General features: G+C 37.5%; 3 protein-coding genes across 5 annotated transcripts; 1 reads left to right on the top strand and 2 right to left on the bottom strand.

The window, feature by feature from the left end:
• Positions 1–14,928: 14,928 nt before the first annotated feature.
• LOC104590803 (putative axial regulator YABBY 2) lies at positions 14,929–21,036 on the bottom strand. 2 transcript variants are annotated; one of them, XM_010249549.3, is made up of 6 exons: positions 20,834–21,036; positions 18,098–18,217; positions 17,590–17,713; positions 17,173–17,221; positions 16,951–17,026; positions 14,929–15,397 (listed from the first exon to the last, which is right to left on the bottom strand). In XM_010249549.3, the coding sequence occupies exons 1-6, from the start codon at positions 20,900–20,902 to the stop codon at positions 15,281–15,283; spliced, it is 555 nt and encodes a 184-aa protein (XP_010247851.1). In that variant the 5' UTR covers positions 20,903–21,036; the 3' UTR covers positions 14,929–15,280. The 2 variants fall into 2 exon arrangements, with proteins under 2 accessions (XP_010247851.1, XP_010247861.1); XM_010249559.3 differs by having other exon boundaries at positions 17,590–17,707.
• Positions 21,037–42,017: 20,981 nt separating this feature from the next.
• Positions 42,018–84,331, bottom strand: UBP8 (ubiquitin-specific protease 8). Of its 2 annotated transcripts, XM_010249540.3 has the most exons (13): positions 84,108–84,331; positions 83,566–83,811; positions 82,674–82,815; positions 81,315–81,374; positions 81,129–81,224; positions 66,226–66,570; positions 65,945–66,085; positions 65,650–65,820; positions 54,133–54,390; positions 53,856–54,004; positions 50,053–50,613; positions 43,886–44,159; positions 42,018–42,582 (listed from the first exon to the last, which is right to left on the bottom strand). In XM_010249540.3, the coding sequence occupies exons 1-13, from the start codon at positions 84,191–84,193 to the stop codon at positions 42,466–42,468; spliced, it is 2,646 nt and encodes an 881-aa protein (XP_010247842.1). In that variant the 5' UTR covers positions 84,194–84,331; the 3' UTR covers positions 42,018–42,465. The 2 variants fall into 2 exon arrangements, with proteins under 2 accessions (XP_010247842.1, XP_088746304.1); XM_088890178.1 differs by lacking the exon at positions 84,108–84,331 and having other exon boundaries at positions 83,558–83,697.
• Positions 84,332–92,775: 8,444 nt separating this feature from the next.
• LOC104590787 (mitochondrial acidic protein MAM33-like) lies at positions 92,776–111,992 on the top strand. Its single transcript, XM_010249534.3, has 3 exons — positions 92,776–93,006; positions 93,152–93,483; positions 111,585–111,992. Exons 1-3 carry the CDS (start codon positions 92,848–92,850, stop codon positions 111,754–111,756), a joined length of 663 nt encoding a protein of 220 aa, XP_010247836.1. The 5' UTR covers positions 92,776–92,847; the 3' UTR covers positions 111,757–111,992.
• The last annotated feature ends 24,337 nt before the right edge of the window (positions 111,993–136,329 follow it).

Here is a 136,329-nt window from a genome sequence, read left to right as displayed (position 1 = left end):
TCTCTATGAAATGGGTGTCAACTCATCAAGGGATAGGGTGTGGACTCGTTTGGGAAATGTAGTATTTTTAAAGGTGAAAGGGAATGGGTGGTTAGGTTTAGGTGTGTAAAAGATGTGTAAAGAGGGGAACGGGATCAGTTCCTCACACATGGGCGTCTCACAGGCACACCCACCATGCATTGGAAACATCTCCCGTGAATAATAATTTATAAGTATGGGAGATGTTTCCAATGCATGGTAGGATGTGCGTGTAAGGTCGGTGTGAAGCATTCTGAGTGAGGAGAAGATCCGGTCTCGTAAAGAGGTAAAAAATTGGGTGCTTATAGTTCTCTATTTAGTATTTGCCAAGTGCCTGTTTGGGAAGGTTTATATTTTTATTGTTGTCTCTCGTTATTGCAAATCAATCTTGAGTTAGGTCGCCGTCATCAGAAACCCCTCAGAATTCTGCTTCCCCCAACCTTGAAGGTAGAAAGACCAAAGTCGGAGTTTAGGTAGATGGTCAACTATCGAGGCACATATGTATTGATGTTGGTTTTGCAGGCTCCATGGCAACTGAGTGGAAAAGACAAACAAAGTGGGTGTGTGCTTTTCGGGTTTGGGTCTAAGTGGGGCTGTTTAGTTCCATTGCCATTTATTTAATAAGCTTTTTGTACGACGATCATCTTGAAAAATGAAACCATTAAGCATCACATAAGCTGAATAGTGAAAAAATTCATTGATGTTGTGGGAAACATTAAAAAGGAAGTTTCTCCCAAAAGATGCCTCTCACACAAACCGAGACAAATGCCACATAATGCATTTCACTAGAGAGGGTGATAAGGTGGCACCTAGAAGTGTTTAACCAAAAGGAAGAGTAGGAATGGTGGTCTAACTATTGAAGATAGTGACAAACTAATTCAATAACACATAAATGGGACGCATTATGTAAAAATTAAACATACAAGGGTTAAAAAGAATGGATTTTAGGGCAATTAAAGGAGATATTGGGAAGACAGAATAAAGATAAAAAGTAAGAGGAACAGGGAGGGAAGGGAACATAAAAGAAAAGAGTGGGGAATTGGATCGGAAGAGATAGTGATAAAGATAGAAGAGGAAAGAAAGGCAAAGATAGGTTAAAAAGGAAAGGAGCTTTATTGGGAACGATAAATAACTCTAAAAGAAAATGGGTCTCACTAGGAAAAGAAGGTATTAGATCTTGTTCAGGACACTCAATTGAATAATGTATGCATTGGTTTTATGTTTTTACTTAGGTGAATGAGTGTAGGCTCGGATGGTTGTATGCCTAGTGTAAATATACCCTTGAGTGTATATAAAGTTTAAATACACAAGTATAAATGGCATAAATACACTATACATGGATACATGGGTTTCATATGTTTTAGTTTGGTGGATGGGCTCATCAACTCAAGCTGGGGCAAGTTTCCAGTCCTAGGCCCAGACTAGAGCTCAGAAGTTCACATCCAATTGTTGCAAACCCTAGGGTTGGGCCCATCAAAGTTTTGGGTATAGGCTGTTAGGGATGAAAATGGTAAAATCGAGATAGAATCCCCTGAGAGCAAAAACTTTAAATACACCCTGAAATTAAAATCACTTGTGCATTCAAGATGACTTGAATCTTACATATATGTACGGGAGATATTCCTGATGTGCAGCTGAATTCTATATGCACGAAGCTTTTGATTTCAAGAGATCCGGTGGGTTCTTTACCTCCTTCATGTTAAAACTGTTGGCTGATTTGTTTGATATGAGGTTGGCCAATTGGTTTCTTCACGATGAATTGGGTGTGTGTAGGGATGTCAATAGGTTGAGTTAAATGATAAACCAACCTAAGAGCTTAGATCTCCTACCCACAAGAATTCTACCAATACCTACCCATAGGACATTACAGCTGTACATTGAGAATATTTTCCGTATTTACATGTTATCATTCACGGGGAGATGTTCTCAATGTACAACTGTAGTATCCTGTGGGTAAGTATGGGCAAGGTTCAAAGTATCGACACGTATCGGTCGATACGTATCATTCTGGGACTCCTCCGATACGCCCCTATAGTGGGTGTATTGGGGGTCTGACTGGTTTAGGGTGTGGAGGAGACCTAAAACGCCCCCCCTAAACCTGTTTCAAAAAAAAAAAAAACGTAAAAAAATGTATCAATTCGCCCGATACGCCCATACCAACGTATTGGTATTTTGAACCTTGGGTATGGGTAGGGTTCTTGTGGGTAGAAAATCCGGATTCAGATTGAGATTGTGTTCACGAATTGGGCTGGTAGGTTTCTCTATCAATGAGTCCTTGCCACATGCCTTTTCATGTGAAAAACATTTATTTTTTAAATTAAAACCGTAAGGCTCAAGTTTGGAAGGAATATACATACAAATATGTGGGGTGCAAAATTATATATTTTGTATATATTTGTATTGTACATATTTGTGTTTGTAATCCCTCCAAACTGAGCCTTTATTTTGTATATAAAGTGCAAAACCTACATAAAAATATTAGAATGTAAAACCTTATATTTTGTACGTATTTGTACTGTACATATTTGCATTTGTACTCTTTTCAAATTGAGCCTAACTATCAGGCTAGCTATGTCATGAAGAAAAGTCCACATATATACGACCCTTTAATCTTTTAGTATGAAACCATTCTTAGGGCCCAACAGGGCTCTACTTGTTTTATCCATGCTGCTCTAAATATGCTTCAGGCAAAAACTTAATCCGCGTGTCCAAAGTGAGCATTTTTGGAGGAATTATTTGGGTTAAAAAGTTAAAATTGCAATCTTATCTAAAAGCAATCTCTGATAAATCATGCCATATCCATTGGTTAAGTGGAAAACATGATCAACCCTAAGTTCTCTTATCAAGAGTTTGAATTGACCACATTATTTTTCCATTTCCTGGAGCCCTATAAAGCAGCCATTTTACTTGGTGTAATGATGAAATCTAGGGTTAATTAGCATGAGACTGGATGGGCTGGAGACAAAATTATGCGGGCTGAGCAATTTATCATGAGTGAATACGTTAGTGTTATGTACATGTAGGGCCTATATGAGATTCACATCTTAAGCATATGGAATATTAACATAGGTTATGTTTGATACCATTGTCATTTTTACTTGTAATATTTTAGGTTGGTCACTACAAAATTTATGAGAATATATATTTATCATAAATGCTTTGACTTATCAATATAACATTGAACATTATTGTTACTTCTTTTAGAAACATGTCAAATCTTATGTTTCTATTATAAATGTCAACACTTAATCCGATGCCTATAATTTTTTAGTGAAAATGATTATCTGATATGACATGATAAGACAATTTCTCAAAAAATTGTATTGATCAACACAAAACTAAGTAGAAGTGTCAATGATATCAAGCACAATCATATTCACTCATGATAGATTGCCCAGCCCTTTGTGTATGATTTTGTTTCCGGTCAATGTAGACCAAACTAACACCAAAATGTGAATTTGAGTCTAAAAACGGTCATTTTGTGAAAACAAAAACCCAAAGTTTGAACTGCATCTGCTCTCCCCCTCGCAAGACCCCAGATAACTAGGATCGAAATTTGAAAATGGGTGTTGGGATCTGCTGCAAATGCGTATAAAATGGGCTACAGTGTTTCATATACATGAAACCCACATAGCCAGTGCGGGCCCATAACTTATCACTTGGGAGTTGGGACCTGTATAAAGAACTGGGTCCCATGTGGAGAAATACGAGGTCTGATAATTAGGCCTAGTGTAATGAGAAAAAGGAAGAGATAGCCCTTAAAAGGTCAAGATTTTCAGTGTAGTCTCTCTCTCTCTTGTGTAGCAGGAACTGTCCAATGGTGAGTCTTCAGCCTCTGATATAGGACAAGTGTCCCTATATGATTTATCCAAGTTAATCCTACTATCACTTTCTGGTTTTGTCTCAGACTTTCTAGGTATAATTTTTGTGCCTTACGTGTTCCATAGATGATACAACTTGCTTTCTATTTTAGACCATGCTACTTTATTCTTTTTGACTTACTGTACGACTGTGCTTTGCTATGTCACACAAATCTGTAATCATATTAGTTCTGCTACCGTACCTCCGTTTTGATGGGCTTTAGCCTTTAGGGCTGAAGCTCGACTCCTTATTTCTGGTTTCCTTGTTGATTTGTAACGAATAACTTGTTCTGTCTGCTAATTTGAGCTTGGTAAAAGCAGCTTTTTTGCTTTACTTTTTCATATAGACTACTGGGTCATGGACGAAGCACTAGTGTAGTGTTTGTCAAGATCAGTCAAACAGTAACAGACAAGTACTCATGGTTAGGGGAGGGCATCCCTTTTGAAATTCTAAGGATCCGAAGGTTGAACAGATGGGGCTCTCCATAATCCCTGAGACTGTTGCAGTATTTCTATTAGCTTCTAGCTAGGCTCGTCCAGCTTTAGCAATGTCTTTGAAATTGGCAGAGGAATTCTATCTGATCTGTTTCCTTGAACAAGCAAAGCTAAAATGGTCCTTAATTAGGGTCATATTCAGAGCCCCATAAGCTTACCACTGGATGTCTTGATGCATTGAAATTTGATCCAAAAGGCAAAAGTGAGGCTAATAACTTTTAAAGATTCGATTTACTACCCCACTACTATTTCCTTTTACCTTTACTCCTTTAGCCTAGTTTGTTTGAAACATGGTTTTCAAAACCAGATTAGACTGGATGGTGGGACCGAAAAAATTGGAAACTGGTCAGGTGATCGGTTCTGTTTTTCTTCAAAATCGGATATTTGCAAAAAACATTAATTTGGTCAGTAAACCACTGACCCGGGTGGTTGAACCGTTTAACGGTTTTGGCTATTTTTATTATTTTTTATCAGAATGGGCCGACCATTCAGTTCGAATGGTCAGACCGTTCGACCCGGAAACCGAACCCCTGACCGGTTCAATTTAAAAAACCTTGATTTGAAATGTAATTTCATTAATTTGCAGTGGTGCAGAAGTATGTAATGTGCCAATGGGTAGAATATTTGAATGGAAATTCTGATTTACTCTTATTCCAAAATTTACTTTGTTTTGTTTGCAGTGTAAATGATCAAAGCCATTTGCCAATTAGTGTTATGTTGGTCCCAAGTCACAACTATTTGGAATATTGGGAGGAGTATATAGAATGGATACAGTCTAAACCTTTTGCATTTTCTGCACAAAGTAGCTGCTCTCAGTCTCAGACTCAAATCTGTGTTTCATGAAGTGATCCATTGCAAATTAAAATGTAAAGCAAAAATTAACCAGAATTTACACTCTTTTGATTTGTATTCCCATACATTTGCACTAGTGATTGATATCATTTCAATATAGAGTTCTTTATTTTTAGGAGAGTTCAAGCTATGGATGTAAAATGAAATAACTGCTTTTTGTTTTTCATGAGCGACTAGAGATTTGAATGAAATAAAAAGTATTTTTCCTTTTGACTATTACTGTTGCGTTCCATGGAGGTCTATATATATACTGCCAACATTTTTTCTTAGAACCAGAGGCTACCACCATACGTGGTATTAGTGATAAGTGAGACCCTTGACTAAAGCACTGAAGAGATTGCAATGGCTTTAGATCTAAAGAATGCCAAAGGCTGCAGCAACTAGCAGAGAAATAATCCACTATCCTTGGAAAGCTCAAAGGATGCCTCTCAAGTATAGAATCCTCACATTCTTTATTCTTGTTCTAAAGCTCTGTTTATGTTGGAATGCTCAACATATAATCTTATCAGAGGGGGATCCTAAGATAAAGTTCCCATCCGACCCAAACCAGACCACCAAAATTTTTTTCGCTGTCATGTAGGAGACCTAGGGTGTGCAAGTCAGGCTGGGTTAGGTCGGGTTGAGGTCAACCGTAACCCAACTCAAATTGTTGAACCCTCAACCCTAACCCTAATCAAATAGATTCATGCTAATTCAATATTGGCATTATCATTTTAATTAGAAAAAATAGCCTTGATTTTGACATATAATATACATATATAACACACACACACTTAAAAAAATACATAAATATATAGATATATACATTTATGGATGCGTAGTTTCATATACATATATACATGCATCAATACATGTATACATAAGTAATTACATACATAAATACATATTTATATAACATTTATACTTGCAAATCTGAAGTTAAGTCAGATTCGGTTAGATTTGGCCCAAGTTACAACCCTACTGTCATGAAGAGAACCTTGATCTACTGCTCTCCCCACTATGTCTAATGGGCTATATATGTAATCAATCATGAGTAAACACATACACTAGTGTTCCATACATAGTACATGAGGAGAGTTATCGAAGTACTACTGGCATGCTCACTTGTAATTTGTTTATTCCACTAGGCCAAGCATCAGATCCTGAGTCTCATGAAGGGATCCCTGCTGCAAACATAGACAGCCAAAATCCACATTTGACAGCCTGAGTTATGGAAGTACTACCCAGCCGCATGCGCCTAACACAGAGTTCGCATAAACTAATGATGGCAGCCTAGATCAAGGGCGCCAATGGACCGATTTTTTATTGGACCTCATTCAGTTCAAAATCAATTTGGATAGATTGAACGGACCAACAAGACATTGGATTTGATCAATCTGGTCTAAAATATTTATTAGATTGGATTGGACTTGGTCCGTCCGTAACAAATTTATATTGAATTGGATTGGATTAAGCCAATATCTAATCCATTAATATAAGATAAGAATATATGTGTCAATAAACCGGGTTTAGGTTGAAACCAATTTAAATCAAAATAAATTTGAACAAATTGGATGGTCCAGACATTGAATTGGATCAGTCCAAATTGATCCAAAACATTCATTGAATTGGATTGGGCCTGATCCATATATAATGGACTCACATTGGACTGGATCGGATTGGACCAAATCCAGTCCAATTGACACCCCTAGCCTAGACTACTGAACATGGGCAGCCAACGTTAATTCTCTCAACCAATCCTACTCGCTTGAGATCTAGAATTAAGTTTAGAAGTTTACTTCTCGTTCTTTATTTTATGCATTTCATACAGCTACTAGGAGAACAACTTAAAATAAGATTAAGAACATAAATTTCATAGATATTTACTATTCAAGCCTGGGTGTAAGAATGGCCCAAGCATCTATGTTGTTTGCATTCCAGCAGGTAAAAATGTTTGTTTCAATTCTTGTAGTGCAGTTCTTAACCTATTTAATTATTCTTATAGCTTATTTACAGTGTCCAAATGTTGCTCAAACCATCTATCTATACCTAACCCAACTGATGAATGAAGCAGGGTCTCTATAGGATGGGTTAAGTAAATTATAGTAAGGCCATATAGGGCTGAAGACTTTCAAGTAAGGTTTTATAAGGCTAAGCCTTTTATATCCAATTTACAATTTTCTTCTTATTACATATTAATCTATTCTTTTTAACATGATCTTACACTTCTGAAATTTTATTTTTTATTTTTTATTTACTTTATTTGTAAAATTATATTCTATTTCTTTATTTGTAAATTTTATCCATCTAGGATATACTTTATTCCTTTCATACACAATTTATTCATATTTACCTCTTTATCAGATATATTTGCTTTAATATGAAGCCCATGCTTTTAATATTTTATTTTATATTTATAACCTTTACTGAATTACATTATTCTAGTCTATTTTCACTATAAAGTAATTTACAAATTTTCAAATAAACACTTTTTTCATCTTATACAACTTTATTGGAACTAAATGGCTTAGAAGTAAGAGTAGATAAAAAAGAGTTTGACAAATTTCTTTATTTTTCTATCATATTGATAAATTCTATTTTGTTTATTTTTATTTTTTGATTTAAAGAAAAAAACAGCACATTCTTTTTTTTTTGTTTGAAGATTATTAAGAAATTTAATAATTTTAATTAAATTTCACTAAATTCAAATATTTAATAAATCTTTTTGTTTTACCTTTTCTTTATTATAAGTAGCATTCTTTTATTAGTAACCATTTAGTCTTTTGTATCTTTGATTTTTTTTTTTACTTTTTTTTAACAATATAGCATTGTTTAGATGAGGCATATTCCCCACCAAATTAAGACATGAGGGAGTGAAACATTCACCTCTGCTTCTTGGCATAGGCACAAGATGGTTGGGGCAAAGCGGTTTGGTTGCCTCACCTTAAGTAATAAATATTGTTAGAAAATAAAAACAACCCCATTCAGGAACTTCACCTAACAACTTAAGCTTTTAGGTTGAATGGTTCCTTGATATGGTATTAGAGCTTGTTTGACCAAATGGTTTAGTGTGTGATCCTTGCTGCCTTTATTATAATTAATTAAAATTTAGCTCAAGGTGTGAATGTATTTGTGCTTGTCCATGCTTCAATCCCAATAGGCTTTCATATGAGGAGGCATGTTAGAGAATAAAAGACTCATTTGAGGACCTTAACTGACAGATAAAGTTTTTAAGTTAAACAGTTCCTTGACATATATTCCTCAATGCCTTTTAAAAGTCAAGTGGTTACTTGACTATTTAGTATTTCCCCATAGGGTCTCTTGAAAATGGTTGAGATGAACTTCATAACATATTAATTTGTAATTTAGTGGATAAAATAGTCATATAAATTAACTGTTTATGGGTATAGTAATCAACATAGCATGGCATTTAGACATAACGAACTACTTAACTAATGACATTAATTAGACATAAATCATGACATTTAGTTAAGGGAAATTGTCTAAAACTCACCATGAGTTTTCAGAATTTCTCTTAAACTCACTTTCAAAATGTCTAAAATTGACCATGTCACTAACTTGACGTTAAACAGACTAACGGATGTTAATATATTACCATTTTAACCTTCATGGAAAAATATAAAATATATACAAAATAAATTAACTTTAGACATGAAAAAAAGGAAAAAAATTCAAAAAATATTTTCAAACATAAAATGCATAAAAACATAGAAATTGCAAAAAAAATAAAAAATTATTTTGAAATTATAGAAACTATAGAAATTGAAAAACAAAATAAGAAAATGAAAAATATACAAAAAACACAAAAAATTATAGAAAAACAAGAAATTGTAAATAAATAACAAAAATACATGAAAATTTATAGATTGTAGAAAATAGAAAAATGTAAAAAATAGTAGAAACTATAAAAAACATTGAGAATTATAACAAAACACAAAAAATGCAAAAAAAAAAAAGAAAATTGAAAACTGAAAAAGACCATTTTTCATTGGCTCACCATTCAAGGGTAATTTGGTTATGAAAATTGTTATTTTTGCTAACAAGGACACCTCCATTAAGAAGCATTAACGGTGCACTAACTGAAGGTGAGTTTTGGAAAATAAAAACTTTCTGACATGGTGAGTTTTTAGACATTTTGAAAAGTTGTGGTGAGTTCAAGAGAAATGTTAAAAACTCGTGGTGAGTTTTAGACAATTTCCCTTTTGTTAATTACAATGCATGACCAAACAGACTTGATGGATGGTCAATATATTTGCGGTGAGGATATATATACTTGATTCTCAGCCATCAAAATGAAACCTTTCTTTGATGGTGGATCCAAATGGATAGGAAGACTTAATTGAAGGTACGTAGTAATTTTTTTGTGTAAGGTTTTGGCTTGTGCTGGACCCATCGTTGTTGTCAGAGCTAGTTTTTTCTCATTGTTGCTTGACAAGGGCTCCAATATGACCAAGTTTACTAATTTGATCACAGTGGTGGAATATAAGTTTCTATGGTTAGTAAATTGAACGTTGAATATGTAGAAAGCTAATTCCGAAAAGATTGATTATTGATTATTCTAATGGCCTGACCCATGTTGTTCTGTCATAGCTCAGCGTCATTTGAAAATGATAGCTGCCATATCCTCTGATAACATTAATTTATGCTACATTGCGCAAGTTTTCTGGTTAAGCTTTTGGAAAAGACATGAAATTGACTAATGAAGTTGGTACATTTACCTTTTCTAAGGTTCATAAAGAATATATAAGACACTAATTAATTAATCATGACTCTTAAAGTTAGATTTGACCTACCGAGAAAGTTTTCAAGTTCAAATCTGTTACGATTTTGTTATTTATATATTGAGAGATGTTTTGTTCAGCCAGAATTAGGATTGAACATGGAAAGCCAAGCTAGATTTCTGGATTTTAAGGTAGAATTTTTTAGGTCCTTCATTTGAGAGACCCTTATCTTTTATAGTAAGGGCGTCTACCCTCTTAAGTTTTTCTTTCTCAACCACCTCAGCTCCCTTCTTAAGCAAGCGCAGGAAAAAAACACAACTCTTACACTGAAAATAAAACTTTGATAATAACCACTCATTCACTCCGTTAATTATATAATATATCAAAAGTAGGAGGAAGTCAAATTACCCACTTCTTTTTATTTTTTTGACTAAATACTTGAAGAAGTTGGGAGAGAAAATGCAATTGAACAAAACTCTTGAGTCCCGACTGATATGTAACTTATAAATTTACGTCTTGACTACCACCAAGGAGAGTTGAAATTAATCTGGTCAGAAGTTTCTGAAGTCTCTGCTCCTTCGTTTTGAGAACTAAACAATGGAATGACAAATCTTGTGGAGTTGGGTTTCCACACCCAATTCTTTTTCTTGCCTACTGCATGTGGGCATCTTGTTTCCTTTATACCCTTCAACCTGCACTGTTGACTCACTTTAGTACTATAAGGTAGGTAATTTCAGTATATACATGGGAGGAATCTTGGTGCTAGCTAGACACAAAGGAGCTAGTGTTGTGATGTACAAAACTGCAGAAGTTGTTGTTAATGTGTTTTTGCAAAGTACCATCACAGAACAGCTAGGACCTTCTGGCCCATTTTCCCAATTGGCTCAACAAGCCATGAGATGAGCTAGCCTAGCTAGGAGCTTGTGCATGTGCCCCCTAGCTAGGGGTGTCTCTTAGGAGGGTGGCTTTCAAAATGTGTAGGTGCCCAAGTAGTTGTCTTTTAAATGAGGACTATCAATTAATGTAGGTGTACTTGTTATAAAAGGCCCATCTCTCGCAGTGGAGAGGGTAAAATGTTTTAGAACATTGAAAGATTTTACCCACCTTCAGCCTCTTTCAATCAAATTCTTTATTGTGGTTAACGGAGGTTCTCTAGTTAAGGCTGTGTTTGGTTTAATTTGAAGGAAAAAAGTAGGGAAGGGCAGGGAAAGGTAGGGAAACCTATACAAATCTAAGGAAACGAGGATGCCATCTCAGATGGGCATGTAGTAGTTTTTGTTAACTCCTAGATGATTGAGAAGCCCGTGATGATGATTCATCTCCCTTTTTGGCTTCAAGTTTGTTGGGCAAATTAAACCAGATGCTCGCCAAAGTCATCTTTGGGTTGCAATAAGGAGCTGAGCTCAAGGACCATGGAAAGAAAACGTACGTACTTTTTCAATATTTTTCTTAAGGCTCAGTTTGGAAAGAGTACAAATGCAAATATGTACAGTGCAAATGCATACAAAATAATATAAAATATAAGGTTTTGTACTCTACATATTTGTATTTGTACTCCTTCCAAACTGAACCTTATATCTCATATTTAATTTGTATTATTTTTGTACTGTACATATTTGTACTCTTTCCAAACTGACCCTAATCTAGTAATGAGGCTTAATTAAAAGTAACAGCCATTAAATATCAACCCTTGATTAGTTAATTGCATGGTTGATATAATTGCTTAGTCGACCATTAGCCCACTGTAGTCTGTAGTCAAACAACCGAACAAGCATTAGCTTAAGGACTCTATATATATAGTCTGTCTGTCTGTCTGTTTGTAGATCGTTCCGCTAGCTTGTTAAGTGAAGCTTCAGCATGTATGATAGGGTGCCCGTTAATTTAGATTTTGCTGCTTTCTTTCCAAGTACGTTCTCTGTTCACTGGTGTATGCAACCATGATGGTATTGCTGCAAAGTATCGATTTAAGATTTTGATACTCTTGAGCATTATAAAATGAGGAACCAGTTGGGGGAGAGATCCATCATTTGATGGTCCTACCAGGTTCTCATGGCGATCCACTTTTAGCTTGTGAGTGACCTAGTAAATTTGGCATTATGTGGTTTGTGCAGTAGATGGGCTCCCACACGAGAAGGTAGGTTTGGATCTTTACTCTGTGGAATTGTTTATAGAGAGTGGAGAATCATCGGGAAGCTTCAAGCTAGATAAACCGTGTGAGCCCATCTCTGTGTTGTGTTCATCACTCAATTGGTTTTCTGAAGGTTTACTTAATTGGCATGAAGCATCCCTCCATGATCATTTAACCCCATTTTTTCAAAATACTTCTGACATAATAAAGACGTGCAGGAGAGAGAGAGAGATGGATGGGGAGAGGCCGGTTTGGATAAGTTAGAATAGGACTTGAGAGATGGCAAATGAAGTCTGACAGTGTCTCTGGCAAGTATGTTGGCACCCACGAAAAGGTTGGTTTCACTGGCAGCTCTGCAGGAGGAGAGAGAGAGAGGTTAAACTTTCAGAAAGCTAAATCCTCATATCGGATATTCATTTGTTTAGTAAAAATTCAAAAAACGAGAAGACACGATTTGACGTTTCAGATTCTGTGCAATTACTCTCACAGTCTCACCCCAACAAACATGACAGCAACAGCTCTATATCTCTCTCTCTCTCTCGGACCAAAAGTCCCCTTCCATAAGCAAGGAGCGTAGTGTGCATCCCCTCGTCATGGTCTTCTGGACTGTATAACAGACCAAAAATTGTCCTTCTACTTTGAGCTTAAGAAAAATTCCTTTCTTGTATTTTGGGAAGAAAGATAATTAAGCTTGTTAGTTAGAATGTAAAATATTGAGATTTGAGAGCAAGCAAGAAAGCGATCCAAAGATTTAACTACACTGAATGAAAGTGTAGATTCCTCGCAGTTCTGTGCATGCAACCTTATTTTCGCTCCTTGACGAGTCCTTTCGAGCTTTCCACTGACAGACACGTAATCAGGTTGAGCATCAGCCCGAAAAAAAGATCAGTAATGATACACTACTGGTTACGTCTCAAGCAGTGTAGATTCCTTATCACCAACAAAAAGATTCTGTACATGTTAGTGTATATTCTGGACTATATGGACTTAGATGACCAGCTGGACACTTACAAGTCCACGTGGCTATTTTGAATGCAATAGTATTCCTCATCAGTCTGCATGGCTACATGCTAACGTACATATATAGCCAGGACTAGGAGGTCCGGGCACTTAAAACAGTCCAGATGGCTAAAATTCTCTCTCTCTCTCGTGGCTAAATGATGCATGGGTTAAGATCCCATGGCATGGATGAGTGATGCAAAACAGGGGCGTTTCTCCTCCGAAATCCAGTGTTGTTTTTCCTTCTTTTTATGACAAATGTCTGTCGTTTCAGTCTCGCACTTGCACGCAATCAACGCACGATTTCATTGAAATAGTACGTACTGATAGCACGGTGATGGTGTGGTAACCAGTATGTCTGATCCCCGGCGCAAACGAGACGATCCGTTTGTGTGTTTGTGGCGATAATATGATTCTCTCTCTCTCTCTCTCTCTGCGCATTCATTTCCGGCATCAAATTCGGTGTTATTTTCGTTCTGGTTTCTGCACGGACATTCGGACCTGAAATCTGAAGTTGACGGATGAACACCAAAAGCTGCAACCATCTAATCTCTCTCTCTCTCTCTCTCATGGGTTGTATATGTAATTTAGTGGGTGGAATATTTACTTAATAAGGCCCTTAAAGAGTCACAGGTTTTGAAATTCACTAGATATACTGCATGTGGACGGATAATTTTGTATGACAAAAAGATGAGCAATGCATATACCTAGGAAAAAGACAAGAACGTGATGATCTCTTCATTCATCTTGACTTATCTCGTAAAATTTGAATTTGATTTCGATTTTTTTTTGCATCATTTGGTTTTGCATGATTTTGTTGGCTTCATCAAGAATAACCTAGTGGCATATCATGTTTATATTCAAATTAAAAGCAGAGAAGCAATTAAATGAAGAAACTACCTTACAGTCCATAGAAAAAAAGCCCATAGCAAAAAAAAAATGATGGAATGATGCTCTATGGATTGTTTTCTTCTACTGGACTTCAAAAAGATGGGGCCTTATACACATTTTCTCTTGTTAATTTTTGGATTTTTATATGTACTCTGATTACTTCATAGACTGAAGATTGAAAATTGTGTCCTTCATTTGCTGTTGTTTTGGCTCTATCTCAGTCTTTCTGGCAAACTTTTGGATGTCACGGTTCACATAAAATAAATTGCGTAATTGAGGTGTAGAAAGGTGCTACAACAAAGTAATGAACCAAAAAATATGGTATAAACAAACGTCAGTTAAATATAAATTTTACAAAATAAATTTGTTCTGTAGATTATACTATAGCTATTATTGAAGTTTGAATATATATCTATATACCTTTCTCGTAGATCAAGAAAATCATTTTTCAAACAGTAAATAGTTTTAAAAAAATCACAGAAATAGAACCTTGGTCCATCTCCCCCCCCCCCCAAAAAAAAAAAAATCTGAGAAATCAGTGATTTTTGAAAAATCTCATCAGAGGAATCAGCATCTATCCCAAACACTCTACAAGGATCCCGAGGTGAATATCCAAGCTCTATGCATGGAACCATTCATGTGTAGTCTCCCTCTAACTCAAATCAGAGTTATTATCTATTTATAAATTAGATATGACAAATAAATCAAATATAATGTATGGATAAAAAAAGAAAAAGGGATGCATAAATGTGCTGCTATGTTTGCATGTGCTAATAATGGTTTCTCTGTCATGGATTTTCCATGTTTTTTATTAATATATTAGACCCTTTTCAGTTAACTTTCTTAAAACATTTATACTCACAAAAATGATAAAAATTTTCTTTTTGAGGTAAACACCCTACAAGGTGTTTCTCAGATGAACCTGTTTTTTGAAATCCAGTCCATATAACTTTGCAAATACAAATTAAGTCAAATGAGAAGCACTCTTACACTAGAAATTGATGGTACCATGTAAAAGTAAACATATATAACCAGATCAACCTTGGTTATCAACTTAAACAAGTTTAGTGTGGCATTAGTACAACTGTTTATTATTTTACCTTAATTATCAAGTTCATAATAAAAGGAAATCACAAGTATAAGAAAACTAATACCTTAAAGGAAATGGACAAGAAATAGGAGGATGAAATACAGAACTCGAGAGATGTTTAGAGGTTCCACAGTTCCTACCTTGGATGAGAGGCTTGATGATCCTCTGGGTCTTAGTTCAAAAAGGATATACCAACACTTGCTTCTATTTTCAAGATACATTGTGTCTAGTAGAATCCTTGAGTCTTTTTCGGCCCTTCCCCAGCAATTGCTTCATCAAGTTGTTGTACATGCTTGTTTCCATCAAGTGTTAGCCCAAAATGAATGTGAGGAAAATGAGCCCACTGCAAGAAAATAGTTAAGTTAATAGCTCCTTTAAACAATTTGCATCTCTGGCATAAAAGATTTAAATCAACAACAAGTGGTTCATAAAAAAAATGAATTAATGTTTCTTACTTTTGGTGTGACATCATTGTTCTTCTAATCAACTAAAGAAGTGACGCGACTATCATTTAGAATATACATTACTAAGTGATATGAGTTTGTTTTTATTTGGTTGATAAACAAAGATATACTGTTTAATCTACAATCCAATATCAATGATAAACATAGATTCATTTTGAAATTATATTTCTATGAGAAGGTGAACAAGAAGGCAATGTAACCAGACCCTTGTATCCAACTATGCACTTGTTATATTTAGTTAGAGAGGTTTGGTTGATATGTACTTCCAATAAATTACTAGTGCAAATGCTTTTGAAAAATACAAACTGACAATAAGTTCGTATATCTTGTGATTTTGACTAGCTAGAGGTCAAGATGTCCTTGTCTATTCTTTAATATTATCCAGATCTTATGGCAAGTTAACACATATTAATCCCTATGTAAAAAGGAAAAGTTTCAAAGTAGTGATTTTAAGAGCGTTGTTATAGAGTAAAAACATATTCAGGGACCTCACTTAAGCTGTTAGGTGAGGTCCCTGAATGGGTTTTTATTCTCTAACAGGACCTCACCTGAGAACTTAAGCTGTTAGGTGAGGTCCCTGAATAGTTTTTTTTTTTCTAACAACCTTTGATTGGTCATACAATCAATATGAAGTAACAAAATTCAAAACAGTTTCGAAATAATGCATGAGAATGTGGTATAAAACATTATCTCAGTTGATTCAATTGCATGAGACATTTATTAATAATAAATGGATACTACTATGAAAATAGAAAGAAAATTATAGTAGGAAAGTTGTATGAAGACAAAATAGCAGACAAATTTTATGTATGGAATGAGACAAAATTCTTGCTCAAATTCTCCAATTAAAACTTAAAATTAGCTGTAAAATTTATGGTTAGGCACCTTAAGTATTGTCTTCTGAAACAACTCAATTAAGACTTCTAGAAGTTATAACAGTTTTATGGCTAAAATACGAAGTTGTTCTGGAAATCAAACAAAGCATATTTTGGTTGGAGTGACATTCAAATTTTAGTGTCCTGGGAATTTATAAGAATGGTGAGGTATGCCCAATTTCATTTTTCTATTCTTCTTCTTCTTCTTCTTCTTCTTCTTCTTCTTCTTCTCTCTCTCTCTCTCTTTCTGGTAATCAAGGGAATTATGATGAAAGATGTTTATGAATAAAGACATTAATTTGGATCAATCTCCCATTGAAAGAAGCAACTACTGTGGATTGGTTGCAAAATCCTTGTCAGCCTTATTTTTATGTACTCTACGTTTCCTCCTAAGCAATTATTCACTAGTTATGGGCTCCTTCTGATTTTTCTAAGCCGCTTCTATTTTCCTTTTTGATATTTGTTTATGTTAGATCAAAATTTGAGAAAGAGGAGCCCCTCGATAAACTAGTGTTTTTTTTTATTAATTAAGGTTTACAATTCTTGTTGTAACTCACATTTTTTGCTGCAGTGCTAAAGGCTTCCCTGTGGCTAATGTCAGGGTTACTGGCCTTTATCCTTTGAATCTCTTCCCTGTAACAAAAGAAAAAAAAAGACAAGTCAAATTATTCTTCAATACTTACAGATGCTTCAATTACAACTTTAAGCATTTAAGTTGTCACTAAGAGATTTAGCTTTAAATTGTCTAATAATTAATGTTCAGAAATCAATAAACTCACTTGATAAACCTGTTATATGCAGATGGAACACGTTGTCGCTTCTCTGGGGCTGATAAATGCATTGATATAAGAAATATAGGTCAGCTTAATTGATCAAGGCAACAACAGGAGCATTGAAAATCATAATGTGAAACATGAGAGGGAGAGAGAGAGAGAGAGAGAGAGAGAGAGAGAGAGAGAGAGATTCTTATGAGTTAATTTTCATTTATTATTAGTGAATAAGTTAGCAGCTGAAATGGCTGAATTGAATGACTTATCGCTTTGTATTTTAGTGAAGAAGTTAATAAGGGGGTTGTGATCTCTTTAATACGGGTCATATACTGAAATTGGGTTGGTTATTATACCCTTGAATATTTTATCCACAAAAGACAAAACAATAAGTCATTTAGTTCAGAGAGAGAGAGAGAGAGAGCTCACGGCGTATGGGAAGCATTCGGGGTTGCTCATTCTCTGCAGTATCCAACATGGGAACCTTGTTGCATTTGGACGAAGAACCAGAATCCTTGCTCAAATCACCAGTGCTAGAATTGTGATTCTGCAACTTCTCTCAACAAGTAAAAGAAATCTATAATCAAATCCTTCACTCTATTTTCCCCCCTTTTCTCATCTATTATGTATGGTTTGGATTTCTATATTTTCTTCTCCCACGTGAAAATTCAACTGATACACTAAATAATTATTCCTACTTCTACAAGGGAGAGTCAATTAATCTTATTGGTATTTAGATTCTTTGATGGTGGGACAGAAGATGGCAGAAGATACATAGTAGTTTAGTTTAGCCTTAGAGACTAAGAAGAAATCATCACATCAGAGAGACCCTTTTCACTCATGAAAAAAAAAAAGAAAATGGTATCTGGTATTGTATGTTGATAATAATATTTCAGATCAAAAGTTCAAGGGAAAATTTTGTACAAGGGCTTCATACCTGAATATCTTGAAGTGGAAGTGACTGAATCAAAGCTCCCATGTTCACAGACAGCAAGTTAGCACAATGGCCACATCTAACCGTTACAATGTTGTACAAACTAGTGCTTGGAACGCTAACCTGCCAAGGCGATTGTAGAAAAGAAAGAACTGTATAACTTCAAGATGCGTAAGTGGAAATAAAGAACATAGATATATATGGACTGTAATACCAGAAGCGCAATTAATTTTTTCATGTGATAAGAGGTTTGATATATCTTTCTTTTTAAACTTATCTAGTTTCATGAACATTTGATGCATCTCAACCAAACTGAATTCCAAACATGAAGAAAAGCCCGAATCGATAATATATATCATTATCCCGGGAATCCAGTACTATTTTCTTTTATTATTTCATGACTTAGTCATACTATTGATAACACTGTTTCAGATATTTATGTTTTTCTTTTTTTTCCTCGAATTTGAATGGGTACATGTTTGATAAGAGTCTAGCACAAATAAGACAGCCATTGGTTTGCTTTCTATTTGTCTTCATGGAAAGTTTCGTTTCCGAAATAGTAATTTCTAGTTCAGAATCAGAAGATGTTTCACAGACCCATTTCCTTGCTTACTGTTCCAACCCACAAATGCCTAGAAGCCCTATACGTTTCTTCAGTTTCACAGTGCATTATTTTCTATATTAAATTGTTAAGTACTCGCCTATCAAAAGAAAAGCAAATACCAAAAAAATCACAGTAAAAAGAAGAAAATGGTGAGAGAGAGAGAGAGAGAGAGAGAGAGAGAGAGAGAGAACAAGAAGAAGTTCTGATGCTTTTAATTTTCTGTAATGGTTTTTATTTGGGTTCTGGATTTTAAATGCATTCTGTATGTAAAACTAAAAGCCAACTTCTCGATCCTCCTCTAGACCCAACATCTCAAGCTTTACATGGGTAAGGCTTAAGCTACAGTCTACCATCTCACTTCCCTTTCGGTGCTCCTGACATTTCTGCCTGACCCCAAAAGCAAGAAAAACATTAATAAAAAGGAAAATATATATGTTGGGAAGAGAGATTTGAAAAGGACGTGACTGGAACGGAAACCATAAAGCCATAACCACAGCGGAGGGGAGGGGGAGGGTTGCGGTGGGGGAATTAAGGCAGCAGATTTTTAGCTCTTCTTGCAGGCAGTGAAATTAAAGTTGTGATTTTCAGATGAAGAAAAAAAAATCAAAGTGATAAAAATGGAAAAGCTTTAAAAGAGTTGTTAAAGGAGGCCTGCTATGATGAAAGGAGGTTGAAAAAAGAAAGAAAAGCAGCATTTTGTACTCGCCAAGAAAATGCTTCATATTGGTCTCTCATTTCTGAATCCAACACCAAGAACCGTGCTGAAAAGGAGATAAAGTCATGGTTTAGATTGTAGCTTGGTGTAAGATAGAGTTGCAAGAGAACACCCACGGCAGGAAAAAAAACATTAATGAGAGTAAAGCCATCAAAAGAAACTGCAACTGTGCATATTTTTACGTAATTAACCTTGTCTTAAGAATAGTGTGTATCTATCAGAGATTATTGAAGAACACCAAGCAAAAGGAAACTATACCCAGAAAAGTAATCCAACTGTGCACAGGAATTCATGTTACTAGGCAAATCTGAGAAGGTAAAATAGCTCCAACTCGAGACCCTTTTCTTGATTCGTGAGAAACTCCAGCACCTATCCCTATGCGTATCCTCAGACCTAACTCTTTTGAATTTGTTGGTTCGGAGACCCAGAAAGGATTTCCATGGTAAAGGGAATTCTTGTGGTTTTCGAAAGTTAGAACTACAGAATAAAAAATAGTCTCCTACAAGTGGAGATACTCGACACATGAGGCCAAGCAAATCTTAGAACGTAAAAAGCTCTAATTTGACTCTTGCCTTGACCTCTGAGAAACCCTAGGACCTAGCTGTAACCCTAAAAATAAGCGTGAGTCTTTATACAAACGGAGGGAACCTCCTTGGTGACACATGATTATCATGGTGAAGGCAGCTCCTGGCTTTGGAAAGATGATGTCTGAATTATCCCCAATCTAAACTAATATTGGATTAAAAGCCGAAGATAGGCCTGGATGAAGAAACTGATCAGCTTCAGTTTTGGGTATTTTGAGTTGACAAGACTGAAACTCCATGATCAGCTGCTTATTATTCTATTATATTCTTTTGTATAATAATACATCTGTGTTTAAACAAAGCAAAACCTACCAAATACAGTGGCAGTTGAGTCTGAGCTTGTTGCAGTTGAAAGGCCTTCAAGTTATAAAAAAGATTGATACATAGTTGTTTCCTTGATGATTCAGAATTTTGACCGATTGAAGAAATTTTAAGGTCTTGTGACTGGAAAAACCAACTTAATAATCACCGTAAAACATTACCTATTACCATGAAAGGAAAATTCGTTCTACATAAATTGAACCATGAGCTCCTGCTTTATCTGTAAGCTCCTGGATCATCAAATTAAAATTGAGGGCCCGACATTCCTTTCTTCAAACCAGAGAATTTGGATATTGAATCCCATATATGGGGCCTCCGAACGGGAACCCACTTGATCATATCGAGCAGCGTAAATATTAATGGAAAAATTAAAATCTGATTTTGTAGATGTTGATGGCAATCTGGGTGGTTTTAGAGTATGAAATCTGAATATGAAGTTAGAGTTGAAGCCAATGAAGCGCAGGTTGTTAAAGATTAAGAAAAGAGAAAGATAGTAGAGAGTGGTAGTGGTATACCGCTAAAATGGTGTTGCAGAAGTTGCAGTTGACATAGCAAACATGTTCAGACGCGACGTCGAGTGACATTTTCTCGAGAATAGTCGATTGCCAGATCCGAGAAAATTGGCTACAGAAAGGAATGGAGATTATGATTTATGAAGATGAACAAAGCTGTGGAGAAAGAAGCCAGAGAGAGAGAGAGAGAATATGGTGGGGGATGGTTGGATTTATTAGGGATGTATTGTACAAGTAGCAAAGACCAGCCATGGGATTGGTCGGGTCGGCAGGGAAAACCGGAGTGGGGAGGGATGGTGGAGGTACGGAAGAGTGGTTTTATGAAGTGGAAAAAAGCGGTTTTTGTGGTTTGGCGGATTGTGGGTTTCTGTTCTGTCTGTGTGTATGTACGTGTTGTTACTTGTTAATGTGAAACTGAGAGAGAGAGAGAGAGACGATATTATGATCAAGTGAATGAGTGGGTGAGAGTCTCTACACTAACTGTCCAAAGCTTTCTGTAGCGGACGAGGGGGAGGCCGAGATATTAATTAATGGTTTGGATCTACAGACTAGAGAGAGAGAGGTGTTTAATAGTTACAAAGCATTTATTCTACAGAAGTAAAATTTCCAAAATGCCCTACTGTTGTTTGCCAACCTGCAAAACCGACATAGCTGTAGAACTGCCTAAAGAAAAATAGTACTGTACAGAACTAGAATATGTTGCTTTAAACCAAATAGTAGACTAAACATCAAAATCATCATCAGGGTTTTTGTAAACTAGAGTTTGTTTTTTCTTTTTTTTTTTTTTTTTTTCTGTGGGGAAACTATAGAAGTTGATAATGATGAAATCATGGTTCATTATAACAAGCAATTTCACCTACGGCCATATTTTACATCTCCCAGCTAGTATATATATATATAGATGGTTATATAACTGCATGAGAGAGAGAGAATGAATGAACGAGATCTCCGAGAAACGTCCACCCAATCAACTCAGTCATACGGTCCCATCTAAGATTGTTGGAAAATAGATGAGATTGTGAAATGATGCAAAGGTTCAAACAGCTAGAGCTTCAGACTTTCATCCACGGACAGAACTGAAGAGGTGTCATCTTTGAGTTGATAGCTACAAACACGGACCACGGTCCCAACTGGCCAACTCCCGTCCTGCACTGCACTACTGGGTGCTGCAACGACGTAAACGGCCGTCCCTTCCATGTAGGATCACTGAAACCCATAAATTGAAAAAGGTTTTGGTTGTCTCAGAAATTACTGGGAGCCCTAGGTTTCTACCATGTCACCATCACATCAGCTACAGCTGATTTCTATTAATTTTTCTACTCAAGCAAAAAAAATAGAAGTCTTATCTTCTAAAATGACAAAAATGTCCTATGCCCATCACCATCAGGGATGCAAGTCGGACCAGCTTAAGTCATTTTGAGGTCAACCTTAGCCCTACTCTAACCCAAGGTGTTGAGCCACAAACCCTAAACCCTGACCCAACTCAACCTGATTGTAATATACAAATATTGGGTTGGATCAGGTATGTAGTGGCCCAGTTTCTTCATTTGTTTTGCTTTTTGAAAACATCCTCACTTCTTTCACTTTGGATTGACTGGTCAGGGTTAATTTTGCTATAATTGAAGGGACCAATAAGACATGATGTGGTTGGGTTGAGTTGGGGACCTTGGGGTTGCGTGAGTCCCTCATGCCTAACTCAACCTGAGGTTCAATCGGGTTTTAAACTGACTTCAACCCAACCTGACTTTTTGGAGTTGGGTTTGGAAATATCCAGCCCAAGTTGCACTCCTAGTTCCCGTTCTCTTCTATCTGTTGCTACTTGCTAGACCTCACAAAATTCAGAATAAAGAAAGTGGACCTAAAGGGAATACCATTGATTCTTACCACATTCTCAGAGGTGGTTCAATATTGGGAGATTCTGTTATACAAGGAACTGTGACAACTTAATCTACACATTTGTGGCTGGTCTTTTCCCTAACTAATCTACACAGTTGTGGCTGGTCTATTCCCTAACTAATCTAACACAGTTGTGGCTGGTCTATTCCCTAACTTTCAACTAACTTTCTTACTAAACATATTTGTTTCAATGAGAGCTTCCTAATGTTAAGTGCCCTTAGAGAGCATGGATTGGAACGCATAAAACCCATGCTTCACTTCTTTCCAGAATGATACAAGGGTCCCTGCATTGTATTGAATCACCAGTGTCAGTACCATTGATCGATACTGGTTTTCTGATCATCGATCCCACCAGTTTACTTATCACTCTATTTCATTTATATGTTATTTTGTGTGTCTAAGGCTCTGACCCCATTTATCTCAATTCTCAACAGAAAGTACTCCTAAGATGGGGGACCATGTTTAGCTTATTAGTAGTTCAGTAACTCCTTTCTTATGAACTAATATGTTTCATTTGTATTTACAGAAAACCTCTCTGAGCTGGGGCAGCACAATTTCATTTCATTTATTCTAGCAAATTCATTTGTTTAATTGTTTCATACTTATAGTTGTTATACTTATAACTAATGGCGGTGGAAGAGAACTAATTAGGTTGGATATGGGATTCTTTCTTCTGGGTTACATTAAGGTTGTGTTTGATTTGAAGGAAAAAGTAAGGAATGAAATTAAGAAATTAAGAAAAAATTACAAGAGACAAGGGGTGGATCAACCCCAGGAGTCTTCAAGCAATAATATCCTCAGCAACTCACTATCAATTTGGCTAAACAATCTGCTGCTTGGTTCCCTTCTCTATAAATGTGTGATGTGTGTAAGACGTGGCCATTTTCCTAATTGATGATGGATACGATGTCTTTGATAATAGTTATAATGGCCCAAAGTGGAATCAAACGTACCTTAATGGGGTTTTGTGTTAGGTTCAGTTTGAGGTTGATCCATTGACATGGCATCATTGAAATGATGGAATCTTTGTTCTCATTCACCCATTTTCGTTTTCCTCCTTCACAAAGAAACCAACTCCAATTATGGAATCTTTGTTCGTTGTGTTTTTCATGGCAGTTTTCATCTCCCGAATGGGCGATGGGCTGTTTGATACCTAGATTTGACCTGGCCACCCTCTCTTTTGTAATGGGAAGAAGTACAGAAAAAAAATCTTCAGATCTCTCTTATGGCAAGGGCCAAGTGGGTCCATGGGAAGATGAGATGGGTCAAAGGAATTCGGCGTCGGTCAGGATAAAGCCCATTCGAGCAGCTTTTACAGCCTTGCATTGAGAATATCTCCCTGCTTATGTGCTTAATTTCATGGGGAGATATTCCCAATGCAAGGTTGCAAAAGGCGGTTGGAACGGTGTGGGCTCGGGCTTGCCCTGATGGAAGCCAATCTTGGATCAAAGAAAAGAAAATCAAAGGAACACGACATAGGTGTGCTGTTACTTGAGGAAAATGAACAATGTCTTGGGAGAACTGGTTCACACACACACACACTCTCTCTCTCTGATTTTGTGCAAAAATAATGGATTCTTAATCATATACTGAACAAAACATGAAACTTTTAGAGGTTTGAAACACATAATCAAGGGCAAATAGTGCCTACATGCATCACAAGGAAAACTTTTAAGATCCTTCATAGGTTAAAGTGACAGGGTTGAGCAACCATCCCCTTCTAGCTCTGGAGATTAAAGAATGGAAGCCAGAGCTAAATCTGACCAGCTTGCTTTCTCATCATCCTCTCTTCTTGAAAAAGACCCATGTAGAAAGGCAAAAGGAAGGAGAAGGCATGTGGCCTCTTCAAAAAGTAGATGAGAGAGGAAAGAGATACATCTATTATGGGCTTTTGTCTGAGGGATTCGTGGAGTTTCCCCTAAGCAATGTTCTTTGTTTGTCAGGTCCACACATACCATGTTCTGAAATTTAATTTAATAAATTATAATGTAGGCGATGAGGACCAAACATTAGACAACTTGGTCAAACAGCTCTAATGCATCTCAAAAAACTATTCAACCTAAAAACTTAAACTGTTAAGTGAGGTCTCTATTTTCTAACACATACTAATTCCATAGTTAAAATTTTTGGCTGGACTTTTTTTTTCATGATCCAAGGGACTACACAATAGGGATAGTCCATCCCCCAAACTCATAAACCCCTAATCCAGGTACAGGCAGGATTCAATCGTAAGTCTTTGCTACAATCATCATGAGACCTTACCAACCAACTTAAACTTAACCCTAGGGGTTTGTATTGAGAAGATGGGGTAGGTGAAGAGATAAGATACTTCCGTTAAGTTTGAGTTGGTCCATTGTTGCTAATGTGACATGGAAGGTCCATTGGCTTGGACCAATAAGAACATCTAGAAAGGATGTATTCTGTCCTTCATTGGAGGAGCAAAGAAGAACCCACCTTGGTTGAATATGGATGTACTATTGTGGGATATGTCAAGTGAGGTTCAGTGTCCCATTTCCTTTAGTCGGGACTGGTTTCACATTGGAGTAATTTTGGGTCGAATTAATGTTCAATCAAACCTAAGCTGTTGATACCCCTACTGACTGATATGCATGGACTGTTGTTGGAATTGCAATAAATGGCGGAAAAGTAAAAAAGCAGATAATCATGTTTGAGATATTTGAATATGTACATACTGTCGAGATGAGAGAAAATTATAGAAAAAATATTAGTTAAAATTAAGATTTTTGAACCGCTGTTGATTCTAATGGTCGGACTTTTTGGTCCGGAAACCGTTTAGGCAATTGGCTTCATTTTACCCTAAATTCGACCTTTGGCCAAAAACCGTTGAAAAAATCAATAATTCGTTGATTTGAGCGGTCAAACCGTCGATCCGTTCAACAGTTTTGACCATTTTTTATTTTTAAATTATTTTTAATTTATTTGTCAGAATGGGCCATCCATTCAAACCGGACAGTCAGACCATCGACCAGAAAACTGATGGCCAAAATAATTTCATTTCCGGGTCATTTTTTAAAGCGTTGGTTAAAATAATGTGTAGGTAAAAAGGTGATACTAATATTCAAATTACCATGCATGTAAAAATGCACTGAAATTACTTATGCAGGTGGACATGCATGTACACAATATGCTAAGAGTTGATGAATGAAATAGTAAAAAAATTTCTGAGATACATCACAAGTGCAGATTTAATGAGATGGAGTAATAGATCTACAGTATTGACCATTCTTATGATAAAATTATGCAGAAAAATATATAACAAAAATATGTGAAAATGCATACGGGCCCATGATAAAATTAGTGCAAATTCAAGAAAATGACCACATGCTGTAAGTAATGCTGGAAACTTCTTAGAATCCTAACACACATTAAATAATAAAAAGTAAATTAAATTAAAAGGCTAAAAATGTATGTATCAGTCATTAAGTTCAATTCATAAAAAACTATATATTGTGATCTGAAAGATGGATTAATAAATATAATTCTTGTAAACCACATACCAAAGGCCTACATTGTATGATGAACTAATAAAATTGCATAAACATCCTCAATGGTGAAAGATAAATTGTACTTACCTGGTTCTCGCCTTAAAATTAATGGTCTTAGAATGATGCTCATGTCCTCCTTAGGACTAAGGGTGTCAATGGACCGGTTTTGGGTTGGACCCCGTTCAATCCAAAATCAATTTGGACGGATTGGATGGACCAACAAGACATATTGGATTAGATTAATCCGGTCTAAAATATTTATTTGGATTAGGCCAATATCTCGTCCATTGATATAAGATAAGAATATAGGTGTCAATGGACTGGGTTTGGGTTAAAACTAATCTAAATCAAAACGAATTTGGTCAGATTAGACAGTCTAGACATTGAATTAAACCGGTCCAAAATGATCCAAAATATTCATTGGATTGGATTGGACCTGATCCATTTATAATGAACTCAAATTGAACTGGATCGGATTGGACCAAGTCCAGTCCAATTGACACCCCTACTTAGGACAAAGCTTAAAGGTTATTATTTTGTTCAAGCTACTGGTCTCCGGCCGTGTCTTACTGTATACCATTTAATTTCCCCTAAAAGGGTGATTCTTATTTTTTGCAGAGAAATAACACTAAAATAGTGAAATTTTTAAATAGAATTGAGAACTACCTTTATTTGATTTGAATAAAGCGGCAGCTTATATTAGATAAAAATTTTCTATTTTTAGAACTTGATGTTTTTTTTTTTTTTGAGAGAACATAGTTGCAAAGGGATATATAGATCTCTCCAATTTGGTTATCTATTAATTAGGGTTTGAATAGAATAAATCTTAGTTTGGTAAGAAATGGAAGCATAGAATTGAGGGAAAATGAAAGAGAAAATATGGATTTTGGAGAATTATGCAGCAGACTGGCTTGAATTTGGAAAGAACTGCAGGCCTTTCGGATGACTAAACAGTATATGAGAAAAGCAACCCGTTTTACAGATCCTCCAGAAAACTAATTGATTTTCTAAGTCTATCCCAACCTTTTTTGTTCAAATAATTTAATCCAAAATCAAAGAAATTTGCTATAAGAGTATTTTGGTCATTTCTGGAAGTTTTGCCCCTCTGATCAGTGTCCTTGTTTTCCTTTTGAAGATATATCAAACTCTGGTCATCATGAGATAAGAATGACAGTGATTTTGGGGAGTGTAGATGCATGGAACAAAATGGGGTGTCTATACTCTATAGAGTTGGTTACCACAGAGGAGATTCTATTCCTACACCCAAACAATGCTTTATAGAGAAGACAATGCAATAAGAATATTATATTATTAAAGAAATCTTTCTTAATATGGAAATATGATTTGAGGGTTAGGTGACATAAAGAGGTCAAATTGGCCACCTGGGCTACTCTTAAAGTGTGGTGTGTGTATGGAAGTAAAGTCTTTATTAATAGGATGGGGTAACAGACCCAGGAATGGCAACAAAAGGGTGACAGTTATCTAGAAGGTCTAACATGGGAGCAAGTAGCAGCTGGTGACTGATTGTGTTTGCAGAAATTGCTGGTTGGCATTTTGGGGAGGTAGCATCAATCATGAAAAAAGGGAGAAAGCCTTGAAGCCTTTCACCTTTTGAAGAAATCAAACACTCAAACTCTTGATCAGGGAGGGTAACATCAAAAAGATAGAAGGGGCCACTCCTAGTTGTGGACACACCACATTCACTTTGAACATTGGGCAAGGAGAGAGACATTTACCTAACCATAGATTGATGACTCCCAAATTAATCAACTCCATTCTCAAGCATAACTACAAATGTATAAAATGATCCCTCCACACAAATCAACCGTAGTGACTTAACACATCAGAGTCAATTGAAATGATTTGATTCAATATAATATATATTGAATTCTTGTTGCCTCTATCCAATTTAGAAGTATAATTTTTTGTTGTCAGTTCTCATTATGTATATTGTTTACTCTTAAAAAAAAAATCATTAAATGGCACTTTATTTATATTGATTTTCCTCCAAATTGTTTCTTAAGGTAATTTCACATTAAGGTCTCATTTGTTTTTCGGTAAGTTATTTATCCGGGTAAATGCACTTACTCAGGTAAGCGTTTCCCAAGAAAGACTTATCCAGGTAAGTACATTTACCCATGTTCTTTTATTATTTCTTATGTAGATAAGACAATGGCCATTTTAGTTATAAAAAAACCATTATTAGAAGGGGCATTTTTGTCCCATTTAAGTGTTGACAACTTTCTCCAAGGTGAGAAAGTTATTTACCCACCTAGGAGGTGGGTATCACTTACTCGGGTAAGTGACACCCAGAAAAATAAACTTTCATTGGTCTCCACATAAATTTAAAAAAAGAACATATGATTTTTGGTCAATAAGAATCAAAATCCCGTTGACAAACTTCCCCTTTCTCAAAATCCAAAAAAATAACGCCCCCTAAATATTATTAGTTAATTATAACATTTGCCCATCTTACTTCCTTTCAGATCATGGAACTCCACACTTTTGATACATAGAAATTTTAAAATGATTCCTAAGTCCCAATCCAAACATCGATCCAAATTTAGTGGTAACGAGATTTGAGTCCTTGTCTCTGCTGGAACGAACCTCAGTTGACAAAACCGTGTGGTTGTTAGAAGCTTGGGAAAATCAAAAATACATTGAACATGCTGCGGATAATATCGTTAGGTTTAAACTCAAATAGTAATAGGACAAAGTAATTTACCTCAAAAAAAGAAAAGGACCAAGTTGTGCTAATGGTTTCAAAAGATAGTTCATTTAAGCGCATCAAGGAATAAACATCTTGATTTTATTCGGGAAGCTTTAAAGGGTGGATTTAGTGAACACAAATGTGGAAAACGAGTGTAAGGATTGCAGAGTATCAATCATGCGAGGATGTATATATTTATTATGTTGGAAAGGAGGAAAGGGAGTTCGACACTAATTAAAGAGCAAGGCCATTGTACGAATCATGTCAATATCAATATGTGTTTCTTTGTGTGGAAAAGGAAAAACAAAAACAAACGCTCCAAATAAATTTGGAGCAATGATTTGTGCCACAGATTTTTTTTTTTTCTTTATTGAGTCTCAATGAATCGTTCAACCTTAAATCAGGTGTTAGGTAAGGTTTCTGAATAGATTTTCATTCTCTAATAGACTTTTTCATGTGAAAGTCCGTTAGGATTAAAGTGTGGAAATTTGTTAGTTAATTATGATGGGAGCATAAAAGATCAAACAGTAGACCACTTGGTCAAAAAATCTTTGGTATTATTAGAGATGACAATTTTCCCCATAAAACCGGGGCCTCACACCCTACCCCGCCCTGAAGAGGGTAGGTTGTTCCCAATCTTAAATGTGGATACGACAGGGATCAGGGAAATATTTTTGCCCCACACCATGAGGATGTGATTGGGATGGAATTGCATACTATATTCCCTGAACTCGATTGTAAATTACTAAAATATGCCTAGATTTAATATTAATTTCTAAAATACCCCTAAATTCCTAAAACCTCTAGATCCCATAATCTAATTCCTAATTCACATAATCTTATTTCTAAAATACCTGCAACTATGACATATTTTTAAGTGGTTGCTTCAGGATGGAGAAAATCCAGGAATTCCCTATCTACGATGGGGAGGAGGTAGCTTTCCTTGACATGGAGATGGGGTAAAAAATTTTGGCTATTGAACCAAACTTGAATCAAGAAATATAATTCAAATCAAACTCAAACTCGAACCTAATAGTATTTTAGTTGAATTGAGCCAAGACATTGAGGAATTTAGCTGGACTTAGCTCGATTGTACCCAGAATTTTGAGACTCTTAGGACAAAGCAGACTGATCTACACGATGTTTGACCAAAGCACTTAACCTCCAATCAGCTGGTGAATCTTGGGCATCGGATGGCAGGAACTGTAGGTTCATGTTAATCAATACATTTGTATAATGTTTAAATATGCTTTTTTATGGTCTGAACCTCCCCTTAATCAGAACCTTTGTTAAAGGTTGTGTACTTGTGTCTTCTAGGTGAGGAGGGTCTTGTCTAAATAAGTTAAAACACAATGAGGTAAAGGAAAAGAGGCAATAAAAGGGCAAAATTGGATCTCTCAAAAAATTAAACCACACATGATGTCACATACTAAGGATGCGATGTAAATCAAGAAGTTTTTGTACGCATTTGATAAACAAGTGTAATCATTATCGATGTAAAACTACACTCTGGTTCAGTTTTGCGTGCATTTGGATGGAGTATAGTTTTACGTCGATGATAGATATAAAACCTCATCACATTTAAAGTTTTACATCGATAATTGATGTAAAAACTACATCGATTTTATCGATGTAAAACTTGAACCACTTTTTACATCGATTTCAAAATACAACAGTCAAATATATTTAAGATTCAGTGTAGAATGTCATCAATATATTTTTACACTGATGACATTTTACACTTCTTCCAAACGTCAAAAAGTAAGGAAATGTTTTTGGTATGTAGGATAAATCTCATGAGAGGTTTAAGTCTTCTACCCTAAAATTTTAAATCAACTTAAGGTTAGTTTTGAAAATTCCATGTCTAACAATATCTAGCTAACACCATTAATTACTTAAACCGGTGCCTGCCCTCGACCCTACTCAATGAAATGGCAGAGAACTTTTATTAGCTAAAACTTCAGATGTGTTGTCTTTTACCCCATATCTCTATTAATAAAGAAACCCACGAGTGGGCAGCCACTTTTCTTTAGAAATTCCTCATCTTTCTTTCCCAGAAGAGGTCAATTAAAATGCAGCCCTTAAAGGTAGGGAGATAAGGTGATCGTCTTGTCAACTCAAGACACATTCAAGATATATATGTATATAGCTATCAAATCTCATAGAGTACCGACACATTGTAAACAGACATGATCAATTTTAGATTTGTACAAAAATAAAAAAACAAATGAGTTTTGTCCTTCTTTGGAGGACACCAACATGAAACGTCTCTCTTCCTCTGGTATAAAACGCCAAGATAGCCTCGCTTTGCACTTCGACATCAATACGCAAGCCAACTTTCAATGGGTTTTAAGGACTAAGGTAAGACTAGAACACCCGATGTACCCCATCCCAAAATCAATCCAACCCAACCAGATTGAACTCAGGTTTTGGTTTGTTTGAATAGTTTCTAAGGACAGTTATTATTCTTTTTTTTGGAGTATTACAATAATTCTTGACATTTATACTTAGAATTGTTGGGTTTACATACTTCATTTGAAAGCCTCCTTAAGATAAGAGAAAAAAAAACATAATTATTTTATTTTCACTTCATAAGTATATATCTTGACCTTAAGGGTGAATTATTAATTCCAGTTAGTATTAGGCCCCGTTTGGCTTGTGAGAATATGGGTTTGGAATCGGAATCGAAATGAATTATTCCGATTCCAACTGTTTGTTTGAGCGGAATCAGAATCTCATTCTCATTCCTGCTGGAATGACATTCTCCCATTTGAGGGAATTCATTCCCTGCCCCTCCCTTGGAAATGAAATCCTATTCCTACTGATTTTTATTCTCATTTCTATTCCTCTTTAAACCAAACAGACTATGTAAATGAACCATTCTAATTCCGATTTCGACTATAAACCAAACGGACCCTTATTATTTTTTCCAGTGCAAAATTAAGTCATCTACTACTTAGAAATAATCGTCAATTTGTTCAGTTGGGTACATAGCACATAGAATGATCGATCATAAGGATAAGGATAATTCATTGACAAAATTGCCATTATATATCATCCGTTTTGATATTATTGCAAGAAAGCTAGCTTATGTATTGGTGGATCCAAATAGATAAACAATTTTTAATTGTTTTTATGTACGAGACACAAGTAAAGGTAGGCCATCTGATTCTGATCAATCTAAAGTTGGTCTCATATATCAATTTTTTACAAGCTAAATGATGGAAGAATGGAGGTACTTAAAGCACTAGCTACCTACCCCTTATCTATATTGTGTACAGTGATGACCTACCCGTTAAATGAACTATATACTGAATGTTGAGCACGAATGGGCAATTTCAACCATATAAAAGACTGAATTGATCATTTCTTTGACTTTAGTCAGCTTCATTAATGAAGGTGCTCTCTTGCCAACTTCATTTGCTTAGCACATCAAGTTGCTTAAGGACCAAAAGGTAGTGCCAGTGGGCTAGCATAGGTAGCATGAGTGCTAGCTAGTGGACCTCATATTCTAATAGGACAAATGCTTTATGATATACTTGTTTGTGTAAGTGTGTGAGAGAGAGAGTGTGTGTCTATGGAAGTGTAAGGCCGGATATACAAGCTGTGTAAGCTGTCACCAACTAAATTGTAGTCACCAAAGTATCAAAAAGCTACATTTAGACCTTAATTGTTAACATCTGAACCATGACTCGGACACTAGAGGAGTAACTCATGTTGGGCCAACACAAACCCAACTTAACCCAATCTATAAAAAAAAAGATTTAATTAGGTTAGGTTAGTTTAAAGATTTGATTAATTAGGGTTATTAGAGTATGTCAAATATAAAGTAGGGTTCATGATTTTCTTAAGATTGTAGTATGTATATATGTATGCATGTGTATATGTATATATATACATATACAGATGCATACATCACAAATCAAGGTAGGGCAGAATGCAAAGTAGAGCATAATTAAAGCAAAGAAGGCCTGATTTTAATTGGGGTAAGAGAGGAGGTATCAGTATACCTCTTAAAAAATGGATTTGCCACTCATGCATGGGAACTATAAAAGAACAAATAAAATTTTTCTAAAGATTGGTAATGCCTTTAGAAAATTTTACATCGCAAATCTCTCTTCAAAATTAATCACTTCACTTTGTGTTAACACTCCATTCTTACTTTAGTATTGCATGTTGTCTTGATTAACTTAGTATTCAGAAGGGAGTGGAAGAAAGCGGAATGCAATATCTAATCAATAATAAAGGTAAATAGAGCTTGCTGGAATTATATCTATTAGATGACTGAGATATGAATGAATCCTTTTCAACCTCGCTCCAAGGTTATTCCATGGTGCATCCTTTCTTTGTTGAATGTAAAGGGCAATTAGATTAGGGTGTTCGAGAAACTTGTAATTTTTAACACTATAGTTTTAGCTAGTTAACTAAAATTAAGGGCATCTCCTCATCATAAGATGATTTTGCATCTCTATTATTAATATAATCCTTATTCTAATCAAAATAGAATAGCTCCAATGGGTGATAAAATGACAAGTAGGCTAGGACGGTCTTGGCACATTTAGATATATAAGAACATATGCAATCTTTAAGAAGAAGCAATTTGTTACAAGTTGAAGGAGCTAGAAGAACTGAGGGCATACCAAAAATAAAGCATGGTTCACCGGTCTCTAATAATGAGATCACATCTCCTCCCCACAAGGGCCCGCCCCACAGCACATCCCCGCCATGTATTATGAGCATCATCCGATGATAGCACCAGAACCGACGATGTTATCATTGAGAGATGTTCTCAATACACGGTGGGGATGTGCTGTGGGGCGGCCCCTCGTGGGGATGAGATGTGATGAACTCCTCTATTATAGCCTGCCCAAGCTAATTGGATAGCTATACCAAAACAATGAAACTTCTATTCCTACCAGTTCAAATTCTCAATATCAACCACATAGCTAGGGCCCAATTACCAATTGAAAACGTATACATCTTATCACAAGCATGTTTTATGTTTATGAAATTTATTTGAGTTAAAACAGTCAAACACATGATCATAATCAGGAAACTAATTACACAATAGCATACTCCTAACACAATGGGCTATCTATGTTAAGGAATTAACATATTTGAATTGAATCACTGCTGGACTTTAGAGTGCTTACTAAAGTAACAAAACCCAAAACTTTATCCATCTAGTGCAATTTTGCAGAGTGAATAAGAGATCACCTGCATGATAATTCTTTACAAGATGATAGAATTGGGACTAGTTCCATTGTTTATAGGTAAAGTTCAAAATGTCATACTTGTGGAGTGAATCACACAACATGGTGGAATTGTTAACCCAACTCTTAAAAAACCTCATTAGCCACTTAAGTTCTTCCACTAAACACGGAATAAAGATTGAACTCGATTTTCAAAATTTTCAAGAGAAATGATCATGTTAGTTACATAAAGAGAACCCCATTTCATATCACCAAACATCATTTGTGAAGGAAAGGGGTGGGATATTTGAAAATTTATTACAATCCCATTTCAACATTTTTACTTTGGGATGGTAGGAATTGTTTTTTATATGATAAGTACTGAAGTGGCTGACACTTTGCAAATCATGACCACCTCTTTTCTTTTCTTGACAGGTAGAAATCAGTTTTGACTTTGCAAGCTCCCATGGAGATGCATTCGGATTTGGAGCATTCTGATCATGGGTATCGTGCACTGCTTACGTTACCATCCTTCACTATTTCGTCACATGAGTTGATGTATCCAGAGGCCTTGTTGAGGAAATATCAAATCAAAGACAAGTTTCGGTTTCCCCAGACAGACAATGAAGGGACTACTGACAAGCTATAAATTTAATAGTAAATGGGAATGACACTGTATAACCCCCCCCCTCCCCTTTTTTTCCCTTCATTGAATGATAAGGGTTTATGGCATTCTTGAAAGCTGTAGGTCTGTATTTGCTACACGACAGGAATCGAACACAATTATTTTCTTGACATGATTTATCATTCCCTCCTTGATGCAAAAGAAAGCAAGGGATGGTCTTTGTGGAAGACTACTACTTCAAGTAGAGAGAGCAAGTCTAAGGCTTTGGAGTTTCCACTACCAACACCAACACTATCATTGCTCTGTAGATATTCTACAGTTCATGAGTTCAAGTTCTCTTTATTATGTCCAACCTCTCAAGGAAGAGAATTCCACTATCTTTTTAAGTAAAATATGAGTTCAACTCTTGATCCTAGCTACTATACATTAGTACCCAAAAATAAAACCTTAATCAAAATATTGATTTTCTTTCTCATACTTCAGGTGTAATGGTGCATGTATATGATTTCCACACATAAATGAAGTTCCAAAGGTGAATCAAAGCCATTTAGCCTATATAAATTGCATTATTCTTTGCAGTCAGGAGCCTCTATAAATGATAACTGTGTATCCTGATCCATCAATTAGGAGCTTCTTATTGTATATCAATGGCTTAAAAAACTTGAGAGATTCCTTCATGTACAGTATACAAGAGGGAAGAAAAGGCAAGGAGTGTCATGTCCCACAGATAAAGAGAATAAAAAAAATGAGTACACTAGGTATATTCTATACATGGGCCCTTTTCCATAAAATCCATGTTCATACATGAACATGGAACCCTTGGCTGTTAGGTTGAAAGTGCTCCAAGTGTGTCAACTCAAATAACCCTCGGCATCTAAATTTTAGCTCAATAACCTTTGTTTATGTGGAAATAGGAATCTTTTTTTTTTTTCAACTCTTGAACCTTCAATAGTGGTATTATAGAAGGCAAAAGAATCCAATACAAGGTGGGCCATATAGGTTACATGGATAGAGAAACTAAACAAGTGGTTTTTTTTTTCTTTTTCTTTCACAAGTGAAACAAGTGGTTAATGTAGGTTTTCTGCAGCCCTATGTTTTTTCTTTTGATAGATAATCTTCTGCCCTATGCATTACACAGATTGGCTGAATCAATTGTTAACATGAGTAAAATACAAATAAACAAATAAATATACATACACATATATATATATATATATATATATATATATATTCATAACATAGTAACATAGTGAATGTTCAAGAACTAATTAAGATGTGACCCCTTATCAACCCCTTCATTCATTGTACATTATGCAATCTTATTTTTTTCCGTTTATTTCAATCAACAAAACTGACAAAAGAAACTATCTACTTTGACTAAGAGAACATGAATCTATTGCCTATGACCATAGTTGTCATGTGTACAAGAAGTTTGCCAACTGATTTTCTAAGAGAGAGAGAGAGAAAGAGAGTTTTATATACCTCATCTCTTTGGGTAGAACTTTACTCTACATATTTAAATTTAAATTAAAATTAAGAAAAAGATAATATATATAATATATATATAGTTTTTTTAAGATCGATTCCTTGCTCGATTATAGTAAGAAGAACGCCTATATCCTGCATTTTGAGTAACTAAATGAACAGAGAGGGGTGATGACCAAATGAGCCAAACAGGCATGTCTTAGACCCAAACAGACCTGTCCCAACGTTAATTGCAATGAGGCAAACGGAGCTTCATCATAAATTATATATGATAAAATCTATGGGTTCGGCATATAGAAAAGAGATCCGATCCATCCAGATCCTACGAACATATGATTATGATTTATGAAGGCTCATTTTATCGGGTATCCGGGCACACCCATCCAATGAAGCTCCTTGTGCCTCGTGGGCCGCACCAGGGTTGGAATGAAATGACAAAACAGTACAGAGATATGATCCCCAGGACCCCCACCCCACCCATGCATCTAATATTAATTGCGTGAGTACGGAGTTTGGTTCAGCAGATACTGTCAGCCAGAGCCAGTCGAATGTTTTTGGACACTATCTGTAGAAGCTAAGCTAGGGTCTGTCCAGGTAAGACTGATTAAGACAAATTATGGGGTGATTAAGACGAGACGTGCCGTGGCCCGTGGTGCATGCATGGGCCAGACTCCAGAGTCATGGCCGCACTCTCTGCTATTATCTCTCAGGTGGAGTTAATAATTCAAATTTCAAAGAGCGTGGCCCATCGGGTCCCCAGAATTACACTTGTTCACTCTCCGTGGCCGGACTGGGCTCAACCCAGGGTTCCAGGCAATAATTAAATCCATGGTGCCTGACCCAGCCACTATGAGACTAAGAGGCAAATGACTAGATAAAGCATTTCATGTGATGCTTTGTGTTTGTGTTTTCATTGCAATTCACAAGTGACTATTAGGTCTAGGTCTGTAGAAGTTCATAAGGTTATTGAGTTTGAAGTGTGAACAAACACAAACCCACTTATAATAGAAGTGACGAAAAAAGTTTAAATTGTTAAGTCTTTGAATCGATTTTTATTCTCTAACATGACTAAATGAGAATATTCAGAGGGATGCTGAGTGACCATCTAAACCATTGGGTGGAATCAGTCTATGTCTCTGTGCCTCATATCAAGCATTTCTTGAATTTTAACTCAAAAAAATAAATAAATAAATCGCTTCATCATTTTCCGACATGCCACATGATAGGACATGTTTTAGGGACGCTTAATTTGGTTGATATTTCCACATCAATGAACATTGAAAAAACGTCATTTTTATCCATTCATTGCTGAAATAGATGTGACTAATAAATTAAATGCAACGACAGATAAATACCACGGTGCCAAACACGCTCTTAGAGACCATTAATGCCAAGCATCTAAGACATCTTTTTTGGACCATATTTGAACCCTAGGATGATATGAAGTTGCATTGAACCTCAACAAAGGAACATATATAAGAAAAGGTTGGTAAGAGTCATATTCCAGAATCCAGATAATAACATTATTGACCCAATCAACGATAGCCCACATTCAATCAGCAAAATATTTTTCTTGATCCAACGGCAATGATTACCCAATTCTGACCAGAATCATTCTGGCCCCTATTATCTGGGTCCTGTCAGTTCTGATGGGCTGGCTCCAGCCCAACTTTTTGGACTCGACAATAATTGACTCGGTGCTGGGTCTAACCTGACCCATTGGATAAGGACCAAAACTGATTAGTTACAAAAGAACTAAATTCAAATATTTTATATGTAAATATGACACTGTATCTATAAGATTTTTTATATTATTTTAAATGAGATTGTGATGATTTTGTTAAAAGTACCAAGCTAATAATAGGTTAGGTCTTAATCAAGTAAAACCCAATAAACCCAACTGAAAGGGGTTGGTTCTGGACCTGATACCGCTAGTTGCTATAGGTTCTGGACCAGTACAAGAACTAAAACATTTTCTTGTGGGCTCAGTATCTACAACATTGCCTGCCAGCGAGTTCCAACCCATAGATATAGATAGGTCTTAACAAACAAATAGCTGAATCCAGAAAACAAAGACAAACCCCATGATGGGTGTCAATGTCAATCCAACCGCAGAAAGCCATACCTCACACATGATGATGGTGATGATGGAATGCAGCCTACATAAATGGTATAATGGTATGGGGACTATTTCATCCACCATACAAAAAGGTCCAACTCATAATTGACTGATTTAACGAAACGATGATGATGATAATGATGATAATGAATATATATATCCCCTATGTGCAGATGGATAGACGCTCTCAAATGTATACACATTTTTTGCTTTTAGGAAATCCTATGCATGGTATTAAAACATGTTTTCTAATACCAGTACTACAAAAGCACTATAGGACTCTAGATTTTGCATAAATGGGATATAATAATATTTAGATTTTAGTCTTGGTATGCAGCATTTACATCCAACAGTGATTTTGTAGCATGTAAACTATGTATTCAAAAATGTGAGCAGTAGTGGTGGTAGGAGCAGGAGAAACATTCAATAACCATATTGTTACTAGTTGAATGGCCCCACTGCTAACGGCTCTAAATCCACCTTTGAGAAGAATGCAATGTTGCTGGATAAGGCGAGTAATCAATACCAAAAAAATACATAAATTATTTTGCAAGTAATACAGTTTTTTTGGTATTTTTGACCTCAGGAAATAATTTAATCCTATAATTGGATAGTGAAAATGTTAATATGTTTTACAACAGTAAAATTAATAGGTAAAATCTATGATGCATTAATAGAACTACGAAGTAAAAAACTTGAACCAATGAAAAAGTAATACATCACAGTTGAACATAAAATCTGATGAAATATGAACCAATGAAAAATAAATAGACCATTTTACGTCTTTAACATGAATAGTTGAAATTTTGATTTAGTATGCAGTAAGCATTAAAAATGCACCACACTTTTTTTCCATGAGACTACACAACAAGGGATAGCCCATAATCACCCCAAACCCTGGTACAGTCAGAATTCCATTCCATCGATTTCGGTTTTTGATCGGTTCGGTTCTTCGGTTTTTTATATTTATAATATATATTATACAAATATATGTATACTATTATATTATAAATAATAAATGATATATAATATATTATAAATATTTGAAATATATATAATGTATTTATAAATGGATCATTATAAATATAATATAAGTATATATTTTTATATATAATGAATATATATTTATATATAATACATAGAAAATATGTGACATATATTAAAAATATATATACCGGCCAATTCGGTTAACCATCGATTTTTTTGTAGGTTAACGATCCGGTCCTTCGGTTTTTCAAAAATCCCGAACTGAAACCAAACCGATCGGTTTGGTTAACCGCATTTTGCGGTTTTGTTTTCTCAATTCAGTTTGGTTTTTCGGTTTTTCATGGACACCCCCTATTGCCACCTAGCCAGTTGGCACATTGCAAAAACAATATCATTCTTTTAAACATTACAGAATTCCAGTTTTGTCCACAGATAATAAACTAATAATATTGGAAGGCCTGTTGACCAAAATAATCCCCAAAAGCTATATTTTACATATTCAAGTGGAAATCATTGTTGACTTGGCCCACTGAACAACAAAAAGGCAATTTTGTTAAGCAGAATAAAGGGTAAGGCCGATTAAGAGAAATTGTACCTTTTCTTCCTAAAAGGAGATACGAGGATGTATTTGTAATTTTATTCTCTTCGTCTATGAATTCTTTTACCGATATTGAGAACGATAATGGAGAAACTAAGAAATTCAACTTCAGAGAGATCATGGCTTACTATATATAATGAGAACACATGCCTCGGCTTCACGTGTAGATCACCATGAGAAAAATCCGATCCATTTATTTCCCTCTCCCTGCTTTCAAATCATCTCTCTCTCTCTTATAGATAACAAATGAAGAAAACAATAAAGAGAAAGGATGCAAGATGGACTGGTATCAATTAGCAAAACCCAGTCATAAACTTAAAATCAATCCTCGTTTCATACTCCATTGAACCAATTAAACGACCAAAGTGAGTTTACTTTTTTTAGATTCCACCCAACAAAATATGACAATTGAACACCACATGTACTAATGCGTGTTATGTAATACCAAACAAAAAGCATGTACGTGCATTTACATCGATTTGAAACTGAACAAAATAATTGTCGGGACTCGGGGCGGTCCCGGAGTAAACTTCGATTCGATGGCTTAGTTGTTTGACACCAACTGTTCGACCTTGATCTACCGTCTACCCCACCCAAAACATGAAAGCGTGTGGTCCTCCCTGCTTTTCTGATTGACTGATTCTACTTTTCTAGACATCTGGCCTCATAAGAGATTTGTTGGTTATTTGGTTCTAATTTTCAAACCACCATGTGGCCCCTTAGTGGGAGGAGGGGACCAATTAAATTAAACGATAACTTGCATCACCCCATTTCATCTGCAGGCATGCTCATGCTTATGTTCGCACGTCGTCCTTGGCGATGCGACTGAGAGCTGAGGCTCCTTGTAGCTAGTCCTGACTTTGTGCAGCAAACAGATAATGCAGGTCAACAGATGCTGCTGAAGTACAACCATTCTAGTAGGTGTGTTTGGTTTCTATATAAACGTATATTCATGTAATTGATGGACCCATTTAGCGTCCAAGTCCAAATTTCAGGGTTCAGAACTTCTGGCCTTCTGAAGCAGGTTGGCGTTGGACAGCAGCTCTTTACCGCCCATTCTGTCGTCAATTATTTCCCCTCATTAACAATTTTAACTTTGGAATCCGAACAAACCACCAATTGAAATAAATCATCGTCACAAGTCCATTTTAGCCGGTTTAGAACTTTAGATGCATTCGTCCAGGGAGAACTGGAGAAAAAATTGAGTTGAAAGTTCATGTGAATCACCCGAACGTCCATAATTAAAGATTTAAAGGCTTTGTAAGTTGCTTACGTATTTTACCCACGAACGGTTCAGTCCGATATGCTATGAACACCTTGTATCCACTTTCCACAACAATCAGATAACAGAAAATGAATCAAAGTTCTACTGGAGTTGGAAACTTGGATTTGCGCTTGCTGTTACCCCATAAAAAAGATAGTCAGGGACAATTGGAAGTTGGAACCCAGAACGAAATCGAAGAATATGTATTATCTGCTCCTGCAGTATTCATTTCTTCCAGTAAAATGAACAAATGTCGTTGATTTCACCTACACAATAATTAATAGCCAGGGTTACCAAAAAAAATAAATAAAATACAATACTATTTAACGTTTTCTCAAGGACACCAAAATTATTGCTGCAAAATGTGTTGTCTGCTTGTCATGCCCTGTTCAATTCTCAGACAAATGAGCAAAAGAAGCAGGGTTCTGATCTCAGTAACAATACTATTATCTCAAGGGCATCAATATTATTGCTGCAAAATGTGTTCTCTGCTTGTCTGCCCTGTTCAATTCTCAGACAAATGAGCAAAAGAAGCTGGGTTCTGATCTCAGTAACAATACTATTATCTCAAGGACATCAATATTATTGCTGCAAAATGTGTTCTCTGCTTGTCATGCCCTGTTCGATTCTCAGACAAATGAGCAAATCTGATGTCATCAATGTCCTATTAAGGACAAAAATCATTGCCAATAATCAACCACCCGTCAATTCCAATATCCAAACCAAGCAAACCAAATGGGAGGAGAAAAGTTACAGAAAGAAAAATGGAACAATAGACTTGATGGAAAAAGAATGTAGAAGGAAATTGAGAAATGTCCTACTTTCAGGAAACTCATTAATAAAACATATCACTCAAAAAAAAATTAATCAACAAATATAAGAATGGGTAGAAGCTACCATCCCTTCAGGAAAAATGAAAACTAGTGGCAGATTTTTCCTTAAAAGAAAGTTATACTTGCTAACAACATACAAAGGACAGATAGGGCCTGACTCAACAGCTAAGAACCTCACTTTCATCTGTTAATATGTTACAGTCATCTTTGGCACCACCATTAAGCTTGAGTTCCTCTTTTCCTATTCATCCATGCCACCTCTCTTTAGGTGCATCAATCCAAACCATATAATGCCGATGACGAAAGAATGCTACTTTCAAAAATGGTACATGCAAGGCCACATAGAAAGGAAGCATTGAGTAGCTTCAGCTGAGTAGTGGTCCCCGATGATTAAAATTTTCTTCCATTAGCAATGTCATATTATGCATCTGTGACTCGTCTATAGAAAAGAACATAAGCAGCTGATGTCTTTATCTTGTCCTCACTGACAGGAAAAACATGGCTGTCATCAAAGTCATACCACTGATGGCCCCCATGCTACACAGGAAAAATGAAGTCAGTAATCCCAGATTGAGAATATATTTGGATAAATGTGTACTGTAGGCATGCAGTATATCAATAAAATAATGTTATGGCTGAGAAGATTTGAGATCATGCTTATTAAAGAGCATTCACTTTTATAGTTGTATTACTACACCCGCATGACATAGGAATGCTTATCAGTCGAGACCATCCTCAACATCCTAGAAAATATTTACAAACCTATTTGTGACATCTTGAACTTCAAACTGACTTATACAGTTATACTATACAGATTCTCATTACATTTTTTTATTTCTCTCATTACTTCTCTATTTTGATAGTTGTTTCCATACTTCAATCTGCTAAGAATTATGACTAGCAGAACGTAACATCAACACATGTTTCCAATATAACTAAATAGAGAAACATAGAACATGCTGCTACTTTGTTGATTTAGGTGGTGTTTCTACAAGGCTACCATGGTGTGGCATTTGTGTTTTGACTCCATACAGATGCCACATGCAATTTGACTTTAACAAACAAAAAATGTATGTGATTGGGCAGATTTAAGTTGAAATGGAAACACAAAACTTTGCATTGGGTTATGTGCATGGGCATATTGGGGAAATGTCAAAAGGACAATTTTTGAATCTGAGGGGCATTCCCACTTCATTTGTCCTATGTGGTGCCTAATAGTGTCTATGTGTTTAACACTACAACAAAACATTATACATTTATGTTTTGTGCTAAAACAACTTAATTTCATGTTTTTGCTTGGCCATTCTCACCCAACACACCATGGCTATACACTAACAGTGGTGGCAAACACCATCTTAGTTCGGAGCTTCAATTTGGAACTGATCCCTATACAGTTTTTTTTTTGATGAATAAAGAAAAAGTTATTACTTCAAAAGATAATAGAGAACTTTGAACTTTGGGAGGAGTTGTATGCAAATCAGGACTTATGGGATGGCCCCTGGTGCTTGGGAGGGGATAATAATGTTAGACGATTCACCAAAAAAACTAGTAGTCCCCAACAGACAATAACAACTAGTATGAGGCAATTCAATGGCTTTATTAAGATTGTGAACTGATCCCTTTACAGTTCTGCAATTGGTCTATGGTGTCATTAAATAACTTACAAATGACTAGAACACCTTTCATGGATGGCCTATGTAGGATCTCTGCCATCAATTTTGAACTAAACAAGGGAACCCAACACCTCCTTAGTAGATTCCCCAAGTCAATTGGACTCTCTGTATAAAGATTAACAAAAAATAGAGCATCAACAAACAATACAAGTAGAAATACCACTTACATGGACAAATGCAGTATAGTGACCACCTCCCATGCTCCCGTAGTGATTACTGACTGCATAAAGCATGTATCGGTTGGACAACTTGATATTTTTGTAGGCAATGTAGCTTGACAAGTCAAGATCGCAAATAGGGAAGTCCACAAATGTCTCTAGTTTGTTCTTCAAAAACCGGCTGTATGAGAACCTTTTTAGATGAATAACAAGAATCTCCGGCAGTCTCCAGAGATCTAATTTCTTGCTTGCTTGCCGATGCTTCTTGCAGCTCGGGCAATACCTAAATTTTAAAAATGACAGTATCACCAAATATTGTAACAAAAAAGATACAAGGCCAGGACCATAATTTCCAAAATAGGGGACAGAAGAAAAACTAAAGATAAAAGCTCCATATAAACAAGGAAATAGAATTCTCATATTAACTAGCAAATTGTACAAAACAGCAATAATACCTGCTATGTTTTATAGTGAGGTGAAAACAAATTTATCAATGATGAGATAAAGTTTATCAGACAAAATGATTATAAAAAAGGAGAAAGGGATAAGGAGGAAGTGAGGTAAAAAAGATAGAAGGGGATCACAAAGACAAGATGATCATGACGCAGTAGGAATCGCCAATCAGTAATCAATACATATGTACATAAAATGATTGTAACCCTAGGGGACAATGAGATAGATGAAGTGGCAAATTAGAGAATACAAACAGAATGAGAACACCCAGGAACCTAGAAATAGCCTTAATAGGTGATAACATGAAATGAAGGTGGTTCGGATGATTAGCATATGTCAAAGACAGGCCAGTAATGACACCAAGCTAGCCTGTGTGTTTTAAATGCATAATTTGAGGATTTGATATTAGATTTTCTTATCCAATAATTGTTCACTTCTTGCAAATAGGAAACAGAAATAAAACTATATTATTTGGGGGAAGTTTAAGGAAAGCCATGGAATTTATCAATGTTATGCCACACAACCATAGTTATCAAGGCATCTAGACAATTCTGTGCAACACTTGGGTGCCTAGCCACCAGGCAAAATTAATTATACAGAACAAAAAATAAATAAATTTTGGTTAGTTTCCTGGTTGTATATACCGAGCAGCATGTATATTAATTAAAAAAATGGCAACTTTCTTTATTAAGATCATTAAGTTTCCTTGCAAAACATGGCTAATCAGCATATCTAAAAGACAATAGTATTTTCAATAATTTGATTCAATATTCAAAAATATTACTAATATAATAAGTATTTAGTCAAGCAATCTCATATCAAATTAGCAACTAAAGTGGATTAGAGGTTTATATGATAAAAATTTAAGATAGAAAGTAAAAGAGAAAAAGAAGAAAGCTGAAGCCAAGTTGTATTTAATGTAAGAGAGAGAGAAAGAGTACAAAAAACAAAAGAAAAAGAAACCTCTATATCCTTCTCTTCTCAAAACCTTTGGACATTTTAAAATTCAATGGTAAAACTTTAAAGCAAGGTATATAATATATATAGTATTTAATAGAATGTATTGACACAAATATTAATGAGATGCAACCATAGTCCTGATATTATAAAAGGTCGCCCACCTTGTGCTTTTTGTTACCTAGACGGGCATCTTATCGCCTAGACAGGCACCTAGTTACTATAATTCAAAGTGTTCAGGTTTGAGCAGTCAACAAACATGTCAAAAAATCCAGTGTATAGGAATGTAAATGTTGAGAACTTGAGATGGACAAGTGGGAAAACTATAAAATATAGAATCAGGAATAAACTTGTTCAAACAAACTAGGAGCAGCTCCAATGGGTAATAAAAGGAAGCAGAGTAAGATGATCTGGCTACCTGCAAAGAAGACCATCTACAAAACCAGTGAGAAGAAGTGATTCGATACAAGGGTCTAGAAGTTCTGAAGGCAGACCCAAAAGGGCATGAGCTGTAGTAGTAAAAAATGATTTAAGGGCCCATATTTCCCCTTCTCAGTTTTTTATGCCCTGCTTGGATTTCTCAATCAGAGCCAGAGGGATAGAACAAAACCCCTGCTTCTGATCGACAAATCGAAGGTTATTTTGAAGGGATTTTGTTCTCAATTTGTTATTTTTAGTCAGAAAATGTATAACGCTCCACCTTTGATCGACAGTGAGAACATATTCTTTATTTTTACTTATTTATTTTGCATTTCTTTCCTATTTTCATTTATGTATTTTTAACTATTTTATAATTTTCAATATTATTATCTATATTTATGACATCATGGGTCACACCGTTCAACCTGGATAGTTGAACCGCTGACCTGGAAACCAGAGGCCAAAGCAGTTCCATTTCCGGGTCAGTTTTTAAAACATTGATAGAACATGGCTTTTTGAAGGACGATATTTTATGTCTTATTCCATAGTAACCAATTAAGATTCTAATATAGCTTACCTGTAACATTGAAACCTTATTAAAACTAAAACCAGTTTCCTTTTTACCTGTGGTAGATGAAAATGATTAATATGGAAGAAAATAGATAATTTTTCTGTTCACTGTTATTTATAAAAAATAGAAAATGTAAATATCCATATTGACATGATAAAAAGGTTTTACCATGAGTCCATGACTATTCAGAATTTCAAGTCCTAAAAGTAACTCTAAAAGAAATTAATCAATTTAAGAAAACATATTTGCTTAACTTCAGATGCTATACATTGCAGTTTAAATGACATGGTTTTAAACCATCTCATTAAAGTACTACATCAATCCAAGTGTATTTGCACCGAGCCTTATCAAAAAGAGAAAAAGGAGATGACTCACCCCTAACCATTCTCAAGCATTTAACTAGTATACCTAGCAGCATTCTTCTTCTAGCCTTGAATTTCAGTGGTCCAATACCACTTGAATCATTCTAAATAGAAGATTGAAAGGCCAACAGGTCATGCACCCTAGTTATAAGTAACTTGTTACAAAAGTATGTTCATTTTGAGCCAAGATGAAAATGCAACAAACGGAGATTTGTTAAGAAAGACAGTGCAGCTTCCTCCAATGTAACCTAGGCCAATTAAGGGTTTCCCCTCACCATACAACGAGGATCGGTTACCAAATAGGGGTAGTTCAGTCATAAAAACAACCAGAAATATTAATAGCACTTTTTTTCATATTGATTATTACTTGTATTGAATAATAAATACATTATCAAAACAAACACCACCATACAACTTTGCCATCACAATAAAATCGGGGTAAATTAATAAATAGGGGTATTTAGGTCATAAAAGTCCCGTTTACATCATTTAAAGGAGTATAGACTATAGAGTATAAAAGAAACATTATTCCATGCATTTATTTATTTGAATATGTCATAAAATGGAACTGCACATAATCACAGATGCACTACATTACTGGAAAGGGTATAGACTTGGAGCAAGGGGCAAAATCTATTGGAGGTCTATAGTTCATGCAGTTATGTGGAGTGTATTCTCAGAAAGGAGTACAAAGGTATTCTGCAGCATCACAAGAAGAAACCTACCCAGGATCCTTCTTTCTCCTGAAGGCAACCTAGAAGGACTGCAATCCCCCCACCCATGGACAGAGAAATTAGACTTCAATTTATGGTTGTTTGAAGGGGAAACCTAGACCAGCCAGAATTGGAGGCATCCTTTCCAAGGCGGACAGGGTCTTTTTCGGAATTTTTAGTGGCCCCATTAGCAATGTGGATTACATAGAAGCAGAAGCGGGATCTCATTTAATGGGGTATTCAACGACTCTGGATCTCCTGCCCACATCTACCCACGACACACTACCCCCCATGAATTGGGAACATCTCCCCCGGCATAATACTATGCACAAGGATGAGATGTTCTCCATGTGTGGCTGCGATGTGGGTAAACGTGGGCAAAGTTCGTGTGGGCAGGAGATCCGGATTCGTATTCAATTTGCCAAGCAATCTCGTTTTTTGCCATTCACCATTGAAGGGAACAGAAAATGCCAACCAATGGTGCCAAACAGTGGACCATGATTGTCTTGCCTACTTGTTAAATGACATTCACAGAGTTTACAAGAGCTTTTTTTGGAGTAGCAAAATAAAAGAAGGATAACGATAAAAGTGATGATAAAAGTAGCCTTGATAATGAATTGGAGGATGTGGAGGAGTAATTACTAAAGTAGGGTAGAGGGTTGGTTGGGAGAGTTTTTTTCTTCGGTTATGTAGGGGTGTAAGGGGTTCCAGGTTGGTTTTTGGTTGATGATTTTAAGTGTTGCCGATTGGGCTGACTTTTCTTCCAGTTTCTTTATGTAAGGTTTGGGATGTTGCTGGTGGTTATTTTGGGTTTTTCTCTTGGGTTATGTCTATCACCTTGCCTCTTGTATTCTCTTTTTTCTTTTAATGAAATGTGTATTTTACTATCAAAAAAATAAATAAAAACATTACTACATAACATTAATTTGCAAAAGTTACCACCATATTAATTTCCAAACTTCTAAAATTGTCTTACTTCACAATTTATCCTATTCTAGTATAGCCTAGCAGGAGAGTAAATAGACAAAATTTCTATTAGGATCCTCCTAACTCATTGTAACATTGCATTGTATTTTATGGTATTCTAGGCCCTGTTTGGATAGACTTTTATAAAGAACTTTGGTACTTTTGAAAGTATAAAAGTATGAAAAACATAGCATAGCGTTTGTATTATGCACTTTATACTTTTTGCTTTCTTACTTTTAAAAGTATGAAAAACCCCAAAAGCATGAAGTTAGTCAGCTTTTTATATTTCGTGCTTTTGGCGAAATTGTGCTTTCATTTTCATGCGAACAGGTGGTCACATGTGACCACCCTTCTATAATACTCTCAACCCTACATCTACTCGCCGCTACTAGAGTTGGACTGCCGTCACCAAACCATCACCAGAAGTAAAAATGAACATGCTTTTGCCAAACAGAAAACTGTAATTCTGTTTTGGAAAGCACACTTTTCAAAATTTTTTACCCAAATGGTTTTCAAAGCAAAAATACCAAAGTAAAAGTATTTTATGTACTTAATACTTTGATATTCTTAAAAATAGAAAAATAGAAGTCTATCCAAACAACGCCCTAGTGTTTTCTGGTTGTCCGTCCTGAAACTGTAATATTGTCCTCCTACCCACCTCCTTGAAATGGGCAAAGGTTGTACTTCTTTCTCTTCATACAAATTAATAAACTCACTGATCTTGTCAGTGATAAAAAGAAGTCTAATTGCAGATATATTGTTTCTTTTTTTAATTTTAACCAAATAGTATATAATATCATACATAACCAAACAAAGAAAATGTGAAATAAATTAATAACACCAAAAAATTGTGTTTTCCAAATGGAGTTCTTAGTTGAATCAACAAATACATTGGTTTTTATTTAGAAAAAAATAAACCACGATTTTAACGGTGTTCTCAATATCTCATATTATTTCCAGTTTTTGTTTTACTGTAAAATTATTTCCAGTTGTTTTGACAAAACAGATAAAATTTCCCCAGTATTTCACTACAATTTAGTGTCTTACACATGACAAAATGAAAAATACACCAATATGAAGGGGAGAAAACTCATACAATACGAGAAGAGATGCAACTTGGGTTGGAAATTTGTTAAATTTTCAATGGGACCAAATCCCAACCCAAGCCCAATGTAGTTAAAATTCTTCAAGTAGGGAAACCTGACTTGCAGCCATAAATGATAGCATGTTGTCCCAAAAGAATGGAATTTATTGGTCAAAAAGAGAACAGAATTGCAAAGCAGAATTAATAACAAGGGCAGGACAACAAAAATACAACGTTGTTGCATCCTCTAATTTAGTAAATAACTAGGTGAGAGATCTGTGGTTGAGCCATCGAAGAATCAATAACTTTATGTTTGATGAGAAACAGCCAATATTAAATTTATTAAAGACAGGTCTGCTTACTAAAAGAAAACCAATACAAAAGACATTAAGGACAGATCTAAGCTTGTAATCTTTAATCTAATAAAAAGCCTTTGAATTCCACGAAAGGACCAAAAACATGAATCTTCAGAGTAACAAAACAAATTAAAAAAATACTACTAAATTGGCAAAATTTTTGTTAGTTTCCTTGAACTTTACAACCAATTGTCATGCAACTGAGAAGATGAATTTTAGTAAAGACTACCCGGTGGTACATTAACATTACCATTAAATTTTAGTAAAGACTATTAGAGAAGTACACAAACTCACCACATGTCTTCTGGTCCGAGAGGTTCCTCCTTTAGGAAGGCTTCAAGGCATGCATATAAAGAAACAGACTCCTGAGGCCTCTTCACAAAAAAGCCAGACTTGAAAATCTCAGGTAATGAACTGAGAAGATGAATATCATATTCTTTTATCATTTGAGCGCTCCAAGAAACAAGCACACTCAACCGCCCGGAAGATTCTGTTACTAATATTGGCTCATCCATTTCAACCATTGAATCTTTTAGTGTGCCTTTCTCGTCTGTCAGGTGGAATTGAAACTCAGAATCAGAGTGTGATCTATTTCTTGATTCATCAGTTGAACTTCCACCATCACTCAAAACAGGAGTGCCAGTGTCAAACTCCATCTTGGTAACTTCAGCATTACTATCCTTCCCACTATTATCATCAAAATCCAAGTCATCTTCAGTGGATATTAAGAATGGATTAAGTAGTTTCATGTACAGATTACGGATATCAGATCCATTAACAACATTAGACAGGCTTGCTATAAGAGGGGTTCCAAATGCCTTTGGACATGATGTCATCTTCCCATGGATGTAAAGCCTGAGAACGTAAGTTTTCATCAGAGTTACAAATAAAGAGATAAAGCAATAAGAAAATCACCCAGTAAAGTAGTAATCTTAGTAGCATTGTAAGCACATGTTTCAAACATTAATTCTCAATAGTCAGCACAAGTACTAGCTTTCAAGCCTCAAGTTTCCTACATATGTTTCTAAAATAAGCTAGCATGTTTGTTGAAATAGAAATCCAATGCTTGGATTTGGAAACAAACAGCAATTCAATACTATTGAAAGAACCTCCTCAACTTACTGCCTGTACATCTTTGAATAGAAAAGACAAGCTGCTATAGCCCATGCATTTTTGTTCTCATGGTGTACAGAAATTCTCTAAGCTCCAAGTATTAGCTATGACACATGGAGTGTTAGAAGCACTGTGGCTGAGATCATTACTTAAGGAGCTAGATATGCTTGTACATGGGCTATCGTTATTGCAACAATCAAATGGCAATCAACATTGCTCATAACCCTGTACAGCATGACAAAACACATTGACACTGTTGAAAGCCACTTTATGAGCGAGCGAGCGAGCGATGCGAGAGAGAGAGAGAGAGAGAGAGAGAGAGAGAGAGTCATGACAGGGTAAGTATGTATCTTTGGGAGTTCGGTTTATGGAGGGCTTTAAGAGAAAAGGAAATGGGTGATATGACCTCCCTACTTGATATCCTTCAACAAGTAAATTTGTGTCCTTCAAGGATGGATGGGAGAGTGTGGGAACCTAACGTTAATGGGCTCTTTTCTTGCTCCACTTTTTTCCAAACCTTTTACTAATCCAAAGAAGCAAACCCATTTCCAGTAAAATAAGTTTGGGGTAATACTATTCCACCTAAGGTTAAGGTCTTTTGTTGGGAAGCTTCCAATGAAAACATTAAAACCTTGGAGAGCGGAAAAACCGGTGTCTCTCACTTCATGTATGCATCCTTTGTTTGAGGAGTGGGGAAACCACCAGCCACCTTCTGCTGCACTGTACCTTTGCAATCCAGGTGTGGGAACATTTCTTATCCTTGGCTGGGTATGACTAGGTGGCCCCAAGAGAGAATGAAAAATGTGTTTAGTGCAAACTGGATGAGATGCACAAGAGACAAAAGGAATTGGAATGAAAGAAATGTCAAATTTTTTTAGGAGAAAAAAAGAGAGGTGGGGGAGCTGATTGAGTTCACTATGATAAGAGTAGCTCGTTGGGCCTTGGTGTGAAAGGTGGTCAGTTGGCATGCACCAGCATTAGACTTTAAGAGGCTAGAAAATTGTTGCTAATTTTCAAGTGAGGAATCTGAAAAGGTGGTCAGTTGGCATGCACCAGCATTAGACAAATTTAAACTCAACTTTGATGGTCGCAGCCTCTGGAATAGGGGTGTAAACGGATCGAATTCAAATCAGATCAGGCAATATCCAAATTCAAATCTGATTAGACAATCCGAATTCGATTTGATATCCGACGGATGTTGAAAATTAATATTCGAATTCGAATCCGATTAAATATTTGAATATTCAATACGATTCGATTCGATTCGATTCGATTCAAATTCGATTAATTAATTAATTATTTTAGATAATTAATAAATACATAAAATAAATATTTTATTGATATAAAGTATATAAATTATAAATTATTTATATAACTTAACTATTATATATAAATTATATAAAATATGTTATATATTATATATAAGAACTAAATAATCGGTCGAAATCGGATATTTATCGAATCAAATCAGATCATATCCGAATTTGATTCAATTATATCGAATATCGAATTCAAAATCGGATTTTTGAATACCGTTTACACCCCTACTCTGGAATCCACAAGATTCTAGTATTGGGAGTTTAGTCAAGGACCACAATGGACACATACTACTTAGCTATCTGGCTAGGGGTGTCAATGGTTTTCAAAAATCCGATTTCGAATTCGAGATTCGACATAATCGAATCAAATTCGGATAATTCAAATATCATAATCGGTTGAATTCAGATATCCTATTCATACTGATTAGCTAATCGGGTTCAGGAATGGCCTGATTTGCTTCGCAAAAATATCTGAATTTGACCGCTTATTTAATTCTTATATATAATATAAAATATTTAAATAGTTTATATAATTTATATATATAACAATTAAATATATAAATAATAAAATAATTAATTGGCCGAATTCGAACCGAATCGAATATTCAAATATTAATTTTCAATATCCATCAGATATTGAATCAGATTCGAATTCGGATATTGCCTTATTTGATTCGAATTCGATCTGTTTACACCCCTAATTCAGGCCCCATTCATTGGTGTTGGAAACTCTCCAAGGAGAAAATGAAGGAAATGAAGGAAATGAAAAATGTGGAGGTTGAAGGAGAAAATCAAGCTATAATCTGTTGGATGAAACAATAAGATATGATCCCCTGGAAAGTCAGGCCAATGGTGAGACAGACACAACATTTGGGCTCTTTATTGAATAGCATATTCAACTGGGTGCCTAGAAGTGCTAATCGACTTACAAATACTCTAGCTAGGGCAGGGATGGCAAGGAACCAGCTTGAATGGGAATGTCCAGGGCCAAATTGTAATTTGTAGTTTCCTTTACTGCCATAATCAGAGTTCCTTGTGTACAGGAGCTTTATCTTGTATCACCTTTGGGTCTGTTGTAACTGTTTTTGCTTGCTGCTTTCTTCTGGAGCAATGTGGTAGTTTTCTTTAATGAAACTGTTGCTTATAAAAAAAATAATGACAGGGGAAGTGTGTCTTCCTTTTATTAAGACTGATCAACAGTTGGCCAATGTATTTACCAAAGGAGTTCAGAAGTCTACATTGCAGTACAGTCTTGGCAAGCTAGGCATGATTAACATCTATGCTTCACTTGAGGAAGTGTTGGGAGATCATCAAATTCTTTATTGCTACAGTTCATTGACTTTATTTTTCTGTTTTATTATTTTACTATTTGTTCTACTATTCTAATATACAACCAGGGGTATTCCAGTCATTTACTGCAATGTACAATCTCATATAAGTGATATAGAGGTTGCCACCTCATACTTTTTCTCTCTTCCTCCTCCTTTTCTTCTTCTCTCCTCTTCCAACTCATTCCAAATCAAAAACAAATTGCATTAAGTAATTAAATAAGTATATGCATAGGGAAAGCAATACGAGAGAACAGGTACATATAGGGAAATCAAACTAACAAGAAAAACCCTGATAATTTAATTTTAATCATAAAAAAATCAGAAAAATTCTTACTCATCCACCCGCTGATGCATGAAAACCGCCAAAGGGAGTTTATCATGATCCTTTGGTAACCTATAAGCAGCAAGACGATCATCATCTCTAATCAAGGATAATGAATCAGACGGCTCCTCTAGGTAACGAATAATCCGATTGTTGTATATCTACATAGAGTTTTACATTCTCTCAACTCAAATCCCAAATGAACAAATGTGAATGTATAGATATAGTCTGTCATATTTGTCAATGATGCAAAATGACGATGTATAGAAAACCAATCATTACAACATACCTCAGCCACCAATAGGGTCTCGTTGCTCCCTAAGGAACATGCGATGCTTAAAGCCTGGACCAGATCTTTACAATTTCCGGACTTTGGCACGGTTATGGTAAATGGAGATGGTTGTGTACTCCCATCAGTGCTTAAAACTGTTATAGTCATCGTCCGCACTGTTGTCGATGGTAGAGGCAGTGATAGATACATGAATGGATCGAATGTGACAGAAACTTTCTTGCAAACAGGACAAACTAATGTTGATCTATATTGACCCTGAAATAAGTACATCCAACAAGAGAAGCAAATAATGCCTTTAATAGACATAAAGGAGCTTTGAAAACTACAAACAAGAATCACTAAACCTCAAGCCTAGATAATTGAAAGCAAGATCAATCATCTGAACTGATTGAAATGGACAACCATAACACAAGTTTGTACCAGAATTGTCAAGGTGGATGCCTAGAAGATGGTGTATTTCTTGGGGAGTCATCTTTGGCTTTGCCTTATTGTTTCCATACAGGGCTTACCCAGTCTAGGTTCAATGAACTTAAACCGTATCAAATTATATAAAGCAAAATGGGTAAAGGGAAAGCACACAAAGATCAGTTTTAAATTCAGAGAACCATAAATTGAATTTTAGTCCAAAAAATGACAGCAATGAGAAAGTAATGTGTTCACCATGACAAGGATTTTTTTTTTTTGATGAATGACCATGACAAGGATTTAACTGCCTAGTGTTTTAAAAGCGCAAGGAGCATTTTGCACCCAAGGAACATACCTTTTCAAAGCAAGGTGCAAAATTCAAAAAATGCTAAAATTTCAAAAAAATGCCAAAATTTTTCAAAAAAAAATCAAAATTTTAAAAATATTAAGCATAATATTAATTAAAAATATAAACTTAAATTTAAAAACCTATTATCTCAAATTAAGATACACAAACATAACATGTAAAACATTTTTAAAATGAAAAAATAAAAATAAAATCAAACATAACATATAAAACATATTCAAGCATGTAAAATTCACAATCTCTTTATTTATCAAAAAAAATTCACAATCTCTTTATTTTTCCCTAATTGCATTACTTCAAATAGCTAACGTGATGTTAAAGATTATGTATTCCTGATTTTACGAGCCGCCTTTGAGCCAATCTCCTTGAGGCAAGCCCAAACAAGTCCATTTTAGGGTCTTAAATTCTTAATCCCTATGAAAAAGATTTATAATTTTAATTCTTTTAAAAATATTTTTTATTAGGATGAATGAATAACATTAGAAAATAGGTCTCTCCATTTTCCGGTTCACTAGCTGCTAGGCAAAAAAAAAAACAGGAAAATGTGCAAATTTTCAAAAGGTGAGCGCCTTTTGAAAGTTCTGCACTGCGCATACCCTAAAATGCGCCTCAACTGTGCGCCTAGACACACCTTTTAAATCACCGTAGTAGCCTCATGATACTCCTCTAAAAGGATTCAACTAGTAGTGATGGATTTATGTCCAAAATGACAGTTCAGAAGCACTTTATTTGGCCCTATTTAAGTTGTGATATCCTGAAAGATTCTTTTTTGCCTATTTAGTGTTCTTTTATTGAAAAGAAAATAGATAGGCAACAAAGAATCTTTCAAGATAATCACAACTTAAATGGACATGAAGAAAAGTGTGAGGTCGTGCCTCACTCAAATAAAGTTGCCCATGCTCTATTGAGCATAGTTTTCAAAGGCGCCAAAGCAAGGCTAGGCAACAGAGGGGTGCCTTGTCACCTAGTCGCCTAGGTGATGGATTTTTTTTAAGTGAAAAATACATATCCTAGGTAGTTCCCTAGGTTCCATAACCATCTTTCCTTTATAACTATCCATAATTTTCATAAGAAAATTATAAACTTCATGTTTATGTCTAGAAAATCAACATATTTCTGAGAAGAAAAAAGAAGAAAGAAAAGAAAATTCTAAAAATATGGGGACTGAACCCCTATTTTTGTTATAGAAAAAGGAGAAAAAAAAAGGTGGAAGAAGAAGAAGAAATGTGGAGGAAGAAATGTGCTGATTAGACAAAACTTTAAGTTTTTCCCTTACTTATTGGTTCAAATTCTGAAGTCTTTGAGGGTTCAATACAGCAGTTAGCAATGTTTGTGTTTATTAAACCCTAACAAATAAGAAAATAATAAAAAGATATTAATTTATAAACACAAAAAATGAATATTTTTGTTTATTTATAATTATAATTACAAAAAAGTAACAATATAAAAGTATTTTATAAGACAGTATACAAAACAGCTAGGCGACTGGGCGAGGCGAGCCTCCAAGGGCGCCTTGTCGCCTAGGCGTCACCTTGACAACTATGCTATTGAGTACTACAACGGGACTAATAAAATCTCTAGCATTCCCACCTTGTTAACACTGCCCTCAAGCTGGTGCATAAAATCTCTAGCATTCCCACCTTGTTAAGAACACTTTTCAACAATGTTATTATGAATTGATTTAGTAAAAACATCCCAACTTCATCTTCCACCATGTTTCCACCTTTGGCCTTTGAACCACCTAATCATCTTCCCCCTTCATAAAACCCTCAACTTCCTAACTCCCTCCACTATCTCCTCAATTCTGAAACCAGAGCTTTCTCCCTCGTGACCTCCCCCCTTCTTCTCATCTCCAACCTCTAAAACACCTACCTCTCTTTCTGCTCTCAAAACCTCTTCATCCGCCCTTAGGAAAAGTCCCATGTTTCCCTTCAATTATGACTCTCAACTCATAGCATTCCCCAGCAAACTTAAGCTCCAAATTGTTAGGAATAGTTGAGACATCCATCACTTCCACCAAAACTCTTGCCATGTCCAGTTTGTCCCATGTTTTGTTTCTAGTATCAAACTTTAGGATCTACTGCAAAATTTGCCAACTTATTCAAAAAGTCAGAATGCTCCATGCATGAAGTGAAATATTCACCACTCCAAGCCACACAACATGTCTTCTCCTTTCTCCTATAAAACATGAACAGTAACAAACCTCCATTCAACTTTCATACCCCCATCACTCTTTCCTGCCCCCATTCTAGAGCTGCCTAGGCCTCAACTTTCTCCACCTCCATCTCTCTCCCAATGAATCTACCAACCAAGCCCACCTGAAATACCTGCATCCTTTCATCCATCCTCCCAACTCCTCTGACATCAACAACACCACCTTTCCAAACGAGGTCATCCTCCACGTTATGCAACAAAGAAATCTTAAAAGAGTAGTGCTAGAATTCAGGTCAGCCTTAGAGTTCTGCCTGTCTGAGATCAGTTATGTAAAAGAAGAAAGGTGAAAGAGAGAAGAGAGAATTCTGGTTCGAACTGAAAGAGTCAACATGACTTCTCCCAGTCGGCCAAGAAGTATTTATATTATTATTAAAACATAACTGAAAAGACCTATGTGCCCTTACTTAAGAGCACATGTTCCAACACAACATTACAGATCAGCAACATTAATCTAGGTATAAAGACAGAAATACCCCTACGCTAACACTCCCCCTCAAGCTGGTGAGTATATATCATATACTCCCAGCTTGTTACATATGTAGTCCACTCTTCCCCGACTCAAGCCTTTTGTAAATAAGTCAGCCCACTGATTTCCTATATTAACATGTGTAGTGTCTAGCTCTGCATTCAGCACCTTCTCCCTCACAAAGTGACAGTCAACCTCAATGTGCTTGGTTCTTTCATGAAACACTGGATTAGAGGAGATATAAACTGCAGCCTGGTTATCACAATAGAAATTCATTGGAGTGTTAATGTTGTACCCTACTTCCTGTAGAAGGTTCCTTAGCCACACTAATTCACAAACGGAATGCGCCATAGCCCTATATTCTGCTTCTGCACTGCTTCTTGCCACAACCGTCTGCTTCTTACTTTTCCATGTCACCAGGTTACCTCCCAGAAACGTGCAATAGCCTGTAGTAGACCGCCTATCAGACATAGAACCGGCCCAATCAGCATCAGAATACCCTTCTATTTCAAGTTTTCCCCCACTCTTGTATATCAGATGGCGACCCGGAGCCCCTTTTAGATACTTCACAATTCTCAGAACTGCATTTCAATGAGGAATCAGAGGTTTTTGCATGAACTGGCTTACCACACTAACCGCAAATGAGATGTCTGGTCTGGTAATGGTTAGGTAGTTCAGTTTGCCTACAAGTCGTCGGTATCTGCCAGGGTCTTAAAACACTTCACCCATATCACTGCTTAGTTTGGTATTTGTGTCCATGGGTGTTTCAGCTGGTTTGGCACCCAACAAGCCTGTTTCTTCCAGCAAATCAAGCACATACTTCCTCTGGCACAGGTTAATACCATACTTGGATCTCGCTACCTCTATCCCCAAGAAGTATTTCAGCTTACCCAGATCCTTTGTCTGAAAGTGATCCTGCAGATAAGTCTTTAGCCTGTCAATACCAATGTTATCATTCCCAGTAATAACAATATCATCTACATACACCACCAATAGTATTTTTCCTCCCGGAGAGTCATGACTAAATACAGAATGGTCAACTTTGCACTGTTTCATACCAAACTTCTTTACCACCTCACTGAACCTACCAAACCATGCTCGAGGAGACTGTTTAAGCCCATATATAGCCTTCCTTAGTCTGCACACCTTACCATCCTCCCCCTGAGCAACAAACCCTGGAGGTTGCTCCATGTAGACCTCCTCGAGTAAGTCACCATGCAAAAAGGCATTCTTGATATCAAGCTGATATAGTGGCCACTCATACATGGCTGCAAGAGAGATCACAACACGAACTGACCCTATCTTAGCAACCGGTGAGAAGGTCTTTGTGTAGTCAATACCATAGGTTTGGGAGTACCCTTTTGCAACTAATCGCGCTTTCAAGCGTTCAACACTACCATCGGACAGATACTTGACCATATAAACCCATTTACAACCAACAGCTTGCTTCCCAGGAGGAAGAGTAGTGAGGTCCCAAGTATGATTATGATGAAGGGTTGAGAGTTCTTCTTCCATGGCACGGCACCACCCTAGAGAGGCAAGGGCTTCCTGGACATCTTTAGGAACAATAACTGATGATAACAGGGTAACAAACTGGCGATGGGAAGTGGAAAGGTGAGTAAGAGAAACATAATTAGAAATGGGATGAAGGGTGCAAGTACGTTTACCTTTCCGCAAAGCAATGGGTAGATCAAGCTTAGATGGTAAGTGCGGGTTTGGTGCCAGATCCGTCGACGGAGATGTAGCCAGAGGAGTAGTAGTTGGTGCGCGTGGGCGATGTGTATACGCGTGATGGATAGGTGGGCGTTCAACAGGTGGTGGCACCGGAGGCAAGGATTTGGTCACGACTGAAACAAAAAGAGGATCGACAATGGGAAGTGGAAGAGGAGGTGATGAGGAGGAAGAAGCATCACCGGACCCCAAAAAAAACGGAGTAGACTCAAAGAAACTGACATCAGCACACACAAAGGACCGTCGAGAACCAGGATGGTAACACCTATACCCTTTCTGGGTCCGAGAATAGCCAAGGAAGATGCACTTGAGAGAACGGGCATCGAACTTGTCATTCCCAGGACCCAGATTATGGACGAAGCAAACACACCCAAAAACTCTCAGCGTAAGAGGGAACGGAGACAAAGTGGGAAACAAGACCTAAAACGGAGAATGACCATCAAGGATGAACGTGGGCATCCGATTAATCAGAAAGCAAGAGGTAAGCACTGCATCACTCCAAAAAGGCTTGGGAACATGCATGTGATGCATGAGGGATCTTGCTGTTTCAAGGAGATGGTGATTCTTTCTCTCAGCCACCCCGTTTTGTTGTGGGGTGTAGGTACACGAGGTCTGATGTATAATGCCGTGTTGGTCCAGGTATTCCTGAAATGATGAGGATAAATATTCACGGCCATTATTAGAACGAAAAACTTTGATGTGGGTACCAAATTGGTTACGAATCTCAGCATAAATTTTCTGAAAAATGGTAAACAATTCACTTCTTTCTTTCATTAAATAGAGCCACGTCATCCTTGAAAAATCATCCACAAAAATGACAAAATATTTGTATCCATTATATGACATCACTTTATAAGGACCCCAAACATCTGAATGAACTAAAGAAAAAGGACTCGACACACGGCTATCAACCCAAGAACTAAAGGGAACACGATGGTGTTTCCCAAACTGACATGACTCACAATCCAAAACAGAAAGCTGACTCAAGGACGGAACCAAGGACTTCATGACTTTTAGCGACGGATGACCAAATTGGCAGTGCCACTGGAGAGGAGAAAGAGATGACTGAAGAGCTGTTGAAGTTCTACCACCACCATCGTCAAGATAATACAGTCCACCTGCTTCATGCCCTCCACCAATCTTCATCCCCGTCTTGAGATCCTGAAAAACACACATAGAAGGATAAAAGGTAATGGAGCAGTTAAGTGATTTGGTCAGCTTACTAACAGACATAAGGTTAAAAGGCAATTTAGGAACATACAGAACTGATGAGAGGGATACAGCATCTAGGTCAACATTACCAACACCACAAATTGAGGATGTGGAACCATTAGCAAGGGTGACAGATTGTGATGTTGAGCAATGAGATAAGGAGGAAAACACACCTGGAGTTCCAGTCATGTGATCGGAGGTTCCAGAATCAATGATCCAAGGATTGGGTGTAGATGCCAGACAAGCCATACCTGAGTGAGCAAAAGTCGTCGTGTTCTGCTGTGATTGGATAAACCTCTCATATTCATCACGAGGAACACTCACCATCTCCTTCATGAGACCATCTGTGGATGTAGGAGGCATCTGATCAGATGAATGATTCTCCTGTCTGAAGCTAGAACTTGAGTCACCGATCGCGGCATGATTGGCCCAGGTTGAGGGGGGACCATGTAGATCATAACAATAGTTGATGATATGTCCATCCATACCACAATGAGTGCACTTCCTCGGGCCTGAGCTACGTCCTCTACCACGGGCTCCCCCTGAATCTCTGCCCCCAGTACGACCACCACCACAATTATGAATAGACCCACCATTGCCACTTCGGCCATACGCAGAACCACTACCACCACCACGGCTAGACTGAGCTCCCCTAGCTCCACCTCTAACACCACGGCCTCTCGATGCAGCAAAGGCAGATCTATCTGAGATATTAGAGTTCTCAGTAGATCCGATAGAAATCCTCCGGAGTCGAGCAAATACCTCTTCTAGGGACGGAAGAGCTAATCCTCCTAATATCTGAGCCCGTACTGGTTCATATTCAGACTTTAGTCCCACCAAAAATCTAGTCACATCAAGCTGCTCTCTCTGTTGTTGTTGAATCTTGACATCAAAAGTGAGAGGATGATAGACATTCAACTCATTACGTATGTTCCTCATGTTGGCATAGTACTCCTCAAGACTCTGATTGCCCTGTTGCAGGTTAAAGTACTCTTGATAAAGCTGATAAACTCTGGTTGTATCGTCCTGCCCCGAATACAATTTCTTCGCATGGTCCCACACGTCTTTGGCAGTATCAAGAAACATGAAGTTCACACTAATCTTGGGTTCCATACTGTTCCACAACCATGTGATGATCTGAGCATCCTCTTGCTCCCAGTCTTCATACTCGTGAGAGTCAGAGGAGGGTTTCTCCTCTCTGATGTGTTTTACCTTCTTCTTTGCCTTCAGAAAGACTTCAATGGATTTAGCCCAAGGCACATAATTCTCTCCATTTAATTTAATGGAAGTCATCTGAACATTCAGGTAGTCTGTAGGCACCATCACACTAGGTTTATAATCATTATTATCTCCCATTATGTTATCACCGATTCTGCACACTTGCTGAATTCTATTACCACTGAGATTTGCACACTACACACCTGTCACACTGATTGCAGCACTTATTGTTGCTGGAATGTGTGCTCTTTACACCACAAACCCTAGATCACACCTATCACACTGATTTCAGCACTTGTTGTTGCTGAAAAGTGTGCTCACACCACAAACCCTACTCCTACAACTACCTGAAATCTCACCACTATATGATCATATCTCTTCCTTCAAAATGCACAAAGAAACCAGCATAAACCCTAGCACATTACTGTCTGAAACCCTAGCATATGGTCTGAAACACACTTCCTATTTAATCCATAACAGATATCATGCACTGAAATCTCTTATCTTATCGCTGAAGTAACACCCATACGAGCAGGAAATCAGTCCACACACGACAGCCACTGCACACACAGTTCGGCCCTCAATTCTTCCTCTACTAGGAGAGGGCGATCTCAGAAATCACAGCAACCGACCACATACAACCTGACTGGAGGCATAGAAACCTCCAAGGGAAGAGGGCAATCACTCCTTTTCAGCCCTTTCCCTTATCTCCAATCAAACACAGAAAAAAAGGAAAAACCCTAGATAGGGTGCGCAGAGAATAGAAACCTAGGCAAGCAGAAATCTAGGCAGGTTCAAGTTGCTCTGATACCATGTTAGAATTCAGGTCTGCCTTAGAGTTCTGCCTGTCTGAGATCAGTTATGTAGAAGAAGAAAAGTGAAAGAGAGAGAGAAAGAGAGAAGAGAGAATTCTGGTTCGAACTGAAAGAGTCAACATGACTTCTCCCAGTCGGCCAGGAAGTATTTATATTATTATTAAAACATAACTGAAAAGACCTATGTGCCCTTACTTAAGTTAAGAGCACATGTTCCAACACAACATTACAGATCAGCAACATTAATCTAGGTATAAAGACAGAAATACCCCTACGCTAACAAGTAGTTAGTGGATTATTTCCTGGGTAGTATGAATTTTAGGAGATGGAGAAATTGGGTTAAGGTGTCCATCTCAACCCCAAAATTCTCAATATTGGTAAATCCACAACTTTCTTCCCCGAATTATGCAGTTAATCAAATATAACAAAATATAACAATAACTAATCAGTCAGAATCTTCCTAAGAGATCAGAATCTTGTGGCCCGGTCTAGTGTGGAAGCTGAATTTAGGTCTATGGCCAATGGGATATCAGAGTTGTGGTTAAAAATGTTTTTGCAAGAGCTTAGTATAGAATCTAAGGATCCCATGAAGCTGTATTGTAACAACAAAATAGCTAAAAGCATTGCTCACAACCCCGTGCAACACAATCAAACTAAATATGTGGAAATTGATAGGTATTTTATAAGGGAGAAGATTGACAGGAATGATATTTTCTTTCCATATGTTAGGACTAAAGACCAACTTGCTGATTTTTTGACAAAAGGCTTAGTAAAGAAGAAACCGGACACTATATTAGACAATTTGAGCATGACTGACATCTATGTTCCACTCTGGGGGAGTAGTCTAAATATTTCTTTGTAATGGAGGGTAGAAGTGTAACTTTACCTTTTTTTAAGAAGTAATAAATAAGAATGGTTTATGCCAGCATACCCAACTCAACCCTTAAGACTAAATATTACTACATCTACCAATAAACATGATTGCAGATTGAAATCACTCCAAATGGTTCTTCCCATTAAACTTATCAGTAGTGATTTGCACTATCAATTGCTTTGGGGCTGATCAATGCCCATGGATTTATTGGAACCCAATGCAGTATATGACACTCGCATACATCTATTTTCTGACATGTCTAGTTTCTAAAACTGTGTATAACCAATACTAAAATTTCTTAGAGCAATAAATTGTCGGTCCAACACATGAGCAAAATTGGGGATATCTACCAGTCCTCAAACACACTTGCAAGCACAACGGATAATGCTGGGTTTATATTCTGGAATACCATCGATAGTGTTATCAATACAATAAAGTGATGAATAGTCATTTTGCCTTTCTAGTTGATACAATGATTAGTCGATGCCTGGACACGATTAGTCAACAAAGAAAATATATGTTCTAAATTAAAGATACTGGTACAATCTCCTAAATAAGTTAATATGAACTACAAGTATGCAAAAAAACCCAGATTCAGTGACCTGGGTTTACAGAAATGAATTGAAGAAATTCAAATGGTTAACGCAGCAGCTGGAGGTAACTATACAGTGGGTGGGGAGGGAGGCAAATGCTTTTGCTGATTCTCTAGCTAAACAAGGGGTAACTAGGGGGGCCCAATTGTAACTTTATGAGGCTTCTGTATCAATGAGTGAGGCTGCACCTCGCGCCTCATATTGGGATGCTTGTAACGAACTATTTATCAGTTGCTTCTAATGAAATCAATTGAATTTTATCTATCAAAAAAAAAGTATGCAAAGAAAAGAAGGATATTGTACATTTAGTTGACAGCTTTTATTTGCAAACAAAGAAAAAGTTAGGCTGGAAAGAATAAGATTGGGAACCACAACCGTTTTTTTTCAAAGAAGAGTGCATCCTTGGCCATTAGATGCGCCTGCTGTTTGTGGCAACTACATACCGACACACTACCGATTGGAAGGAAACATAAAAGAACCCATCCACTGCCTTTTTTATTTCATGTTTTTATGTATTTTATATTCCAATACAAATATTTAAAGCAGCAGTTTGAGTATAATAAAATGAAAACATATTCTACATTATTTTAAATAATTAGAGATGCAAACATAAATTATTTTAAATGATTAGAGATACAAACAAATAAAGCTTTAAAATGACTGTGGTAGGCTAAGTTGACAAGTCATTAATCGACTAGTCAACCTAGTCAAAGCTTAGTCATCCTAGGCAACTGCATCATGAGTATCAAACAACTAGCTAGTGATGCAGTCAGTATGGCCCTCAACTGAGAACTGACCAGTTGCTACCAGCAATGCATGCACTGCTCTTCCTTCCTACATAACAGTCCAAATAGAAGGGTTTTTCATGGCTGCCAGTAACATATGGAGACTTCTAAAAAATTCAGTACTGCTCTTATCAACTCGAAACAACTCCCTGCATCTCCACATATATGCTCTGGATCAAATAAATATGCATCTGATTCTTCCAAAACCAATCTACAAGGAAACAACCATCCAAGAACACTAAACTGAATTCTATTTTCTCAAAAAAAAAATCATGGAAAATGATATACTACCTTCAAAAATCATTTAAAAATCATATATAGTCCCCATAAAACTTCCTCTCTCATGAGGTTAAAAGAGCTGACCATGCAGGACCTGACATCACCTGTATGGCATGGTGATGTCAGATTTGTTCTTCAAACAGATTTGAAGGGGTAAAGATAGAATAGCAGCGTCCAGTGGTGCAGCCAATAACCTGCTCTGGTCCAACATTGTTAACTTTCTAAGGTTTGTCAAGAAGAGATGGAGAAGAACAGGCATTTAGAATAAACGATGAAAAAAAAATAATTAAGGAAAAGTGTGATGTCCACACCTCACTCAAACCATTTATTAATAAGAGACTACAAATAATAAGAGAAATTATAAAGTTGCCCAAGCTCGTTTGAGTGCTATAAGGAAATATAACAATAACAAAAAAAAACATATCTAAGGCACAATAATGTTAACAATAATAAAATTTTGAAGCAAGTTCAGCATGGAACCATGATAGCAAAACAACAGTATAGAGACTAAAAAGTTAAAAACATGTTTAGACAAAACCTGAAAAGAATACTCACTTGGCATATATCAACTATAATCGAATCATTGCGAGCAAGATGATTCCGCCAATATTCATCAGCAACTTCTTCATCTGGACGACCATCTGCATCCTTAGCTTCTATATAAGGCTTGTGTTTTACACGATTCAGATCTTCATGGAGACCATCCAATAAGAAAGCAAGAAGCTCCTAAAAGGCAATAACTTAACCATATTAACAAATATTTCCATCTAGACACCATCAAGTCCAAAATTCATAAGAACATCATTTTTTTCTGTGGTGGAAAAAAATAAAAAGAAAAATAAAACTTTACTTGAGAATCATGTTGGTTAAAGCCACTGAACTGAGGGGCAAAACGAGCAAGCTTTGATTTGAACACTCTTGGTGCCACTGGAGTTGCTCCAGGAGTCCATAACTTCCTTATTAAGTCACCAAATGCCAAGGCAAGCTCACCCTGACAAAGAAGTAGTTAGCTGAGAGACAGAAAAAGAGAAAAGAAGTTCCTAGTACCACTACCTAGAAAAAGCAAAGCCACCATCAATTTCTCAGAAACATAACAAACAAAAAAGGCATTTGACATGGATAATTACATACTTCCATCCCCAGTGGATTGTACTGATTTATTTCCTTATTGTAGTCTCCAAGAAAATAGTCAACAAGCTTAGGTGTATGTGCCAAGCACTGGGTGGCACTATTCATGAAACAGGTATTTCCAAGATTCTGTAATCCTGTCAACCCCAAAGAACCGGATTCTCCAGAGCCTCCACCAAAGACTGAAGAGTTGGTTAGAGAACAACTGGAATCCATATTCCCAGCATTGCCATTAACCATTGGTGAACCACCATAAGAGGAAACCCCAAATCTTGACTGTTCATCTTTCTTCCCTTCTCTGCTCTTCATGGAATCTGACAACCCATAAACTTGTAGTTCCAGGAGAATCTACAAAAATATACACCAAAAACAAGAGAATATACAGTAAATACCATGAATTAAATAATATCTAAATCTACAAATAAACAAATTAACAGATCACTTTACTCAAGTTTGGCCTTCAGAAGAATAATTGTGAAAAAACAGAATGAAATGGTCATCCAAAAACAATATGCAAACTGATAATCAACCTTTATATAAGTCCCTGCCTTCAGAAGCTGTTTCCTATGGATTCATGGGCTCTTGGAGAGTGGATGGGATGTTGTTAGCATATACCAACTGTTGTCATAACAGTCATAACAGAAAGCCTCTTGCATTCTTACAACCACCCGACAGCTGGCCCTCAATCACTTGACAGTTGGCCAAGTTGGCCCACTTGTCCAAATCAGATCTTTTAGTATATATATATTTACCATCTATCTTAATGAATTAATTCAGAATTTTCTTCCTCTGTTTCTATCGCATCTGATAGCATTTTACATGGTATCAGAGCGGCGCAAGATCCTTAGGTTTTCGTTTCTTCAAGATTGGTAATGGCGTTCGAAATCGATGGAAGCTCACCGTATTTCTTGCACCCATCGGACAATCCAGGAGCGGTGTTGGTTTCATCTCCACTCGTCGGAGAAAACTTCCCGACATGGCAACGGGCGATGAAGACAGCTTTAAAGGCAAAGAACAAATTCTGTTTTGTTGATGGATTTTTGCCATGTCCTGATGCTGCATCACCGGAAGAATCAGCTTGGACGAAATGCAATGCGATGGTTACCTCGTGGATCCTCAATTCATTGTCCCGTGACATATGCAACAGCGTAACATTCATAGAATGCGCAGCTGAAATATAGAAGGAGCTCGAAGAACGGTTCTCACAGAGTAACACTCCTCGTATACATCAACTGAAACGGGACCTGGCTCTTCTCCAGCAAGTCACAGTCACTGGTTATTTCACCAGACTCAAGACACTCTGGGATGAGTTAGGAACACTCGTAACCATACCTGAATGCTCGTGTGGAGCAGCAAAGATTCTTGCTGCTGAAAGAGACAAGGAGAAACTACATCAGTTTCTCATGGGACTCAATGACTCCTTCAATTCAATTAGATCTGCGATTCTTGGATCTGATCCACTGCCTAGTATGAGTCGTGCATATGCTCTTGTCACTCAAGAAGAAAAGCATCTATTCACCGTATCTCTGCGCAAATCTCCTGGTCAGCCAGAAGCAGAAGCACTTAATGCCTCTACTAGACCAAATGGACGAGGATCGGGTTCAAATGGACAAGCCAAGCAACGACTGCGCTGTGATCATTGTAAACGGAATGGTCACACCAAAGACCGCTGTTATGAGCTAATTGGATATCCGGAGAATTGGGAAAAGAATCGATCAAGCCGACGGTCTGATTCTAAGGGTCCACCACATCAACCTCGATCTACATCATGTGTAGCTACTGAATCTTCAGAGACTGCTGCTAGCTCTTCCATCCCAGGGCTCACGATGAATCAATACAATCAACTTCTTTCTCTTCTTAATAATGACAGGTCTGAATTTGCTTTGGCCAATACCTCTGGTAAGGTTCTACCTCCTCCCAATTGGATTCTTGACAGTGGTGCCTCTGACCACATGCTTGCATCTGAGTCTATGTTTACAACATCCCAGTGTTTGAGTCATAAGAGGCTTGTTAGCCTACCAAATGGAACTTCTATCTCAGCCGCTCATAAGGGGTCTGTGAATCTTGGTTCCCATACTATACATAATGTTATGCATCTCCCACAGTTTAGATGTAATCTACTCTCTATAAGCAAACTAACCAATCAGCTCAACTGTGCGGCTATATTTTTTTGGTCATTTTGTGTTCTTCAGGACCTTGCCTCCAAGAAAGTGATTGGAGTGGGCAAGCTCTGTGATGGCCTCTACCATTTTACAACCCCTGCACAGTCATCTTCAGCACATGTAGTTGTTTCTTCCACTATAGATAACATCACATGGCATAGACGTCTTGGCCATGCCTCATGACAACGCATCTCACTCATCAGCGGCATACCCGTCACACAGGGAGATTTCTGTTGTGATTCATGCCATCATGCTAAACAAACACGAATTCCATTTCTAGTTTGGGTATCCAGCACCACCGCTCCTTACCAGCTTGTGCACTGTGATATCTGGGGAGGTTACCGAACTGCATCTCACTCTAGAGCCCATTTTTTTCTCACTGTCGTTGATGATTTTAGTAAATGCACTTGGGTTTATCTCTCAAGGGATAAATCAGAGGCTGTTTTTTCTCATTGCTTTTTGTGCCATGGTAAAGCGACAATTTAACTGTGGTGTACAATGCATACGTTCGGACAATGGTTCTAAATTCACTTCAAAGGCTAAGCAACAATATTATACTACTAAAGGTATCATTCATCAAAGATCTTGCATGGATACACCCCAGCAGAATGGCGTTGCTGAATGCAAACATCGCCACCTACTTGAAGTCGCTCGAGCTCTTCAGTTTGAAGCTTCCCTCCCTACAACATTTTGGGGGGAATGTCTCCTTACAGCAAATTATCTCATAAACTTGCTCCCAACACCGCGATTATCAGGCAAATCACCATTTGAGGTACTCTATCACAAACCTCCTGACTACAGGCATCTTCGTACTTTTGGGTGCTTATGCTACGCCCAAGTTCGTCCATGTCCAAGGGACAAGTTTGCTAGTCGAGCCACTAAAGGAATTTTTGTGGGTTATCCTCATGGGCAAAAGGGTTACAAAATTTTTTACCTTACTTCTCATCGCATTTTCACCTCTAGAGATGTAGTTTTTTATGAATCCACAATCCCTTTTCAGAACATTGACATTAATGTTCCCATAACCTCTTCCACATCTGTCATACCTTTACCACAACCCTCAAATTCATTAACTAACACCTATCCACCCGTATCAGCACCATCCCCAAGAACCCACTAATATACCAATTAATGAACCCACCATTACCACCACCATCATGCCCGTAACTGAGCCTACTGATGAACCGATCCCTGACCACAATTCCAACACAAACAACCCTGACCACATTCATGAACAAGTCACTAGGCCTCAAAGAACAATTTGATTACCTTCACATTCCAATGATTATGTTGTGCAACTCCCGCCTTCCATTTCAAATGCAAACACCAATGTCGTGCTCAACATTGGAATTAGTACCAATGCCCATGAACCCACTACCTTTGCTCAAGCTTTTTCTGACCCAAGATGGAGAGAAGCCATGGCCAAAGAAATTGAAGCCCTTGAAAAGAACAACACTTGGACCATTGTTGACCTACCACCAAGAAAGCGTGCTATTGGATCAAAATGGATATATAAAATCACGTACAAAGTTGATGGCAGCATTGAACGATTTAAAGCCCAGCTCGTCGCCAAAAGCTATACACAAGTTGAAGGTCTTGACTACCATGATACATTTGCTCCAGTGACAAAACTAGTGATTGTACGATGCCTATTGGCCGTTGCTGCCATCAGACAAATGGGAACTACACCAACTTGATGTTAACAATGCCCTTTTACATGGTGACCTCCATGAAGAAGTTTATATGACCATCCTCAAGGGTTTGCCAAAGAAGGGACTCAAAAGCTTTGCAAATTACAAAAATCTCTCTATGGGCTCAAGCAGGATTCAAGAATGTGGTTTGCCAAATTCACTCAAGCCATCCTCTCTCTTGGCTTTAAACAGTCCAATGCAGACTACTCTCTTTTCACACAAAGCCAAGGTGATTCCTACACTGCGATTTTGGTTTATGTTGATGATATCATCATTGCGAGCAATGATCCGTCTCGCATTTCTTTCATTAAGCAATACCTCGATGATCAATTTCACATCAAAGACCTTGGTTCACTTCAATATTTCTTGGGGTTGGAAGTTACTCGCTCCCCTTCAGGTCTCTCTCTCACTCAGCACAAATATCTCAAAGATATCATTGAAGAATGTGGACTGATAGATTGCATACCTTCTCCCATACCCATGAGCAGCAACGTCACTTCATTGATTCCACTAGCCCTCTTCTTGAAGATCCAACCCGTTACCGTCGCCTTGTGGGCCATTTAGTTTATCTAACTGTCACAAGGCCTGATATTAGTTTTGCTGTTAACTGCCTTAGTCAGCACATGCAAACGCCAAGACAAGAGCATCTTGATGCCGCCCTTCGTGTTGTTCGATATCTGAAGGGTACTTTCATGAATGGCCTTTTTTTCAATGCTACGAGTGAACCCATGCTATGTGAATACTGTGATTCAGATTGGGCTAGTTGCCCACTAACCCGGAGATCTACTACCAGATATCTTACTTTGTTAGGCACTTCACCACTCTCATGGAAGACAAAAAAGCAGACTACTGTTTCTCAGTCCTCCGCTGAAGCTGAATATCGTGCCATGGCCACCGCCACTGCTGAACTCTTATGGCTGAAAAGAGTCCTTCACGACTTAACCATCAACATCCCCGTCATGCAATTACATTGTGACAGCAAGGCGGCACTTCACATAGCTGCTAATCCTGTGTTCCATGAACATACTAAACACATCGACATCAACTGCCATTTTGTACGCGAACATGTCCAAAGTGGTGAAATAAAGACCTTCCATCTGCCTAGCAACTCTCAACCAGCTGACCTCTTTACAAAGGCTCTTGGATCTGACAAGTTCCATCATCTAGTGCCCAAGTTGGGCATTCAAGTCCTTCATGCACCAACTTGAAGGAGGGGGTGTTAGCATATACCAACTGTTGTTATAACAGTCGTAACAGAAAGCCTCTTGCATTCAAACAACCACCCGACAGCTGGCCCACTTGTCCAAATCAGATATTTTTGTGTGTATATATATATATATATATATATATATATATATATATATATATATTTACCATCTATATATATATATATATATATATTTACCATCTATCTTAATGAATTAATTCAGAGTTTTCTTCCTCTGTTTTTCTCGCATCTGATAGCATTTTACAGATGTTGGAGCACCGGTAAGGGTAAATTAAGCATCTCCCTGGAAGGCCATCAATAAAATCCTACCATCTTTCCTTCCCTTTATCAGATATAATCTTTATAGCAGTAATGGGATTAAATTTTGGGAACATATCTGGTTGGGCTCTTCCACTCTGAAAGAACAATTCCCCTCTCTCTTTACCCTTTCTTGTTTCAAAAATGAGCCCATCTCCAAGTTCCTCGTTCCCTCGAACATAGCTTTCAAGGCATCTAGGCGATTCTGGGCAACACTGGGGAGCCTAGGCAATAAAAATTTTATAATATAAAAAACTAACTTTTGCCTATGCATATTAATTGAAACAAAAAAAAATAACAATTGCCTTTAGTAAGAACATTAAATTTCCTTTAAAAATGTGGCAAATCATCACATCCAAAAGATAAAAATCTTTTACATATATTAATTTCATTATCTTCAAAAACAATACTACTATATAATAAGTATTTAAAAGAGCAATTTCATATCAATTAGCAGCTAAAGAAGGTTATTAACTTTATATGATAAATATTCAAGACGGAAAGTAAAATAGAAAAAACAAGGATGGAGTTTCTGTTTTATTTAATTAGAGAGAGAGAGAATAGGGAAAAAAAGAACCTCTTTATAATTTTATTCTTTCTTTTTCTCTCCTCAAAACCCTTCGATCTTTTAAATTTCAATAGTAAAACATTAAAACAAGGTATAATTGATATATATAGCATATAATAAAATCTTTTAACACCCTTTGACTTGTACACTTTGTCAAACTTCAAGGGGAAACAGTAAGCATTTTGGGTAATCATGGCCCAAATGGGATCAATTGGAATATGGATTTGATGAGTTACCGCTCACCTCGGAAGCCCCTTCGAGGGTGGCTTAACCTCCTGAAACAGAAGATGGGAGAGAAAGGGGAAAGGTAGGAAGAAAATGACTCAGAGAGAGAGAGATGAAAGGGATATTCATTCACGCCACTTATTACATGATCAGGGCCTTATATAGCTGGCCTACATGTATGCAATCATGGAGAGAATATCTTCTGGTGGCAGTGTAACTAACTCTAGGAGGCTCTGTCTTCTAGTGAAATGCTGCTCAGTGGTGGCATGCTGCACTCCTATAGTTGGGTTCGGAGGGAGTGTTTGGGTCCCAACAATTTCTCCCCCCTTAGCATTGACCTTGCCCTCAAGGTCTAGGTTTGGAAACCTCTCATTCAACCTAAGATAAGGTTCCCAAGTGGCATCCTCTGGAGGAAGCCCAGCCCATTCTACCTTGGCTTCTAGCACAACCTGACCACCTCGTCGAACCCAACGGAAATCCACAATTCTGATAGGCTCCGTGTCAATGTCCCCTTCTTTAGTGGATTGGGGTAAGTTGGGTGAGACAGGTGTATGATTTCCCACCGCCTTCTTAAGAAGTGAGATGTGAAACACTGGATGAAGCTTTGAGGTTGCAAGGAGGTCCAACCGATAAGCAACAAGGCCCATTCTCTCCAGAGCCTTATAAGGCCCATAATACATGGGTGCTAGCTTGTGCCAAGCCCATCTTACTACCGAGATCTGGCGGTAAGGTTGGAGCTAAGGTAAACAAAGTCACCTACCTGAAATTCTAATGGGCGGTGGTGAGTGTCATAGCAGGCCTTCATTCGTTGTTGGGCTTTTGTTAATTTGGACTTAAGCAATCTAAGAATCTCGTCTCTCGCAAGTAGACAGGTCTCTACTTCTGCCACCTTGGATGACCCATATTCATAAGGTAATATGGGAGGAGGTTCTCTGCCATATAGAGCTTTGAAGGGTGTCATTCCAGCAACCGACTAATAAGTCGAATTGTACCAGTATTCTGCCCACGGAAGCCAGTGAGCCCACTGTCGAGGCTTTTCCCCTATGAAACATCTAAAGTAGGCTTCCAAGCAACGATTAAGAACTTCAGTCTGCCCATCAGTCTGCGGGTGATAACTCGTGGAGGGGTGCAGTTGGGTTCCTTGCAACCAAAAATATTCCTTCTAGAATGAACTCAGGAAAGCAGGGTCCCGATCTGAGACAATGGATCTTGGGATTCCATGCAGCTTGGCGATGTCCCAGATGAAGATGTCAGCCACCATTTCTGCGGTGTAAGGGTGAGGTAATGCAGAGAAATGGTTGTACTTGGTGAGACAGTCAACCACTACCATGATAACCTCCTTCCCTGCAGAACGAGGAAGACCCGTGATGAAGTCCATGGAAAGGTCTTCCCACACTTGATCTGGAATCTTGAGCCAGCGGGAGACTGTGACGAGTATTTCTGTTGTTGGCAGGTTTGGCATTCGGATACATATTGTAATACATCCTTATGCATTCCTACCCAATGATAGTGGCTGCTGAGCCTCTTTAGGGTCCGTAGCACCCCTGAGTGCCCTCCCAAGGCGGAGTCATGAAACAACCTTAACAGTTCAGCTTTGTGGGCCGAATTCTAGGCAACAACAAACTGACCCCTAAAGAAAAGATCAGGCCCCACAACTTGGTAACCAGCAACTTGTGAAGGGTCTCGCCTCCACTTATCTCTAATGACCTGCAACTGCAGATCAGACCTGGCTTCTTACCGTATAGCTTCAAACAAAGGGAAGCTGGGTTGAGAGCAGGTCAGATGGGCTAACTCTTCTACTCGCGACAAGGCATCAGCTACTCTGTTTGCAGGCCCCGGCTTATATTCTATGAGGTAGTCAAAGCCCATCAGTTTACTAAGCCATTTTTGCTGCTCCGGGGTGTGCACCTTTTGCTCTGCTATGTACTTCAAACTTCGTTGGTCTGTCCTAATAAAAATTTGGCGTCCCAATAGGTATGCACGCCACTTTTGCACTGCCATCACCACAGCCATCATTTCTTTGACATAAGTGGACTGACGTTGGTGAGCTGCTGAAAGAGCCTTGCTGAAATAAGCAATGGGCTACCCTTTCTGCATCAAGACAGCCCCTACTCCTACACCCGACGCATCACATTCTATTTCAAAGGGCTGAGAGAAGTCTGGAAGAGTGAGGACTAGAGGGCTAGAAACTGTTGTCTTCAAGTCTTCAAAAGCCCGTTGGGCTTTATCAGTCCAACTGAAGGAATCCTTCTTTAATAGACGTGCTAGAGGGGCGGCCATAAGCCCATACCCCTTAATGAAGCGCCTATAATATCCGGTAAGCCCAAGAAAGCCCCGCAGAGCCTTTACAGTAGTGGGCTTGAGCCACTTCTGAATGGGGTCTAATTTTTCTGGGTCTGCCATGACCCGACCTGCTGCAACCACATGGCCTAAGTACTGAATTTGTCCTTGTCCAAAGGAACACTTTGTCATTTTGGCATGTAACCGATGCCCCTTTAGAGTTGTGAGGGTGAGTTTTAGATGTTCCATATGTGTGTCCCAATCCCTGTTGTACACCAGAATATCATCGAAAAACACCAAAATAAATCGCCTTAGAAATGGCCTGAATATGTCATTCATGAGGGCCTGAAAGGTGGAGGGGGCGTTGGTGAGTCCAAAAGGCATAACCTAAAACTCATAATGGCCATCGTGGGTCCTAAAGGCCGTCTTGTGGATGTCAGCCTGGTGGACCCGAATCTAATGATACCCGGACCGCAAGTCTAATTTGGAGAACACTCGTGCCTCTCCTAACTCATCCAGTAGTTCGTCAATGAGGGGTATAGGAAACTTGTCCTTCACAGTAATCTGATTCAAGGCCCGGTAATCTACGCAAAAGCGCCAACTACCATCCTTCTTCTTTACTAAGAGTACAGAAGATGAAAAAGGGCTGGTGTTGGTCTGTATATGCCCTTTTCCCAATAGTTCTCTCACTGCCTTCTCAATTTCCAGCTTCTGAAAGTAAGGGTATCTATATGGCCTCACATTGGCCGGATTAGAACTGGGTAAGAGAGGTATCTGATGATCACGAGCCCGGGGTGAAGGTAATTGGTTCGGCTCCTTGAATACATCGCCAAACTGATCGAGTATCGATCGTAAGGCCTTGTGTTGGGCTTCTGTGAGGTAAACACAGCCCTGGTTGTCCAGAATTGGGACTGTGGACCGAATGCCTAAGTGTATAAATATGGGTTGGCCAGCATCCTTGGAGGCCCGTATCATGGAGGCTAAAGTGTCACTTTGTGGACTAGGGGGCCGCACCCCTTGTAAATGACAAGACTGGCCATCCTGGTGAAAATCCATTGTCATTTTGGCCCAATCACATAGAGCAGGGCCCAGACCACGCAACCAATGAACCCCCAAAATAATATCAGCCCCCGAGAAATCCAATCGGTGGAGATCCACCACAAAATTATGGCCCTGTATGAGGATTTTTTCCTTCTTACATACACCATTACACGACATCTGACTCCCATTAGCCACATAGATTGAAAAGAGAGGAGTGGGTTGTATGGTCATACCTAGCTACTTAGCCAAACGGCAAGTGATGAAATTCAGGGTAGAGCCACTGTCAATCAAAATCATCACGGTCCGGCCCACCAATCTTCCTTCTACGCGCATGGACTGAAGAGAGTTGAGGCCCATGAGGGTGTGTAAGGAGATCTCGGCCCCGTCTAGAATCAGTTCACAGTCATTTAAGTGCTCTGGGTCTGTCTCTTCTGGCTCTTCCTCTGTCTGTAGGAGAAACACCCGTTGGACCCAGCATTTATGGCCCAGTCCAAACTTATCATCACAGTTATAACAAAGGCCTTTCTCACGTCGGGCTTGCATCTCAGCCCATGAGAGACGTTTGAAGGGCATAGTGGGTCGGGGCAATATGGGCTTTTGATGATCCTCAGCCGGTTTCATGGGCTGCTGATCGACCCGTGGAGGAGTCCTCAAATTCGGGTAGGTCGGTTTGCTAGCTCTACGAAGGTTGTCAATTCTTTCTTCTTGCAAGCAAGCCAATCTCACCGTAGCCATGACAGTCGCCGAACGGAGAGCCCTCACCTCTAGATGGATATCCTCTCTAAGACCTCCCACAAAACATCCTACACTAAGGCTTTCTCTGGCCAGCCGTGTACCCTAGTCGCCATCCGCTCAAACTCGAGTCGGTACTCTACTACCGTTCCAGTCTGCTTCAACCGGGTGATCAGCTCGTCGTAGTCCACGAACGTCGTCGGCCCAAAGTGGATGCACAAAGCTTCGGTGAACTCCGCCCAAGTTACCTGGGGATGATTCTAGCGATACCACTAGAGCCATAGAATCGCGTCTCCTCTAGATGAATGGAGGCGATGGAGACACACTGGTGTGCGGGAGTTTCGTGGTATTTGAAATATCTTTCTGCTCGGAAGATCCAAGGAATGGGATCTCCACCGGAATAGTTGGGAAAGTTGATCTTAGTGACTTTTCCGATGGGGTAATACCCTGTTCTTTGGCTACTGGAAGCAGAGGCTTCCGCTCCTGCTAGGTGACTAGTCTCGCCGGACTGTTGCTGAGAGACGAAGCTGGAAAAGACCACTTTGAGTTCCTTGAGTTCGTTCAACACCTGGTGAAATCCAACCTCCAGCTGGTCGACCCTTTCATCCACGGTAGTGGAACGTGTCTGTGGCATCGTGAAGCATGGGATTTGGATAGCCTAGCTCTAATTAGGGTTGTTCATGGGTTGGGTTGGGTCGGTTTACTGATGTTTTTCCAACCGACCCGATCTGGTCGGGTTACCTGAAATTGAAACCGAAACCGACCCTGTGTTAAGCAAAACCAACCTGATCGGTTTGAATCGGTTTGGATTGGTTTCGGCTCTACTTAGTGGTGACTTAGTTGTTGTTCAAGTGTTCATTTCTGGCTCTACATTCCCAAAGGAAACCAGCATTTCCTTAATGTTTTGCGGCCCATCCATGGATCCAGTTGTGGAGGGAGCAGAGTTTAAGAGTACTATTTGCCAACCGGTGTCCACTTACACTGTAGAGATGAGAGATATATAGTGTAACTAAGTAGGTTGTAACTACTAACTACTAAGTCAGTTCGGGTCGGGTCGGTTTCGGTTTTCACACATGAAAACCGAATCCGAACCGAATCATTGGTTTATGATTTTTTATAACCCAAAACCGACCGGTGATGAAGAAAACCCGGCCGACTCGGATTGGGTCGGTTCGGGTTGGGTCATCTTATGAACAGCCCTAGCTCTGATATCTGATGAGTTACCGCTCACCTTGGAAGCCCCTTCGAGGGTGGCTTAACCTCCTGAAACAGAAGATGGGAGGGAAAGGAGAAAGGTAGGAAGAAAATGACTCAGAGAGAGAGATGAAAGGGATATTCATTCACGCCACTTATTACATGATCAGGGCCTTATATAGCTGGCCTACATGTGTGCAATCATGGAGAGAATATCTTCTGGTGGCAGTGTAACTAACTCTGGGAGGCTCTGCCGCGTGTCACTCTAGCCTCTCTGTCTTCTAGTGAAATGTTGCTCGGTGGTGGCCTGCTCCACTCCTATAGTTGGGTTCGAAGGGAGTGTTTGGGTCCCAACAGGATCTCAGGAGGGGCCTCAGGGAAAATGAATGCGCCTCTTTAGTTCAATTGTTGAATCTAATAAGACAAGTTCATTTGGACCCATCCATGGAAGATTCTAGAATTTGGAAAGGCTCCTCAGGTGGCCTCTTCTTTTGTTCCTCCTTCTTTAGTGTTCTTGCCACACCTAGCAACCCGGTTGGGGACTTCCCTATAAAAGAAATTTGGAGTAAGCCTATCCCTCCAAAAATTCAAGCCTTTTGTTGGGAAATTCTCCTTGGCAAGGTTAATACTTGTGATATGCTGCAGAGAAGGCCTTTTGCTTGTCTTTCTCCTCGCATGTGCTCCCTTTGTAAGGAAAGTGGTGAGACCTTGGCATATCTATTATTATCTTGTTCCTTTCTGCATCACAATTGGGAATATTTTTTGTTTTCTCTTTGGTTGCAGGTGGGTTTCCCCTCAAGATGCGGCAGGACTTTTCAACCAAGACTTTTTGAGGCAATCAAAGAAAAGAAGGAAGGTTATGTGGAAAGCTACAAAGGCAACTATTTGTTGGGTAATATGGGAAGAAAGGAATAACAGAATATTCTTTGATAAGAGTAGAACAAGGGAGGAGGTAATCGACACAATTAAAGTTAAAGTAGCTCATTGGGTAAGATTTCAGTCACAAACATTATAAGATCCTGGACAAAAGTAGCGCAATCTTCAAGGCGAAAGAGAGAGTAAGGATGGAATGGAAACCTACAGATGGTAACAAAATTAAACTGAATTTTGACGGAAGCTCTTTTGGAAATCCAGGACTGTCAAGTATCGGGAGAGTAATCAAAAATTCTGAAAGGAGAATATTAGCATTGTTCTTTGGACCTATCGACATGGGTAACTCTCTAAAAGCTGAGTTAATGGCATTGCTACAAGGATTGAAGATAGCTAAGCAACTAGGAATGAGGCATATTGAGGTTGAAGAGAACTCCAAGGTGATCATCTCTTGGGCTAAAAACAATAGAACTACTCCGTGGACTTTCAAACAAGTGATAAGGGAAGTGGAAAAGGTCGCAAGGGAGGTAGAGGCTGAATTTAAATGGGTTAGAAGGAGTGCAAATGGACTAGCTAATTATCTTGCTAAACAAGGGGCTTTGAGGCAACAATTGTTTTGGGCTGCAATGTAAAGAGGGACAGAAATATGTAATAGTATGGGAGCTCTAATCCCATACACAAAGTTGTAAGACTTTTTAACTCTAATTTCAAATAAAATTCTCCTTTGCTGATCAAAAAAATATATATAGAAATGATATTATAAAAGACACCATCTTGTTATTTTTGTCACCTAGAAGGGCACCTAGTTGCTAAAAGTCAAGGCGTTCGGGCGAGGCATCCAGCCAAGTGCGCCTAGGCAACGCCTTGACAACTAGTGTATTTTATGCAAAGATAATGGTGAGAACTGTTACCATCTACTTATCTCTTGTACCTTTTGTTGCATATATTTGGGAATGGTTCTTTCCTTGTTTTGGGTGTAGGCGGAATCAAGGATCAAAATTTCGTCATGTATCAACCGATACGTATCGTATTGGAGCCTTCCCAATATGCCCCTACAGGGGGTGTTAGGGTCAGGAAGTGGTTCAGGGGGTAGACTGGCCTTAAACCAGCCCCTCTGAACCAGTTTCAAAAAAAAAATAAAAAAAAAAAAAACATCAAAAAAACAGTACCGATACAGGTCGATATGCCCTACCAGCGTATCGGCCTATATCGATATTTTGAACCTTGGGCGGAATCCTCAAGTTGACGTGCAAAGACTATTTGATCCTTCATTTTTCCAATGGCCAAATAAGAGGGGAAGACTAATGTGGAGATGCACTACAACAGCGATACTATGGACAATATGGGAAGAAAGGAATTCAAGACTTCTTGGAAAAGGAAAGAAATAAGGAAGACTTGATTGAAACATTAATGGTTAGGGTGGCTCATTGGCTCAAATCTCTAGAAACCTTTTCTAATGTAACTATGGATGACATTCTTAGAAAATGGAAGGAAGTTGCAACTTTTGTACCTTATACACCTGCTACTACTCATCTTTGGTCTACACCAGAAACAGGATCTATCAAACTCAACTTTGGTGGTAGTAGTATAGGAAACCCAGAACCATAAGGAATTGGAGGTGTATTTAGGGATGAAGAGGGGAGAATAATTGCCCTTATTTTCAAGCCCGGTGGGAGAGGGAGACTCTTTCAGAGTAGAGGTTTTGTCAATGATGGAAGGAGTCCAAAGGGCAAGGTCTTTGAATATTAGGAAATTAATAGTGGAAGGGGATTCACAGTTGGTTGTAAATTGGCTTCATAGTGATGAAATGAAGATGTGGTTCTACACCAATGAAAAGAAAAAATTCAGATGGCTAACTAGGGACATGGAAGTATCATTCAGCTGGTGTAAGCGTAGCGGTAACTCCTTTGCTGATACTCTAGCAAAACAAGGGGTGGGAAGGGTGCAATTAAGGGGAGAAATAAGTTGTTTTATCTCTTCACTGTCTTTTCTATGTATATCTACTCACTGTACTATATCATGTTTCTAATCTAATGAAAATTAACAATTGCTGATCAAAAAACCAATACAGTGGGTGGGGAGATCAGCTAATTCCTTTGCTGATATCTTGGCAAAATAAGGGACAAATAGGGAAACATTGTTTTGGGCTCAACTGTAATTTTGTATTAACACTCATGTACTTTTTGCTTTAGCTTGTGTTTTCTGTTTGGAGAGGCAGCATCTCGCACCTTCCCAAGGGACTGTTCTTGTAATCTCTCTTTTATTTAATGGAAATGTGATATTTTATCTATCAAAAAAATTAACTATAATTAGGACATGAAATGAACTTGATCTACCAGAGATCTGACCCTATTCCATATCACCCTTTAGTGGGTACAGCGTCCTCAGAAAAGTCTGCATTCAATAATTGAATAATTTTGTGACTTTTTAATGTATCAGATAATTGAATTAGAGATAACAAGTTCTTTTTTTATTGTAAGTACTAGGATTTGTTGAAATATCTTCAGTTTAAGAAAAGTGAAAGAGCATCCTTCAAATGGAAAACTATTAAGAGATACACACAACCACAACTGAGCGAATGAAACAAGCTTCTTAATGCAAATGCATCAACTACCTACCTCTTGATCTGACTGGCGTTGACCATCTTTAGGCAACTTGCTTCTGTCATTTATGAAAAACAAGTTTGTTTGCCCAGAAAAGTCCCAAATGCGTAACTGTTCAATAGCTTAAGTGAATAAACCATCCAGTGCTAGTAAAACCATTGCTGGTTGAAACAACTTCAAATTAATAATTAGGAAGCTTACTAGCTCAGGTTCGACACTGAAAATCTTGCATGCCCTTTTGTAGAGTTCAACTGCATTGTCCTAAAATATGTACATAAACATTATGAGTTAAAATTAAAAACAAAAATGCTCTAGTAAGGCGAACATGGTGACCAAGAATTACATGTATTCAATGTTTACATGGTACTATCTGAATTAATAAAATCTTACTTTACCTTTCAAAAAATATATATTAAACAAACAAAGAAGAAAAAGAAAACAAATAATAAAATATTAATTATTTAGACAAAAATACAACATAAAGTTTGTTACATCACCATTTTCAGTACAAATCATGGGGAAATTTCAACAGATAAAAGCACAGAAGAAGAATAGCATGTAATAGGTGAATGCAATCAAACAAAGAAAAATCCTATGAAATCTTTAATTTAGATAGCAAATTAACTAGTTACTTTTTGATCATCAAGTCATCATGCATCTTTTCTCTCTTATCTATTACTGACTCCGTTGCAGATGTCATAGAGACACAGAGAAGGAAAGAGTACTTCCTATAATATTTTACCCTATATAAACTCATATGCACTTTAAGTGTCTGCACCTCTGGGAATTGGACAAAAGTAGGCTTCCAAAAATGCAAATAGTGCAATCAAATTGTTGGCTACTTGCCTACTTCTCAATTAGTTGACTAAATAGGTATTTAACAATCCTCACCCAACCAGACAACCAATATGGCCAGGTCAAGAATGCAAAAGGAAAGGAAAAAAAAAAAGAACACAAAGGGCTATACATTGAAAGCACTTCTATGTTTTTTTTTATTTTTTGATCAGCGAGAAAAGCACTTCTATGTTTTCACTTCAAGTGGACCAAGTGGTGGTGGATAGTGAGAAAACCAATCCACCAGTCCAATTAACTAGACACCAGCTAGCTTCCATGACCATACTAGTTCCAACACCCAAAAAAAATATATTTTGGGGCCTGAGAACCCCAGTCAACCGGGGGAAGCTAGGTCTACTGTTTATTGCTTCCTAACAAGTAAGAACTAATTAATCATTAAATTGCATCCCAGAAATGCTCTGTTCAACTCTTCATATTATAGAAAAAATATTGGGCCATAGTTGTCTCATTCTAAAATTAAATTTAGTTATACGATGCATAGCTGCTTACTTAATACTAGATGATGATCTGTTTGGCAAAAAAAAAAAAAAGAATTGCAACTGCAAATTTAGATTTCTATTGAATAAAGAAAGTTCTAAAACCAAACTTAAGGCTACATCAAAACTTATAGTACTTTGTTATTGTACATGCCCATTATCAAGGTTTGCAACAAAGCATATTTGTGTGTATGAGAGAGAGAGAGAGAACAGTTTCACAAGGTTTGACCTTTTTACTTATCCTCACTGATAATGAATTTGTATCCCGCATAACAGAGAGCCTGAGTTGTAGAGGATAGACATCTGCCATATCATCCTCCGCACCTGAAAAGTTCCTACTGTCCTTCATTGCCATATTAGAATCACTGTGCCTGCAGGAAAACAAGAGGGAAAAAAATCAACCTCCGAATATGTAACCAAGATTTATTTAGTTCTATATGCATCAATAAAAAACCAGAATTTATAATTAACAAAACCCACAAGTAAACACTTCATAGATGTTGTCTAATTAATCAAATAAAAGTGACAAAAAGAAATGTCACTTCATTTCAGAGCACACACACACACTAAAAATAAAGTACCAGAAGCATCAAGGATGGGTGAATATTTCTGTTGCTGATCCCAAAAAAAAGAGCATGGGAAAATTAGAAACAATGACCCAGATGTGAAATTAAAATTCACTAAGATGGCATAGTCATTACAAACTAAATTCTAAATAAAAGGAAACATTTGCACAGTCCGCAGTTTAATGGTCTTTCTAGCAGAACATGTGGGAATTGGAATAAAGAAAAATATGTATTGCTACAAGTGTGTAATCTCCGGTATGGAGTAGTTCTAGTAATCAAAAAGCATCAAGTGAGGGGATCTGCAGAGAAGTTCACTTAACCAAAACATCTACCAAAGGGAAACTAGCATCCTAAGCAGAAGATAATCGTAACAAGTAGTAGTTATGATATACTCCACTTCAGAAACCTATCATTGAAAAAGATACTGAGACGTACAAATTCTTATTTTTGGTTTTCAGAGTAGATAAAAACACATCCAATGCGAAGAAGTTGATGGGATACGTAGTGGAGTCAAAAAAATTAGATTACCAGAATGATTTGGTTTTACCCTCTCACCATTTGAGCGCCTTCAACCACATTTCGCCAGTGACCAAGGCATAATCCCGTCCCGATACTCCCTCGTCATCCAGATCATCCTGCCCGGAATCTTCTTCTCTCCTAAGGTTGAAAACGAGATCCGAGTTAAAAATGTTATTTATGATCTTCATCGGACCGGCATAAGAGGTTGACGACGCCGTATATACAATGCCTCTGTTCTCATCTCCATCCCCAGACGAAGGCTCCTGAGCTTCCTTCCACCACCTGAAATCCACTCCATACATCAGACAGAACATTCTCTTAATAAAAATATGCAATCTCCAGCTTCCTACGCAACAAACGAACACCAACATAACATATCCAACCATTAAGTAAATCCTATGGCCAAAACAAAACTCTCCACATGAATCATAAAAATTTCACCTAATTGCATCATTAGAGTTCAATTGACACCTACTTCCAGATTCAGAAACCAAACAGTTCTAAGATCTAAAGAGGATATCAATAGAGAAAAGAATCCACAAACCAGAAATCGCATCGGAATAAGAACAACGAAGTACCTGTAAGGCACGAAGTAGACCCTTTCATCTTCTGATATTGGACGCTGAGCCCCATCGGCGCGGTCTTCCGAGGCGAAGTCGTCCATTCCAGAGAATTTGAAGGTCCTCGAGATCAAAAACGGCTAAAGAGATTCACGGAAATGCAGAGCATTTGAAGCTAAGAGAGAAGGAGAGAGTTGGACAAATAGAGAAAATGGCGGATTTGCAGAGAAAGAAATGGAGCTTTTTTGTGAAGAGGATTTGAGGAGGGAAAATATTTATATTAAAGATATTAAAACGCAAAGAAAATAAAGAAAGTAAAGCGGAGAAAAGAGAGGTGAGTGTGCAAAAAAAAAAAGAACAGGATTTCACACTGCACTCTAACAGGAAACAGAAGATCTGGACCGTCCATCAGAAACTCAATCCCTTCTCAATGGCCAACTTCCATTCATTGAATCCTAGCCATATAACATCAAACGATCAAAGCTGCTTGATCTGAACCCAGTTTAGATAACTGTCCGATTGGAATCGGTACATGAATCAACAACTGGCCCACAAGTTAAACTGGTGATGGGGAAAAGAACAAACTGCTTTTGGTTAAATCAGAAACGAAATATGCGTGAGCCTGTGACTCTGTGAGGCGTGAGCCAAACCAAGGCACCATGGATATTCTCCTCTCGCGATGCTTTGAGAAACCCGGACCACCACACGATCGGTGGTCCATGGGTGTAGCGTGGGGCCAAGCTATAATTACGGTTAGATTGGAATCTGCTTTTGATCTTTCTGGAACTAGTAAAATGATTTAATAAGACATATCCAGAGTGAAAATATTCCAAATTCACGGTGTCTACGTTTCACAAGATTTTCAATGAACACAGTGTCATTCAATTCTTCGTGCCAAAAATGGGGGAAGGGGACAAACTTGATCAGATTCACGTCCCATTCTGGAAAGTCAAGGTCCGAAGATAGTGCCTTCATCGGAATTTGGAAAAAAAAAAAAGTAATAAAATAGATGACACTGTTGTGGTTATACGGATCGGATCCAGCTCCGAGAGTGTTTAAGTTAAAAATAAGTGTTTATTTGAATAAGTATTTTTGCATTCGTTTGGTAGTAGGGGTGAGAAAAAAAAATCGAAAAACTGAATCGATAGAAATCGATTCAAAAATTTGGTTAATCAAATCGGTCGGTTCAGTTTCGATTCAATATTAAAAAAATAAATAAAGGTATCAGTTCGGTTTTGATTAACCAAAACTGGTAATTAATCAAATCGACCGATATACACGTATTTATATATTTTTTATGTATATTTATATAATATATATTATATTTTCTATACATTATAAATTAATAAATATGCATTATATATAAATATATATTTATAATATATAATATACTATTTATTATTTAAAATATAATGTTATATATTTCTGGTATTTTATTATATATTTATATATTTTTCTATAATAAATATTGTAACTAATAAAAAACCAACAAATTGACGAACCGAACCGACAATTAACCAAACCAGTCAACTGGTTAACCGATCGGCTTGGTTCGGTTTCAATTATCGGTTTTAACCCTAGTTTGTTTCAAAAATTAGAACCAAGCATGAGCACCCCTATTTGGTAGTTTTTTTTTCCAATAAGCACTTAAATAAACATTTATGACTATTTTGTCCTTATTTTTCTTTCAGATTTTCAAAATACACCCTTATGAAAGAACTTTAACTAAATTATTTTTATAAAAGCACATTTTTGTGAAAGTACTTTTATGAAAGCACTTTTATGAAATTGGTTCTATAAAAGTAATTTTATGAAAGTACTTTTATAAAAATACTTTTATGAAAGTATTTTATAAAATTCAACTAAGCATCATTTTATAAGTTATATTTTAAAATTCAACTAGGGATGAGTTTTGAAGAAAACAAATTGAATAGGTGCTTATTGTATAAGCACTTAAAAAATACCATAAATGTGGGCTTAAAAAATAAGCCATTATTTTAAAAATTAAGTATTTATTTTGGGCTTATTTCCCAAATACCAATAAGTGCTTAATAACCAAAATAAGCACTCCCAAACATGGCCTTAATCTGACACCGATGCTAAGAAAATTAATAATTAAAAAATATTTTTCAATTTATTAATGTAAATGCATGTGTTATGTATTTGTGCAAGTAAAGGACAATGATATAAGATATAGTTTAATATTATATAATCAAATTCAATTTTTATGATGTGTACCAATGCAATTATCTACTTTATGCTTTATACGGTATATTATATATATGGCATAAGTGTATATATAATATAAATTATAAGATATTAAATTTATTAGTTTTTTTAACATGAAAATCCTGAAGGCATCTCATTATATTAGCTCGATGAAATGTCATATACAATAGTATTCTTCAAGAAAGTAGGTATAGAAGACCAATTAAAAGATCTTTGCAATAATAATTCATATTTAGCAAGAATATAGACTGCATTATTTGACGATCTTTGAATATGATCCGTCAAGTTAGGATTCAAGTGAAAGAGAGCACCCATGCAATTGTCGATAATAGTGTAAAGAAGCCATTATGATTCACAAGTGTCTACCAATAGGAAGATTGTAATTGATTAGCAATCACTTTCAATAATAATTTTAGAGCAAAATAGTAGTCTCTCGAACTAAATACTCTAATAGAAAGCCTTAACCTCTTCCATATACAGACTTTCACATATGAAAGGAATTGCCCCCACCAATATAAACCAGCTCTGCCATTCCCTAATCACAACACCAACCGTTGAAAGATCATTTTTGAATGTTGCATCCACATTAACAAACTATTATATAGCAATCCCCATGATACACTGCTATCATTAGAACCAACAAGAAAATTCATGTAATTGTATGCTTTAAAAATGACATTGATATAATCAAATATCACACCCTCGAATACATAAACGTTATGGACCATCCAAATTTGGTGAAACGTGACAACCTTCACCAATGATGCACCATCAATTTCATGTAATTTTTGATAATCTCATTGATATATTAGAAATTATACACAGTTTTTAAAATTGACCCGGATAACGAATTGGTTAGGGGTCTGGTTCCTGGGTCGAATGATCGGCCCGTTTTGACAAAAAAATAAAAAACAGTCAAAACTGTTGAACCAACCGAATTGTTCAACTGGCTTTTTTATGCATATGATAATTTGGTAGAAATTGTTTTGCATATGATAATTTGGTGCCACATCCATTGTGGACTTTATAAACATAGTTATTCCTGTTTGTGACAATAGAGAAACCTTCCATTCATCTAGCTTTTTATGCATATTGTATACTCAGGTTTGTCATTCATAGAATATTGTTTTACACTATAAAATAGTCAAATCCAGATAAATATCATCAACACCCATGGTTTGCACTCATAAAAAAACAAAAATGTAAGATCACATGCAGCGATCGATAAGTGTTATTACTAAAATAAATAGAAGACTTTTGATAGTTGATGTGTTGCCCAAACCATTTACAGAAGGTTGATAACAATTGTTTTAAACTACTAACTTCAATCATTAAGCATCAACTAAAGATATTTGACCAAATATTGTTCAAACCTAGTGCCACCTACGAGTCTTTCCTTTAACACACAAAATAGTGATTGTAAACACTCCAGTACAAATAATGTAAAGATATGGAAAAAAGAGAACAACCCTACCTAAACCAATTCAATCGGTCGGACTAAATATGTAAAGGGCTACATTTAATAAAGCAATCAACTTTGGTGTTGAAATACATTTATATATCAAACCACAAAAATGCTCGTTTAAGCTTATAGAAAAAAACAAATGCTAAAAGTATAAATTATCATTATACATTATCGCATGCTTTGGACATATCAAATTTCATTAGAAAGTATGTGTGTTTACCTTTTTGTCTATTTATAGTATTTATTAATTCTTGAGCAATGACATATTATCTAAAAGTTGTATCTTTATTGTAAATGCATTATAAAGAATGTCAAATTATCTTTTTTAATATAGGTTTCAATCAATGCATAGTTATTTTGCCCACTATTTTATAATGATGTTGCTAAGCTCAATAAGATGAAAATCCTTAGCCTCCTCTATTGCAATTGATTTTTTGAATAAATAAAATTATTGTTTGATCAATATATGCAATTATGTATAGGCAATGGAAATAATACCAACATTTACGATAAACAACCACTTGAACACCATCAAGGCTAAGGGCTTTTGAAGGGTCAATACTAAAAAATGCTTCATTTATCTCTTTAAAGGTAAAAAAAAAAGATTGGTATAACATCTAATAAACAATATTAGACACCACAATAGACAAAATTGAGAAATCATCTAGTGAATGATCATTATTGTTGGAAATAAGTTGTTTGAAGTACTCGAAGAGGATAATCGCAATCTCAAATTACAATGAAGTGTAATTGCTATCCACTCGCTTAAGCCAATGAAATTAATTATGTATTTTTATATTCGATGCCAACACATTGAAATATCTTTATTATTATCTCAAACCACTTTCTAATTCAGCAATTACACATAACATCTAATAAATTAATTCATGAACAAATTATTTATCCAATTCGATTAATAACTTCTTTTCCAATATAGCATTGGCAACGGATGAGGATTTGGCTTACAACATCAATAGTTACTTATCAAGTTCATTCATTTTGCTTATGATGGACCTTGTAATCCCACCTCTATTAACAAAAGTATACTTCACATTAGTGTATTTATTCATAAATTTCCCATCAACTCCATACCATGCATTATTGAATTTATTAAAAAAAAGTAAATTATTTGAATTGTATTGTTTTAAAATAGTTGCCTTGGCTTGTTTTGTTATGATTAAAAAATCTAAGCACAATAGGTAAATGGCCACTATCAATGAATGCAAGACGATGTACCACCACAATCATAAACAAATAAATATTTAAAATATATGCAGTATTCCATCCAATCGCATCTTGATAGGATAAGTTTTTCATCCATTACACCAAACAAAACATGTCTATAATAACCTACATTCATAATACTATAATTTAATATAAATTCGTTAAAATGAAGTATAAAACCGAAGTTGAATTGGCCACCGCCATATTTTTATGCAATATTCAGTATACAATTAACATCACCTATTACTCACAATGAACCATACAAATTCATCATACACACATTTAGAATTTGAAATAAGGAATTACATCATTCAATACTGTGATATACATAAAAGCGCCATATATACCAATCATGTCCACAAAAGTAGTTCAATATATTCACAAGTACATGAGATGATAATGAATCAATTATTTGAACTTTAATACTATAATTCAAACCAAATACAATATCACTCAAACAACCCACTTTATTTTACTGACATAAAGGAGTTTATTTAAATCTAAAATTATTCGACAAGGGTAGAATGCCCGGTTGAAAGTCTAGTACAATTGGTAGCACGCATGTTCGTTTCATGTCCCGATCAATAATGATAAATAGGTGATGCACCATCCTTGTTGCTTCGTACTTTGACATTTACTTTTTAGAGAACTCCATAAACCTTGTAAATTCGAATATATAACACTCATTTTTGTTGTGGTGGTGATTTAAGGATTGATTCTACCAGCCCAAGACGAGTATCGATTGGATACAATATTTAATGATTATATTAAATTATTTGTCATCAATGGGTTGCATCATAAAAAATGGGGAGATTGTTGTTTTGTTCTAAAATCGACCCATACTGGTCAAATTCCAAAATTCTTAATAGGGTAGGTTCTAATTCAAAAAATCTAAACCGATCCATATTGGTTTAGGTTCTACCTTGGAACCGAATTAAGCAAATCCATGCTCACCCATAATTTTTACCCATTATTGTTCATTTTAAATGTTCATATAGGTTAATAATGATAATTAAACCAAAAATGGCCTTAGTGACCTATTTAGTGTTTGGAATCAATGACATTTTCTTGAAAAACGACACTACATCAGCACCACGTATGGAATCCATTCTTTTTTCAAACGTCTTATGTTTGGTTATATGTTTTTTTTTTCAACAAATGTATTCTTAAACCATGCATTGGAATTTGAGAAATGTGTGGTATAAGAAAGCATCATTATTATTATTATTTTTACTATTAGTAGCAATAATATGATGGAGTGGCATTGAAAAACACATATGTGTAACAACCAACAACAATCCCAAACATTAAAAAAAAGGGCTTTATAAGAAAATGGCCCTACGGTGCAAATGATTACCTATTTAAAGAATTTGAAGAATTACATTGATTCATTTTTTAACAAAGTCCCAACTTAATCACAATTTAAAGAATTAAAATAATTATATTGGTCATGAGCTTGAATGTGCATTTCTCTCATGGCTAAGATAAAGTCCAATGCCCAAACCCGAACTCGACCCGACCCGACCCATTAACAACTCCACTAATTAGTTGTAGGGTAAAAGACTTAAACATTCTTTCATATTTCACATAAATAGCAAAACATCCCCTAATTTTTTTAATTAGACTTATAGACTCCCCTCTCACATTTATAAATGGCTAACTTTGATGAAAAGGGAAAATGACTAAAATACCCCGAATTAAAGTTTGGATTTGATTGTTTAATTTTCTATAATTAATTTAAAGTTAAAAGTCTACAAAGTAGTAAAAACTTGACTGCTATGGGGGATCAAGAACTCTTGCATTTGCACGAACCTATTTTCATGTCAAACAATAATCGCATCAATGAAAATACTCAATAAATGTGTTTACCACTTATGAAAAGGTTGTTGAAGATTCATTTTTTGACAATTATGGATTTCAAGGGAGGTGAAAAGTTGGGTGATGGATTATTGCACTTCTTTATTAACTATAAAGTGGGTTTCTTCATTGACAATTAACAACCGGTGATCTTAATTTCCTCACAAAAGGGTAAGTGTATATTTTTCTGAGCTTATTTTGTTAAATCTTCACTTTGAACTTTTTTTTTTCCATAAATTATTTTATCTTCTTTTTTTTTCAGAAATATATTACAATTTTATGAAAATAAGTATTTGTTTTAACCACACATACTAAAAACAATAATTTTTATTAACACAAAAGTCAATAAAATAAAAAGAGAAGAGAGGAAAAACTAACAACGGTAATGAATTTGTTCAATGTTGCTTTCTCTACATGATAATTTTTTAAAAACTAAGGTTGTGTTTGGTTTTAAGGAAAAAGTAGGAAAAAGGAAGGGAAAGACAGGAAAACCTATATACAAGGTTTGTAAAGGTTTCCCTACATTTCCCTTCCCTTCCCTACCTCTTTCCTTCAAACCAAACATAGCCTAAGCAAAGAGATAATGATGGATAAAACTGAGATTTTTAAAAAACATAAACCACATATATGTCATGTGCTAATAAATATGATGGAGATTTAAGGGATGGGAGGTGTTTTGAGAAGAGAGGTTTAAGTCCAATTTAAAAGGTGAGGGGATGGTTTAGCATTTAGGTGAAATATTATGGGAGGTTTAAGTCTTTCCCACTAGTAGGGGTGCTTACGGTTTGGTTAACTGAATCGTGGGATATTTTTTCAAACCGAACCGATTTGATCGGTTTTTTAAATATCCAAACCAAAATGAATTGATGCAATCGGTTAACTGGTTCAATTTTTCGTTTTTTTATGCACTTAAAAATAAAGAAAAACTAAAACTATCGGTGGTATCGGTGCCGGACTTGTTGTTGTCGGTTGTCGCCTGAAGTGAGAGTTTGAAATGTGGCGCCTAACGGAGTCAAAGAGAGGAGAAAGGAGAGATACGAAGATGGCGTTGGTGCTTGCTTGCCGGCGAGGCGGCAACCGACGTTACCGCTTGGTGCTGGTGGTTGGTGTGGGTCGTGCGACAGAGATGACAGGCGATAAGAGAGAGATACTCAGACACTCACATAGAATAGGGAGACAAGACACTGGGGGAGAGCTAGAAAGGCTGTCGGTTGGAGGACGACCGACACCGGAGGAAAGCAAAGGGAACTGCGGCACCAACTGCCGAACTGGGCACTTGGCCACTTGGGATTGGGGTCTGGCTGTCCAGGGAATATGAAGAGTTGAAGACTAAGCGTAAAAGAGACTAAGAGAGTGAGAAACAAAAATTGAGAGAGTGAGAGATGGTTTAGGTTTCGAAATTATAAGAGACAAAAGAGAAAGGCTGAAAGGTTTCAATATTTTAAGAGACAAAGAGACTAGGAGTTGCCGGTCTAGCACTTTGGGAGTGTTCGATTTTCAATTGAAATAAAATATAATATATTTCAATTTTCAATTGAAAGGTTTGAAGAGAAAAGCTGAAAGTCTCGACTGCTGAACTTTTTTTTTTGATTTTCAGAAAAAATATAATAAGTATAATATTATATAAATATATATTAGTATATATATATTGGTCGATTCGATTAACCGCCTTTTTTTTTTAAATGGTTAACCAAAATCGAACTAAAACTATCAGTTTACCGAATTGACTGATTTTTCGATTCGGTTTTACGATATTTTTTTGCTCACCCTCGGCTGGGCATGCCGACCGTGCATCTGCGCTGTCCGTTACCCCTACACCCGAGTCGACTCCATTGTCGGATCGAATCAAAATCCGAGTCGGCTCTACTCGCCGGGTTCAATACTTCTATTTCAAAAAAACACAGTCACAAATAAATTCCTTAATTCCAGATGCATACAGGGCGCGAAGAACCATCAACCTAGCGGGAAGAATAACGAAAGAGGATGTTGAGGAAGCTCTTCGCCGGCGCCAGTGGCACCGTGGACCAATGGCGCATGATATCAACTCGTCGCTTCTCCTCCATTTCCCCCGCCGTCGATTCTATCGTGCTCCGCTCGCTGAAAGAGCACTACCTCGAAGTCTCTAAAATGACTCCACCACCAGTAACTCCATCAAACAAACTCTCCCTTCTCTGCATTTCTTGGAAATAGTCGAGCTGAATTTGTGTTGAGTTTCTATTTATCTCCCCTAATTTTATATAGGGTTTTAGCACTTCTGCTAAATCTGTCCATGTTTTGTGTTTCACAGAAGGTGAACCCACCGGCTCCTTTCACAATCCTGAAAGGCGCACTCGATTCAGACGGCCCCGTGCTCCGGCGAACTTATGGCGATGAAGAGATAAGTATATCAGTTATGCGGTTAGCCAACATTATTCCTGGTGGTGGAGATGAAGATGAGGACGGCATTAATCAGTTATTCCTTCATGTTCATGTATCGAAGCCCGAACGAGAGGATTCCATTCATTTCTTGTGTGGGCTTTATCCAGATGCATTGGGAATTCACTCTGTTTCTATGCGTCCAAAGCTCCAGTCTTCTCAATTGTTGGTTGTTCCTAAGAAATATAGTGGTCCGATTTTCCAGTAAGTCTTCTTCTTATTCTTAGCTTGTTTCTCTTTATTTTTCTGTTTATCATTTTTTTGTTCACTTAAGTACAGGAGAATAATGTTAAACATAACTTGTGAATGTTTGTATACGTTTATTCTCTCGAATTATCTGATTATGCATATGTACAGCAGCGGATACAGAATCAGATTACGTATTTACAGGACAGATTAACGGTTATATTTTTCACCAAAGTAAACCTTGTACTTGATTCATGAAATCTTACATTTAGGGAATGGGCTCAAATAGCTGCTCTGTAATCCCCAATCCCAAGCAAAGTAGTAGGTACTATCGACATGGTATCTTGAAGTACAAAAAGGAAATTTTGATATAAGTCTGAATATAAGTATTTTTTTGGGCGATCAGCAAGTCTGAATATAAGTTTCTTGAACTAACTATCCAAAAAAGGAAAAAAAAGTTTCTTGAACCACGGGTCTATATGATGGTGATACAAAAGCAAGGTTTTAAAAATTTCTGGAATGTTACGTTTTGGCTCTGAAAAACTCTGGAATGAGATCTGTCTACAATAAATATTTCGCAAACTTGTTTTTTCATTGGTAATTAAACAGGAAATTTATTAAGAAAATCAAAGACTAGAAGAAAGTACAATGAAGAAAGAAAGCTTAAACATTTCCATATAATTGGAAAGTGAGCTATCCTCACCTGTTTGTGCATTGCAGAGCGGCCAATTTTTGCTGGACAATGTTTCTAAACCTTTGCAGGTTAGAAGGGTGCTTCCCAGGCAGGCTGAATTCTATGTTGATTGGCTGAAATCTGAGTGGCCTAGCTAAAAAAGGAAAAGTGGTGTATAGTTGCATTCCAGCAACAACCAATTGGAACATTTGGAAGGAAGAAACTCACACATTCGTGAATGTGACATATTCTGACGAGGAGCTTTTTTTGGTAATAAAGAAAGAAAATTTATTAAAATAAAAAGAGAGAATACAAAGAAAGGTGACCAGTGGTCACCTGAGAGAACAAAAAGAAAAAAAACATTTCCTACTCCAAGACAGCACCCAGACTTCAAGAAACAAACTTCACACCCTCTGACACGACAACTCCACCTCAGCAAAAAGAACATCTCCCCCACTACAACAGACCTTACAAAGAGATAAAGTGACAACACACAAATACTTCTACTAGCTTTCTTCGATTTCTTCACCTTCTTATTAAGACCAATTCCAAACAAACCCCCTTTCGATCTTGCAAAGACTCTTGAGATCTGAATTGTTTGTAGATTCTTTTAGCTACTAAATCTTCCTACTGCATTTGGTTTCTTTAGTATCTTCCTAGATCTCTGCCCCTCATTAATTCTTTCCAGCTCCAGCACAACTTTATCTCAAAAAGCTGAGAAGACTTTGACTCTTCCTCCTCTAGTCCTCTCTAACAATTGCTTCAGAACCCTTACCCTTGATATTTTCCTTCCTATCTAAATTTGAATTGACACCCACTTCTACAGAATTTTCATTCAAAATTACTTTATCTTGATGATTAGGCATTAGGAATTTTTCTTCTAACTCTCTAAACATCTTCCTCCCCTCCTAAAACAAGAATCCCCAAGGCTTTGCTTACAGCTACTGCAGTTTCCACTGTCCTTTCGACATAAACTCTCCCCTCAAACTTCGTGATTGTCTTCCTTTGAAACATCTTCTTCTCCTTCTTCCTCTTCATCAGCTGAAACCTCATTCTCCTCTTGCAAAGGCCTAGTACGATACATTCTTTTCCTAATATAGATTTTAGAGCACCGCATAACCAGATCCTCATCCCATTGTTGTTGTTGTCGTCATCAATTCCTCCCTCCTTCTCTAACTCTATCTCTGTCTCTCTTCTGCCATTATCTTTTTCAACCAAAATCTTCTCAACGCTTTCTTTTTCTTTACTCCCCTAAACTCACTACCAAATTGGTGTCACCCCCATCATTGTTAAGAGTCACAAGACTCAAATTAGGAACATTAGAGACAAGCGCAAGCCTAATATTCTCAGGTTGCAATTCAGAGCTCTTTCCAGACACACAATCTCTTCACCATCTGTGTTCTTATCCCTAAAAGAGTCTTATATTTTCTCCACCATCAGCTATCCAAGATTATTAGCACTTAACTTGGATTTCTATTCACAAAGTGTGAGAAAGTGGATATACATTTAAGGATTTGAAAGTGAGGTATTGAGAAAGAAGGTGAGACGAAGGCAATATCACAAAACAAAACAAATACCTCGTACAATGCGATCTCGCTAGTGTAAGTGAGAACCAAAAGTAATAAATGGTCTTGGCCTCATGCGGGACTTGCATCTAGACCATAGATAGTCTTTGAGAGTGTGCTTGGGGAGAGATGTGTGACCCCTCTTAGGGAAAGTACGACCGGTTGTACTTGATGTCCGTGCGGATACGTGCCATTCCTTGAGTGGCCCCAAGAATGTGGTCTAACAACATTTTGGTCCTCAGGACATGTGTCTCTTAGGGAGAAAGAGATGGTATTTGCTTCATGCATGTTTGTTAATGTAAAGAAGATTCTGGAACATATGGAGCTATGCACATAGATTGGCTTCCCAATTCTATAAAGAGAGGATCCTTTTTCTTTAGCCATTTTTCCATAATCCCCTTGGTTACTCATCCTTTCTCAGTTTCCTATCCCTAGCTCTCGTCACCCCTAGGCATCCTTGCTTCCCAACTTCAAGACCTATAGACCATCCTCATTTTTTTGATAAGTAATAATAAAAATTTATTAAAAACAAAAATAGGATACGATCCTAAAGGCAGGTGTTAAGACAACACCTCCAAGCCCAACAACGATTCAACTACTCTCCTAAACCAACACAAAAAATAAAAACAGAGAGAAGCCACACATGCACATTAATACACCATCACCAAGCAACGACTACTGGAAGCAAATCAATCCTCCACCTCATCGAATTCTTCTCCTCATCCCAGATTTCTCCCCCTAAGGCTTTAGGAAACTTTCTCATATTCTCCTCCTTTCTCTTTCTTTCGATCTGTTCAAAAGCTCTCCTGGCAAAACTTTCACCTCCTAGGAAGAACAAGCCCTGAGTCTTGTCGACTTCCACCTCCCTACCAACAAGAGTCTTCAAGTCCACACTTCCTATCTTCATTTCCTTTTCCTTCGACACCATCTTACCAGAGGCCATGTCTACATCAGTTTCAACCTTGCATGTAGACCTTGAACAATCACCCTTTTTTGACTTCTCCCATTGAGGAGCCCCCAGATCAGTCAGACTATCAGCCCCTTCGGATGATGTAGGAAGCTCCAAGCTAGGATTCACAAGACTGAATTTTAAATTTTACTCCCCTTCTCAAGACTCTAGACCATCCTCATCCCATAGACTTATATCAAGAATCTTTGGTTATAGTCTTGTCTTGGGGAGATATGCCATTGAGTAGAGCACCTGCAACACATGCAAATGAAGCGCAACAATCAGTGGTACCGTAGGAGGCTATACAGTTGGTTTCAATGCCAGACATAGGAAGTATCGCCTACATACAAAGATGAGCCTGGTGATAATTAGGCTAATCTGGCTAGAAAAGTCTATGATATGGAAGATTGGCTTGACCGGATGGAGGAGCAATAGAAAGAATGAGTGGATTGAATGGAACAAAAGCAAGATCGACTGTTTCATTGGTTGCAAAGCTAGTTTGCAACACGATAAGCACAACCGATACCAACAACAACATGCATTTCAACCCCACCTTCACCAGAATTGGAGCCAACACCCCCCACACTTGGGCAACTAAGAATGGCAATGGGACGGGGACCATATTCCCCATCCCGACCTCGATTTTGAAACAAATCCTCGTCCTCGAACCCGATTCCTATTGAGGATAAAAGTTACCCTTCACCTCGATCCACGATGGAGACGGGTTCTTGTGGGGATCCGAATTTCTGAAATATTTTAATTAAAAATATTTTTTGGAAAATAAATTTACTTAAAGGAAAAATTTTAAAATGTATATATAATATTTTAAATATATTTTGATATATATAATATAATATATATTTAATATAAGTAATATTTAATATATATAATTGGGGTTAGGGCAAGGCAGGGACTTCACTCCCCATCCCCATCCCAATCTCTAACAGAGGATGCCTATTAATCCCCATCCCCGCCCCTGCCCTTGCCAAGGCAATCTCCATTTTTGACCCCATCAGGTCAGGGAGGTCAGATACTCGGAGGGGATGGGGAAAATTGCCATCCCTATGGGCAACCAGCACTGGAGTTCTATAGATCTCCATTAGATCCGAAGCTACCACTGTGATCTACTTCACCATGGCCATCATCACCTGTACAACACCAAACGTGTCTAAGACATAGAAAAGATGTGTCTAAGATCTTGGGTGGCCTTCAAGAAGCCCTTGAGCAGGACATTTTTGAGGAGGAAATAATGCATAGAAGGCACAAAACTTGTCTAAGAGTTCAGTCCTATCTATGTAAAGTTAGGTCTCGAGAGGCAAATCATTAGATAGTTAAATGTCCGAGATGGCCATGTCGTTATTGACAGGTTAAGACCTTCAATGGTGCATATTTGTTTTATTTTCAAGAAAATAACATATTAGAGTTGTTGATGCATGTTTTGTGGAGTATACCTTGATGGTAGTATTACCACCATTCAAAGTGGAATTAAATTATGCCATCCAAAGATGATGGTGACATGATGTGTGTCAACAAAGTAATTATACTCCATACTGTCATTACATAGATTGACTTGTAATTTTGGTAAGATGCAATTAAAAGCATTTCAAATCATATAGCAGTTTAATTATCACAATTCAAGAAAGAAGCCATACTTTAAGGAAAGTGTATCTTTTCCCAAGATGTTTGTTTCTTAATGATCAGAACATATTTAATGGATATACTTTATAAATATCAAATGTAAAAGCCATAGAAATCACTTTGTGTCTAAATAACAATCACTCTAGAGAGTGATAAAAGTTCTCAAGAAAAAAAAAAGAAAAACAGTAAATATTACTTCATAACTATTTTACATGGAGACTGTTTTTTGTGTTAGAATCTGACATGCATATGAGGCATTGAGGTATCAAATTCAGCAATCCTATAAAAATAGGATTCAGATGCTGTGCTTGGTTTCGGGTTAAACTTTCACAGTATACCTTTTATAACTAATGGGATAATTATTGAAAAAAAGAAAAAAGTTCATATATACATCACTGCAAACAACATCGAGTCAAACAAAGATCGGTCATACTAAATTATAAGTATTACAAAATTACTATTTATGTCCTAATTTTACCCTAAGAGTTTGAGGTTATTTAATCACATATTAAAGATGTGACAGCTGAGAAAGAAGAGTTCCTTCAATATGATATCAGGCTTTGCCAAAATTGCCTTCAAACAATTTGAAAAAAATAAAAAAGAAGGGAGAGGCAAAAAAAAAAGAGAAGAAAGCAAAAAAGAGAAAGGAGTTGGAACGAGGAGGGGGGTGGGGGAGGATCAAGCGACTGTAGAAGACTGATTGTAGCGTTGTTGGAGGTGTTGTCAGGAGGGGCAAAGACGAAAGTGTTGAGTTGGAATGTAAGGGGGCTAAGGGAGAGAAATAGAAGGCTTCTAGTGATCAACTTAATAAGAAAGCAGAAGCCTGATATTGTTTTTTCTGCAGGAAGCAAGACTAGAATCGTTTGATATGTCTTTGATGAATGAGATATGGGGAAGGGGCGGAGGGGAATGGTTGGAGGTGAATGCGGTGGGTTTGGCATGAGGTTTGGTTATCTTGTGGGATTCAGGTGTCTTAAGGAAAGTAGGGGAGTGGACTGGAAATCATTCTGTTTCAGTGTGCTTGTAAGAGATTAATGGGGAGTGCTCTTGGGGAGTGATGAACATGTATGGACCAATTGTGGAGGAGGAGAGGGTGGCTTTCTAGGAGGAGCTAAGGTGGGTAAGGCAGTTTTGGGAGGGTCCGTGGTGTTTGGGAGGGGATTTCAACATTGTCAAAAGGAGTGAGATGAAAGGGGGGAGGGAAAGAAGAGTCAATGTGGGGATGAGGAGATTTGAGGCTTTCATTAACGAGCAAGAGCTACTGGATCTCCCCCTGAATGGGGGGGAATTCACATGGTCAAATGGCCGATATCCAGCAATCCTTAGACAGTTGGATAGATTTTTGCTTTCTAGTGAATGGGTGGATTGACTAGGAGTTTTGGTTCAGGAACCACTTCAAATTCTACTAACAGACCACAAACCTATCATTCTAAGAGAATTTGCAGTTGTTTCTGGCCCAAAACCTTTCAGACTTGAGAACATCTGGCTTCTTCAACATAACTTTGTGGCTTGGGCAGAAGAGAAGTGGAGAGGTTTTCAGGTAGAGGGATCGACTGGGTTAAAGTTGATGAGGAAACACTTCAACGGCTCAAAGAGGAGTTGAAAGAAAGAAGGGGGGGGGGAGAGTTAGGGAGCAAAGAAAGTAGAAAGAAAGAGGCGTTGGAGAAGTCGGCCAGATTGGAGAGGCTGGAGGAGGAGAAAGAAATTTACCCAACAGAGGTTATAATGGAGGAGGAGGGGCTGGAAAGAGAGTTAGAGAGATTGCTGTTGAGGGAAGAGGTGAGTTGGAGGCAGAAATCAAGGGCTTTATGGTTAAAAGAGGGAGATAAAAATACAGCCTTCTTCCACGCTTATGCATGTGGGAGAAAGAGGAGAAATCTAATTACGAGGGTAGAGGTGGGGGAGGAAGTGGCTGAGGATTGGGAAAATATTCAAAGACTAGTGGTGGAATTTTACAAAAAGTTGTATTCAGGCAGGCAATGGTGCTGGATATCTTTGGGGGAGGTTGAATCAAAAGTCTTGAGTGAGACAGCAACTGAGTGGTTAGAAAGGGAGATAGAGTTTGGAGAAGTAAGGGAGGCCTTAAAGAAGATAAATGGAGACATTTAACTTCATAAAACAGTGTTGGCACTTTTTGGAGGACGACTTTGTGCAGATGATTAAGGAGTTCTGCAAGATCAAATTGGTAGAAAGGAAAGCAAATGTAACTGTAGGTTTTCAAGACTGCTATTCAGTCTTGACCACTAAGAGATTTCAGGTTCGATGAGAAGAGAAAGTGAAGAAGAAGTAGAAGAAAGAGTGGTGAAAGAGCAATAGAACACAGTTTTTTAGGAGAAAAACAGAATGTCAATATTCTGCCGCCGCCACTTTAAGTTAATATATATAGGTTATGCTAGTTACATGAAAGGACATATCTGCCCTTGGTGTTTACATCATAACTGCTAACAAATAACAAACAATATAGAACTGAAACTAGAAATAACAGAATGGTAAAATAACCACAGCTGTGACTAGATACATTCTACCCTACAGACAGAGTGGGACCACAGCTGTGGGGCCCACATCAATGTTCTCTACACTCCCCTTCAAGTTGGGAGTATATGTTCATCATTCCCAACTTGGATAGATCTGCCTCTAGCTTCTTTCTTGATACGGCTTTAGTGAGGATGTCTGCTAGTTGCATACTGGATGTGATATAAGGGAGGCATACTTCTTGAGATGAGACCCTCTCTCGCACAAAATGGCGGTCAACTTCAATGTGTTTGGTTCTGTCATGCTGTACTGGATTATGTGCTATATTAATGGCGGCTTGATTATCACAGTACAACATCAGGGGCTTTTCATACTCAATACCCAACTCCTCAAGTAGAGATCTTAGCCATAGGATTTCAGCCACTCCATTGGCCATGGACTTGTATTCTGCTTTAGCACTTGACCGGGAGACAACACTTTGTTTCTTACTTCTCCAGGAGACAAGGTTTCCTCCCACAAGGGCACAATATCCCGAGGTAGACCTTCTGTCATCAACACTCCCAGCCCAATCTGCATCAGTATAGGCCTCCACCTTCATGTGATTGTTGTTCTTGAAAAGTATACCCCTACCTGGGCATCTCTTCAAGTAGGCTAAGATTCTTTCTGCCACAAGAAGATGTGTCTAGGAGAATGCATGTACTGGCTGACAGCACTAACAACATAAGTAATATCTGGCCGAGTGAGGCAGAGATATAGGAGCTTTCCTACCTGTTGCTGGAACATAACTTTGTCTTCAAGAAGCTCCCCACTCTCGGCACTAATCTTGTGATTTTGTTCAATTGGTGTATCTGCAGGCTTGACACCTAACTTTCCAGTTTCTGCCAACAGGTCTAGGACATATTTCCTCTGAGATATAAAGATCCCCTGTTTGGATCTAGCAACCTCAATACCCAAAAAATACCGGAATTCACCAAGGTCCTTCACCTCAAGTTCTTGGTGAAGAAGCTGTTTAAGAGACTCAATCTCATGGCTATCATTCCCTGTGACCACAATATCATCAACATATACTGCCAATAGTGTCAAAGAGGACTCCACCCTCTTGATGAATAGGGTATGATCTGATTGGGCCTGTACATATCCAAACATCACAAGTGCTAGTCTGAATCTATCGAACCAAGTCCTAGGTGATTGTTTCAAACCATACAAAGCCTTGTTGAGCCGGCAGACCTTCTTACCTATTTCTGCATCATAGAATCCAAGAGGCAAACGCATGTAAACTTCTTCCTGCAGATCTCCATTCAGAAAGGAATTTTTCACGTCCATTTGGTATAAAGGCCAAGTGTGACTTGTTGCAAGTGACAATAGAACTCGAATAGTAGTCATCTTGGCTACCAGTGCAAATGCCTCCAAGTAATCTATGCCATAAGTCAGTGTAAACCCTCTTGCAACTAACCGAGCTTTATACCTCTCAATAGATCCATCTGCATTATGCTTCACCGTAAATACCCATCTGCATCCAACTGGTTTCTTTCCTTTTGGCAAATCAACTACCTCCTAGGTGTTGTTTTTCAACAGGGCATCCATCTCAACTTGCATTGCATCTTTCCATTCAGGGACGGATAGGGCTTCTTGCACTGTTCTTGGAATAGGGACATTGGAAATGGAACTAAAGTAGGACCTGTAGGTAGGAGATAGGCGATCATAGGATAAAAAATGGGAAATACAGTGGGCTGTGGATGTGGTACAATGTCGTTTCCCTTTACGGACTGCAATTGGAAGGTCAAGATCATCTGTAGGGGAAGTCTCTGTGGGCTCTGGGACTGAAGTATCTGGACCTGGAGCCGCAGATGAGATTGGAGCTGGTCTGGACTGCTGATGATCAGGATCAACCTGCCTGCACCGCCTATGATAAACCCTCAACTCCTGATCCCTCTGACCACCTTCACCATTGCAGCTTTCCCTCAACTCCTGATCCTTCTGACCACCCTCACCATTGCAGCTCTCATCACCCAATGGAATAGGTAAAGGAACTGCCCCACTCTCACTGCTCTCCCCCTGAAGACAAGAACTCAAACCCCCACTCTCACCAATGTGGTACAATGTCGTTTCCCTTTACGGACTGCAATTGGAAGGTCAAGATCATCTGTAGGGGAAGTCTCTGTGGGCTTTGGGACTGAAGTATCTGGATCTGGAGCTGGTCTGGACTGCTGATGATCAGGATCAACCTGCCTGCATCGCCTGTGATAAACCCTCAACTCCTGATCCCTCTGACCACCCTCACCATTGCAGCTCTCATCACCCAATGGAATAGGTAAAGGAACTGCCCCACTCTCACTGCTCTCCCCCTGAAAACAAGAACTCAAACCCCCACTCTCACTACTCTCCCCCTGAGGGGCAACCCGAGGATAATAGGGTGTCCCCTCAAAGAAAGTGACATCCATGGAGACAAACTTCCTTCCGGAGACGGGATCATAACAGCAATAACCCTTTTGAGTTTGTGCATAACCAAGGAAGATGCATTTGGAGGCTTTGGGTTCGAACTTGGAGGGATGGGGTCCGAGAAGCTGAACAAAGCAAGTTCAACCGAATGTCTTAAGGGGAATAGAAAACAAGTCCTCACGTGGGTGTAGAAGTGAAAAAGGAGATCGCATATCAAGGACCCTGGAAGGGACCCGATTAATAAGGTATACCGCCGTGAGGATAACATCCCCCCAGAAGCGAATAGGGACATTGGAGGTAAACATGAGGCTTCTAGCCACTTCCAAAATGTGCCTATTCTTCCTCTCGACAACTCCATTCTGCTGAGGTGTATGAGGGCAAGAGCTCTGGTGGATAACCCCATGATGAAGAAGATAAGATGTCAATGATTTAGCAAAGTATTCCTTTGCGTTATCAGATCGGAGAACTTTGATCTTGGCATCAAACTGGGTTAGGATCATTTGGTGAAAATTTTGGGTCAGGGAAGGTACCTCATCTCGTGAACGCATGAGATAAACCCAAGAAAAACGGGTATGGTCATCAACAAATAACAAAAAGTATTTGTACCCACCCATGGAAGGGATATGATAAGGCCCCCAAATGTCAGTATGCACAATATCAAAAGAATTATCACTCCTTTTATTACTCAATAAATAAGGCTTTTTACAATGCTTAGCAAACTCACAACTTTCACACTGTAGCTGAGACAATTCAATAGACTCAAATAAAGTAGGAAACAAACTCTGTAAAGATCGAAAAGACAAATGAGCTAATCGGTTATGCCAAAGCATAACCGGACTCACACTTTGAGAAACAAAAGACAACTTCTCTATTGACTCTCCCTGATGGAACCGCTCCCCGAGCAGATAGATCCCATTCGTCTTACGGCCAGTCCCAATCACCTTCTGCGTCTCCAAGTCCTGAAAAACACATCGGCTGAGCAGTTCATATGCTTGGTAATACTACTGACTGAAAGAAGGTTAGTATCAAGCTTAGGAACATGCAAAACAGATGATAGGGAGATAGTATCTGAAAGCTTGATGTCACCCTTCCCAGAAATAGGAACCAGGGAGCCATCAGCAATAGATAACTTATCCCTACCAGAAGACAAATGGTAAGTAGTAAACAATGAAGGCAAGCTAGTCATGTGATCAGATGCACCTGAGTCTATTACCCAACAAGGTTTACTAGTACTTGGAGCTGAGGCATGATAGGCTGAAGCTCGAGTACCTGAATGGGCGAAGGCAAATGTGACAGGGGTTGATGGAGGCTGCGGTGGCTGAGCTGAATTTCGAACCTCCTTTTCTAGCTGTATTAGGGCAGCCTAAACTGCAGCTAAGGTCTCCAAAGATGTTCCTTTTGTGCCAGATGAGGATGCTGAATCAGTGTTCATGGCTACATGAGCAGTGCCCTTCTTGTTTCTTAACTTCGCAGGAACCAAGTGGGGATGCAGTTTCCAACATGTTTCTTTTGTATGTTTGGGTTTCTTACAATGTTCACATACTACATCCTTCTTGTCTTCCTTCCTCCTGTCCTTCTCTGAATCACCCCCTGATTTGGGTGTAGCCGCTACAAAGGCTGATGTGGGTTGCATCATAACCTTCATTCTGGTCTCTTCACTGTGTACAAATGAGTAAGCCTGAGAGAGAGTCACACTGTCTCTAGTCAAAATCTGTTGCCTCACAATATCATATTCTGAGTTCAGTCCCGCCAGGAACTCAAACACTCTGTTTGTCTCGATGTGCTTTCTATGGGTCTGAGCATCTGTGGGACTCTCCCACTCAAGAGTCTCTAAGTGATCAATCTCATGCCACAGAGACTTCAAGGTAGAGAAGTAGACCGACACCGGTTTCTCTCCTTGTTTAAGGGTGTTCACTTCACATTTCAATTCATATGCTCTGGCAACATTAAGGGGTTGGGAGTAAGTTTCTTTCATAACATCCCATATCTCCTTAGCTGTCTTTGCCCACAAATAATTCCGGCTAATATGAGGCTGCATAGAATTACACAGCCATGTCGTAACCAAGTAGTTTTCTTGCATCCACTTGGTATATGTCGGGTCTCCCTTGGAAGGTTCTTTCATATTTCCCAGGAGGTACCCTAATTTACCTCTTCCACCAATAACCATCATGGCTGATTGGGCCCATTCCAAATAGTTTGTCCATCAAACTTTACGGTCGTAATCTGACCACCCATCTCAGAAATACCACCAAAACTGATGTTCCCAAGACTGCCTTCTGCCTGAATTTTAGACTCCATTTCTGTCAAGTCTCAAAACAGCACTTGAAGCACCAATCACAATCGAAACAATATAGGCCTGATCTGTATTCTCAGTGTATGTGCACAAAACCGAAATAATTCTGATCTGAAACCAACTAGCCAACACAGCAGTAGCTGTCCGTAGATCTCTAACCCCCTTAGAACTCTGAGAACAGCTTTTAAAAAAACTGATATGCTAGGGAAAGTTAGGGTTTTAATCAGTCCTGAAAGGAAGCAATTCAGTCGCACAGTCCAAACTATATAGATGAGCTTGCAATAGGGTTTTAATCAGTCTTGAAAGGAAGCAATTCAGTCGCACAGTCCAAACTGTATAGATGAGCTTGCAGTAGGGTTAATAAGAAACCCTAGAATCTGATCGGACCTACCAATCAACTTAAGAGTAGCTCTAGGTAGATCACAGGGTTCAGTCAAACACTAGGGCTTGCCGCAGATCACTTTCAAACCCTAGAGTAGAGAGAAACACAGTTCGGTCCAGGGTTTGCTGTAAAACCCTAGTGAATCGAAGAGAGAAAGAGCTAGAATGGTTCGGCTTTCCCCTCCAGATAGGTCCAACCAATCTTCTCTGAAAGAACTTCTCTTAAAAAGTAAACAACTTACAAGGAAAAATAGTTCGTTGCCTTCTAGGGTTACCTGAACCCTAGTCTTCTCTGATCCTTCCTGACCACCAACACTCTGCAACCCTAGCAAGTTTCCAACAGCTACTAGCACCTCTGGCGATCTCCAAGAATCAGTCTGCGAACTCCTTTTCAGCTTTCAGTCCTAGGAGATTCTCATGTAGTCGGCTGGTATTAGACTCACATGAAAAACCCTAACTTGGCTCCGATACCATGTAGGTTTTCAAGACTGCTATTCAGTCTTGACCACTAAGAGATTTCAGGTTCGATGAGAAGAGAAAGTGAAGAAGAAGTAGAATAAAGAGTGGTGAAAGAGCAATAGAACACAGTTTTTTAGGAGAAGAACAGAATGTCAATATTCTGCCGCCGCCACTTTAAGTTAATATATAGGTTATGCTAGTTACATGAAAGGACATATCTGCCCTTGGTGTTTACATCATAACTGCTAACAAATAACAAACAATATAGAACTGAAACTAGAAATAACAGAATAGTGAAATAACCACAGCTGTGACTAGATACATTCTACCCTACGGACAGAGTGGGGCCCACATCAATGTTCTCTACAGTAACCTTCATTACACTAATACAGAAGAAAGCCGAGTCTGTGAACATAAAGGACTTTAGACCAATCTGCTTAATTTGCAGCCCTTATAAACTCTTGGCTAAAGTGTTATCAAATGGGCTGAGAAAAGTGCTTCATGAAGTAGTAGGGGAAACTCAAATGGCCTTTGTGGAGGGAAGACAAATTCTAGATGGGGTGATGGTGGCAAGTGAGTGCATAGACTCAAGGCTGAGAAGTAGAAGGCCTGGTCTAGTGTGCAAATTAGACATAGAAAAGGCTTACGATCATGTGGAGTGGGGATTCTTGGAAGAAATTCAGAGGCTGATGGGATTTAGAGAGAAATGGAGTTGGATATTTGGGTGCATCTCTTCTGTATCACTCTCAGTGATACTTAATGGGGTATCCTTGGAGTTCTTTCATCCTTCTAGGGGGCTGAGACAAGGGGACCCTCTCTCCCCTTTTCTGTTTGTGCTGGTGATGGAAATTCTAAATCTGCTGATAAAAAGGGGGCTAGAAGGTTTCAATGTTGGGTCAGAGGGGCCAAGCATTTCCCATTTACAATTCGTAACAATACCCTCATTTTCCTTTAATGCAGAGGAGGACCAAGTTCTGAATTTAAGAGCAGTTCTGGCCAATTTTGAGTTGCTATGAGGCATAAAGGTGAATTTGGAAAAGAGTACTCTTTATGGAATCGGAGAGATCAGTCAGGAAGAGATATCCTTATTTGCAACAATTCTTGATTGTAGGGTAGGGGAGCTCCCTTTCTTCTACTTAGGCCTCCCAGTTGGGGCCAAATATGGGTCAGCCAGTACATGGAAACCTCTTATAGAGAGGGTGGAGGTGAGGTTGGAGAGGTGGAAAGCAAGATACCTCTCCTTAGGGGGCAGAACCACCCTCATTAAAAGTGTGCTATCAAGTCTGCCCACTTACCATATATCACTGCTAAAATTCCAACTTCGGTTGCCAACAAGATCGAAAACATTCAAGGGATTTTCTATGGGAAGGGGCAAAGGGACCTAGGAAATTTCATCTAGTTAAGTGGGAGAAGGTGTGTAGACCGAAAGCATTAGGGGAATTGGGGTTCAGAAGAATAAGGACTTTTAACAAAGCCCTCATGGGGAAATTGTTATGGCGGTTCGGGCTAGAAAAAGAAAGGGAGTCTTTGTGGAGAAGGGTGGTGGTAGGGAAGTATGGGGTGGTGAGATTTGGGTGGGAACCAAGGGAGGTATCAAATTCCTATGGGGTGAGTGTATGGAAGGGCATAATGAACTTTAATCAGGACTTCAGAGGCTCGGTAAGTTTTAAAGTGGGTGTGTCAAGACTGCTGGAACAGACCAACAGAAGGCAGTTAATCAGTTTTACAAGAGGAACAGAAGGCAGTTAATCAGTTTTACAAGAGGAGGCCACATCAGCACAACTAACCATCCACTTGTAACAACTGCCATCCACTTGTAACAACGACCATCCACTTGTAACAACAACTGCCATCCACTTGTAACAACTGTAACAATCAAGATTGTAAAACTATAAGTAGTAGAGCAGAAAAGGAATAAGGGAATGCCTCTTTCAGCATTAAACTCTCTCTCTCTCTCTCTCTCTCTCTCTCCTTCCAAGAATTCAGGAGGTTGGGCCCTCGAAGAGCCCTGAGTTAGGCAGGTTCCTAACAATTTGGTATCAGAGCCAGCATGACCAACACAAGAAACACGTCAGTAGACAACCAAATGGATCAGATGGAGGTAGAGATCCATCGAATGTCTTCAGATCTCAAAGAAATGAAGGAAGGCTTCACTGCTCTCCTCCTTCGGCTGGAGCAGGGGGCAACGAACACTGATAGAGGAAGCCAAGAATAGCGCAACAATGAAAACAGTCGCAGAACAGGGACGGCAACAAGAATAGCCAAAATCGACTTCCCCATCTTCTCAGGCGGCGATCCAACTCCCTGGATTCTCAGAGCCGAATGGTATTTCGATTACCATGAAACACCGGGGCAAGATAGGGTAGCTCTGGCTTCTGTGCATCTTGAAGGGGAAGCTATCCTCTGGTTTCAGTGGTATAGAAGAGGGCACCCTCGTCAAACCTGGGCAGACTTCACGGACGCCATGACTGTCCGTTTTGGATCATCTGGGTTTGAAGATCTTGATGAAAATTTGGCAAAGCTGTGGCAGGTGGGATCAGTAAAAGAATACCAGATGGAGTTCGAAAGGCTAGTCGTGAGAGTCCAAGGGTGGACGGAGAAGGCATTGGTGGGAAGCTTCGTCGGCGGCCTAAAAGAAGAACTGTGATTGGAAGTGAAAGCGATGCAGCCCACTTCGGTCATCAATGCGGCAACACTAGCAAGATTGTATGAGGACAAGTTCAGTCGAGCAAGAAAGGTGCAGCGACTCGGGGTCCAGAAGCAAGAAGGGAGCAAGAAAGGATGACAGCACCAGACAAGGAGGAAGGAGTACTGGGCCTAGACCCACTGGTTCCTTTCAAATGGCTGACCTGGGCAGAGATGCAAGCCCGCAGAGACAAAGGTCTCTGTTACAACTGCGAAGAGAAATTTGAGCCGGGCAATCGCTGCAGGAAACAGCAAGCGTTTCTCCTCCAAACAGATGCCGAAGAGGAAGACGACATCACCGGTTGCGGAGAATCTAACCCAGGGTGAGAAATACAATCCAATGGCACGCCTGAAATATCCTTACAAGCCCTTACGGGACTTGCATCCCCTCAAACAATGAGAGTTGCAGGGCTGATTCTAGGATGCCAAGTGTCAATCCTCATAGACAGTGGCAGCTCCTTTAACTTCATAACTCAAGTCTTGGTGGATAAAATGGGACTTACGGTTCAACCAACAACAACCTTTACGGTTCATGTGGCCAATGGTAACAACCTATCTTGCAATAGCATTTGCATGGGCCTACCACTAAAGATTCAGGGTCATCAGTTTGCGGAGGACCTATATCCTCTCCATCTCAGTGGAGCAGACGTGGTGCTAGGCATTCAATGGTTAAGACAGCTAGGACCCGTAGTCTGTGACTGGGCCCGTCTCACCATGGACTTCACATCAAGAAACTCTACAGTCCATCTACAAGGGCAAACATGCAAGGGCCCAAGGCCCATCAGTCTTGCAACACAAACAAAGCAAAGAGGAGATCCAGATCAGCCCATATTCATGCACATGGACTCAAATTTTCCTACTTAGATCTGCAATCAAATTTTCCTACATTAGACCTTGAGGGCAAGGTCACTCTAAAGGAAGGGGGGATTGTCAAGACTGCTGGAACAGACCAACAGAAGGCAGTTAATCAGTTTTACAAGAGGAACAGAAGGCAGTTAATCAGTTTTACAAGAGGAGGCCACATCAGTACAACTAACCATCCACTTGTAACAACTGCCATCCACTTGTAACAACGGCCATCCACTTGTAACAACAACTGCCATCCACTTGTAACAACTGTAACAATCAAGATTGTAAAACTATAAGTAGTAGAGCAGAAAAGGAATAAGGGAATGACTCTTTCAGCATTAAACTCTCTCTCTCTCTCTCCTTCCAAGAATTCAGGAGATTGGGCCCTCGAAGAGCCCTGAGTTAGGCAGGTTCCTAACAGGGTGATGGCTCTAGAGTGAGGTTTTGGGAGGACGATTGGAGTGGGGTGGGGAAGTTGTGTGAAATCTGTCCAAGACTGTACAGATTGGCAAGATCATCAGGTCTTAGTAACCCATTACTATAAAGTCAGAGAGGGTAAGGTGATTTGGAGTCCTAGGTTCAGGAGGCCACTGCTTGATCAAGAGGTGGAGGAATGCATCCTTTTATTGGAAAAGTTAGAACAGTCCAATATTTTTATAACAGCTGAAGATGGACTGTGGTGGAAGGAGTGTAGATATGGGAAGTTCACAGTGAAATATTTCTACATGGCTCTCATCAAGGATGAGACATCTTCAGACCAACTTGGAGGGATCTGGGGAGACCCAGTTGCTCCAAGAGTAAAAGCCTTTGCTTGGCTGGCTGCAATGGATAGTGTTCTCACAATGGATCACCTGAAGAGTAGAGGTTTTAATCTGGCCAGCTACTGTTATCCAAGCAAATCTGAAGAAGAAACTGCTTTCCACCTATTTGTTTTTTGTCAACTAGCAAACTTCATTTGGAAACTGTATTTTTTCCTATTTGGGGTTTCCATCTTCCAGCCATCATCAGTAGCTGGACTCTTCTCAAGCTGCCTAAAGTTCAGAGGAGGAAAGAGAGCAAAAATAATTTGGAGCTGTATCCCCTTTGCAGTGTGTTGGTCTCTGTGGGGGGATAAAAAGGAGGTTATTTGAAGGAAAAGAAAGAAACAGTGAAGAGCTTGTGGCTTCAATTGGCAATGTCATCGATTGGGTTCTCTCCCTCCAAGAGTTTGAGCAATTTAGTTATTCAGATTTTACAGAGAATTTCTGGTACATACTTGATATTCAAGCATGCAATATGCATCAGTTTAGTCTTGTATGAAGTGCTTTTGTTTGTTTGATTGTAGATGGGCACTATGGATGCCTGATTGTAATGGGATGTCATCTTGACAACCAATAGCCTTTACCTGTTTTTTATTTTTAATAAAATTTTCTATCTTACCTTTCAAAAAAAGCCTCATGTATCTGACACGGGTACTGTGCCCAATTTGATGTGTCCATGTAGCATAGCTTTATGTAATCTGAATTAAATAACAATATTAGAACTTAAAATAAATACATGTTTCTCAGAATGATATCACATTTGGTTTCATATACAGTCCAGGTGATTATTAAACTTTTTAGTTCTCTTTTGGCATGGGTGATATCATCAAGCATGTATCATTGACTAGCATAAGCAGATGAATTATTCATTCTTATGAGGTGATTCTTTTTGGCTGGTTTCTTGGCAAAATGGCAGGGATCTTGATGAGAAGATGAGAGATGCACTCCATGGGTACATAGAAGAGCGTGGTGTGAATGAGAGTCTCTTTCCATTTCTCCAGGCATGGCTTTATGTGAAGGATCATCGGAATCTTATGCGTTGGTTCAAAACTGTAGGTACTTTTATTAATGATCGGAAGTCAGCTTGAGCTGCAAGATGTTTCTTTCGTTGTATGCTTTATATAGATAGTGCTTTTCACATGGGCAAGTAAGGGAATTTGGGAATGTTAGCTGGTGAATGGAGATGTAAGTTTTAAAATGAATATTCAATTTTAAAAACCATATTAGGATTAATGAAAACTGTTTTCTAATTGTATGGTAATAACTACCTACTTCACAGGTTCTGTATTCTTAATTTTCCATAGTTATTTCAAGATGATGTGCATACTGGCTTACAGAGATAGGATTATAATTTATGGGTAATTTACGAGTTGATGTATGATGCATCTACTTGACATGGTCTTTGAACCAATTACCCTTGAACCTTTTCCCCCAATCTGACCCCGGCCCCTCACCTACATCATACCTTGCTTCCAAAAGTTCAGATCGTTTTTGGGGGTTCATGCTGGCTCCCTATAGGGTTTGGTGTGTCTCCCACTTTCTTTTCCTTAACCCTCTATTTATTCTCCTTAAATTTGTCTTAAAGCATCACTTTTGACAATTGATACTGTTAGTTGAATAGCTGCAATTTTCCCACATCTCATCTTTACATTCTGAATTGCATCCTATTCTATACATTTTATAGTAGATATGATTAAGTGTATAAATTTTCAAAAAATAACAAAGGATCATGAGGCAGTCCATGTGGCTTGAACATGTGGGGCTTAACCAGTATTTTACGATGTATGTATGCAACCATATGCAAGTTTTATGGAATTTCATGTTGGTCATAAAATATTAACCACAAATTAAAGCAGTAAATCAAATGATGAAATGATAACTTACACTTGACTTTTGAGAAATAATGGCAGGATTCTTGAATCACACACATGCACGCATATCCAAGGATTAAGGGCCCTAATTTTTAGACCTATGAGCACTCTATTGACTGAAAATGAGTTACTTACATTCAGATCAATATAAATGGGCATAACTAATTATTGGCCCTTAACAAAAATGTTTATATCCATACCACCTACCTAGTTGGTTGCATAGGTGATGGGCCTTCAAAATGCCTAGGCTATTGCCTGGTCGATGTCTAGGTTATGCCTTAACTGTAAGTCCTACTGATTTTTCTTTAAAGAAAAAAAAAATTCTTACACTGTTGGTTTCTTAAACTTCCAAATGAGAAGTTAACTTTTAAGATCAACCCTATCAAATTTCCTGTCCTTACATGCAAGTCTGAGAATGCAAAGTTTGGCTTGATTTCAGGACAGGAAGTTTCTGCTAAGGCCACATTTGAGCTAATCAACTTGCTACTCAATAAATTGCAGTTCTGTTTGGTTACTGTTGCAGGTGACATTATAGGATGAATAATGTTAGGTGCACTTGAAATCTTGTTGGGGATGATTTTTAGATGTTTTGTTCAAGTCATGATACTTTTGTACCTTGAATCTACGTTTTGGAAGATTGATGTTAGACCTGCCAATGAGTCAAGTCAACCTGACAGACTTAACGAATCCCACTCCATCATACAGGGTCCAGGAGAGGTCCTTGTTCTGATTGGTTGGATCTGGGGCTGATTTTTGAGACCTGATAATAATTGAGTTGGTAATGGGTCAAACCCTGTCCTGAACTAATAACCTAACAGTGCTATTAAAATTGTCAACCAGTTATTTACTAGTCAACCAGCCAGTTAGTTGAGGGTCATACTACATCACTAACCAGTCATTGGATACCTATTATGATGTGGTTACTTGGGTTGAATAAGCATCAAACCAGGCTACTAGTAGGGGTTCTGCTGTGCCAGGCTTCTGTGCCTATGACTTTAAATACATTATATTGAATGTATATCTACTTTAGGCCTGGGGTTGGGCCCCCAAATTTCCAGGCCTGATGCGGGCCTGGGCCCAGGCTGGGCCTGAGGACAAAACCCAGGCCCAAGCCTGGAAATTTGTGGTCCAGGTTGGGCTGGGCTAGAAACGATCACCCCTATTTACTAGGTTGGTTGACAACTAGTTTGCCTGCTTGATCTAGTCAACTAGAAAGTTTTGTCTTAAAGCTTTATTTGCTTACTTTATATCTAATTATTTAAAATACTATAACATATGCTTTTACATGTTATACGAATGCTACTTTCTTAAATATCCATGATCCCTTGGTTGGGTAATATATAAGAAAGATGAGTTCTTTTAGGTCTTCTTTCAACCAGTAGTGTGCTGATATGGAGTTACCACAAACAAGAGGACCACACCAAGTATTCAATGTTGCACTTTTTCTCTGTAAAACATAGACCATTACTCCTTATGTTAGCACATCCACCCTTTTATGTTTTCAACATGAAGATTGTAAACAAATGCTCTATTATCATTCTTTGATCACATATTTGCATTCTATATTAGCTTAATATGAGATTGAATAAATATCTTATTTTTTTAATGGATGCATCAATATCTTAAATTTACAAGATATCTTTTTTATGGTTGACTAATCAGTGCCTAGACATTGACTATTCACTGTCTAAACAACTAGTCATCACCAACTGAATTGACAACACTGGGACCTGACATGTGCATATATTGATTATATATTAAGTAGATGACAGAGCTCCTACCTTTTTTATTTATTACTTTCTTATGTGTAAGTGTAATACCTTAAAATAGTATGTCTAAACATGTCATTTACAAGATTTATTATTAAATTACTGGGTTTATTAACCCAACCAAGTTTATTATTAGTTTCTTATAAAACAAACTACAAGTTTTCACACTTATGAATTAAATTATAACTGGGTCTTATTGGGTCAGACCCGATAAGCATGATCAGTAGTAGCATTGGTTCTTGGCCTCTTACTGACAGACTCTATATGGTCTGGTCAGGACCGGGTCTAATGAACCAATCCGTCGACAGGTTTAGTTGGTGGTCAATTTGTTATGGGCCCGCGAATAGGATCTCGTCACGGGTCGGTCCACGGGGGAAACCCTCTGTTTTCCCTTGTTCCTCCCTGCTCTTGATGAACCTATCTAGGCGCCCTAATGGTGATTTGTTCAAGAGATCACCTAACTCTCCTTTACTCTCTTTCTTGATTGAATATTCGATATCCTCATTCAATAATGGTGTCTCCTTAAATAGGAGATTACAAGAGTCCTAATCTTAGGGAGTCTCCTTGCTAAATAGGGAGACTTCCAATTCTATCTTGCTAAGGATAAGATAAGCTAATCCTAATCTGATAATAAGATAAACTAATCCTAATCTGATAACAAGATAAACTAATCCTAATCTGATAATAAGATAAACTAATCCTAATCTGATAACTTACTAACAAGATAAGTTAAGAGCAATAGAATAAGATAAGAACAAGCAAGATGATCTAATATAATCTGGCGGTGGGTCAGGTTCCTGTTGCTGCTGGCGGCGATGTATGTCTTTCCGAGGAATGCGTCCATAACACAATTAGTGAGTGCTTACAGGACAAGACATTAGGAGAATGGTACTAGATCAGACTGCATTTGATTGTACCAAAGTGCTTCAAAATGTGTGAATAATTTACAGGGTCTTGTGCATCAGAATCTGGTTGTTTTCCTGTGGTTTTATTTAGATTTGAGTCTGTGATTAGAGAAAGCTTCAATATGATTTTCATAATGCTTAAGCTAGAATGCACATTTTATAGTTCTACTAGCTAAAAATAGGCTACTTCTAGAATCAATGTGGTCCGTCCTTACTCTTTTGGATAAATGTTTGCAAAATCAACATTTAAAGGTTTTGTGATCATGTTGGTGGTAACATCTAGCTTCAACTCCAAAGATTTCTAATCTGGAATAATTTGGTTCCAATTTGGACCATTAACATGAGTCAGATAAATGAGCCAACTAGTGTTATGTTGTACTTGACATATGTATGCATTATCAGCCTAGAAATTTTGCATCTGCCTGCTTGCCAAAAGGGGCTCAAAATTCACTGTCCATAGTCCATACATTCAAGTTTTAGTTAAGAAAATTCAGCTGTATGGAAATAGAAAACCCTTTTCTCATTTTATGCTGAAAAATTGGAACTCCAGTTGCTGGATGGCTTAGGGCAAGATTCCAAATGAAAATGGGTTGTGACTGCTGTCTAGTGGGCACTGAATATCTTCCAATTGAGAATGTCCATAACAGATTGTCTGTTGTTGCCTGTATCATCTACTCATGTGAAAGGAACTCAAAACTAATTAATGATCTTCTAAATGCATATATGATACACATCTGCAAATATCTGGCTTTGTTTTTGATTGTTATCTGAATCCCCTTACATTGAACTTCCTTTTGGCTTTTGCTATGAGAAATGTGGAAGTAGTGCTTCTGTGACAGAGCTCTGGTTGTCTTTATGCTTGTAGTTTGCAAAATGAAAACAACATGCATTTACCAGGTCTCAGACTATTAGGGGGTGGCTGTGATTCTTTAAGTTCCTAAACTTTATTTTCTTGGTTGAAGGCTGAAACATTTTGTATTGTTTTTTGATATGACTTTCAGTGCACTGTAGACTTCTCCCTGGCCTATATTTACCTTATTGTGAAGAATGGATGGTTGAAGTGGCACAAACAATTAGACATACAGAAAGTGTAAGAATGGAATGAAAACTGCTAGCTATAAATAAGCTGAAGTTGAACTTTGATGGTACTCTTTGGGCAATCCGGGAAGAGCAGGTATAGGGGGATATTATTTTTTGATAATTGAAAATTGATTTCATTAATCAAGAAGAATAAAACTTTACAAGCATCCCTTGGAGAGGCACAAGATGCAGCCTCCCCTAAACATTACAAGTGGTCAGAAAATAAAGATTACAAAGCTGCCCAAAATAACCGGTCCCTAGCAGACCCTTGTTTAGCAGGATAATCAGCCAAAGCATTTGCCTCCCTACCCACCCACTGGTATCTACACGTTATGTGTCTTGTTAAACATTTAACTTTTTTGATGTGATCCCTATAACTCCAAACAACTAAGTCAGGATTGGAAAACCGGCCTACAATCACCTTAGAATCCCTTTCAATTAATAAGTTCTCTGCTCCTAGTTGGTTAGCAATTTGAATTCCTTGTACTGCAGCCAACAACTCAACTTTTGTAGAATCCCCTATCCCCACCGGGTCTGAGAATAAGGATATGATGTTTCCGTCAAAATTCAGTTTAATAACCCCTTCTGGAGGAGTTACCCAAACTGTTGCAGCTGTGGTTTTCCTAACCGAAGTGTGTGCAATTGCAGCCCAACTCCTCTAAATGTCATCAAATGAGAATGAGTTGAAAAAAATCCAAGGATTTCATCCAGTGAATAGCCCTGGGTAAAATACATCCCTTCACTTCTGTAAAGGATCTCTCCTTATCTTGGAAAATTCTAGCACTTTTCTTACCAAATTGTCCATAGGGTGGCTGCTCCGAAACATCTCCACATACTGCTCCCTCTTTTTGCTGGGCAAGCAAAGGTAGACGGAGAAAACGATAATTTTACCTCTGATGGCTGATTCCACTTACATCCAAAGTGCTAGAAAGGCTTTTTCTTTTGTAAGTTCTCCAAAGTATTGATCTTACAAAGGTACACTTCCCAGCAAAAAAACATCAAATTTGGGGGGAACAGGCTTAGTCCAAGCTTCCCAGGTATATGGGGAGTTTTTAGAAACCACTAAGGAGTGGTAGTGGCTTTGTTTTCAGGACCAATTGGCTTTGGATATTTGGTTTAGGCTGAAATATTGGCTCTTTTACAAGAAATGAGACTTGCAGTATAGCTTGGAGTTGGGGAATTGGAAATTGAAGAAGATTCACAATTAGTCATACTCGTATCATGGAGAAGAAAATCAACTCAGCACCTTGGAAATACAGACATGCTTTCAGGAAGATTGATCTCCTAGCAAAGAAGTTTAATTCTAATTTTAGCTGGGTAAGGACTGCAAATGGGATGTCAGATGTGTTAGAAAAACAAGGAGCTGATAGGCCTCTTTTGTTTTGGGCAAAGTTGTAATCTGATGTAATTTGGGGCTGGTGGGATTGCTATAATAATTTTACTAAATTTCTGAATTAATTTTAATGAAATACTTTTGCTGATAAAAAAAAAGAATGGATGGTTGAAGGAGTTTTTATAGGATAATAGTATGCTAATGTTAAGTAGGGGTAGATAACATCTTGTTTCTAAGGTCTTTTTAATTTTCTAGGATTCTACTTCATAAAAGTTTCCAATTATATTCATATGATTACTGCATTTCCGAGTCTTGATTGGATTGAAAGTCAGACCAACATTCAAGGTTAAGCAATCTATGATGAAAATATTTGCTTGAAAGTCAGACCAACAAGTTGATATGTTGCATGTCACCAGCAATTTAGAATTTTCTGAAATAGGAGGTAGGAGATTAGGAGCTAAGCTGATATGACGAGGAAAATTCTTCAACTTGGAAATGAGATTTCAGATTGGTGATGTATACCTCAAATGCACTTTATTCTGAAGTTTTCTGAACTTGAAATTAGAAATGCTCTGGGTTTTGCCTTCTAAAGAGTCTGCTTTGGTGGATAAAACTTATTTTTCTTGTCAAATATGTAACCTATCATAATTTTTTGTAATTGCTAAATCCATGATATAAAGGTGTCAGTATGACAAGTAAATATTGTATGGAAAGCTGATGGGAGTTTAAACCATCTCTTCATCTACTGTAAGATGGCCATGGATACGTGGAAATTCTTTTCCATAATCAGGAGTCAATTAATCCAGGTCATCCACATGTGGTTTGTTTTTCTTGGCTAAAATTTTCATGTGGCTCTTGCACGAAATGTGGAAGAATGAAAAGATCTTTTTATGAGTAGAGGGCTTGAAGTATCTTTTTCACCAAAAAAAAAAAAAAAAGAAAATCTACCAACTTGTTATCTTCTGTTCTGGACTGAATTATGACTGCCATTTTTTTCGTTTTTTCTCTTCTTTTTCTTTTGTTGGGGTGTGGGGGTAGGGGTGGGATTAGACATGTTCTCTGGTGGATTTCTGGGATGTGGATAATACTGTATTTCTGGGATGTGAGTGGAGATTACTTTGGGTACACAAGGTGTTATTAGCAGCACCTCTTTTCTTTGTACAATCACCTTTTTCTTTTAAATATTTTTTTTTTCTTATGCATAAAAAAGAAATGAAGCAAAAATTGTGAGATAAAAAACTAATTGGTGAGTAGTAGTAACAGGGTATATCCAATAGTGCATCCCTAGGTTTTCTGTTATTCTTTAGGGTTAATGGGGATTTTACCCCTTAATCAATTTATCTGAATTTTCAAACATAATTCCCTTTGGCTTGAGTGACTTCTTTAAATAAAGATGGATCCGGATATCCTGTTTCTGTTGGACTTACTATTGAATAGGATGAGCACGTTACACGTACGTCAATTGGTTGACATAGTGCAACTCATCAGAAAAAAAAAGGTTGACAATAGTGCGCTTGAATAATTAATGAGTCATCTTACACTGTTGACGTATTTTCCCTGCTGTGCTCCACTCAGGTTGCAAAGTAATTTATCATGAGAAGAAAAAGGGTATGGTAGAACGATCTGTGTTCTCTTTCTCTCTCTAGATTTTATTCTTGACATTCCTCTTTTCTTAAGTCATGTTGTTTTCTCTGTCCGTTATTGTTACTTTTACTACTTCACTTGTTAAAGGTAAATCCTGTTGAAAGTTTGTGACCATGATTGGAATGTACCTCGAAGAGATCTAGTAATTATCTACTAGTTCCAACAAATTGGTACAACTGACCGTCTGCGTCTGATATGTATAATTCTAATATCAGTGTGTTCTTTTAAAAAATCAACCTGGCTTTGCAGCAAGGCCTCAACTTCAGAGCCCCATCCAATTATTGGGATTCTAACCGAATTACTTTTAGGGTTTTTTTATAGATTTCTCCATCCATAAATTTTTATAGGTTTGTACAGCTGGGAACAGTTGACAGGTGGGGGAATCTATAACAATTCAAGGGGTGTTGCGTAACCTAGGTGGGGAATACATTCAGAAAACCAATAAAAAGTTGAGGGGGAGTAAATCATAAATTTGTTTTTGTGGGGAATGGCTATTAATTAATTATCAATAAATAGCCAATAGTTATCTTGTTTTGAGAGGATAATTATCTTGTTGATTTGTTTGTATATTGTTTGGTCATGTGAAGGGGAATGGAAAACTTTGCTTTTATCACTGAAGGGGAAAAATATAGCTAAAATACTTAAGACTGAAAAGCACATGGAAGGCATATTATCTAGGGCTATGAGCTTAGCTCTTTTCATTAATGAGCTTCTTATCACTACTAATTATTAACAGGAAAGGCTGTGTATCGGCTTCACTTTATCTCAAGTGATGCCCTAGACTTGCATGTAATTATTATTTATGTCAAATGGCAGGTGAAGTAGGGTCTCAATGACTCTTACCCTCTAATTAGTCTTTGTTCTGTTATAAAATTTCAAACCAATTTTTGTGGGGGCAGTTAACTATTGAATGATACTACATCCTGTATGAATATTTTGAAGTGTTCTCCCCAGTTTAGTAAAACGATCTAGTTTTCTACCAACACAGAAATATGAAATGAAATTTAAAAAACAGAAATTTTGAAATGTAGTCTTGTTGGGCGTATTCATTCACTACATATCTACGTAGTGGACAAAAGAAGGTGATGTGGTATCGGTGGAGCATGGAATCCTAAGAAATATTGACGGGTCCACCTCGTAAAGTCAAAGTAGGGTTTTCTTTCAAGAACAATGCTACGGTTGTACTACGCGGCATGAAATGGGCCTGTCTATTCGGATTAAAACCATCTCATTCAAGTTTTGACTTGCTTCTACAGAAAACAAAGTGTTGGATAGATGCCCAGATGCGTTTGGGTATGAATCGTTCTCTTTTTTGTGTCTTTATTTTCTACGGCATGAAATGGGCCTGTCTATTCGGATTAAAACCATCTCATTCAGGTTTTTAGTTGCTTCTACATAAAACAAAGTGTTGGATAGATGCCCATATGCGTTTGGGTATTAAATCTTTCTCTTTTGTCTCTTTATTTATTTATTTATTTCTTTTTTCATTTGGGTCTGGTTGTGCTCCATGAATCATGGGTATGAATCCATTTACATCTTAAGGTTAGGGTTCTAAACCCATTTAGCCGGTTTTAAATCAGTTAAAAGCTTGTAAACTACAAAAATGTTGAATCATTAATACCGCGTAACTTTGTTTATATATAACAATATGCTGATGTGGTATTCACATCCTATTCTAGCTTCTAGGCGGGCTCTGAATTTTTATTTAAAGACGATTCTTCGACATTGTTTTGTCTGTGCTGTAGAAGCGATAGGAAATTGTGGTTGTGATTGAGCATTGCTCTGATTTCTGATTCATCCATCTGATGATGATGATGAACCCACAATCTTGTAACCATTTTTGCATACTGCACCAGCAAAGAGAGATTTGACAAGTCTGAACCATACCCTTCTGGCCTTCTCCAGTTTGAATGTCAAAGCCCCCGTAACACGTTTGGCTAGCAGAAAATTGGGCCGTAGGATGTGTAGTCACCTCTTGGATTCCCATGATCCACCCACTAAGCATGAAGTGAAAATGGTGGGCCTCACAGTCTCTCCATTCCCCTTCATCTTTCATCAACATGGTTCCCATTGAGGTATCAAGATGCAACAGTCATCCCCTCTACATCCTTGGGCTTTTCACAAGCAAGATGATGGGGCAATTAACACCAACCAAACAAGAAAAAAGGGGACTTAACATTTTCCATTGAATGGTCATAAGGGTCATCAACAAGCACCAAAGACTAGTCTGGCCAAAGGTAGAATGATAGAATCCACTTTCTTTTGCTTGGTTCATTTCTGAAACTTGCATTCTGTTTTTTGGATAGTACCTTTCTTGTTAGCTGGCCCTGTAGGACATGTTTGGTTGCACTTGCACTATTTAACTCCACTTGGTCCAAGCTCACCGGGTCCTCCCCACAAAGTCAAGGTCTTGCCAAAAACTTATATAACCAAACAGCTTTTAATAGCGAAGGAGAATAAGTAGAGAATATTAGATGATCTAGTGAATGTGACAGCATTAATTTCAGGGAATCGGACGGTTTTGGATGGTCAATACTTTATTTTGATAGGCAATGATTAATACTTTATATAAAGTAAAATCTTCTTTTCTTTTAAGGCTGGTTTGTCGTCAAAAGTTTATTGCCCACATCATATGCAGTGGAATATTGTGTGCTGATTCACGGAAATGAGTTCAGTGTGCTTGAACCTTCTGGTGGTCCTTTACTGTTTTTCACCGGTGCAATAAACGTACAGCCACCATCCAAACAGTGGATGATCTCGATCTTTCTGGTCTACTTCGTTTCATTAGTTACATTGTCAAATCTATAAATCATGAAAAGGTTCATAATGGGGTTAAGAGTAAAGGCCTAGACGACTTACCCCATTTCTGTCACATGGGTGGATGATTTGGCCCATCCTAACTATCCATTATGTAAGGGACTCTCTTGTGTGGTAACATGTTTAATCACCTATTCTATTCTACATCAGTGCTACACCCCTCGTAGCTATTTTAATTAGTCTTATCCATTCTAAATTTTTAGTTATAAAGCTTGTCCATTATCATCATCATAATCTTCACCTAAGTAGGTTTTTAGGTCAACTGCAATAATTCTGTCTGGCCATGTTTAGTGATTGTTAAATTATGGGCCCTTAAATCATTTCTCACTACTTCAGCCCATGTGCTTTTTCGACCGATATTTATTCTATGAATATGGTGTGTGAAGAAAGGAACATGCATGGGAGTCTTCATGGGTGTAAAATTCATTTTCCATGTGAAAGATTCTTGGTCCTTGCTCAAACAACAAACCTGTGAGTGCTTGTTAGAAGGAAAAGGGATATATATCCATTCCAATAAGGATATTTTCATGTGATTAATCAGGTAGCAAGCAAGATGTAGCATTGACCTAATGTCCATGAGGTCCACTGACCTCATGGACACCCGCTTTGTCCCCACCCTAAGAATTAAGAAACCCCTTATGATGTATGTATCATGTAATACCAAAAACAAGGGTCATTTACTGAGACCCCCTGTGGTTTCATGTAAATATTAAGATGCTCAGAAAAAAAAAACATTTTAAGTATCTATTTTAGTTTTATTTTTTATTTCTGTTATTCCTTTATTTTATATCTAATTTATAAATTCTGTTATTTTCTTATTTTTGCCTATTTTATTTTTTATTTTAGGACACTTTCATCTAAAACAATTAGTAACAAGTAGGTGCAAAGTAGAGGGGGTGTCGTAGTAATATACAAACTAACTATTGGGTAGGTCTTAGTGATTAAGTAAAACTGTAGGGGTGTCTTAATGAAAAGGCGGGATTTTTTTTTTTTTTGAAAAAGAAAACAGAACATCTTGAATCGAAGAGATAATCACCCTCTGATTGGCTACGGGAGGAAAATAAAATAGTACAGAGGATTGAAGTATATATACCCTTTCCATATATAGGCCTTCTAAAGATAATGATCATGGTCAAAACAGGTGCACTTTTTATTATAAATTAATATTTCATAATGCTTGATATTGCCATTTTCCTCTCATGCTTTGTGGTTTGTGAAGTAAAAAAATGTAATAATTCCACAACAGTGCATATATGCTTTCCTTGAACTTGGCTATGATCTATGAGAGAGAAGCTAAGTTCTTGAATGTTTGTTATTTGCAAGTGAATCTTTCTTTATTTATTGAATCACACTACTTGGCTTTATTTTAAACTATCTTTTTTTTTTTTTTTTTACTTTTCCTTTGTAAACATTGTTACATTTATTAAAAGAAGATTGCCTGGGGTAATGGTGAAATCTTGGGCTGACAAGCATGAGAAGGAGAATTAAGTTCCAGTCTAAAAGCAGCTAAGGCCATGTTTGGGAATGCTTAAAAATAAGTGCTTATTTGGACCATTAAGCATTTATTGGTATTTGGGAAATAAGTCCAAAATAAGTGCTTATTTTAAAAGTGAGGGTCTATATTTTAAGCCCAAATTTCAAACTTTTTTTAAGTGCTTATACAATAAGCACTTATTCAATTTTTCTTTCGAAATTATCCCTAGTTGAATTTTATGAAAGCATTTTTGTAAAAGTACTTTTATGAAAACATTTTTACAAAAGTACTTTTATGAAAACATTTTTACAAAAGTACTTTTATAAAAGTACTTTCACAAAAGTGCTTTTGTAAGAGTACTTTCTTAAAAATGCTTTTGCAAAAGTAATTTTATAAAAGTGCTTTTGTAAAAGTGATTTCATAAAAGTGTTTTTATAAAAGTACTTTCATAAAAGTGCTTTCAAAGGGTATATTTTGAAAATTTGAAAGAAATGAAGGACAAAATAGTCGTAAATGTTTATTTAAGTGCTTATTAGAGAAAAAGACTACCAAACAACCAATATAAAATTAGTGCTTATTTAAAAAATAAGCACTTGAAAAAGTTGGGTGCTAAATGCAAATAAGTACTTATTTGAATAAACACTTATTTTTAACTTAAGCACTCCTGAACATGGCCTAATTTGTGTTGACAAAGATTTAAGTCTATATGCAATCCACCACTCCACCACTCCAAAGACCCTTGATAGCTGGAATTGGGAAGTGGCCTTTAAAGAATTTGAACATCATGGTTTTTTAATTCAACCAATTTACTCAAATTTGATCAGGAAAGTTTTACTACTTATGTTTAATGGTCTTATACCTACGTTTTATTACTTTTGTTTATTATGAAAGAATTTTTTTTCTTATTTTAATACAATATTCATTCTTGGTTGCTATCACCATGTTTCAATTACAAACTGATGTTTGGGTTCAAATCCTGCAACCACCCGGGGGGGGGGGGGGGGTGGGGTGTCAAAGAATCAAAGTGGGTTTACAACTGTACAGAAAAGGAGTTTGAGAGCGTGCCTCACACTGACCTCACAGCATGTTTCAGCCATGTATTGGGAACATCTTTGGATCTTCCCATGAATAAATATTTTCAAGTGTGAAGATGTTCTAGATGCATGACTAAACATACTGTGAGGTTGGTGTGAGACACACTCTATGAGGAGCGGATCCAAACTCACACAAAAGGCTTTGATTTCGTGGTTGGAGAGGCTCTCCATCTTAGCAGATCATTTCCCTTTTTTTTTTCAGTGGAAATCATGGTTTAAAAAAATGACCCGAAAACAGAACCGTTCTAGCCATCGGTTTCCGTGTTGACGATTCGACCGTCCAATTCGAATGGATGGCCCATTTTGACAAAAAAATAAAAATTTAAAAAACGGCCAAAATCCATTGAATGGGTCGACGGTTCAATGGCTTGTTGACTGATTCAACGATTTTTGGCCAAAGATCAAGTTTGAGGTAAAACGAAACCGGTTGCCTAGACAATTCCCGGGCTGAACGGTCCAACCGTCCGGGTCAATGGCGATTTGAAAACCATGGTAGAAACAGTTTTAAATCAACAAATAATGTGCAGTGTAATCCAATTGATTCTGGATTAGGGGTGCAATCAAATTGAACTTTAATCAAATAGTTAAGGGTCAACTCAAATTCGATGCTAATTGAGTTCAAATTTCAGGGTAAGTTAGATTAGTTTTTTGAACTTGAGGGCAGGAGTGATATTATATAGGTTTTGTTCTTAAAGTTATTGTTGTTGTTATTTTCTATTTGTTTTTAATGAAAATTACCATAGAATTTGATGTTTAGTTCTAATTCAGTTTATACAGGTTTCGTGTTCAAATAATTGATATTTTTATTAGTATTTCTTGTTTATTTCAAATGTGAAAAGTTAAGGTTGATATGTCAAATTTAGGTTCAAATTTCGATCTCACAAGTTTAATTACTATAAGGGCCAAGGCCTTAATAGAAGCGGTTTTTTATAAAAAAAAAGAGAGAAAAAAAGAAAAATAAGTGACTGTACAACTTTTTCATGGTCAACAAAGCAATGTGATGTTGACGGAGATACATAAAATCAGTCATATGTTCCACAGTTTTATTTCTTGTTAGGTCTTGTCCTCAAAGTGTAGAGATAGAGGGAGCAGTACAACTCGTGGTACAGGAATCTTCCTTTAATAGATAAAAGGGGGGAAAAAAAGAAAAAGGATAAAAAAGTAAAAAAAAAATCCTATTCCTCAAGGAAGTTTCAAATGATTGTAATTACATTTTAGAGCTTTTGTATTGGTTAGTTCCATTACCCCTCAAGGAAGTTTCAAATGATTTTTAAGCCCATGGTTCAACTTTCATTGTTTGATCTGGGGATAGGATTGTAATTACATTCTAGAGCTTTTGTATTGGTTAGTTCCATTACCCCTCAGGGAAACTTCAAATGATTTTTAAGCCCATGGTTCAACTTTCATTGTTTGATCTGGGGATAGGATTGTAATTACATTCTAGAGCTTTTGTATTGGTTAGTTCCATTACCCCTCAGGGAAACTTCAAATGATTTTTAAGCCCATGGTTCAACTTTCATTCTTTTTCATTCTTATCTAAGATAAAATTCTAAAATGAACAGGAATGAATAAAAATGGGTTGAATGAGAAAATATTGTTATGAACAAAATTTTTTTTTTTTAAAATAATGATTTGTTTTTTCAGACTAAGAAGTGCCCTTTATTGCTCATTTTCATTCTTCAAAAAATAAAAAAGGTGTTGACGATCATAAACTGCCAACTTAAGTCTCCAAAACTGTTGGCATAGATGTTTACTGGTGGATGGCTGACAGTCAATGCCCATTGGCATAAGTTTCCATGGCAGTCTGCCAGTAAACATCTATGGTGGCACAGTTTTGTAGACCTAAACCAGTGGTTCATGATTGACGACATAGAGTTTCTTTAAAAATAAAAATGAGCAAGATGGGATATGATTATTTTTCACACTGCAGACTATCTCAATTTTTGTGCTATAAGCTAATTTTTCGTTCTAAAAAGCATGAGGCACATGGCAAGAATTTTGTAACTAAACGTTCTAATATTATTCATTCTTGCCCATTCTTTCTCAAGATAAGCAAGAATTAAAAAAAACCCAAAACAGCGAACCAAACATGGCCTAAGTGGTCATCATGGTTTTCAAAACCAGACCGGTCGGGCTGGACAAACCAGGAACCGGTCAGGTGACTGATCTCAGTTTTCCCCAAAACCAGATTTTCTTCAAAAAAACCGTTGATTGTGGCCAACAAACCGCTGACCCGTGCGGTTAACCATTTAAACTGTTCAAACAGTTTTGACCGTTTTTAATTTTTTGTCAGAATGGTTCGGTTTGAACAATCGGACCATTCGACCCGATAACTGGACCCCTGACCAGTTCGGTCTCTGGGTCGGTTTTAAAAACCATGGTGGTCATATTTTCATTTTGATCATTTCAAGACACATTTGTTCACATCATTTGTTTCTTCTCTCTCCTTCTCATATTGTTTTCCAAGCCCTTCAGAATTTGTGGTTTTCCTGAATTAAAAATAGAAAAAAAAAAACAAACATGGAACCATTTAAACTCATTTACAATCAATTCAGTTTCCGTTTTTATTATGATACTTATATGTGCATCTTTAATGCCCCATTTAATAGTGGGTCTATATGCCTAACTCCTGGATGTAAGTTTATGAGGTCCGAGAATTTAGAAATTCATTTGAATCAACCTTATTCACTCTCAAGTTTCAGACCATAAACTTCAATGTGGGATGCCCAACTAGCAACTATTTATATCTTCAATTCTAGAAATTTGCCTAAAAAAAGAATGGAAAGGTTATTGGGCTGAATTAATTTTATGTGCCGTAGATCCTAATTTATACTCTTTTATGACATGGGAGAAAGAAATTCGTTTTTGACTATGAAAAATAGAATTATTCAAGATTAATTCCTTATGATTTTTAATCTAAAATCACCATTGAATCCTTATGCATTCATTCTCCATTCTCTCTTAAGCCTTGGAAACACCCACCCAACATTGTCTATCTCCCCTCTTGTACAACCAGAACAAGATTCCAACGATCAATTATGGTTTATAAGTGAAGCACTAATTATGTTTTTCTTTGCTCTTTTCATGGGAACCTTATATGATATCAAATACAACACTACCATAATTTCATTGCTATTGTAACTTGGAATGATTCCAACATTTTTAACCTGATAACATGTTACCAAATAGTCCAGACATTTCTTGGTTCTCCTACCAGGTGGTGCGTGGATTGAGTGATTGACAGTTAAACAAGCAGCAAGCAAAATGCATGCTAACACACCGACAGCATGGCATCTGGCAGATACACATTTTTTAACCCTAAACTTCACTCAAAGTTACAAATTTGTCACTCCTCTGGGTAAGTCGGTAAATGTGTCTTTGGTAACACTTGTCTGGTATTCGGACAAGTGAAGATGACTTTACTGTGGGTCCAATGAAAAAGAAATACCTATTGACCAACTTTCCCCCTCTTATTTATTGGTAAACGATGGGCCTAAGCGGAGGGGCAGCCATCTTCACATAGTGCTCAGTGCTCACACCATTGGCATGCTCCATTCACAACTCCATACCTCCAGATCCCCTCTGTCATTGACATCCAGCCTTCCCATGAATGGTAAATACAAGTATGTTCCCCACTTATGACTAGATGTTTTGCTGTCAGCTTATTAGCACGCTTTTTGCTTACAACAGATGCTGTCTTGGTCATTGGGTTCTAATTTTCTTTTTTGGAAAATAAAATAAAATCTTAGAATCCAGGGAGTTGTACAAGCAATTGTTTCTTAAGCATATATGCGGTAGAAATTAAGAAATTAATTTGAATCAGATTAGGGTTGGAGTCCATGTCAAGGGTGCTTTTCCTTCAAACAAATGGTTAGGCACTTAGGCCTTTCCAATTATTGAAGGCTGAATAATTGTAATTCAAAAATAAAAGTATACATAGATTGGCATGGGTTACACTGCTTAAAAAATCTAATTTCAAAATTGTGCGCAGTCTCCTAATTCAAGTAATTAGTAAGTTATTATTGTATTTTTAAATAATAAATCAAATCTGAGTAGTTTCCCAACTCAAATAAAAACCCAACAAAAAAGTTTCAAGGCTCGTTCATTTTTTCATTTAACGGAGGGGAGGGGGAGTTGGTCAACAGGAAAGTAGAATTTTAAGTAGGGGGAGGGGAGTTGTTCCCGTTGACCAATAATCCCGTGTTCACTTTTCGTCATGGTTTTCAAAACTGGACCGTTGGAGTGGACTGGAAAAACCAGGAACCAGTCAGGTGACCGGTTCTATTTTCTCCCAAAACTAGATTTTTTCAAAAAATCGTTGATTTTGATCAGCAAACCATTGAACCGAGCAATTAACTGTTCGAACGGTTTTAACCGTTTTTTTTTTAAATTTTTTTGTCAGAACGGGCTGACCATTCGACCTGGTAACTGGACCCCTGACCAGTTCAGTCTCCAGGTCGGTTTTAAAAAACATGCTTTTCGGTATCTGTGGGTACTATGGTGAATTGCTATTCCCATGGGCATTACCCATTTCCTATATGGATAAATAATTTATTTAACTTAAGGGAAAAATTGCTAAAACATTATGGGACAAAATTGACCCTTATAATAATAAAATTTTATTGATAAAAAATGATTAATTGCTTTACTTACTTGAGAAACTTAACGAAAAAAGAATGAGCCTCAAAGAGGTTGCATTGATTTGAGTTGTCTAATGACAATTAAATTAAACCTAATTTGGTCTCCTTGCCTAGCCTAAATGATTTAAGATTTATCAGATGGATAATGGGTTTCAAAGAAAGAGGTTGCATTGATTTGACTTGTTTATTAACCAGTGTAAAAATAAGAGAACACAATCTCTGGTCTACTTGCTAGAGAAGTAGGATTAGAATTATTCTAACTTGGATTTCTTTGCCCTACAAAAAAAGTGAGACCCATAAAAAGATATGCCTAATTTTGTCTTTTAAAGTCTTTTCATGGACCCTATGAAGTCTATGGGTCAAGGTTTTCAAAAGTTGCATAAACTTGTTATTTAATGAGAGAGAGAGAGAAGAGGTTTAGTGGTGATAACATTCACCGCATGGGCCTAAGTATTATTGCTTCAGTGGTGATAACACCCAGTAGTCTAAATGTTCTCAATGTCCTACTTCGATCGTTGGATTCAATCTGTTAATTCTATGAATGGGACTCCTGTTACTAGAAAAGACTACATTTACATCAGGTTTATACTTGTTCATGGGCCGGGTTGGGCTTTTGTTCTTTATTAATAGAAATTTTTTAAGCCCGAGCCTGAGTCTTGCCTGACCAATGGGCCTATAATTTGGGCCCAAGCCTGAGCCCGGCCTGACCAACGGGCCTACAACTTGGGCCCGAGCCCGAGCCTCATAAAAAGTCCGAAGCCTGGGCCCGAGCCCGAAGCCCAACTTGGAGTCTGAGCGCCTCCGGTGCCCTCTAAGATTGAGAGAATGGTGCTTGGGCTGAGTTCACCGATTCCTGGGAGTCTGAGAGTGAGAATAGAAACTAAAAAAGTGACAAGATAGAAGATGAAAATAGTGCTGACCAGAGAGAGAGAAAGAGAGAGTTCACTACCGAAGAGAGAGACAACCTAGATTTGGTGGCACCAGCCGCCGATGCCTGAGTTCATAGAGTGAAAATGGTGCCAGCTGGAGAGAGAGAGAGAGAGAGAGAGAGAGAGAGGGAGAGAGAGAAGACCTAATTCTGGTGGTGCCAGTCGTCGGTGCCTAAGTTCGCAGATTGTGAGAGTCTGAGAGGGAGAAATGAGAGTCGATTGAGAGTGTGAGAATGAGAAATGGTAATGAAAAGAAAAGATTTAAGAATTTAGGGTTAGGGTTAGGCAGTTTGGGAATTTAGGTTAACTTATACAAAGGTCGGGCTGGGCTTTATTAACAAATCCCGAGCCTGGCCCGCAAAATAGTTGGGCTCGGGCTTTTAGGCCCAAGGTCAAGCCCGCAGGCTTAAATGCATGCTCAAGCCCATCTGGGGGCCGGGCAGGGCCGAGCTACCCAGCCCATGAACAGGTCTAATCAGGTTCCAAATTTTGACATAATACACCCCATATCAGGCGTTTAAGACCAACTTTGAGAAAAAAAACTAAAAAAAAAAATCATGTTTTATGGTATTGAAACACTGATACATTCGTGCATATCAAGTGTATCAATATCTTAAACCTTACCTAAACTTGACCAAACAATCAATTAAGATGGTGTTTGGGACCATTACCGTTTCAAAAATCTTTGAAAGCACCATTTGGGCTTTTTTTTTTTTTTCCTTTCCAGAAAGCATTTTTTGGTATGGTGACTGATATAGCTTTTATATGGCATTGTTTTCTCAGAAAATAGCAACAGAACCAAGCAACACCATGAAAAAAATGCTTTCCTCAAAAATCACAAAAAATGCAATGCTGTTTAAAAAAAAAATGCAATTGCCCAAACACCCCCTAAAGGCTGAGCTGACCTTGACCTAATGAATTGGATAAATGCAGATTTAGCCACTAACTTGACCCACCGATATGTATATATGTATGTATGAATGTATATATGCATTTATGTATTTTTTGATTATTTAACATAATTTATTAAAGATAAGAAGGTTAAAGATGCATCTTTATTTAATTTGAAACTTGATGTATCCTTGCTTGGTGGTAAATGTGCAGCTGCATTGGGACCTTCAAATGATGCATCTATATTTATTTACTAGTAGGACCCATGCGATGAATAGGCTTTATTAAACAAAATTGAAACAAAAGGAGCTTTATGACATTTTCAATTGGGCCAAATTGGTCCAAACGTTTTTTTTTTATTATATTTAGTCTGATTGCAATCCAATTTGTACCATGGTTGGCAGTTGGGACCCAGATGATGCATGGGCTGTTTTCAAGGACGCGCATTGAGATTTTGTTCTTCTTCGATCAATTATTGAAGTGCAATGAATGTACAGCTGCATTGCATTGGAGTTGCAAAATGATACATTTATATACAGAAAACAGATAACACACGAAAAGCTTACAACCAACGGATATCATAAAAGTGGTAACCAATCAAGTGATATACATAAGAAAATTATAAGAAAGTTTTATTAGTCAGAGTTCTTCCGATATCATATCTTTTCAGCATTATAGGTTTATCCATTTTTAACTTGAAAAAACGTGAACATGACAGAGAAACTGGTGCAGTATGAATGTTTCTCCCGTGTAAAACCAAGGTTGTATTTGGAACTGCTGTGTTGTTTTCCTATTTAAGTGTCACATAGGTGCCTTGACTACTCTTCCATATATTTGATTGAACAGATTTAACTTTTAAATAGTGGTATGCCTTGTTTGCATGAAACCTTGAAAAAATGCTTCCCAAATCTTATATAGGAGGGCAATGCACCATATTGTGTGTCAAAACATTTCAATTTCCCAAATTTTCAATGCAATATTTAAAGTGAAAGCATTTGATACTTCAAATAATAATAGTATCAAACATAACCCAAATTTCTTTTAAGGGTTTTTATTGATTATCTATTTCACCTTAGAATGGGAATAATGATAGGTCCAGTAATCCATCACAATTCAAGAGGGAATACTGTAGCATAGGTGAGAGTTTGGGACAAATAAAAATTTGAGGGAGAACAATTCATAAATTTTTTGTTTAAATAATCCACAGATGATCCCACCCCCCCACCAGGTTTTTTTTTTTTGGAGTTAACATCTGCCCCCGATATAATGTGCCCCAAAAACGCTCTACATGCACATCTCAGAGTGCATTGAGAATAGGGGTGGCAAATTTTCAACCCAACTTGCTAACCCATCCAACCCAACCATTAATTGGTGAGTTGGGTAACCCAACAATGGAGAGACTTAATGGTTTGGGTGAGTTGGGTCATGGATATTAGGGCTGTTCATAAGAAGACCCAACCCAACCAAATCGATCAACCCAGACCAACCCAACCTGAGTCGGCCGGGTTTTCTTCAGTACCGGTCGGTTTTGGCTTATAAAAAATCATAAATCAATGATTCGGTTTCGGTTTGTGAAAACCGAAACCGACCCGACTTAATAGTTAGTTTCTACTTAGTAGTTACAACCTACTTAGTTCCTACTTAACTAAGTTGTCTCTATCTTAGTTAAGTTAGGTTGTACAACAATTAAGTCACCACTAAGTAGAGCCGAAAACGACCCAAACCGATAAAAGGTCGGTTTTGCTTAACACAGGGTCGATTTCGATTTCAATTTCAGGTAACCCGACCAGGTCGGGTCAATTGAAAAAACATCAGTAAACCGACCCAACCCAACCCATGAACAGCCCAAATGAATATCCAAAGGATAACCCTTATTAGCCTCTTCATATTTAGATGAACACACTCTCTTCTCTCCTCGTTCGTATTCTCCAGTAGACAAAGAATCTCTTAGGGTTTTCTTTGCAAACACTACTATTTGTAAAGCTCAAAAAACAACGAGTCAAAATCAGTCTGATAATTGATGTTCATGAAAATAACCAAATCCATGGTGCCATGGTAAATAAAATGAAAATAATGGTGTTGGTAGCAGAGGAGAACAAAGGACATCGCAAAGAGAAGGGGCTTCTAGCTATCATGAGATCCGCAACAGAGGAGAAGCCACACCAGAGGAGTTCTAAGTTCTCTCTAGTTTAATCAATTAATTTGTCGTTTGCTTCTAGCTATTCCCCTCCGGTGCTTCAAACTTCTATATTTCTGAGATTCCAAGAGAACAAACGCATTGATCATTTCTTTTCTCCCATGATTTGTAAGTGGTGATCAAATGGATGAACGACACAACATCAATGGCCCTCGTTGTCATTGTTTGCATTGGAAATGATGATCACATGAGCTCACACTCCAATGCCATTCAAAGTTGCGATGAAATATTCAATTATTAGAGCCGCCCCTTCAGCTCTTCTATAAATCTGGTTTCTGTATATTCATTTCCTTTGTTTTTGTGTAGTTTTTTGTTATTTTTTCTATAATTTCTGCTTTCTTCATTTTTATATTTTTTGTTATATTATTTTACAATTTTATTATTTTTTGTGTGATTTATGGTTTTTTTTGCAATTTCTGTGTTTTAATTTTATATATAATTTTCAATGTTTTTTTTTGCAAATTCTATTATTTTTCTATAATTTTTAATATTTCCATATAATTTCTATTATTTTTTTTTCTTTTTCTTTTCTATAATTTCTGTATTTTTCTTCAATTTATGTTACTCTTTTTTTATAACTTATGTGTATCATCTAATGAATTATATATATTAACGGATTGGGCGGGTTGGATTAGGTGAATACAGGTTTGGATTGAACCGGGTCATTAATGGGTTCACGGTTTAGATGGTTTTCAACCCAAACCGAATCCAATCTAACCTGCCCAATTGCCACCTCTAATTGATGGCATTTCCCATACTTATCATTTGGGAGATGTTCCCAATATACAGTTGGGATGTAGTGTAAATATTTTTATTTGTGGGTTTTAGATTCTAGAATTGTTTCCACAGCTGTTAATCCTGGTCAATGATTTAGTGCAACAGTTGGAACTGGGTGGGGCCTTGGAACAATGAAGATTGACTTCAGTCACTGTAAGACCCGTTCGAACACTGTTTGAACAACCTTGCATTGGGAATATCTCCGTACTTCTATGCTTTATTTTATAGGAAAATATTTTTAATACAAGACTATAATAGCTGTTCGAATGAACTTTGGACTGACTGAATCCGATTTAGAAACAATGCCTTTGAAGGAAAGGAAGGTTCCTAATTAAGGAGAATAAAAGAAAGTCAAAAAAGATTGCATTTGATATTACAAAAGTGCCTTAATTAATAATTCTTTGTTACAATAAAGTGAGGAGATGTTTTGTCTTCTTGCTCAAGGGGTGGCCCATTCCTTAAAAAACCGAGTTTGTCCAAGTCAGTGTCAGAGGAAGAGAGAAATGACTTACAATGGCTTATTTAGATAAAACTTAGCAAAATAAAAAAAAAAAAGAAAAAAATAATGTTATCAAAAGTACTGATTTTTCTATTTGTTTTTGTATTGCACAAAATACAGTATAGGGGCGCTTTCTGATCATAGGGTTAACAGCCGCACATGGGGAACATCACAAGTACTTTAGGTTGTGTTTGGTCGGAAGGTCACATATACAAAAGATCCACATGATGCCAATCATCCATGCCATGGAAGACCTGCAGTTCTGAAGTCTGGATCTGCTGATCACAAGACTTATTATAACCGGACATACGGAAATATCTCTTGTATTTTTAGACTGTGTTTGGTTTTTAAGGAAATAATAAGGATAGATATTTTTCCCTTCCTTTCCTTACCTTTTTTCCTTCAAACCAAACAAAGCCTTAAGTTGTCCTAAGAGGAGTTATTCCTGATGTGTAACTGTAGTGGGATTTGGTATGTGGCTAAGGATGTGTGGTTCCGGAGTCATAAGGGGAGTTATTCCTTTCCTTACCTTCTCTCTTTCTCTCTCTCATTTTCTTATATGTGTGGTTATGGATGTGGTTGGGTCTCCCACTCACATCTTCTTTTTGTTTTGTGGCTGCCTCTAGCCTTTGTTTTCTTAGGGGTTCAATCTCTCTCTCTCTCTCATTTCCTTTTCTCCTTTGGTTGCTTTCAATGAATGTCTTTTAAAAAGAAAATCAGAGCTAGAAAAATATATATTTGTGTAGTTTTTGTTTTTTTTTCTTCAATATTGTTATTTTATTATCAATAAAAAAATCGAAGAAATCTCTTGAATATTTTTGATTGTAGTCCCTTTGTCAAATTGAAGTCACTCTCAGGCTACTATTGTTGATTAACATCTAAAAGACATTGTTTTGCTACTTTTTTGAATATAAGATCAATAACAGTAACAAAAGCAAAAGAAAATGACCCAAGACAATATTGTCGGATTTGGAGTTGGGATTGGGACAGAGGATTTTAATGACTGAGGTGGAGACGTGGAGTTCGATAATCTGAAGTATGAAAAGAAAAAAACTAAAAAAAAAAAAGTTTTAAAAGAAATACGTGGAAAATTTTCTTCTCTTCTTTTCAGATGTTACGTAGTGTAGATGTTCAATAATTTGAATGCTATGACCTCTTAAAATGTGCCTTAATTTTACAAATCTATCCCTCAAAAATGTTATTGAAATAACAATAAACAATGATTAAAATATTATGATATTATAAAATATTAAGAAATAACAAAATAAAAATATTAAAAAAATAAAAAATTAATATTAATATTGATTGAACAAATACTACAATATTTTATAAAATACTATAAAACGATATTAATTAAATAAGAGATTATCTTCAAACCTCTGGACACCTAAAATGAACGATGTGAATAACATAACCCAATGGGCAACCAATGGTTGGAACAGTCTGTACAGGATGCCGACGGTAGTACTAGTACCAGAGGTGTCACCGCCGGTGACCAACGACCTCTGATACCATTCAGTACAATGGATTGGGTTGATGATCAAGTACCAGCCAAATTGGTGGATGAGACAGGGTATGAGAAGCATACACGTATTTGTGGTAGGATTGACGAAGTCAAATTTAATGAAAATTGAACGGCTGGCTCGAGGTTCCAATTATACAACGGTCTGCTTTGGGGATTGGATCTAATAGGTACATTATTTTAAGTACGTTTAATGAGCACTTGATAAATATTTAGACA

This window comes from Nelumbo nucifera, chromosome 6 (genome assembly GCF_055504915.1).
Source record: "Nelumbo nucifera cultivar China Antique chromosome 6, China Antique-T2T, whole genome shotgun sequence".
Taxonomy (NCBI): domain Eukaryota; kingdom Viridiplantae; phylum Streptophyta; class Magnoliopsida; order Proteales; family Nelumbonaceae; genus Nelumbo; species Nelumbo nucifera.
The sequence above is the reverse complement of the archived record's forward strand: the minus strand, read 5'-3'. Positions and strand labels throughout refer to the sequence as shown.

Coding starts and splice junctions, on each gene's coding strand:
- LOC104590803 (XM_010249549.3), bottom strand. CDS start 20,902: ATGTCACTCGACGTCGCGTCTGAACATGTTTGCTATGTCAACTGCAAC. Junction 18,218..20,833: donor TCTGCAACACCATTTTAGCG/GTATACCACTAC, acceptor TCGCCTTGGCAG/GTTAGCGTTCCAAGCACTAG. Junction 17,222..17,589: donor CCGAATGCTTCCCATACGCC/GTGAGCTCTCTC, acceptor TGCATTTATCAG/CCCCAGAGAAGCGACAACGT.
- UBP8 (XM_010249540.3), bottom strand. CDS start 84,193: ATGGACGACTTCGCCTCGGAAGACCGCGCCGATGGGGCTCAGCGTCCA. Junction 82,816..83,565: donor TGGTTGAAGGCGCTCAAATG/GTGAGAGGGTAA, acceptor GTTTTCCTGCAG/GCACAGTGATTCTAATATGG. Junction 44,160..50,052: donor CTCGGACCAGAAGACATGTG/GTGAGTTTGTGT, acceptor TTTAAAATTTAG/GTATTGCCCGAGCTGCAAGA.
- LOC104590787 (XM_010249534.3), top strand. CDS start 92,848: ATGTTGAGGAAGCTCTTCGCCGGCGCCAGTGGCACCGTGGACCAATGG. Junction 93,007..93,151: donor CTAAAATGACTCCACCACCA/GTAACTCCATCA, acceptor TGTGTTTCACAG/AAGGTGAACCCACCGGCTCC. Junction 93,484..111,584: donor TATAGTGGTCCGATTTTCCA/GTAAGTCTTCTT, acceptor GCAAAATGGCAG/GGATCTTGATGAGAAGATGA.